Below are 124,099 nucleotides of genomic sequence, written 5' to 3'. Positions count from 1 at the left end.
ACCATTCAAGAGATACAGCAATATAATGTTGACATGAGGAAATAAAAATAGCACAGATCGTAGATTTAAAGGCACCATCAGAGATGCAGTACTACAACCATGTATGATATGGTAGAGATGTATTAATATGTTAAATTATGAGCAACACAATGTTATTTTAAAACATCATACAATGAAAATTAACATATGAAGACTTTATAATTCATATTAAAGTAAAAACAAGTGCCCAACACATTTCACAGAGAATATCAGCAGTACAAAATGTTATCAGTAAACTCTGCACTGTGACTAACTTTGTCGCTGTTTGTGTATCAGGACGACCAGATGAGCTCAGGTTATTTCTGGACTGAGACTAAAGTTTCTCACAAATAATCAACAACAGATAAAACAACAATAATAAAATGACTAAATGGTTGTAAAACCAGTAATTCCATGACTTGCCAGGACCAATATGGTGGCACGCACATGCTGACCCAAGACCAAGTTATGTACGGCTCTCCTCGCCTACAATCACTGTACTTTTCATTAGAGTTGTATAATGTGTATCACATGTATATATGTAAATGTATATTTTATTTTAAATTTCTACTTTTTAAATCTCATGTCATACTTGTGTAAAACATTGTTTTATTTAGGAGGAAAAGAAAAGGATGGTCTGAAGAAAAGATTGTTGTTGCTATGACAACAGTGCCGCAGGGCAGCATCCTGGGGCCCCAACATTTCTGTGGCTCAGAGCCTGTCATCAGGAGTTAACCATGGCTTCATACTCATCGATCCTCTGCTTGGTATTTCCTCTGCGGATCTTCCTGTACGACACAGTTTTGTATTTTGATGATTGACAGCTGCCCGTCTTCTGGTCATCGTCTTCATCAGCCTCACCGCTCATCTTTAGACACTTTTGACCTCCTTCCTCTTCATTTCCTTTGTCCCCCGTATTTTCCTTTGTTGGCTCTGACATTTGGGGTGACTTCTGGAACAGCTGATCGCTGGTGTTTATTAGCCAACCAGATGTCCTGAAGTCTGGAAACACAGTGAGGACAAAAAGTTGTCATTAGCCACGTTTACATGGACGTTTAGGAGTCCGAATGGAATCAGATTGATGGGAGATTCCAGTGGACATGTTTACATAGATAGCTGGGTAATCTAGATAAACTCAAAATGCTCTATAGAAAGATAAGTTATAGATCAGTTCTACTGTCTACTGGTCTACTTGGTTCCCTGTCTGGTGGTAGACTGGGTCCTGATGTGGTTACAGGATATATTTCGCCGCATTTTCATGCCACTAATTTAAAACCAACTATCATTCTTGCTAGCTTTCTGTTTGAATGTCTCAGGATCATGTAGTTTAGTCTGCGCTAAACTAATCTTTTAGCATCTTTCTAGTTTATATTCAGCTCCACTGTGAAAATCTTGATGAACTGAGTTGATGTGTTGTCCCTAAATACATTCACTGAAAATCAAATAGGACATGTTTGCCCCACATTAGCTTAAAGCTAATCTAGTGGTTGCAGAGAATAGCACTGATTTTTAACAATGTTTTATCCACTTTTTTACGAGGCAGTTGCAAAGTAATTTCACTCTGCAGCATCTCTGTTGTACTGTTTTTGAATGACAAAAAAGTTATCTATTTATGTAGCTTCATGCTAACATCCAGTTAGCAACCTTACACAACATTAGTAGTTGTACCTGCACAGTCTGCTGGAAATGTGGAGAAACATGGAGATGTTTTATAGGTTAAACTACTTTAAACTGGCTCAGTGATACTAGAGATACTGGTTTAGTGATACTGGTTTAGAGATGGTAGCCATACTGCTGATCAATGCGGGCATGAAAACACGTTTCTGTCCTCTTGTGACCAGTCAGTCATCTGATCCCCATCCATTCCCCCCCTTACTGTCATCCAAGGCTAAATAATGTGGTGTTTTAGGAATGTTAATGAGGTTTTAATGAATGAAGTGAGGCCTGAAACTGGTCTCTGAGGTCCAGCAGTCCTGGCTGCTCCATCACATAACATCCTCTCTGCACCGCACAATGAACTCTACATGTCCTACATCTTGATAAATATGCAGGATTCATTCCAGATGGAGACATGAACTGACCCTCAGTTAATACTCCCAGTCCTCCCAGTCCTCCCTGTCCTCCCAGTCCTCCCTGTCCTCCCTGTCCTCCCTGTCCTCCCAGTCCTCCCAGTCCTCCCTGTCCTCCCTGTCCTCCCAGTCCTCCCTGTCCTCCCTGTCCTCCCAGTCCTCCCTGTCCTCCCAGTCCTCCCAGTCCTCCCTGTCCTCCCAGTCCTCCCAGTCCTCCCTGTCCTCCCAGTCCTCCCAGTCCTCCCTGTCCTCCCTGTCCTCCCTGTCCTCCCAGTCCTCCCTGTCCTCCCTGTCCTCCCAGTCCTCCCAGTCCTCCCTGTCCTCCCTGTCCTCCCAGTCCTCCCTGTCCTCCCTGTCCTCCCAGTCCTCCCTGTCCTCCCTGTCCTCCCAGTCCTCCCTGTCCTCCCAGTCCTCCCTGTCCTCCCAGTCCTCCCAGTCCTCCCTGTCCTCCCACTCCTCCCTGTCCTCCCAGTCCTCCCACTCCTCCCTGTCCTCCCTGTCCTCCCAGTCCTCCCTGTCCTCCCGGACTCAAACCAGTTATTACAGATTACCTGTTGACAGATCAGGTATGTCTCCTGCTACTCGCCTAGATGTCCTGCACCAGGTGTGCCTGTGGTGTCTCCTCCTGGACGACCTGGACCAGGTGTGCCTGTGGTGTCTCCTCCCGGACGACCTGGACCAGGTGTGCCTGTGGTGTCTCCTCCCGGACGACCTGGACCAGGTGTGCCTGTGGTGTCTCCTCCCGGACGACCTGGACCAGGTGTGCCTGTGGTGTCTCCTCCCGGACGACCTGGACCAGGTGTGCCTGTGGTGTCTCCTCCCGGACGACCTGGACCAGGTGTGCCTGTGGTGTCTCCTCCCGGACGACCTGGACCAGGTGTGCCTGTGGTGTCTCCTCCTGGACGACCTGGACCAGGTGTGCCTGTGGTGTCTCCTCCCGGACGACCTGGACCAGGTGTGCCTGTGGTGTCTCCTCCCGGACGACCTGGACCAGGTGTGCCTGTGGTGTCTCCTCCCGGACGACCTGGACCAGGTGTGCCTGTGGTGTCTCCTCCCGGACGACCTGGACCAGGTGTGCCTGTGGTGTCTCCTCCCGGACGACCTGGACCCGGTGTGCCTGTGGTGTCTCCTCCCGGACGACCTGGACCCGGTGTGCCTGTGGTGTCTCCTCCTGGACGACCTGGACCAGGTGTGCCTGTGGTGTCTCCTCCTGGACGACCTGGACCAGGTGTGCCTGTGGTGTCTCCTCCTGGACGACCTGGACCAGGTGTGCCTGTGGTGTCTCCTCCTGGACGACCTGGACCAGGTGTGCCTGTGGTGTCTCCTCCTGGACGACCTGGACCAGGTGTGCCTGTGGTGTCTCCTCCTGGACGACCTGGACCAGGTGTGCCTGTGGTGTCTCCTCCTGGACGACCTGGACCAGGTGTGCCTGTGTTGTCTCCTCCTGGACGACCTGGACCAGGTGTGCCTGTGGTGTCTCCTCCTGGACGACCTGGACCAGGTGTGCCTGTGGTGTCTCCTCCTGGACGACCTGGACCAGGTGTGCCTGTGGTGTCTCCTCCTGGACGACCTGGACCCGGTGTGCCTGTGGTGTCTCCTCCTGGACGACCTGGACCAGGTGTGCCTGTGGTGTCTCCTCCTGGACGACCTGGACCAGGTGTGCCTGTGGTGTCTCCTCCTGGACGACCTGGACCAGGTGTGCCTGTGGTGTCTCCTCCTGGACGACCTGGACCCGGTGTGCCTGTGGTGTCTCCTCCTGGACGACCTGGACCAGGTGTGCCTGTGGTGTCTCCTCCTGGACGACCTGGACCCGGTGTGCCTGTGGTGTCTCCTCCTGGACGACCTGGACCAGGTGTGCCTGTGGTGTCTCCTCCTGGACGACCTGGACCCGGTGTGCCTGTGGTGTCTCCTCCTGGACGACCTGGACAAACAGGTTGTGGCTGAAGCTGCTTTTCTTCTGAGAAATGAACGTCTGCCTCTGTTGCCTGGTCAAAGGCGTCCTCTGTGTTTTTGTCTCTGCTCGGTGGGGCGGGACAAACGTCCTGGAGGTGGGTTTTGGCAGGGACCGGGTCTGTGTCTTCATCCGTGAGGAAGGTTTCATGGTTCAGTGGTTCAGCAGATCCAGGATCTGGTGCAGGTCTTTGTGAAACACACTGGTGGTTTTATCTTCATCTCCTGTCTCTTGTCCTTCTGCCTGAGACCTGTCCTGTCTCTTTCTTCTCTGTCTACATCTTTGTCTTTGTCCTCTTCTTTTAACCCTCCTTCTTCCTTTGTTTTCATCTTCTTCAACTTGTCTTTGTCCACCTCGTCCAGTTCTGTCCTCCAGGAAGCGTTAAAGTGGATCCAAACAGGCCAGCAGCCTAAATGAGGCGGGACATGTGACGTTCCCGTTTATGTCCAGCATGTCTGCATCTGTCCTCCAGCTGTCAGCCCTGAAGCAAACCTGACATTCAGCTCAGTGAAATCCATAACCCTTCAAACCAGAATGCAGTTCCTCATCATGTCCACTAGATGGCAGTACAGTCTGATACATCGTTGTATTTAAAGGGTTCCTATGATGGTATTTTGAGTTTTCTGAGCTTTCTACAGTGTTACAGTGTTGAATCCTCATCAGACATGTGAACGGCACTGTTTTTTATCACCTAAATACATGTTTGAGTTTGAGTTCAAACACGCTCTCAGTTCAGTTTCCATGGTGACGAAAAATGTGTCGTTTTAGAGTTTTTTCTACTTGGAAATCCTTGTCTCCTGACAGCCTACGGAGAGGGTCGGTCTGAAGTAAACAAAGCGATTTGTGGCAATAACTCGATCAATCCCAGCCCGTCTGGGCTCAGAAATAAAAATAAATTTGTCTGAAATGCACAGAATAGTTCCACTTTAACGTGACGGACAGTCCTCAGGCGTCAAACTCAAACTCCAGTTCTCGAGGGCCAGTACACTGCAGGTTTTTGTTGTCTCCATGCTCCAACACACCTGACCGAAATGAATGAACAGATTGACAAGAAGCTGCTGGATCCATTTGATTTGAATCTGGTGCAAGACAACAACAAAAACCTCCGGATTCTGGCCCTTAAGGATTCCAGGTTTAGTCCAACAGCCGGGTCCCTCCTGTGATCGGAACTGCACAAATGCTTCTATTTTTCACTATGAATTCTACTTATTAATCAGGTCAATTATTATTCAGATTATTAGTTACAATGTGGAAACCAGACACTTTTTATGAGTTTCCTGTCATGAGCAAGTTGACCTCTTCAGGTGATGGCTGGATTACATCAACGGTGTAAGCAGGTGTGTCCAGGTGAAAGCTTTTTAGGATTTATCACCTTGGTTTTAGATATTTCTCTCCGTAGACAGTCCATTTTCCCCCCGGAAGCTTTATTATATTCAACATTTCACTTGAATCTGAACAGTCTCGATTTACATGGTTTTTATTTATTTATTTATTTTTATTCGCATTAAGCTAATTTTTGCAGGGTTCCTCACTACCACCAGAGCTACCTTTCTTTTCTTACTTTCACTTTCCTCTTCCTCATCTTTTTTATGAATGTGAATCAGTTTTTGAAGAATGTGTTGAACACAGTTTGGAGATATTTTTAGATCCTTTTGCCATTTAAGCTACAATATTCATTCATTCAGTCGTTCCTTTTCTTTGTCCATTTCAGGGTCGAGGGGAAGGTGGAGCTCATCCCAGCAATCATTGGGTGAGAGGCAGGGTACACCCTGGACAGGTCGCCAGTCCATCGCTGGGCAGCAACAGTACTACACTCTACTAAAGTACCTGTGCTTCTCTAGCACTCATAACAGTGTGTACTCATTGGTACTGTTGCAGTTTGTAGCCTCTAAGGACCTGTATTTCTAAACTAAAAAAGGTTTTCCTGTATGAGCCTCTTGTATGAGATGAGGCACCACATTCCGGTTTTCCTCTCAGCTTGTTTGGTGTTTGCAGCCCGCTCCTTTAGGCAAGGCAGCTTGGGACCCAACTAGATTAGATAACCAGACCACAAGTCACCATTTATCAGAAGGTTTATTACAACAACATTATGTAAGAATACAAACTGAAGGAAAAGTTCATTCAATTTCTGTGTTTTAGGACCAATTTTACATCCAACAATTGTGCAAACAAAACCATGAAGGAGGGGAAAACCCTCCTGGACTCAATCTTCTGAGCTTTTCATGCATGTTGAGGAGTTAAAAGTGCTTATTTTCCCTTTACATGTGAATCCTACAATGTTTTAATAAACTATGACAAAAACTATTACAAATCATCTTGGATAATATGTAGAGTTTTAGCCGGGTAGGAATAGAAAGGTCTCCGTTCCATGATATATTGCGTTTTTGCCAAGTAGTAAAATAAATGTCTCCGACTGATGATAATAGGATGATAATATATTTTCGACCGGTAAGAAAAGTCTCAATTCAGTGATAATTTGTTCCATTTTATCCCGGCAGGAACAGTAACGTCTCTTTTCAATGATAATTTATCCCGGCAAGAACGGTAACGTGTCTTTTCAACGATAATTTGTCGTGTTTTATCCCGGTAGGAACGGTAACGTGTCTTTTCAACGATAATTTGTCGTGTTTTATCCCGGCAGGAACGGTAACGTGTCTTTTCAACGATAATTTGTCGTGTTTTATCCCGGCAGGAACGGTAACGTGTCTTTTCAACGATAATTTGTCGTGTTTTATCCCGGCAGGAACGGTAACGTGTCTTTTCAACGATAATTTGTCGTGTTTTATCCCGGTAGGAACGGTAACGTGTCTTTTCAACGATAATTTGTCGTGTTTTATCCCGGCAGGAACGGTAACGTGTCTTTTCAACGATAACTTGTCGTGTTTTATCCCGGTAGGAACGGTAACGTGTCTTTTCAACGATAATTTGTCGTGTTTTATCCCGGTAGGAACGGTAACGTGTCTTTTCAACGATAATTTGTCGTGTTTTATCCCGGCAGGAACGGTAACGTGTCTTTTCAACGATAATTTGTCGTGTTTTATCCCGGCAGGAACGGTAACGTCTCTTTTCAACGATAATTTGTCGTGTTTTATCCCGGTAGGAACGGTAACATGTCTTTTCAACGATAATTTGTCGTGTTTTATCCCGGCAGGAACGGTAACGTGTCTTTTCAACGATAATTTGTCGTGTTTTATCCCGGCAGGAACGGTAACGTCTCTTTTCAACGATAATTTGTCGTGTTTTATCCCGGTAGGAACGGTAACATGTCTTTTCAACGATAATTTGTCGTGTTTTATCCCGGCAGGAACGGTAACATCTCTTTTTTAACAATAATTTGTCGTGTTTTATCCCGGTAGGAACGGTAACATGTCTTTTCAACGATAATTTGTCGTGTTTTATCCCGGCAGGAACGGTAACATCTCTTTTTTAACAATAATTTGTCGTGTTTTATCCCGGTAGGAACAGAAACATCGCTGTTTGATCTAGGACTCATTTCTGCTTTGAGCCTTGGTCTCCTGCTGCGCCCTCCACGCTACAAGCACCTCGTCGTCTTCGGCCTCAGCGGCAGCTCGAGCTCTGATCCTCTGCCTGGTCTGGGCAATAAAAGCTGAAATATCGTCCTCTTCCTCATCGGCAGCCTCCTCTCTCCTGCTCCTCCTCCCTCCTGTGTCTCTGCTTTCATATCGTGAATGATGAGTGAACTTCCTCTTGGTGGAGAAGTCGCTGTAGCCCTCCGTCCCTTCCTCGCTCCCCTCATAAGCCCCGTAGGATCTTCCTGCTCGACTGTGGCACTGTGCGAACCCGTTGTTTGAGTAATCACTGTTTTCACTGGACAGATCCTCTCGTAGCCTCGACTGGTATCTGGAGGTGATGCCGTACTGTTCCTCATCATCATCGGTGTAGGAAGCTCTGCGGCTAGAGAAATCAAACTCAGAGGCTGAAGCATCAAGATCATCGTACGGGTCCTCAGAAGGGTCGGCCTCCAGAGTCGAGGATGGCTTTCTAGGAGGAGGCCTCACACTTTCCAGCCAATCATCAACACTGGTTTCCTTTTCCTTCTCCAGCGCCGGATTCAGATTCAGGCACCCCGAGAGGCCGAAGGTCCGCTTTGGTTTCTGCTTTTTCTTTGTCTCTTCAAGAAACTCCTCCTCTTTCTTCTTCCTCTCCTCTTCCTCATCTTCATCCTCCTTCGGTTTCTTTTTCTTGTAAAGGGTACTGCGCTTGTTGTCCTCTAGGATCTTCTTCTTCTCGTAAGTTGCCATCTTGTCCCGCATGTCAGACTTGATCTCCTTGTCGATGGCGTCAAGTTTGTCCAAATTCACCTGGTCCTGGAAAAGGCTGAACAGAGGGACGCTGGTGGTGGTAATCTTGTTTTTCTTTGAGCCCAGAGTGAAACTGGAGCCCAGGGCCGATCCTCGCCCACTCAGTCCTGAGATGTTGCTAGACCCACTGCCTGAGAAGACAGACGCTGCCCGGCCACGACCCTTGGACAGATTGCTGCTGTAGGACGCCCCACTGAGTAAGGAGGCCTTGTCATCGTCCACGCCGCGGCCTGACAGCATGCTCGGAGCACCGCTGAAACTAAACTCAGAGCCAGCATGCGATGGAGGAGGTAGGCTCAGCTCGCTCTGCTTCTGTTTGATTGTCTCAGAGACCACGTTGGCGATCCAGTTCTGGATACTGGCCAGATTGACCATCGGTTCGCCTCCAGGTCCCGGAACAGGCTGAACTGGGAGGATGGGAGGAACCGGATTCAGTGGGGCTGCCGACTGTGTGGATCTGGAGCTACGAGCTTGTGACACTGAGGATATTACAGAAGATCTTCCACTGATGGTGGACATGCCGTCATCATTGGCAACGCTTGGCTGGCCTGTGACGCCGGCTCCGGCCCAGAAGGCGGACAGAGGTATAGTAGCCCCGCTGACGCTGCTTTCCGTCTCCCAGCCACACATGGACTGACTCTCCTCCAAAGTTTTCTTTGACCTCTCGAGAATCTCCTCCCGTCTCTGCCTCCTCTTGATGGTAGCGGAGTCTTCACCCCGGCTCAGCTCCAGAATCTCATCCGTGTTCTCCTCACCGAGACGTTTCTGCTGCCGGAGCTTCCACGCCTGGTACGCTGTCAGGTTGACGTCTTGGAAGGACGTCTTGGCTTCCCCCTCACCGTCGCCTTTCTCTCCGTCGCCGACAGAGCTTTTCTCTCCATCCTCCCGATCCTTCTTATTCCAACCAAACTGGATCCTCTTGACGCGCCAGCGCTCCAGAGGCGTCATCTTCTCCTTATTCTTCTGACAGAAATTGTACATGGAGCTGGTGTCAGAGAGGATGCTGTTGACTTCATCATTGATCTTCTTACTTCCGTCCTCTTCGGTAGCGGTGCTCTCGCTTCCTTCGTCATCCTCTTTCTTGTGGTAGCGAGCGGCAGCTTGTTCCTCGATCTCTTTCAGGCGCTGCTTCCAAAGATCTGAATAGCTGGTGCAGCTGGAGGTAGACATGGCGTCGGAGGGAGGACGCCGGCCACGACGCTTTATTCGCTCTTTCACAGCTTGTATGTCCTCGCTGGTGACGCTTTGCACGTCTGCGTCTTCGATCTCTTTTGTCTTCCTTGGACGCCTCACCGTCAGAGACTCCTCGTCCTCCTCGCCCTTAAGTTGCTCCTCCCACCACTCGTCACTCTGGTACTTTTCATTCCTGCGCTGCCATTCGCGGATCATACTATCGAGACCGTCGTCATCCTCTCCATCTTCTTCGCCATTCTGCTCGGGGAGAACCAGTTCGTCTTTATCGCCCGCTGGAGCCTGGCTACCGGGCCCATTCTGGACTCTGATTGGCTCGTTTCTGAGTGCGGCAGCTGCAGAGGAGGCAATGCTGCTCATCACACTCCCTCCGTCCTCCTCCTCCTCCATCATGATGGAGTGAGCTTTCACCTCCAACATGCTCTGCTCTTCCTCTTTATCAGTATCGTCATCATCGTCGTCTTCACCGAAGATGTGAGCGCGGGCGCGAGCGTCAATCACAGAGCACTGGCTGAGAGTTTCATCGTCATCGTCGCGCTCTTCCATCAGGTTCTCGTTGAGCTCGCGTAGCTGCTTGAGGAAGCCTTCGTTGGGGTTGATGGGGCGTTTTTTCCTGATGGAAGTGAGGGCCTCCATGATGCTCATGTTCTGGAAGATCATCAGGTAGGACGCCACCAGAACAGCCGAGCGACTGATGCCCATCATGGAGACAACAAGAACCTTCCCTGAAAGCAAAAGAAACGGTAACTAGCAGCTGATCACAGCTGGGTTTTTCAGCACGGTGACAAACTTGTGTACGAGCAGAAGGAAGAGAAGAAGCATTAAAACCTCAGAGCCTGCAGCTACTGCATGAGACATTCAGTGTTTGCTGTCCTACGCTGTGACTATCATCCTCTTCCAGGAAAACACATGCACTCTGAAAACATTCCTAGAAAAACGGCATTTGGAATATCAGAGATCGGCTGTTTGGGATGTTTAAATGCATAACTGATGGATGCTACAGGGAGACCTGCTGACTACACTGTGGTTTAATTCACTGTGATGTAACAAGTATGTCGTGTGTTTGTCCCTCCTTAGTGACTCATCCCACATCAAGAAGACAGAAAAACTTGCTTGATTGTTCTTTACATGAGCTAAAGCAGAGGATGGACAGAGCCAACCAGGGCTCACCTTTGTGGGTGAGCAGAGCCTCATCCAAGTATTCAGCAGTAGGTCGGAAGTGCAGGGAGATATCAGCATCTGGAAAGTCGTCCACCTCGATGCCCATGTACTGGATGTTCATGCCGGCGTAGAAGGACTCGTTGGTGTAGACTCCCGTACCGTGAGCGGTGTTCAGGATGTGTGTGATGCCCATTCTCTTCAGACGGGCCTTGTTGACTGCAACAGACCTGAAAGTGAAGACACCAAACCAGTCTTACACAGGAGAGAAGTTTTAATCTTGTTTCCAGTTTGGTGGCAAACCTCTTCTTGACTTGAGCCTCCTGTACAGGCGGCATGAGGACATCTGTGCAGTTCAGAAGGTGTTTAAACACAAAGCAAGCAGCAATCCTAACATGTACCACAACGCCAGGGAGCACTCTGGCCTTCCCCAGGGCTCCCTATCAGGCCCCCCGTTGTTCCGCTTGTGGTGGTCTCCAAGGCTCCATTTGGGGCCACTATTGTTCAGCTATCCATCCATCCAGCCATCCATCCATCCATCCATCCATCCATCTTCTGCCTCTTATCCGGGGTCGGGTCGCGGGAGGCAGCAGCCTAAGCAGGGAAGCCCAGACTTCCCTCTCCCCAGCCACATTTGCCAACTCTGCGGGGGGGATCCCGAGGCGTTCCCAGGCCAGCCGAGAGATGTAATCCCTCCAGCGTGTCCTGGGTCTTCCCCGGGGTCTCCTCCCAGAGGGACGTGCCTGGAACACCTCACCAGGGAGGCGTCCAGGAGGCATCCTGACCAGATGCCCGAGCCACCTCAACTGGTTCCTCTCCATGCGGAGGAGCAGCGGCTCTACTCTGATCTCCTCCAGGATGACCGAGCTCCTCACCCTATCTCTAAGGGAGAGCCCGGCCACCCTGCGGAGGAAACCCATTTCAGCCGCCTGTATACGAGATCTCCTTCTTTCGGTCACGACCCACAGCTCATGACCATAGGTGAGGGTAGGAATGTAAATTCTGTCCATGTAAGTTTTAAACAGAATCAGCGATAAAGGGCAGCATGATCTCCAAACTGGCCCTTCAGGGTCCTGCAGGTTCTGCACGTGTCCCTGCATCAACACAACAGACTTGTGCAGAACTTGACAACAAGCTGTGGAGATCTGTTGCAGCAGGGAAACATCCAGTACCTGCAGGACACCGGCCCTCACGGAGCGGATCTGATGCACATGCTCCCCTCAGCTTGGACAGAACAAACCACATCATGATGCTGACAACACTCAACTCCACGTCACCGTCTCTCCAGGAGCTTCTGGTCCCAGACAGAGCTGCAGGTACTGGCGTCAAACCAGTACCTGGATGTTCCAGGAGATAAAAACTCAGATGATTTTATTTGGAATGCTTGTAGAAGTTAGAGTCTGTTTCTTTACCAACCACTGATTATTATTAAATCAGTTGAATCATAGCTTACACGATGCTCTGACGTCTAAATAACGTGGAAAAAGATCAGATATCTTCTCGGTAACTGTGGACAACTTACTTTTCCTTTCAGATAAAATAAACCAGCCTGACTGTACGCAGACCTAATTCCTGTGTGTGTGTTCTATGTCTGCTTCTGTTGGTCATACACAGCACACTGCCTTGTCTTTGTCTGAAACGTAAAACACTTGTCTGCCGTCGCATACGGCTTTATCAGCTCCTGAAGCAGCCGTACTTCTCTAGCTGAGGAGCTGTTAGTGTTGGATGTCATGGCTGCTAAATCACTGCAAGTCAAGTAAAACCGTTCTGCAGGATCTGAAGTCCTGATCTGAGCAAATCGGAGCTCAGTGCTCACAGAAGGAAGATGATGCATGAACACATCCCAGTTATCAGACCCTTTCCTCACATGTTTAGTGTTCAGTGTCTGCTTCCCAAATGTTGTCATCCTTCTGGAGAGTCTGGAAAGCTTTAAAATAAATGGAGGATCTGAGACCTTTCTGATTTACGGGGACATCTCAGCAGTGGCGGCTGGTGATGGAAAGTTTTGGGGACTTATTTATCTTAGTTTTGTTTTTGTATGAAGCTGGGGTCAAACATCAACGTCACCGATTGGTCGGCTCCAATCTCCTCTTTTCTTCAAGACATCGTTGTTTTAAAGGCTTTTCTTTTAAAGAAATGACTAAATTTTCTTTTATTTTCTCCCAAGTTGCCATCTTCTGTACGGGTTTGTCCACTGGCATCGATCTGTTCCTCTTCCTCTGCTCTGCGACGTTACATTTGGACATCAGGGGTGTGATTTAGGATGACAGCTGTAATATCAGCATGACTGGACAATAGCGAAGCTAAGTTAATGCTGATTGGCCAGAGAGCTGCGTCCCTGGGAGGACAGATTACATACCACACCCAACATTTCTCAAATTATATGTCAGCAATTAGAATTTCATAAGAATTTTGCACCATCTAAATAATTTATGTGTATTGGTGGAAGTAGATGCGTCCTGGAGGAACAAGTCGCCGCTGCATCTAAAACTGAATCGATTTGACCGTCAAGAGGATTACTGAGGAAAATTTATTTAACAAAACAAGGAAATAGTGAAGTAAATGTGATTTTGATATTTAGTACAGAAGTAAAACTGCCAAAGATATTGTTCATATTAAGATCTCTTAACCTTTCCAAGTGCATTGCGTCTAAATTTATGATTGAATTTAGAGTTTAACAGCGTGACTAAGTGTGTTTACATGAATGCTAGCAGCCTGTTGATGAATATGATTCATGTTTACGTTGCATGTGGACGCTGTTTATTATTTCTGGCTGGAAATAAGCTGCCAACAGAAAACTGATTTATCAAAAGCTGCATTTTCATGATAGTTTTTTGCTAAATAAAAGCAGTATTTGAAAAAGTACTTTTGGCTGAACAGTGTTTAGTACATAAACGTCAGTGGACGAGGCTTACTTTGCCAGATTTTCCCCGGTTTTTCAAAACTTTTCTCCCTCATTTCTCTTCATAAGAACTCTGCATGTCGCTGTTGTTTGCTGGGAAGGACGGAGGCTGCAGTTTTCTCTAATTATTTATAAAAAGATTTCCGTCTCCTGCTTTATCCGTACACACACACCATCTTTATGTCAGGGATCTGGGGTTTGTCAGGTTCCACTAGGGGGTGCCGCTGGATCTCCTCTTGGAGAATTGTGCTGTCCTGCCCATATCAGGCTCTGGCTGCCAGTCCTTCATCGCCTGAGCGATGGGTCCTGCAGTAAACCCAAGCCCTCCGGTGGTTTCTTCTAGATAACCTTCAGATCCTCTGTGCATATTTTCAGATTCTGTTTTTCTGGGAGCTTCCCTTCTGAATTCTCTGCTCTCCACGTGTTTGTCCAGTGGTCGTCGTCTCCATAAGTCATCTCCACCGTATCATCCACCTGGAGAACCAATGACACTGTCCGCCCTCCAACGGAACCATCACTGGTCCAAACCATCTATTCCTCCTGACATCACCCAGATCCTCTTCATCTACCAACAAGTAGGAATTTCAGCACTTTTATTTCTCCTCCATCATACCTCCCATCATATTTCTGTCGTTACAGTGAATCTGTGGTTACAAGCCTCTGGATTTCCTGGACACCCCTCATTCCCCAATAAAACCTTTTCTAGCCTTCCAGGATTTGCTTCTATTGCATGTGGGTCAAACACCCCAACATCTTGACATTTTACTTAAAATGAGCTGGTCACATGACCCCCTACGTCACATCTAGGGATGTGGAAATGAAAAAGTGTTTCCGTCACACTTTTGCAATATACTTTAACAGATGTTAATGTTCCCATTTTAGTCGCAACATCTAGGTTTGGTGTGGTTGTGTGACGGAAACACAGCTAGGGGTCTTTCTCTGCTGGATCAGCAGGACCAGAGTCATCCGGAAGGTTCATATTCCAGCAGACCTCCTCCCATATCTGACATGACGGTGCTGTTTATGGCAGGAGTCCTTATTTCACTACAACACCTGTCCATCGGCTGTCCAGGATTTCACACCAGTCTCCACGTTTCCACTGTCTGTGGAAACAAGCGTCTGGAAAGGTGAAGCATTGCTAAATGTGGCGACAAAGTGGCTGCATTGGAGGGTCTGTGTCCGGTTCGTTCTGGATTCTCCCTCCGAAGCAGCAGAAATGCTGAACAACAAATATCAGAGCTTAATGTGGAAAATGAACAACTATCAGGTTTTTAAAACTCATTTACGTATCAAATTGTCTGTTCTGTCCAGTCCTACGTATCTTCCATACAGAAGCTGTTGGCACCAACAGCTTGAGTTATTTCCTCATTCCTGCAGGTGCTCCTGACAGTTGCCTGCTTTGTTTTCAGCTTCTTTCTGTCTGTAGCAGCTGGTTTTCTGGTTGTTTTGTCCTCTCTGTCTCTATTTGCTCCTCCCGCCAGCTCCAGCATCCCTCATCAGAATAATGACCATTGTGTCGTAGAATGGCTTTAGGTGTTCACTCACTTCTCCGCTATGAAGACGTTGGGCCACACCTCATCCACAGGGTTAACCGGTGCCTCCAGGCGGTCCTGCACCATGGCCCTCTGGATGTCCAGCACACAGGGGGTGTTGTAGGGGCTGCGGTCGTCGATCATGTCCCGCACGCGGTTGTAGAGGTCCTCCACCATCAGCTGCTCTGCAGTTTCCAGCATGGACTCCGGGACCGACTCGGTGCGAACGCCACGAGGTGGAAGCTCTGAGGAGGAGGAACGCAGGATGTAACAGTCATGTGATGAGAACAACGGTTCTATGATAGACTAACCAGAATCAGGCGGTACATTGCTGCTCAGTAACAATCTGATCACTTTTCTGTCACACGGAGCCACATCTGGAAGGAGAAGCTCGTCCAGGTTATCACGGACCGGCTCCTACGCTCAGGTCACGGGGTCAAAGTGTGGAGACGACGTGACGTCTGCTACGCTGCAACGATAGGCCAACACCTGCAGGGGGAGGCCGTAGCATGGTGCGGGACGGAAGAACCAGGCTGGGTGGTGAGATGGACGGGGTCTTCACAGCCTGGGACTGAAGCTGGGACAGACTGGTTCCACTGGAGCAGGTTCATCAGAGACCACGTCCATAGTCCAGCTCCAGAGACCGGCGTCCATAGTCCACCTCCAGAGACCGGCGTCCATAGTCCAGCTCCAGAGACCGGCGTTCATAGTCCACCTCCAGAGACCGGCGTTCATAGTCTAGCTCCAGAGACCGGCGTCCATAGTCCACCTCCAGAGACCGGCGTTCATAGTCTAGCTCCAGAGACCGGCGTCCATAGTCCAGCTCCAGAGACCGGCGTTCATAGTCCAGCTCCAGAGACCGGCGTCCATAGTCCACCTCCAGAGACCGGCGTCCATAGTCCAGCTCCAGAGACCGGCGTCCATAGTCCAGCTCCAGAGACCGGCGTTCATAGTCTAGCTCCAGAGACCGGCGTCCATAGTCCAGCTCCAGAGACCGGCGTTCATAGTCTAGCTCCAGAGACCGGCATCCATAGTCCAGCTCCAGAGACCGGCGTTCATAGTCCAGCTCCAGAGACCGGCGTCCATAGTCCAGCTCCAGAGACCGGCGTCCATAGTCCAGCTCCAGAGACCGGCGTCCATAGTCCAGCTCCAGAGACCGGCGTCCATAGTCCAGCTCCAGAGACCGGCGTCCATAGTCCAGCTCCAGAGACCGGCGTCCATAGTCCAGCTCCAGAGACCGCGTCCATAGTCCAGCTCCAGAGACCGGCGTCCATAGTCCAGCTCCAGAGACCGGCGTCCATAGTCCACCTCCAGAGACCGGCGTCCATAGTCCACCTCCAGAGACCGGCGTTCATAGTCCACCTCCAGAGACCGGCGTCCATAGTCCACCTCCAGAGACCGGCGTTCATAGTCCACCTCCAGAGACCGGCGTCCATAGTCCACCTCCAGAGACCGGCGTCCATAGTCCAGCTCCAGAGACCGGCGTTCATAGTCCAGCTCCAGAGACCGGCGTCCATAGTCCACCTCCAGAGACCGGCGTTCATAGTCCAGCTCCAGAGACCGGCGTCCATAGTCCAGCTCCAGAGACCGGCGTCCATAGTCCAGCTCCAGAGACCGGCGTCCATAGTCCAGCTCCAGAGACCGGCGTTCATAGTCCAGCTCCAGAGACCGGCGTCCATAGTCCAGCTCCAGAGACCGGCGTCCATAGTCCAGCTCCAGAGACCGGCGTCCATAGTCCAGCTCCAGAGACCGGCGTTCATAGTCCACCTCCAGAGACCGGCGTTCATAGTCCAGCTCCAGAGACCGGCGTCCATAGTCCAGCTCCAGAGACCGGCGTCCATAGTCCAGCTCCAGAGACCGCGTCCATAGTCCAGCTCCAGAGACCGGCGTCCATAGTCCAGCTCCAGAGACCGCGTCCATAGTCCAGCTCCAGAGACCGGCGTCCATAGTCCAGCTCCAGAGACCGGCGTCCATAGTCCAGCTCCAGAGACCGGCGTCCATAGTCCAGCTCCAGAGACCGCGTCCATAGTCCAGCTCCAGAGACCGGCGTCCATAGTCCAGCTCCAGAGACCGGCGTCCATAGTCCACCTCCAGAGACCGGCGTCCATAGTCCACCTCCAGAGACCGCGTCCATAGTCCAGCTCCAGAGACCGGCGTCCATAGTCCAGCTCCAGAGACCGGCGTCCATAGTCCAGCTCCAGAGACCGGCGTCCATAGTCCAGCTCCAGAGACCGGCGTCCATAGTCCACCTCCAGAGACCGCGTCCATAGTCCAGCTCCAGAGACCGGCGTCCATAGTCCAGCTCCAGAGACCGGCGTCCATAGTCCACCTCCAGAGACCGGCGTCCATAGTCCAGCTCCAGAGACCGGCGTCCATAGTCCAGCTCCAGAGACCGCGTCCATAGTCCAGCTCCAGAGACCGGCGTCCATAGTCCAGCTCCAGAGACCGGCGTCCATAGTCCACCTCCAGAGACCGGCGTCCATAGTCCACCTCCAGAGACCGGCGTCCATAGTCCACCTCCAGAGACTGCCGTTCCTGCTTCTTCCACATCTTGTGAGGCTTCTGGACTGTATGAAGCGGTTTAATAAACTGCACCTTCAGAAGATCTGGACAGTTCTCTCAGTCCAGACAGAAAACTGAGTCTGTTTATATTTTCACACTGTTTTTCTTCCAGCTGTGGCTCCATGCAACGAGGAAATCCCAAGTTCTGTCCGACCAGACTTGTGTTTTAAGGGTCCACACAGTTTAGATGACTAAAGGTTAACTAAGAGGGAAACTACCAAATGAGCAACACAAGCGGTGCAGAAACTGCTGGAAAACAACCAGAATAGAGACGAACATCCGCCATGACCGGATAAACCGACGCGCTGCTGAGACCATGGCTTAATCGATCAAGCCATTGGTTCTGTGAAGCCGTCAACAGCTCAGCCACTGTATGAAAGCTGCTCTCAGATAAAATGTCAGCGTTTTGTTCTGCGTCGTGTGTTCAGACTCAGGCCAACATGAATAATGAAGAGTTTGCCTTGTGATGAGGATAACGCTCCCCAGTAAGACTGCTAGAAGACACGCTGCTCAACAAAGCTTTCCCGCTACATTCCCAGTTTCCACTGGGGATAAACCACTCTGACTGTCATCCTGAAGGCCACACATGCTGTTGTTCCTGAACGCCACCAGGCCTCCCAGCTTTGAATAAATCATCTTGTTCCTGCACAAAGCTGCGGCGACAGCTGCCTTCGCCGCTGACTGTCAGACTCCTGCAGATGAAACATGTATCGTCCATTAAGCTGCTGCAGACAGGAGTCGCTCTGAGATGTGTCAAAGAAGCTAATTTCCTCAATCATCGTCCTCCGGCGAGAGGAGGGCCGGTAGCGAGCTGCAGGGAGGAAGCGTGGACCGCCTGCCGTCCAACCGCATTACGCCAAATTAAACCTCGTTATGCAGAGAAATGCCTCTGGTTCTTCTTAAGGTTGGATCGTTGAGTCTGATCCCGACTCCGGCTGAAGTCCTGGTGTGGTTCTGAAAGTTCAGGAGGGCAGGAACAAGAACCCGAGGCCAGGATGGAGTTCAAACCCAGGACCTGCACGCTGTCCGTCCAAAAAAACGCAGATAACACCTGAATTCACACCTCCATGAGCTGGTTCTGGAAAACATAGTCCCCCTTCTGGAACCGGGCTGTCCTCGTCATCAGGTCCCTCGTCTGGATGCGGGCCGTCCTCATCATCAGGTCCCCCTTCTGGAACCGGGTCGTCCTCGTCTTCAGGTCCACCTTCTGGAACCGGGCCGTCCTCATAGGGTCCAGCTTCTGGAACCGGGTCGTCCTCATAGGGTCCAGCTTCTGGAACCGGGTCGTCCTCATAGGGTCCAGCTTCTGGAACCGGGTCGTCCTCATAGGGTCCCCCTTCTGGAACCGGGTCGTCCTCGTCTTCAGGTCCCCCTTCTGGAACCGGGCCGTCCTCATAGGGTCCCCCTTCTGGAACCGGGTCGTCCTCGTCTTCAGGTCCAGCTTCTGGAACCGGGCCGTCCTCATAGGGTTCACCTTCTGGAACTGGGTCGTCCTCGTCTTCAGGTCCCCCTTCTGAACTGGGTCAGAACCCCTTTGTAACTCAGTGTGACAACATGAACGTAGCTCCAGGAAACAGTCCTGACAGACTGGAATCACCACACAGATGCAGCAGATCCATCATGAGGTTCAGGATAATCCACCACGTCACAGAGTTCACATCGCCTCCAGCTGCATTACAAGTACTTCACTGTCTCCACAGGCACATGGCCTAGATACCAGGTCAAGATGGCGGCTCGCCCAGATGGCGGCGCGTGCCAGACACTGCAGCTCAGAGCTCCCTGACAGCCTGTGTCTCAACGGCCACGACTGGTTAGTTAACCATTCATAACGATGTCAGGGTGGAGAGGGTGTCCACTGTTAAATTTCTGGGGGTGAATGACTTATTCTGGACGACGTAATCCTGTCGGACAGACCTGTTCCAGACTACTTATCGCTGTCGGACAGACTTGTTCCGGACCACGTATCGCTGTTGGACAGACTTGTTCCGGACCACGTATCGCCGTCGGACAGACTTGTTCCGGACTACGTATTCATGTCGGACGGACTTGTTCCGGAATACGTGATCCTGTTGGACAGACTTGTTCCGGAATACGTGATCCTGTTGGACAGACTTGTTCCAGAATACGTGATCCTGTTGGACAGACTTGTTCCGGAATACGTGATCCTGTTGGACAGACTTGTTCCGGACTACGTGTTCCTGTCGGACGGAGCTGTTCCGGACTGCGTGTTCCCGTCGGACGAACCTGTTCCGGACTACGTGTTCCCGTCGGACGGAGCTGTTCCGGACTACGTGTTCCCGTCGGACGGACCTGTTCCGGACTACGTGTTCCCGTCGGACGGACCTGTTCCAGACTACTTATCGCTGTCGGACAGACTTGTTCCGGACCACGTATCGCTGTCGGACAGACTTGTTCCGGACCACGTATCGCCGTCGGACAGACTTGTTCCGGACTACGTGTTCCCGTCGGACGGACCTGTTCCGGACTACATGTTCCCGTCGGACGGACTTGTTCCGGAATACGTGATCCTGTTGGACAGACTTGTTCCGGACCACGTAATCCTGTCGGACAGACTTGTTCCGGACCACGTATCGCCGTCGGACAGACTTGTTCCGGACCACGTATCGCCGTCGGACAGCCTGGTTCCGGACCACGTATCGCCGTCGGACAGACTTGTTCCGGACCACGTATCGCCGTCGGACAGACTTGTTCCGGACCGCGTAATCCTGTCGGACAGACTTGTTCCGGACTACGTATTCCTGTCAGACGGACTTGTTCCGGAATACGTGATCCTGTAAGACGGACTTGTTCCGGACGACGTATTCCTGTCAGACGGACTTGTTCCGGAATACGTGATCCTGTTGGACAGACTTGTTCCGGAATACGTGATCCTGTTGGACAGACTTGTACCGGACCGCGTAATCCTGTCGGACAGACTTGTTCCGGACTACGTATTCCTGTCGGACAGACTTGTTCCGGACCACGTAATCCTGTCGGACGGACTTGTTCCGGACTACGTATTCCTGTCGGACAGACTTGTTCTGGACCACGTAATCCTGTCGGACGGACCTGTTCCGGACCACGTAATCCTGTCGGACAGACTTGTTCCGGACTACGTAATCCTGTCGGACAGACCTGTTCCGGACTACGTGTTCCTGTCGGACGGACCTGTTCCGGACCATGTGTTCCCGTCGGACGGAGCTGTTCCGGACTACGTGTTCCTGTCGGACGGACCTGTTCCGGACCATGTGTTCCCGTCGGACGGACCTGTTCCGGACTACGTGTTCCTGTTGGACGGAGCTGTTCCGGACTACGTGTTCCCGTCGGACGAACCTGTTCCGGACTATGTGTTCCCGTCGGACGGACCTGTTCCGGACTACGTGTTCCCGTCGGACGGACCTGTTCCGGACTACGTGTTCCTGTCGGACGGACTTGTTCCGGACTACGTGTTCCCGTCGGACGGAGCTGTTCCGGACTACGTGTTCCCGTCGGACGAACCTGTTCCGGACTACGTGTTCCCATCGGACGGACCTGTTCCGGACTACGTGTTCCCGTCGGACGGACCTGTTCCGGACTACGTGTTCCCGTCGGACGGACCTGTTCCGGACTACGTGTTCCCGTCGGACGGACCTGTTCCGGACTACGTGTTCCCGTCGGACGGACCTGTTCCGGACTACGTGTTCCCGTCGGACGGACCTGTTCCGGACTACGTGTTCCTGTCGGACGGACTTGTTCCGGACTACGTGTTCCCGTTGGACGGAGCTGTTCCGGACTACGTGTTCCCGTCGGACGGACCTGTTCCGGACTACGTGTTCCCATCGGACGGACCTGTTCCGGACTACGTGTTCCTGTCGGACGGACTTGTTCCGGACTACGTGTTCCCGTCGGACGGACTTGTTCCGGAATAAGTGATCCTGTTGGACAGACTTGTTCCGGACCACGTATCGCTGTCGGACAGACTTGTTCCGGACCACGTATCGCCGTCGGACAGACTTGTTCCGGACCACGTAATCCTGTCGGACAGACTTGTTCCGGACTACGTATTCCTGTCAGACGGACTTGTTCCGGAATACGTGATCCTGTTGGACAGACTTGTTCCGGAATACGTGATCCTGTTGGACAGACTTGTTCCGGAATACGTGATCCTGTTGGACAGACTTGTACCGGACCGCGTAATCCTGTCGGACAGACTTGTTCCGGACTATGTATTCCTGTCGGACAGACTTGTTCCGGACCACGTAATCCTGTCGGACAGACTTGTTCCGGACTACGTATTCCTGTCGGACAGACTTGTTCCGGACTACGTAATCCTGTCGGACGGAGCTGTTCCGGACTATGTGTTCCTGTCAGACGGACCTGTTCCGGACCACGTGTTCCCGTCGGACGGACCTGTTCCGGACTACGTGTTCCTGTTGGACGGAGCTGTTCCGGACTACGTGTTCCCGTCAGACGGACCTGTTCCGGACTACGTGTTCCTGTCGGACGGACTTGTTCCGGACTACGTGTTCCTGTCGGACGGACTTGTTCCGGACTACGTGTTCCCGTTGGACGGAGCTGTTCCGGACTACGTGTTCCTGTCGGACGGACTTGTTCCGGACTATGTGTTCCCGTCGGACGGACCTGTTCCGGACTACGTGTTCCCGTCGGACGGAGCTGTTCCGGACTACGTGTTCCTGTCGGACGGACTTGTTCCGGACTACGTGTTCCCGTCGGACGAACCTGTTCCGGACTAGGTGTTCCCATCGGACGGACCTGTTCCGGACTACGTGTTCCCGTCGGACGGACCTGTTCCGGACTACGTGTTCCCGTCGGACGGACTTGTTCCGGAATAAGTGATCCTGTTGGACAGACTTGTTCCGGACCACGTAATCCTGTCGGACAGACTTGTTCCGGACCACGTATCGCTGTCGGACAGACTTGTTCCGGACCACGTATCGCCGTCGGACAGACTTGTTCCGGACCACGTAATCCTGTCGGACAGACTTGTTCCGGACTACGTATTCCTGTCAGACGGACTTGTTCCGGAATACGTGATCCTGTTGGACAGACTTGTTCCGGAATACGTGATCCTGTTGGACAGACTTGCTCCGGACCACGTAATCCTGTAGGACAGACTTGTACCGGACCGCGTAATCCTGTCGGACGGACCTGTTCCGGACTACGTGTTCCTGTCGGACGGAGCTGTTCCGGACTTCGTGTTCCCGTCGGACGAACCTGTTCCGGACCACGTGTTCCCGTCGGACGGACCTGTTCCGGACTACGTGTTCCCGTCGGAAAGAGCTATTCCGGACTCTGTGTTCCCATCGGACGGAGCTGTTCCGGACTACGTATTGTCGTCGGACGGACCTGTTCCGGACTACGTGTTCCTGTCGGACGGACCTGTTCCGGACTACATGTTCCCGTCGGACGGACTTGTTCCGGAATACGTGATCCTGTTGGACAGACTTGTTCCGGACCACGTAATCCTGTCGGACAGACTTGTTCCGGACCACGTATCGCCGTCGGACAGACTTGTTCCGGACCACGTATCGCCGTCGGACAGCCTGGTTCCGGACCACGTATCGCCGTCGGACAGACTTGTTCCGGACCACGTATCGCCGTCGGACAGACTTGTTCCGGACCGCGTAATCCTGTCGGACAGACTTGTTCCGGACTACGTATTCCTGTCAGACGGACTTGTTCCGGAATACGTGATCCTGTAAGACGGACTTGTTCCGGACGACGTATTCCTGTCAGACGGACTTGTTCCGGAATACGTGATCCTGTTGGACAGACTTGTTCCGGAATACGTGATCCTGTTGGACAGACTTGTACCGGACCGCGTAATCCTGTCGGACAGACTTGTTCCGGACTACGTATTCCTGTCGGACAGACTTGTTCCGGACCACGTAATCCTGTCGGACGGACTTGTTCCGGACTACGTATTCCTGTCGGACAGACTTGTTCTGGACCACGTAATCCTGTCGGACGGACCTGTTCCGGACCACGTAATCCTGTCGGACAGACTTGTTCCGGACTACGTAATCCTGTCGGACAGACCTGTTCCGGACTACGTGTTCCTGTCGGACGGACCTTTTCCGGACCATGTGTTCCCGTCGGACGGAGCTGTTCCGGACTACGTGTTCCTGTCGGACGGACCTGTTCCGGACCATGTGTTCCCGTCGGACGGACCTGTTCCGGACTACGTGTTCCTGTTGGACGGAGCTGTTCCGGACTACGTGTTCCCGTCGGACGAACCTGTTCCGGACTATGTGTTCCCGTCGGACGGACCTGTTCCGGACTACGTGTTCCCGTCGGACGGACCTGTTCCGGACTACGTGTTCCTGTCGGACGGACTTGTTCCGGACTACGTGTTCCCGTCGGACGGAGCTGTTCCGGACTACGTGTTCCCGTCGGACGAACCTGTTCCGGACTACGTGTTCCCATCGGACGGACCTGTTCCGGACTACGTGTTCCCGTCGGACGGACCTGTTCCGGACTACGTGTTCCCGTCGGACGGACCTGTTCCGGACTACGTGTTCCCGTCGGACGGACCTGTTCCGGACTACGTGTTCCCGTCGGACGGACCTGTTCCGGACTACGTGTTCCCGTCGGACGGACCTGTTCCGGACTACGTGTTCCTGTCGGACGGACTTGTTCCGGACTACGTGTTCCCGTTGGACGGAGCTGTTCCGGACTACGTGTTCCCGTCGGACGGACCTGTTCCGGACTACGTGTTCCCATCGGACGGACCTGTTCCGGACTACGTGTTCCTGTCGGACGGACTTGTTCCGGACTACGTGTTCCCGTCGGACGGACTTGTTCCGGAATAAGTGATCCTGTTGGACAGACTTGTTCCGGACCACGTATCGCTGTCGGACAGACTTGTTCCGGACCACGTATCGCCGTCGGACAGACTTGTTCCGGACCACGTAATCCTGTCGGACAGACTTGTTCCGGACTACGTATTCCTGTCAGACGGACTTGTTCCGGAATACGTGATCCTGTTGGACAGACTTGTTCCGGAATACGTGATCCTGTTGGACAGACTTGTTCCGGAATACGTGATCCTGTTGGACAGACTTGTACCGGACCGCGTAATCCTGTCGGACAGACTTGTTCCGGACTATGTATTCCTGTCGGACAGACTTGTTCCGGACCACGTAATCCTGTCGGACAGACTTGTTCCGGACTACGTATTCCTGTCGGACAGACTTGTTCCGGACTACGTAATCCTGTCGGACGGAGCTGTTCCGGACTATGTGTTCCTGTCAGACGGACCTGTTCCGGACCACGTGTTCCCGTCGGACGGACCTGTTCCGGACTACGTGTTCCTGTTGGACGGAGCTGTTCCGGACTACGTGTTCCCGTCAGACGGACCTGTTCCGGACTACGTGTTCCTGTCGGACGGACTTGTTCCGGACTACGTGTTCCTGTCGGACGGACTTGTTCCGGACTACGTGTTCCCGTTGGACGGAGCTGTTCCGGACTACGTGTTCCTGTCGGACGGACTTGTTCCGGACTATGTGTTCCCGTCGGACGGACCTGTTCCGGACTACGTGTTCCCGTCGGACGGAGCTGTTCCGGACTACGTGTTCCTGTCGGACGGACTTGTTCCGGACTACGTGTTCCCGTCGGACGAACCTGTTCCGGACTAGGTGTTCCCATCGGACGGACCTGTTCCGGACTACGTGTTCCCGTCGGACGGACCTGTTCCGGACTACGTGTTCCCGTCGGACGGACTTGTTCCGGAATAAGTGATCCTGTTGGACAGACTTGTTCCGGACCACGTAATCCTGTCGGACAGACTTGTTCCGGACCACGTATCGCTGTCGGACAGACTTGTTCCGGACCACGTATCGCCGTCGGACAGACTTGTTCCGGACCACGTAATCCTGTCGGACAGACTTGTTCCGGACTACGTATTCCTGTCAGACGGACTTGTTCCGGAATACGTGATCCTGTTGGACAGACTTGTTCCGGAATACGTGATCCTGTTGGACAGACTTGCTCCGGACCACGTAATCCTGTAGGACAGACTTGTACCGGACCGCGTAATCCTGTCGGACGGACCTGTTCCGGACTACGTGTTCCTGTCGGACGGAGCTGTTCCGGACTTCGTGTTCCCGTCGGACGAACCTGTTCCGGACCACGTGTTCCCGTCGGACGGACCTGTTCCGGACTACGTGTTCCCGTCGGAAAGAGCTATTCCGGACTCTGTGTTCCCATCGGACGGAGCTGTTCCGGACTACGTATTGTCGTCGGACGGACCTGTTCCGGACTACGTGTTCCTGTCGGACGGACCTGTTCCGGACCATGTGTTCCCGTCGGACGGACCTGTTCCGGACTCTGTGTTCCCGTCGGACGGACCTGTTCCGGACTACGTGTTCCCGTCGGACGGACTTGTTCCGGACTACGTGTTCCCGTTGGACGGAGCTGTTCCGGACTACGTGTTCCCGTCGGACGGACCTGTTCCGGACTACGTGTTCCCGTCGGACAGACCTGGTCCGGACTACGTGTTCCCGTCGGAAGGACTTGTTCCGGACTACGTGTTCCCGTCGGATGGAGCTGTTCCGGACTACGTGTTCCCGTCGGACGGAGCTTTTCCGGACTACGTGTTCCCGTCAGACGGACCTGTTCCGGACTACGTGTTCCTGTCGGACGGACTTGTTCCGGACTACGTGTTCCTGTCGGACGGACTTGTTCCGGACTACGTGCTCCCGTTGGACGGAGCTGTTCCGGACTACGTGTTCCTGTCGGACGGACTTGTTCCGGACTATGTGTTCCCGTCGGACGGACCTGTTCCGGACTACGTGTTCCCGTCGGACGGAGCTGTTCCGGACTACGTGTTCCTGTCGGACGGACTTGTTCCGGACTACGTGTTCCCGTTGGACGGAGCTGTTCCGGACTATGTGTTCCCGTCGGACGGACCTGTTCCGGACTACGTGTTCCTGTTGGACGGAGCTGTTCCGGACTACGTGTTCCCGTCGGACGGACCTGTTCCGGACTACGTGTTCCTGTCGGACGGACTTGTTCCGGACTACGTGTTCCCGTTGGACGGAGCTGTTCCGGACTACGTGTTCCCGTCGGACGAACCTGTTCCGGACTAGGTGTTCCCATCGGACGGACCTGTTCCGGACTACGTGTTCCCGTCGGACGGACCTGTTCCGGACTACGTGTTCCCGTCGGACGGACTTGTTCCGGAATAAGTGATCCTGTTGGACAGACTTGTTCCGGACCACGTAATCCTGTCGGACAGACTTGTTCCGGACCACGTATTGCTGTCGGACAGACTTGTTCCGGACTACGTGTTCCCGTTGGACGGAGCTGTTCCGGACTACGTGTTCCCGTCGGACGGACCTGTTCCGGACTACGTGTTCCCGTCGGACAGACCTGGTCCAGACTACGTGTTCCCGTCGGAAGGACTTGTTCCGGACTACGTGTTCCCGTCGGATGGAGCTGTTCCGGACTACGTGTTCCCGTCGGACGGAGCTTTTCCGGACTACGTGTTCCCGTCAGACGGACCTGTTCCGGACTACGTGTTCCTGTCGGACGGACTTGTTCCGGACTACGTGTTCCTGTCGGACGGACTTGTTCCGGACTACGTGTTCCCGTTGGACGGAGCTGTTCCGGACTACGTGTTCCTGTCGGACGGACTTGTTCCGGACTATGTGTTCCCGTCGGACGGACCTGTTCCGGACTACGTGTTCCCGTCGGACGGAGCTGTTCCGGACTACGTGTTCCTGTCGGACGGACTTGTTCCGGACTACGTGTTCCCGTTGGACGGAGCTGTTCCGGACTATGTGTTCCCGTCGGACGGACCTGTTCCGGACTACGTGTTCCCGTCGGACGGACCTGGTCCGGACTACGTGTTCCCGTCGGACGGAGCTGTTCCGGACTACGTGTTCCCGTCGGATGGAGCTGTTCCGGACTACGTGTTCCCGTCGGACGGAGCTGTTCCGGACTACGTGTTCCCGTCGGACGGACCTGTTCCGGACTACGTGTTCCCGTTGGACGGAGCTGTTCCGGACTACGTGTTCCTGTCGGACGGACTTGTTCCGGACTATGTGTTCCCGTCGGACGGACCTGTTCCGGACTACGTGTTCCCGTCGGACGGAGCTGTTCCGGACTACGTGTTCCTGTCGGACGGACTTGTTCCGGACTACGTGTTCCCGTTGGACGGAGCTGTTCCGGACTATGTGTTCCCGTCGGACGGACCTGTTCCGGACTACGTGTTCCCGTCGGACGGAGCTGTTCCGGACTACGTGTTCCCGTCGGATGGAGCTGTTCCGGACTACGTGTTCCCGTCGGACGGAGCTGTTCCGGACTACGTGTTCCCGTCGGACGGACCTGTTCCGGACTACGTGTTCCCGTCGGACGGAGCTGTTCCGGACTATGTTGCTACATCTGCTCTGGATACTGCAGGAAAACAACCCGACGGTCAGAATATAAACCTTAAATCTCTTTTTTTCCACATTTCCATGCTCAGTGTGTACTTCAGCAGGTCGTCTTCCTTATGTTTACGTGACTACATGCTGCCATGTGATTGGCCTTTTTATTTGCATGGATGAAGTGGGAGTAAAAGCAGGTTTTAGCAGATCTTCCACACGTCTCCCAGCAGAGGTTCATCTCCTGCTGGTCCAGTTTTCCTTCCTGATCCATGATGTCTCTGTTTCCAGAAGATGACGTGCAGGTTTTAAAGGGGATGGAGATGCAGACTGCAACCAGTTAAACGTTCTTTCCAGGGATATCTCACCCTCGCTGATGATCTTCTTTGCCGCGATGGCCGAGGAAAGGTGGATGGGCTCCATGAAGATGCTGGCAGCATCAGATCCGGACAGCATGGAAAACCTGGAGTCTGAAGCCATGGAGAAACTGGAAGACAGAAGGAGGACGGAGAAACAGTTACCTACATTCATCAGCTCTGTGTGATCAGAGATTTCATGTGTCAGTCCATGTTGAGTTCAGTTTTCCTTTCTTTTCTGTGTGAAACTACTTATTTGTCATGTTTTAGTCACGAGAAAATCTCTACTTGGGTTGTCCTCATTAAACATACACGGACAGTGAAGAGAGACTCCTATTGGTAGATTAACACTCCCAGAACATCAACATCTGTTTGATAGTGACGTTCATCTGGCCCTGACGGAGAAGAACAGGTGAATGAACAGAAAAGATACAAGGCAGATCAGACAAACGGTGAATGAATGACACTTATGCAACGCTGTCATCTTGACCAGTCGAAGCACTTTCACACTACATGTCACAGTCACCCATAGAGCATTCTACATGTATATACTCAGTGCTTTGCTCTATAACACACTCATAGAGACATCAGGACACATCAGGGCCTTGACTGCTCTTCCTCCTGAGCTTCAGCCACACATATAGCAGGCAAGCAGCTGCTACACCTGGATAAAGAGGAAACATCCTAAAACGTGAGAAAACACAGCATGCAGTTATCAGCAGAAACAGGAACACCTGCAACACCTGATGCTAACAACATGTGTGTGTAGAGTGTGATCAGTGTTGCAGCAGGAAACTTCTAAAACCTGGAGGACAGCAGCTCAGAGGTCTAAAGACGGGGATCCCTGGTCTGCGGGGTTTTCAACTGATCTTCAATCAGCTGATCTTCCGGTAGCTGATCTTCCAGTAGCCGATCTTCCGGTAGCTGATCTTCCGGTAGCCGATCTTCCGGTAGCTGATCTTCCAGTAGCCGATCTTCCAGTAGCCGATCTTCCGGTAGCCGATCTTCCAGTAGCCGATCTTCCAGTAGCCGATCTTCCGGTAGCCGATCTTCCAGTAGCTGATCTGCCAGTAGCCGATCTTCCAGTAGCTGATCTTCCGGTAGCCGATCTTCCGGTAGCCGATCTTCCGGTAGCCGATCTTCCGGTAGCCGATCTTCCAGTAGCTGATCTTCCAGTAGCTGATCTTCTAGTAGCTGATCTTCCGGTAGCTGATCTTCCGGTAGCTGATCTTCCGGTAGCTGATCTTCCGGTAGCCGATCCTCCGGTAGCCGATCTTCTAGTAGCTGATCTTCCGGTAGCTGATCTTCCGGTAGCCGATCTTCTGGTAGCCGATCTTCCGGTAGCCGATCTTCCAGTAGCTGATCTGCCAGTAGCTGATCTTCCAGTAGCTGATCTTCCAGTAGCTGATCTTCCAGTAGCTGATCTTCCAGTAGCTGATCTTCTAGTAGCTGATCTTCCGGTAGCTGATCTTCCGGTAGCCGATCTTCCGGTAGCTGATCCTCCGGTAGCCGATCCTCCGGTAGCCGATCTTCTAGTAGCTGATCTTCTAGTAGCTGATCTTCCGGTAGCTGATCTTCCGGTAGCTGATCTTCCAGTAGCTGATCATCCAGTAGCTGATCATCCAGTAGCTGATCTGCCAGTAGCTGATCTTCCGGTAGCTGATCTTCCGGTAGCTGATCTTCCAGTAGCTGATCTTCTAGTAGCTGATCTGCCGGTAGCTGATCTGCCAGTAGCTGATCTTCCGGTAGCTGATCTTCCGGTAGCTGATCTTCCGGTAGCTGATCTTCCAGTAGCTGATCTTCCGGTAGCTGATCTGCCAGTAGCTGATCTTCCGGTAGCTGATCTGCCGGTAGCTGATCTTCCGGTAGCCGATCTTCCGGTAGCCGATCTTCCGGTAGCCGATCTTCCGGTAGCCGATCTGCCGGTAGCTGATCTTCCAGTAGCTGATCTTCCAGTAGCTGATCTGCCAGTAGCTGATCTTCCAGTAGCTGATCTTCCAGTAGCTGATCTTCCAGTAGCTGATCTTCCAGTAGCTGATCTGCCGGTAGCTGATCTTCCAGTAGCTGATCTTCCGGTAGCTGATCTTCTGGTAGCTGATCTTTCGGTAGCTGATCTTCCGGTAGCTGATCTGCCAGTAGCTGATCTGCCAGTAGCCGATCTGCCGGTAGCTGATCTTCCAGTAGCTGATCTTCCAGTAGCTGATCTGCCAGTAGCTGATCTGCCAGTAGCTGATCTTCCAGTAGCTGATCTTCCAGTAGCTGATCTTCCAGTAGCTGATCTTCCAGTAGCTGATCTTCCAGTAGCTGATCTTCCAGTAGCTGATCTTCCAGTAGCTGATCTTCCGGTAGCTGATCTTCTGGTAGCTGATCTTTCGGTAGCTGATCTTTCAGTAGCTGATCTTTCAGTAGCTGATCTTCCGGTAGCTGATCTTCCAGTAGCTGATCTTCCAGTAGAGAAGAGTAGAAAAGAGTTCATTACCCACCTTCACTATGCACACACACCCCTCACATGACATGAGGCGTGGTCCGCAGGCTGCAGGGTTTTCCTGTTTCCCATGTCGTGTTACACGTCTTACGTCAGCTGTGAACAGATGCGTGTTGGTCTAAGCTGCTTCTGCGTGATGACTTTCCAGACATGTCATGTTCTATATTAAGCTCTGTATCTTCATGTTAAACTGTGACGTCATAGCTGACAAGCACCACAGAGGTGGACTGGCGTCCCCCACCGGCCATCCAAGCACAGCTTCTTCATTTCAATCTGGAATACTAAACAGAATTTGTCTCTGAAAAGAGGAAATGAGAGAGTTTCTCATTCTGATAAAGACTGAAAGTTCAGCTGACACCTGCAGGAACATCAAGACAAGAAAACTGAAACTTTATTAAATTTACGAAATCATAACATGCCTTATGAAAAATATTCCACCCATGTCATTACACATCTGTCCTATTCCTCTCATTTATCACCAGAAAAGAGGAAATGTTTGCTCTAAATTCAAACATCTACAAACAGGATATATTTATATATATACCAGAGGTTTTCATGAAATCTGATTTCATAAAATAATGACAAGAGAAATTCGGTCTACAACCCAGTTTGAATGTCATGTTTCAGTAGGAACAGTTCTCCAGGATCCTTGAAGGATTTTTTCAGGAACAGGTCTCCAGAAGCCTTGAAGGATTTTCCAAAATTCTTCTTTGAATGAAGGTCTAGGTTCTGGGGAGGATCCATCCCTCCATCGGACCTGTTTCCACTGATCTTCAGCACTTGGGTCATGTTCCCATGGAGACCATGTCGGATGAAGCTTCAGCCAAGAGATCAGCTGAAGGTCCAGATGGGTCAGAGGTCCTGGTTCTGCTCAAAAACCTTATTTTCTGTCTGAACTTTTCTGGCTTTCAGATATAACTAAAGAAATGGGAATAAATGATGCGATTTTGTGACTAAGATCCAGTTTAAACTGGTTAAACATGTAGAAACGACTCTGGTTCGTCCTGCCAGTTTGGACCCTTATTTATCCCGAAGCGTTCAGAAGTCAAAGTGAAAAAAAACCCCAAAACAACAAAATAATATTCCACTCATATTAGCCATAACATGATGATATGAAGGCTGCACGGTGGAACAGTGGTTAGCACTGTGGCCTCTAGCAAGAAGGTCACTGGTTTGATCCTTGGCTGGGGAGGGGTTTGGTCAGTGGCCTTTCTGTGTGGAGTTTGCATGTTCTCCCCGTGCATGCGTGGGTTCTCTCTGGGTACTCCAGCTTCCTCCCACCATCCAAAGACTTGCATGTTAGGTTAATTGGTTACTCTAAAATGCCCCTAGGAGTGAGCGTGAGCGTGAGTGGTTGTGTGGCCCTGCGATGGCCTGGCGAGCTGTCCAGGGTGTACCCTGCCTGTCGCCCAAAGCCAGCTGGGATAGGCTCCAGCTTCCCCGCGACCCTGAATTGGATTAAGCGGTTCAGAAAATGAATGAATGATGATATTAGCTACACATCATTATATTAGCATTAACCAGATCATTTCAGCAGCGCAGGTAATGGGACTGGACCTACCTGGGGGAGGGGTAGCGCGGGTCATGGGACTGGACCTACCTGGGGGAGGGGTAGCGCGGGTCATGGGACTGGACCTACCTGGGGGAGGGGTAGCGCGGGTCATGGGACTGGACCTACCTGGGGGAGGGGCAGCGCGGGTCATGGGACTGGACCTACCTGGGGGAGGGGTAGTGCGGGTCATGGGACTGGACCTACCTGGGGGAGGGGTAGCGCGGGTCATGGGACTGGACCTACCTGGGGGAGGGGCAGCGCGGGTCATGGGACTGGACCTACCTGGGGGAGGGGTAGCGCGGGTCATGGGACTGGACCTACCTGGGGGAGGGGTAGCGCGGGTCATGGGACTGGACCTACCTGGGGGAGGGGCAGCGCGGGTCATGGGACTGGACCTACCTGGGGGAGGGGTAGCGCGGGTCATGGGACTGGACCTACCTGGGGGAGGGGTAGCGCGGGTCATGGGACTGGACCTACCTGGGGGAGGGGCAGCGCGGGTCATGGGACTGGACCTACCTGGGGGAGGGGTAGCGCGGGTCATGGGACTGGACCTACCTGGGGGAGGGGTAGCGCGGGTCATGGGACTGGACCTACCTGGGGGAGGGGTAGCGCGGGTCATGGGACTGGACCTACCTGGGGGAGGGGTAGCGCGGGTCATGGGACTGGACCTACCTGGGGGAGGGGTAGCGCGGGTCATGGGACTGGACCTACCTGGGGGAGGGGCAGCGCAGGTAATGGGACTGGACTCCTCTGACGTCTCTCTCCTCCTCGTCTCCATCAGGAACCTTCTGATCTCTGTGCTCCATGCTTTCATTGGCTGATGCCATGGCAACCAGGATTTCTCCTTATCTCCACTAATAGAAAGAAAAAAAGCTTAATTTTAAATATGACACAGACACGACCTCTAAACCTTGATCTTCTGCGATGAGCTCAGATGTAAAAAACATTTTAAATAAAGCAGATGTGTGTGTCATACACTCATTCAGGTGATAAGTAACATCTTTCCATGTTAGAGGCTGAAGTGCAGCTTTCTTTCCCATCATGTCTGAGTGGAATGTATGTTTTAGAACCTGTAAAAACAACAACAGTGCTTCACATCTGCAGCAGCTGTCATAAAGCGGCAGATCGAATAAAACTGATAAATAAACAACAGAAGAATTAAGATCATCACGTTTATTTAACATGCTGGAACGGATTCCAGGTGCTCTGATCACCTCCATGACCACAGGAGTATAAAATCCAGCTCCTCGGCATGCAGACGGCCTCATGTTTGGAAGAATGGGCTTTCATGAGTTCTGTGAATTCCAGCGTGGTACTGTGATAGGAAGCTACCTGGCAACGAGCCCAGTGGTGAAATTTCCTCGCTACTAAATCCTCCACAGTCAGCTGTCAGCAGTTTTATAACAAAGTTGAAGCAACTGAGAACAGCAGCAGCTCAGACACAAAGTGGTTGCCATGGAACACGATAGAGGTCAGCGGATGCTGAGGTGCGTCGTGCACAGAGGTCACCAACTTTCAACCATTTCAGACCTTCAATGCTCACGTGGTCTTCAGATCAGCTCCACAGCAGAGCCTAGACAGCTTGCTGTTGGTTTCCATGGTGACATGCTGCATGCGAGCCAATCACCACCAAGTGCAACGCAAAGCGTCGGACGCAATGGCGTGAGGCCCACCACCACTGGACTCTAGAGCCATGGAAACATGTTCTCTGTGTAACGGAATAAATAGTGTATTCCACTTGTCACGGTATTGGGCTGCATTATGCACTATGTGTGTGGTGACTTGTGGGCGTTCCTTCTTAATACTGGCGTACTTTCATCATCAACTACGCTGGATTGTTGGCAGATGGGTCAGAGGTAAGTCGGGTCTAGTTAGCGCTCTATGTGCAGGGATATTTTGCCACGGTCTAAGTCTTTTCATTTCCTTAGTGTCATGTAAACCGACTGCATGTTAACTGTGACTGAGCAGCACTCTATCCTCTGCAGAATAAATGGCCGGTGCAGGCGAAACCCGACCATTGTCTCAGCACCTTTATTAAACACAACGCAGAGTCCTGTCATCAAGAGATAGCTGAACCAGACAGCACCAGAGCTGGCATGGTTATACCTAGAGTAACAAATCACGCTTCTTCATCTGGCAATCTGACAGACAAGTCTGGGTTTGGCGGTTGCCAGGACAACGGTATGCGTTTGCATTGTGCCAAGTGTGAAGTATGATGGAGGGAGGATGATGGTGTGGGTCTTCAGGAGCTGGGCTTGGACCAGTGGAAGGAACTCTGAGAGCTTCAGCACACTAAGAGATTTTGAACAATTTCAAGTTCCTGACCTTATGGGACCAGTTTGGGGATAGTTCTTTCCTCTTCCAACATGACGGCACACCAGGACTAAAAGCAAGGTCCATGAAGACATGATGAGCCAGTTTAGTGGGACCTGACTGGCCTGCACAAGGTCCTGACCTCAACAGCACACCTTTGGGGTGAATTAGCATAGAGACTGCAAGTCTTCCTGTTCAACATCAGTATCTGACCTCACAAATATCCTTCTGGAAAAAGGTACAATGATTCCAAGAAACACACTCCTAAACCTTGAAAGAAAACTGGAAGCTGTTGTAACTTCAGAGGGTGTTTTGACCCTGGTGCAGGGTTGGTAACTGGCCTTCATTTATTTATACATTTATTTATATATTATATGATATTGTATTTCATTGGATTTTAACGGAAACTGTAAAACATGTTATTTATGTACTCTGTGTGTGCTCTTATATGTTTAACATGGTGTATGCTCCAGTGTCCTTTATTGTCCAGCAGTAAATGGGAAAGTGAGTCAGTGAGTTCTGGGAATTGAGCGTTCAGCTCCAACATAACCAGTTATTTTTCTCGTCTTTCCATTTGGTATTTTTTGTCCTGAAGGGCAGCTTTTCTTTTACGGTTTAGTTGCTCTGCTCTGTTTCCTCCACTGTCTGAGAAAGAAGCAGCTGTTAAACTTTCTACCTTCAAACCAGTTCAAGGGGCTGAATGGAGGAGAAGCTGCTGCTAGCTTCGGGGTAAATTCCCTTCACTTTACCCATCAGCAGCTAGCATCGGGGTAAACTTTCTACACTTACCCAGCAGCAGCTAGCATCGGGGTAAACTCTCTACACTTACCCAGTGGCAGCTAGCTGCAACTAGCTTCGGGGTAAATTCCCTTCACTTTACCCAGCACGAGCTAGCATCGGGGTAAACTCTCTACACTTACCCAGCAGCAGCTAACTGCAGTTAGCTTCAGGGTAAACTCCCTTCTCTTTACCCAGCAGCAGCTAGCTGGGCTAGCTTCAGGCTAAACTCCCTTCTCTTTACCCAGCAGCAGCTAGCTGGGCTAGCTTCAGGGTAAACTCCCTTCTCTTTACCCAGCAGCAGCTAGCTGGGCTAGCTTCAGGCTAAACTCCCTTCTCTTTACCCAGCAGCAGCTAGCTGCGGCTAGCTTCAGGGTAAACTCCCTTCTCTTTACCCAGCAGCAGCTAGCTGGGCTAGCTTCAGGCTAAACTCCCTTCTCTTTACCCAGCAGCAGCTAGCTGCGGCTAGCTTCAGGGTAAACTCCCTTCTCTTTAACCAGCAGCAGCTAGCTGGGCTAGCTTCAGGCTAAACTCCCTTCTCTTTACCGAGCAGCAGCTAGCTGCGGCTAGCTTCAGGGTAAACTCCCTTCTCTTTACCCAGCAGCAGCTAGCTGGGCTAGCTTCAGGCTAAACTCCCTTCTCTTTACCCAGCAGCAGCTAGCTGCGGCTAGCTTCAGGGTAAACTCCCTTCTCTTTACCCAGCAGCAGCTAGCTGGGCTAGCTTCAGGCTAAACTCCCTTCTCTTTACCCAGCAGCAGCTAGTTGCAGGGTAAACTTTCTTCTCCTCAGCCAGCAGCGGCGAAGGAGATGCATGACTCTGCTGGAACTTGAAGAGCTTTGTTGTGTTTATTGCTAAAGCTAGTACCCAAACATTCACTGCTAAACGGGAAGTTGCTTGCAGCTAACTTCCTCTTTTCCCGATGCAGCTCTCTCCTCTCTCTCTTCGCTCTAGCTCGACCATTCTGAATGGGCCACGCTGTTTTTAACAGCGCTGTAAACAACACAGTGTCTCCGCATTGACATCAGTTTCTATCAATACAATCTGGCTTGATGTTGTTGGCGACCCAGTTTTGGCCTGCTGGCCTCTAGTTTCCAACCATTAAGAATAGGATGTCTCTTAAGTTCTACACATTGAAAGGCAATACTTTTCTGTAAATCCTGAAACTTGAAGATCTGCTGAATTTAAAATTATTCACATCAAAAGTGATCAATAACCAGAGTTTTTCCTACGGAGGGAGAACCGGTCCAGTCTCAGACCAGGATCTGTGTAAACAGCAGCAGCTAAACTGTATCTGCTGTGAGACATGGAAACATGTCAAGCAATAAAAAAAAAAAATCAGTGAGGTTAATTAAAATTATTATTATGTTGTGATTTATTATAGTAGGCTTTATTATTAAAGCTGTGACAGTTGTTGACGGACCTTTTTCCAGCTTTGATTTTACCTGTTAAAAACAGGTTGTTGATGAGTTTTGGAAATCACCATTTTCAATTCACGCATAGATCAAACTGTTTCTTGTTTGTTTTAAATATCTGAAAAAGGATTTTTATTCTGAAAATCTCTGCTGCTTTGTATGAAAGGAGCTCCTATGAGCAAGGTTTGATTTGACTGGTTTGGAACTGGATTTGGGACCTTATTTATCTTCAACCAGCCCATGTTTCAGCTTATTTGCTGTAGAATTAACTGGTTTTAGACGAACAGAACGACTCTGAATGTAAGTTTTAACCTGAAAACAGTTTTCTGTCCCCGTCATCTCACAGCTGTTATCTCTCTGCTCTTCTTAATTTACATCTTATCATGATTAAAACAGGATTTCTAATTAAATGAATATCCAGGCAGCAGCAGAGTCTCCTGTTTCGTAGAACAGACATGATGCAGAAGCAGCAAACAACACGCAGCCTTTGTAATTACTGAAATAAAGCAGGTTCCAGGCGGCGGCGCGAGGCCTTCCAGCAGCTCTATTTTAAGGCCAGGCCAGCTGTCTGAGCCTGCAGGCCTGCAGACAGCTCCCAGCAGCACATCTCAGATCAGACGTGTGAAAACGTTCTGAAACACACTTAAATGTACGTCCTCTACCTGGGTGTGTGTGTTCCACACGCTTTCTGTGTGTTTCTTACCTGAGGCCGAACTGTCCTCCTCGCAAGCTGATGGTGGCTACTCTGACACTGTCCTAAACTTAGACCCTGTCCTCCCCCACCTCATGTCCTCCCCAGCCTGACACCCGACACCACAGCTGCAGATACTCCAGTATTTTTACTCGAGTACTTGACTGCAGGAGTGTGAGTGGACATCCTGGTCTTCCTGGGGTCCTCACAACGATGCAACAACAACAAAAACACACAAAGGTTAAAATGAGATTAAATGATAAAAGAGACTAAAGATAATAAGCAGAGGAGTTCAGTCGCTCTGCAAATACATCAAAAAAATCAATCAGTTTAGATGCAACTCAGAATGTCAGAAAAACCACAACAGATCCAATCAGAGCTTTATTAATTAGTGATAAATAAATCAGGTGACATGCACCAGTTTCTACAGAACACTTTTGTGTTTAAGAGATGGTGTTCCACCAGTCTGACTGACATTAAACGGGAGCATTTCCAAGCCAGAGAAGCTCCAGGATGACCGGCTCTCATCCTGATGCGTGTTTGTGAAGAAGAAGCGGCGCACCAACCTGAACGTCTGAAGGAGGTCATGTGATCACCGCTGAAGTTTAGTTTGTAAGATGCTTTACAGCAGCATCAAACTCCAGCAGGACCGAACAACAGAGCAGAGGACGGAACGTACGTCTCTTTAATACGATCAGTCTGATCAGACCAAGACGATACATCACCCAGTTTCACACCCACTAACTCGCCTGTTCTCGCTGTGTCTGTTTGCTAGCAGTAAACCTGAAGTTTATTTTCTTAACTGTTTATTGAGTTTACTTGGGTATAAGTATACCAAGTTTACTACAGAACATATACTAGTAGTGTACTAAGAAGTATACTATCTTAATATTTCTTTGGACTAAATTGTGACAGTTTTAGTTTATAAAGATATACTTGTATAGTTTGTAAGGTCAATTTAAGTTTACAGAGGTACACTTTCAAGTATAAAACAAATACACTCTGTATCCTACTTGGTAATTACTTCTAGTCCACATTTTAGTTCATGGAATTAAACTTTAAGGAAACTTTTATGAATTTAGAATTACAAAAAAATGCTATTCTACTCGTTTATTAAAAATATTTTACTGAGTATGCTTCTAAGTTTGCTTAGTATATTACTTTTAACATACTACTTTTGTACTTGTATACTTAAAGTATTTTCAAAGTAAACTCATACTTTATGTACATGAGACAGTAAAATATCGCTAAATAGAATACTAAAAACAAGGTTGATATATTTATATAAAATTTGTAAACACACCATAGATCGTTTTGACAAATTCCATGACTCAGCAAAACTGATGTTTTATGTGTTTATTAAATTAAAATTAAAATGTAATACTAAAGTATTTAATGTGTTTTGGGTGTTATGCATCTTCAGCCCCATCATACACATGGTTTCAGGTCTGTGTGTTTATCTACAGTCTGCTGACAATCATCAGGTCTATTTTTAGCCTGAGCTAACAGCTAACAGCTAACAGCTAGTATAAGTGCCAGACTGGGACTATGAAGTCAGGATTTCCAGAGTGGAGATGATGAAGCACTTCATGCTTCCAGCTTTTAGAAAGTTTTTTGCCGAGTCAGAAAGAGGCGTTGAGTCAGAATAAACTTTATTTGCTGTGATGGGAAAGTTTTCTGAGCAGAACAAGTGGAGGAAACGTAGTGGAAAAAGCCAAGTTTACAGATGTACTACAGAAATTAAACACAACCTCAGAGCTTCTTTACAACTACATCATAATAATCACCATAATTATCATTATCATCATCTAGAACATGTTCTCGTCAACCAGACATGTACCAGAACACCTTCAGGTTTATTCCACCTGACCAAACTTTCTGTGTCACTACTGTTGCATGAGTTGGCACAGTTTTGACTTCCTTTGCTTCTCTCGCATATCTGACACCAAACCCAGGAGCCTCTCTGTCTTTATTGCATCAAGTCCTTTCATGCGACAGGGACACCGCCCTGCGGCCCGGAGGACATGTAGACATCACTAAACAGGGGAGCGCAGAAACATCGCCACGAGAGAAAAGGCACAAAGAAGAGACAATGTTAAACTGCAACATTACCAAGACGAACTGATGAAACCACATTGCTGCAGGATGAGTTCCACATGTCGGAAGGGGAGGACAGCATTATGATGATAGCATTCTGTCAAGCCTTTCTGGCTTGTTCTGGTTTAGCACCTTCATCCACTCCAGTTAGTTTTCACCCAAACCAGCCTCCAGCTGCTGGTGCGGGGCCATGTTTGGCACAATCTGGCAGCCCACGCAGCCAGACCATGTATGGGTCTAGACCAGGAAGAGCCATGATAATGGTCATTGTCTGCTTGGACGTCATCCAGCACCGACGAGCTGCCAGTAGCAGAGACATGTTGTCCATCCTCCAGACATTGGGAGAAAACAGGCGGATTCAATTGGCTTCAGCTGGTTTCTACTGCTTTCTGGTGAAGTCAGTCAAGTTAAAAAATGCCTCCTTCGACCGCAGAAAGAGACGAAACTCTACCTGAGATCTCTCAATCAGCAATTCTAGAGATTTTATTTTCTAAAAAGTCTCATTGTGCAGAGCTCCAGACATCCATAGTGAAAATAGATTTAGTTGTGGTGTGATGGCCAGAAAAGTGCTTCTTTTGCTCTGCAGCCGGAGTAGTTCTGCTGCTAGAAAGGTACTAGAGAGGTGCTAGCTTCACCTTCCTGCAGCTGGAGAAGTGCTAGCTTCACCTGGAGAGGTGCTAGCTTCACCTTCCTGCAGCTAGAGAAGTGCTAGCTTCACCTGGAGAGGTGCTAGCTTCACCTTCCTGCAGCTAGAGAAGTGCTAGCTTCACCTGGAGAGGTGCTAGCTTCACCTTCCTGCAGCTAGAGAAGTGCTAGCTCTGCCTGGAGAGGTGCTAGCTTTACCTTCTTGCAGCTAGAGAAGCGCTAGCTTCACCCAAAGATGCGCTAGCTTCGTCCTACTGCCAGAGATGTGCTAGCTTCACCCAAAGATGCGCTAGCTTCGTCCTACTGCCAGAGACATGCTAGCGTCACCCTGCTGCAGTATAAAACTATAAGCAGACATATTTATATGATTAAAGAAAGCAGAAAACTCTGAGACAGCAGCTGGTAGCTTTCCTGTGGGAGACGGATGAATAAACAGAATTAGAATCTTATCATGTTGAGGATAAATACACAGATCATTAAGATCAGGCTCATTAGAAGTGGTTTGAGCCTGACCTGTGTGATGCCTGTGGTAGACCGCCACAGAGGAAACAGTAAGTTTCTTTTTCCTGAGATGAACAAACCTGAAGGAGAAAATCTGCTGGTCCTCCAGGTTTCATGGTGTTCATTACCTAGAAACCAGAAGGAGCGGATCAGAAGGTCCAGCTTTGTCTGGACAGAGCGCTTGTTTTGTCTTTTACTTTGTAAAAGGTGGAGTTCTGTTTAAAAGTGGATCTTAGGGGGGGCAGTTTCCTAAACCCAGACAGTCTGAGGTCATAAAAGAGTAAAAGAGAGAAAATAGTGGTCTAGAGACCTATGCAAATCTTTCAGTCTCGTTTGTCCAGAAGAGACAAACGGCGGGACAGCAGTGAGCTACTATAGTCTCTTTGCAGGCCGGCACTTTGCAGATGGAGGAACAGATCAGGAGTTTTGGATCAAACCAGCATTTTACAGCAGATTGGCGTGTTGCTGGGGCAACAGTCTCCATGTTTGGTTCCCATCCTGTTTGTCAGCCAGTGTTGTCAACAGAAGCAGGCAGCAGGGGAATGGCCGCTTCACTCTTGTCCAACTCGCTGCCATCTTTCAGCTCTTTCATGGTGCTCTTCCAGGCCTGGTATTCAGCCAGCTTCTTCTTCTCCTCCGATATGACGGCGGGGAATGTCGGGAACTCCTGAACATATGCTGGCGGCAGGCAAGGCACCAGGTGCACCTCTCCACTCTCGTTCATCAAGTGCACGCAGGTGTAGAAATCCTGCGGCGAGTGGCTGTTAGTGAACAGGGCCGGGTCAGGAGGTGGGACGGCGTTGGCGTGGCCGGGATGCTCCATCACACTGTAGTCCGTCCCTGGCACCACCACAATTCCCGGCCTCAGCCACGGGGGCGGTGGGTCCAGCAGTGGGACAAAGGCTTCAGGTGGCAAGCTGCAGTACGGTGGGACGCTCTGAACGTAAGATGCTGCATTCGGGGCGGAGAAGGAGTGCTGGGCTGCCACCGGCTTCAGGTCACCAGGAATTTTCAGGGCACTCCTTTCCCCGTCAGCTGGGATGTTGTCGTCAGAGCTCATCTGGTCCCAGACCTCCTCCGAGTAGCTCGGGGGTCGGTAGCTGTGGAAGTTGCTAAAGTGACGGTTGATTTCTTCCAAGTTCCCTTTCTGTGGGCAGAAGATGAGAGGAGGAAAGGTTAGAGGCAGGACACAGAAAGCGAAGCAAGGACTCACGTCATTTCAATCTTATTTATGTCAGTCTAGAGTTTCTGTAAATCACCAGATCAACTGGGTTGCCAGGTTTGATAACGGGGCCGAGTGCCAGTAGATGCAAACAAGGTCTGAGAGATGCTCTTCAAAGCTATCCAAAATTGTGTTTATCTCCAGTCGCATGGTCATGCTCATGTTCGCATGAGCGCTTTTAGTGTTCAAGTCAATGTTGCACCTCGGGCACACGGCACGTTACCTCGCATCAAAGCACGCAGCCTAACTGCAAAAGGTACGTTGAAAATGCGGGCGAACACATTGCTAGCAGGAAGTATTTCCCAGGCCTTAAAGATCTCAAGATGTTCCCATCAGACCACAACGCAGGTTAACCCGAGATTCTAAAAGTAGAGCATGGAACTATCAATTATCTCTTTGTGGAACCAGATCCCAGTCTGGCTTCAGGAAGCAGAACCAGATCCCAGTCTGGCTTCAGGAAGCAGAACCAGATCCCAGTCTGGCTTCAGGAAGCAGAACCAGATCCCAGTCTGGCTTCAGGAAAGAGAACCAGATCCCAGTCTGGCTTCAGGAAGCAGAACCAGATCCCAGTCTGGCTTCAGGACGCAGAACCAGATCCCAGTCTGGTTTCAGGAAGCAGAACCAGATCCCAGTCTGGCTTCAGGAAGCAGAACCAGATCCCTGTCTGGCTTCAGGACGCAGAACCAGATCCCAGTCTGGCTTCAGGACGCAGAACCAGATCCCAGTCTGGCTTCAGGACGCAGAAACAGATCCCAGTCTGGCTTCAGGACGCAGAACCAGATCCCAGTCTGGTTTCAGGACGCAGAACCAGATCCCAGTCTGGCTTCAGGACGCAGAACCAGATCCCAGTCTGGCTTCAGGACGCAGAACCAGATCCCAGTCTGGCTTCAGGAAAGAGAACCAGATCCCAGTCTGGTTTCAGGAAGCAGAACCAGATCCCAGTCTGGCTTCAGGAAAGAGAACCAGATCCCAGTCTGGTTTCAGGAAGCAGAACCAGATCCCAGTCTGGCTTCAGGAAGCAGAACCAGATCCTTGTCTGGTTTTAGGAAGCAGAACCAGATCCCAGTCTGGCTTCAGGAAGCAGAACCAGATCCCAGTCTGGTTTTAGGAAGCAGAACCAGATCCTTGTCTGGTTTTAGGAAGCAGAACCAGATCCCAGTCTGGCTTCAGGACGCAGAACCAGATCCCAGTCTGGTTTTAGGAAGCAGAACCAGATCCCAGTGTGGCTTCAGGAAGCAGAACCAGATCCTTGTCTGGCTTCAGGAAAGAGAACCAGATCCCAGTCTGGTTTCAGGAAGCAGAACCAGATCCCAGTCTGGCTTCAGGAAAGAGAACCAGATCCCAGTCTGGTTTCAGGAAGCAGAACCAGATCCCAGTCTGGCTTCAGGAAGCAGAACCAGATCCTTGTCTGGTTTTAGGAAGCAGAACCAGATCCCAGTCTGGCTTCAGGAAGCAGAACCAGATCCCAGTCTGGCTTCAGGAAGCAGAACCAGATCCCAGTCTGGTTTCAGGAAGCAGAACCAGATCCCAGTCTGGCTTCAGGAAGCAGAACCAGATCCTTGTCTGGTTTTAGGAAGCAGAACCAGATCCCAGTCTGGTTTCAGGAAGCAGAACCAGATCCCAGTCTGGCTTCAGGAAGCAGAACCAGATCCCAGTCTGGCTTCAGGAAGCAGAACCAGATCCCAGTCTGGTTTTAGGAAGCAGAACCAGATCCCAGTCTGGCTTCAGGAAGCAGAAACAGATCCCAGTCTGGTTTTAGGAAGCAGAACCAGATCCTTGTCTGGTTTTAGGAAGCAGAACCAGATCCCAGTCTGGCTTCAGGACGCAGAACCAGATCCCAGTCTGGTTTCAGGAAGCAGAACCAGATCCCAGTCTGGCTTCAGGAAGCAGAACCAGATCTTAGTCTAGTATTAGGAAGCAGAACCAGATCCTTGTCTGGTTTTAGGAAGCAGAACCCGATTCCAGCGTGGTTTTAGGAAGCAGAACCAGATCCCAGTCTGGCTTCAGGATGCAGAACCAGATCCCAGTCTGGTTTTAGGAAGCAGAACCAGATCTTAGTCTAGTATTAGGAAGCAGAACCAGATCATTGTCTGGTTTTAGGAAGCAGAACCAGATCTTAGTCTAGTATTAGGAAGCAGAACCAGATCATTGTCTGGTTTTAGGAAGCAGAACCAGATTCCAGTCTGGCTTCAGGATGCAGAACCAGATCCCAGTCTGGTTTTAGGAAGCAGAACCAGATCTTAGTCTAGTATTAGGAAGCAGAACCAGATCATTGTCTGGTTTTAGGAAGCAGAACCAGATCTTAGTCTAGTATTAGGAAGCAGAACCAGATCCTTGTCTGGTTTTAGGAAGCAGAACCAGATCTTAGTCTAGTATTAGGAAGCAGAACCAGATCCTTGTCTGGTTTTAGGAAGCAGAACCAGATCTTAGTCTAGTATTAGGAAGCAGAACCAGATCCTTGTCTGGTTTTAGGAAGCAGAACCAGATTCCAGTCTGGCTTCAGGATGCAGAACCAGATCCCAGTCTGGTTTTAGGAAGCAGAACCAGATCTTAGTCTAGTATTAGGAAGCAGAACCAGATCATTGTCTGGTTTTAGGAAGCAGAACCAGATCTTAGTCTAGTATTAGGAAGCAGAACCAGATCCTTGTCTGGTTTTAGGAAGCAGAACCAGATCTTAGTCTAGTATTAGGAAGCAGAACCAGATCCTTGTCTGGTTTTAGGAAGCAGAACCAGATTCCAGTCTGGCTTCAGGATGCAGAACCAGATCCCAGCCTAACTTTGGGATGCACACTTCAGATCATCTTCAAACTTTTCTTCTTGATAGTCTTGTAGTCAGGTCTGGCTTGGTGACCCTGATCCATCCTTTTAAGGTCCATATTTGCTGGATGCAGATGTCTCTTCCTCCTCCTTATGTAATTTGATCCATTTTTGAAGGAGCTTAGTCATCCATAACTCGACACAGGAAAGGTGGCAATACCACTGGAAACCACAGGGGGCGGTGTTCGGTTGTATAGAATGACACACAATCAGCCAAAGGAACAAACTAGACAAGAAGAGGAAAATGAAGAAGATGACAGATACCATCCAATAAAAAGCAGGAAGAAGAAGAAGCTGAGAACTATATAAAACATTGTTTTTCTTCTTCTTCTTCTGGTGCTTTTGGACAGCTATAAACAACTTTATAGAAGTGCATTACTACAACCAACCGATGTCAGAACTCGGCACTGCCCCCTAGTGGATGAATTAATATAACAACAGTGGCGTTGTATAAGACACATGAAACTATGAGGACGGAGACATATGACAACGTTTGTAACGGACGTCCACCTTTATGTACATAAGGAAGCAGAAACGCTGCTGCTAACTGTCCAAGTTGTTGCGGGACGTCCCATGATGCACTGGGCTCCTCTCTGCTCTCTTGACACCACAGACTGTATATAAAAGATGGGCGGAGCCTCCGTGACGTCACCCGTTGGTTTCTGAAGAGCTGAACTGAAGCTCGGTGGGCGGTTCCTACCATCACCATCTTGGCAGGGCTTTGTGGCTTCTTGTGTTGTGGTTTTTGTTTTGCTGTGACACTTCAGGGCCACGGTATAAATCAGATGATATAAACAGCTGTGACAAACTGGATGATGTAATGAACGTTAAACTGGGTTAACTGGGTTAGAACCAGACTGATGGAAGGACAGGAAGAAAACTGAGAGAAGAGGACGAGGACTGTAACAGGAAATAAAAGGAGAAAAAGTGTTCATGCGTGTTACCTTCAGGAGCAGCGGGTCGATGCCGAGGATCCGAGGCTTGGGGATGGGGGGCAGGATGTAGTCCTTTATCCTGAGGAGTAAACACACAACACAGACATATGAAGTGGCTCAGAGACAATGCTGCGCTACCTGAGAGGTGACCCTGACGCCGAGCAGCCTCACTTCAGTCTTTACTCAAGTCACACTCAATACTTGGTCTGTCATGGGACAGCTGGTCCACAGACAGGAGGAGTGTGTGGACGGCTGCATCAGACTACACTGCTGCGTGTCCTCAATGTGAGACATCATTGACCCACCCAGGATCTGAAGCTCGCTGCTTCTATCCGAGCTGACAGATGTGAACAACACACTGCAGGAGATCAGGAGGCCGTGGCTTTAACACACACACACACACACACACGCACACACACACACACGCACACGCTGAAGTAGGTTTGAGACAGAAATCCTGATGGAGCAGCACAGCCAATCACACGCTGAGCTCTTTACCATGTGACCTAACATGTGTCTCCATTTACGTTCTGTCCTGTCCTTCAGGGCAGACTTGTCCAAGAGTACGACATCATCAGAATGATCCAACGTCACATTAATCCACTTCTTATTCTAAGAAAAAAACCTCCGGTCCTCTGTCCTCTACGTCTCAGACACAAGTCAACCTCCGGTCCTCTGTCCTCTACGTCTCAGACACAAGTCAACCTCCGGTCCTCTGTCCTCTACGTCTCAGACACAAGTCAACCTCCGGTCCTCTGTCCTCTACGTCTCAGACACAAGTCAACCTCCGGTCCTCTGTCCTCTACGTCTCAGACACAAGTCAACCTCCGGTCCTCTGTCCTCTACGTCTCAGACACAAGTCAACCGCCGGTCCTCTGTCCTCTACGTCTCAGACACAAGTCAACCTCCGGTCCTCTGTCCTCTACGTCTCAGACACAAGTCAACCTCCGGTCCTCTGTCCTCTACGTCTCAGACACAAGTCAACCTCCGGTCCTCTGTCCTCTACGTCTCAGACACAAGTCAACCTCCGGTCCTCTGTCCTCTACGTCTCAGACACAAGTCAACCGCCGGTCCTCTGTCCTCTACGTCTCAGACACAAGTCAACCTCCGGTCCTCTGTCCTCTACGTCTCAGACACAAGTCAACCTCCGGTCCTCTGTCCTCTACGTCTCAGACACAAGTCAACCTCCGGTCCTCTGTCCTCTACGTCTCAGACACAAGTCAACCTCCGGTCCTCTGTCCTCTACGTCTCAGACACAAGTCAACCTCCGGTCCTCTGTCCTCTACGTCTCACACACAAGTCAACCTCCGGTCCTCTGTCCTCTACGTCTCAGACACAAGTCAACCTCCGGTCCTCTGTCCTCTACGTCTCAGACACAAGTCAACCTCCGGTCCTCTGTCCTCTACGTCTCAGACACAAGTCAACCTCCGGTCCTCTGTCCTCTACGTCTCAGACACAAGTCAACCTCCGGTCCTCTGTCCTCTACGTCTCAGACACAAGTCAACCTCCGGTCCTCTGTCCTCTACGTCTCAGACACAAGTCAACCTCCGGTCCTCTGTCCTCTACGTCTCAGACACAAGTCAACCTCCGGTCCTCTGTCCTCTACGTCTCACACACAAGTCAACCTCCGGTCCTCTGTCCTCTACGTCTCAGACACAAGTCAACCTCCGGTCCTCTGTCCTCTACGTCTCAGACACAAGTCAACCTCCGGTCCTCTGTCCTCTACGTCTCAGACACAAGTCAACCTCCGGTCCTCTGTCCTCTACGTCTCAGACACAAGTCAACCTCCGGTCCTCTGTCCTCTACGTCTCAGACACAAGTCAACCTCCGGTCCTCTGTCCTCTACGTCTCAGACACAAGTCAACCTCCGGTCCTCTGTCCTCTACGTCTCACACACAAGTCAACCTCCGGTCCTCTGTCCTCTACGTCTCACACACAAGTCAACCTCCGGTCCTCTGTCCTCTACGTCTCAGACACAAGTCAACCTCCGGTCCTCTGTCCTCTACGTCTCAGACACAAGTCAACCTCCGGTCCTCTGTCCTCTACGTCTCAGACACAAGTCAACCTCCGGTCCTCTGTCCTCTACGTCTCAGACACAAGTCAACCTCCGGTCCTCTGTCCTCTACGTCTCAGACACAAGTCAACCTCCGGTCCTCTGTCCTCTACGTCTCAGACACAAGTCAACCTCCGGTCCTCTGTCCTCTACGTCTCAGACACAAGTCAACCTCCGGTCCTCTGTCCTCTACGTCTCAGACACAAGTCAACCTCCGGTCCTCTGTCCTCTACGTCTCAGACACAAGTCAACCTCCGGTCCTCTGTCCTCTACGTCTCACACACAAGTCAACCTCCGGTCCTCTGTCCTCTACGTCTCAGACACAAGTCAACCTCCGGTCCTCTGTCCTCTACGTCTCAGACACAAGTCAACCTCCGGTCCTCTGTCCTCTACGTCTCAGACACAAGTCAACCTCCGGTCCTCTGTCCTCTACGTCTCAGACACAAGTCAACCTCCGGTCCTCTGTCCTCTACGTCTCAGACACAAGTCAACCTCCGGTCCTCTGTCCTCTACGTCTCAGACACAAGTCAACCTCCGGTCCTCTGTCCTCTACGTCTTACCTCTTGCTGTGAGGAACGACAGCGAAGATAATGACCAGCAGAGCAACGACACCAACTCCTGCCACCAGAATCAGCACGAGGACTTTACCTGGACAGGTAAGACATATCGGTTAGTTTCAAGACACCACATGTGAAACATGTGACTGTATCTGCATCGCCATGGTAACCCTACCAGTGGGCGGCTTGCTAGGGATGCTCATCAGTAGTGTGGAGCTCCACTTGCTCCACAGACCGGAGTTATGTGACCGGCAGCGGACTCTAACCACGTAGTTACCCACTCTCAGGCCCAGCAGCTCCACACGCGCTTCACGCAGAGGATGCTTCACCTGTAAACAAACAAACAAACAAACAAACAACAATGAGTTCACGCAGAGGATGCTTCACCTGTAAACAAATAAACTAATAAACAAACAATGATGAGCCACTTGCTACTCTGAGGTAAACACGTGTCCGCTGTCCAGCTGATCCAAAGTATCAGGATTACTCTGAGGATCAGCTGTTTCAGCAGCAGGACCGGGTCACCTACAGACCTGCAGCACCAGACTGGACATCTGAACTCTGAGAACAGCGTCACCGCTCTTCATCCTGACAGATCCTCTTCGTCAGCGTTCCATTAGCACCTCTCAGTGACGCTCAGGACTGCTGGATGCTGCCAGGTGTGATTCCAGGTCTGCGACACCTTTACCGGCAGCAGGCTACGTCCGAGCTAGGTCCGAGCTAGGTCCGAGCTAGGTCCGAGCTTGGTCCGAGCTTGGTCCGAGCTACGTCCGAGCTAGGTCCGAGCTACGTTCGAGCTACGTCCGAGCTTGGTCCGAGCTACGTCCGAGCTTGGTCCGAGCTAGGTCCGAGCTACGTCCGAGCTTGGTCCGAGCTACGTTCGAGCTACGTCCGAGCTTGGTCCGAGCTACGTCCGAGCTAGGTCCGAGCTACGTCCGAGCTAGGTCCGAGCTTGGTCCGAGCTACGTCCGAGCTAGGTCCGAGCTACGTTCGAGCTACGTCCGAGCTTGGTCCGAGCTACGTCCGAGCTACGTTCGAGCTACGTCCGAGCTAGGTCCGAGCTACGTTCGAGCTACGTCCGAGCTTGGTCCGAGCTACGTCCGAGCTAGGTCCGAGCTACGTTCGAGCTAGGTCCGAGCTACGTTCGAGCTTGGTCCGAGCTACGTCCGAGCTAGGTCCGAGCTACGTTCGAGCTTGGTCCGAGCTACGTCCGAGCTAGGTCTGAGCTACGTTCGAGCTACGTTCGAGCTACGTCCGAGCTACGTCCGAGCTTGGTCCGAGCTACGTCCGAGCTACGTTCGAGCTAGGTCCGATCTACGTCCGAGCTACGTCCGAGCTTGGTCCGAGCTACGTTCGAGCTACGTCCGAGCTTGGTCCGAGCTTGGTCCGAGCTACGTCCGAGCTAGGTCCGAGCTACGTTCGAGCTTGGTCCGAGCTACGTCCGAGCTAGGTCCGAGCTACGTTCGAGCTAGGTCCGAGCTACGTTTGAGCTTGGTCCGAGCTACGTCCGAGCTAGGTCTGAGCTACGTTCGAGCTACGTCCGAGCTACGTTCGAGCTTGGTCCGAGCTACGTCCGAGCTACATCCGAGCTAGGTCCGATCTACGTCCGAGCTACGTCCGAGCTACGTTCGAGCTACGTCCGAGCTTGGTCCGAGCTACGTCCGAGCTAGGTCCGAGCTACGTTCGAGCTTGGTCCGAGCTACGTCCGAGCTAGGTCCGAGCTAGGTCCGAGCTACGTTCGAGCTACGTTCGAGCTACGTTCGAGCTTGGTCCGAGCTACGTCCGAGCTAGGTCCGAGCTACGTCCGAGCTAGGTCCGAGCTACGTCCGAGCTAGGTCCGAGCTACGTCCGAGCTTGGTCCGAGCTACGTCCGAGCTAGGTCCGAGCTACTTCCGAGCTACGTCCGAGCTAGGTCCGAGCTACGTCCGAGCTACGTCCGAGCTAGGTCCGAGCTACGTCCGAGCTAGGTCCGAGCTACGTCCGAGCTTGGTCCGAGCTACGTCCGAGCTAGGTCCGAGCTACTTCCGAGCTACGTCCGAGCTAGGTCCGAGCTACGTCCGAGCTAGGTCCGAGCTAGGTCCGAGCTACGTCCGAGCTACGTCCGAGCTTGGTCCGAGCTACGTCCGAGCTACGTCCGAGCTAGGTCCGAGCTACGTCCGAGCTACGTCCGAGATATTCAGCTGGAAATTAAAGGCAGGAGTTAAAGGAGATTTGTGGGTTTTCTCTCTCAGGAAATGTAAGTTTTCATGGTGCTGAATGCTACAGCGTGGAAACTGATGATAACGTACCTTCCAGTTGTCGGGCTCATTAACGCGCCTGTACTGCAGTTCATACTCCAGCGTGATCCAGCCGTACTGCAGGTCCTCCGGTACTGGATACTCCCAGGACAGCATGGCGTTGTGTCCCATCTCGTCCCCGCCGGCGTCCTTCAGCTTGTAGGTCAGGTTAACGGGAGCTTCGGTCTCAACTGTTGGACACAGACATCATGTTGTGAAGACGGTTCTTCAGCCTGTAAAGACCTGTCCTGGCAGGAAAGCTTCACATGCATCTTCTGATCAAACATTTTCTGACCTAGAATCAATCAATCGGTCACAAGCTCACAGAAATTCCTCTGTAGCTGCAAAGCTGCTAACATGATGGAGCTTCAGAGACAGAGAATTAAATCAATGTGAGTTCAGACTGCTGGCGAGGACAACCTGGTTTACCAGCTGCGCAACGTCTTCATGCCCGTCAGGAAGGATCAGACGGTGCAACGCTGCAGAGCAAACAGGAGGCAGCAGGACTGGAAACTGGGAGACGTCCGGGTTGCTAACACGCATTTACCGGTCAACATGTCATGACTGGAGAAAGGACAGAAAAACTAGTTTCTCAGTTTTCTCTGCTTATCTGTGTGTGAGGCATGTTGTCCCTGAATGTAATGTGACATTTAAGTGTTTCTGCTCCAACATTATGAAACAGTGACCTTTAACGTGCGTGGCCAGCCTGAGCCGAAGCATCTCTGCAGGCGTGGGCTGCCACTCCTGCACCACCGTGATAACAGCAACGTCCCTGACCTCCTCCGACATCAACAAAAGATCACAGTTGCAGGATCATGGACACGCTGTGTCGCCCTCCGTCACGTGACACAGGAAGGGAACTGATTCAGTCCAGATCTGCACATTCTGGATAATAACAGACATCCAGTCCCAAATAACCAGATTAAAAGCTGGCAGAGAATAAATGCTGTTTCTACTGAGAGGAAGGGGCTTTACTGGCTCTTCAAGCCTGTCGCTGCTGAAGGAGGGACCTGGCGGGTGTGAGGATAACCAAGAGACGGAAAAAAGACCTGCTCAGAACAACCTGATTACGTCAGGAACGGATCGGAAGGACAAACTGGTTCCTGTTGTGATCAGTGATCAATCAATTCACGATTTATCAGTTCCAACATTAGGATTGAACACAATACTGCTTCATCACAGAAAAGACCTGTTCCTCATCACCTGTTCCTCATCGCCTGTTCCGTCCTCACCTGTTCCTCATCACCTGTTCCTCATCACCTGTTCCTTCCTCACCTGTTCCTTCCTCATCTGTTCCTTCCTCATCTGTTCCTCATCACCTGTTCCTTCCTCACCTGTTCCTCATCACCTGTTCCTCATCGCCTGTTCCGTCCTCACCTGTTCCTCATCACCTGTTCCTTCCTCACCTGTTCCTCATCACCTGTTCCTTCCTCACCTGTTCCTTCCTCATCTGTTCCTTCCTCATCTGTTCCTCATCACCTGTTCCTCATCGCCTGTTCCGTCCTCACCTGTTCCTCATCACCTGTTCCTCATCACCTGTTCCTTCCTCATCTGTTCCTTCCTCATCTGTTCCTCATCACCTGTTCCTCATCGCCTGTTCCGTCCTCACCTGTTCCTCATCACCTGTTCCTCATCACCTGTTCCTTCCTCATCTGTTCCGTCCTCACCTGTTCCTCATCACCTGTTCCTTCCTCACCTGTTCCTTCCTCATCTGTTCCTTCCTCATCTGTTCCTCATCACCTGTTCCTCATCGCCTGTTCCGTCCTCACCTGTTCCTCATCACCTGTTCCTTCCTCATCTGTTCCTTCCTCATCTGTTCCTCATCACCTGTTCCTTCTTCACCTGTTCCTTCTTCACCTGTTCCTTCTTCATCTGTTCCTTCCTCACCTGTTCCTTCTTCATCTGTTCCTTCCTCACCTGTTCCTTCTTCACCTGTTCTTTCTTCACCTGTTCCTCATCACCTGTTCCTTCTTCACCTGTTCCTTCTTCACCTGTTCCTCATCACCTGTTCCTTCTTCACCTGTTCCTCATCACCTGTTCCTTCTTCACCTGTTCCTCATCACCTGTTCCTTCTTCACCTGTTCCTCATCACCTGTTCCTTCTTCACCTGTTCCTCATCACCTGTTCCTTCTTCACCTGTTCCTTCCTCACCTGTTCCTTCTTCACATGTTCCTTCCTTACCTGTTCCTCATCACCTGTTCCTTCTTCACCTGTTCCTCATCACCTGTTCCTTCCTCACCTGTTCCTCATCACCTGTTCCTCATCACCTGTTCCTTCCTCACCTGTTCCTCATCACCTTTTCCTTCCTCACCTGTTCCTCATCACCTGTTCCTTTCTCACCATTTCCTCATCACCTGTTCCTTCCTCACCTGTTCCTCATCACCTGTTCCTTCCTCACCTGTTCCTCATCACCTGTTCCTTCCTCACCTGTTCCCTCTTCACCTGTTCCTCATCACCTGTTCCTTCTTCACCTTTTCCTTCTTCACCTGTTCCTTCTTCACCTGTTCCTTCCTCATCTGTTCCTCATCACCTGTTCCTTCCTCACCTGTTCCTTCCTCACCTGTTCCTTCTTCACCTGTTCCTCATCACCTGTTCCTTCTTCACCTGTTCCTCATCACCTGTTCCTTCTTCACCTGTTCCTCATCACCTGTTCCTTCTTCACCTGTTCCTCATCACCTGTTCCTTCTTCACCTGTTCCTCATCACCTGTTCCTTCTTCACCTGTTCCTTCTTCACCTGTTCCTTCCTCACCTGTTCCTTCTTCACCTGTTCCTCATCACCTGTTCCTTCCTCACCTGTTCCTCATCACCTGTTCCTTCCTCACCTGTTCCTCATCACCTGTTCCTTCCTCACCTGTTCCTTCTTCACCTGTTCCTTCTTCACCTGTTCCTCATCACCTGTTCCTTCTTCACCTGTTCCTTCTTCACCTGTTCCTCATCACCAGTACTTTCACTGAGACTTGAATCTGAACTGGTCTCATGTCTGGAGGCAGATTGAAGCTTTTTACAGGATTTATTTTCAAGTCAGGTGAGTTTGGAGACACCTGGTGTTCTGACGTCCTGCAGGTGTCTGACAGATGTCCCGCAGGTACCCAGCAGGTGTCTGCCTGGCCTGCCGGGTTAAATCCAGCAGTCCAGATCAGTGATAGTCTTACCGATCTCTGCCACGTCCAGGCAGTGCTTCTGGGAGGAGGAGTTTCTGTGTGCAGTGATGGCCATCACGTTCATACAGTATATCTTCCAGATGGACGTATGACTGCTGTCAAAGTGGCAGCTGTTGGGACCACCAGTCACATAGTCTGGACACTCGTGTTTGGGCCCATTACTGTAAACAACAAACACAACATCGATGGAAAGAACTTATTTTGACTGCACAGATGTTTAAAAACTCATTTTTCTTCATTAATCCGGATGGGTTCCCAAGACCCGAGCCCACCTCTGTAACCTGTAGTTACCCGTCAGCTGCCTCCAGAGCCCCACAGGCCAAAAAGGCCCGGTGGGACTCCTTTTTCAGCTTGACAGCATCCATCACTGCTGGTGTCCACCAGCAAGCTTTCGGATTACCACCACGACAGGCACCAAGGAGATATGGCCACAACTCCAAGGTACAGAACAGTCCATTCAGACTCAATGTGCCTCGCCTCTCACAGGACTTGGTTGAGACTCTGCTGGGGGTGGGAAGCTCCCTCTGACAGGGATCCAATACTGAACCCAAGGTAGTCTGAACTGCTGTTTGGTGCATAAGAACAAACAACATTCAGAACCAGGGCCCACCTGGAGGCGGAAGGAGGCTACCCTCTTGTCCACTGGGGTAAACCCTAACGTAAAGGCACCAAGTCGGGACACGATGAGTATTCCCACACCTGCTCAGTACTCCTCACATTGGGCAGCTCCAGAGTGGACGTGGGTCCAGCCCTTCTTGAGGATACTGGTTCCGGAGCTCAAGCTGTGCATTGAAGTGAGTCCAAATATATCTAGCTGGAACCACCCAACCTCGCGCACCAGTTCAGACTCCTTCCATGGTAGAGAGGTGAGACTCCATGTCCCTGGAACTAGTCCTGCAGCCGGGGATCAGACCGCCAGAGTCTCTGCCATCGGCTACTGCCCGTGACCCCCGCAGGAAGAGGCGCCCTGGTGACCCACATCCAGCCAAGGGAAACTTTGCTCCAATGTTTGAAATGATCATAAAGGTCTTTGATGTCACTGACCTCTTCCCAGTTAAACCAGTTAAATGTGGCCTGGTGAGACTGGGCTTTTTCACAGCCTTCCAGTTGTTTTAGATCTGGGAATAAAATGTCACCTTGACGTCGTTCTTGTTTATTGAGGTTAGACGATGGAGTTTGTGCAGATCATGTCCAACATGCTGGACCTGCTTGGACAGCTTGTCTCTGCTATGACCTGGGGTTGCAGAGATGTGGCAGCTCTTCTTCCCTGCTTTTAAACAACTGCGTCTCAGATCAGCAGTACTAGTAGAGAGGATGAAGACAGATTACTGAGGCTGAGACAAGAAATCAATGAAAAACAAAAGCTATATGACTCACAATCCTGTCATTAAAGAGGGATTGTGGCGCAGTCAGACCGTAATAAAGCATCTCTCTGCATGTCTTTATGAAGCCTCTTGTTGAGCCTGTTGGATGACATCCTGGAGGAGACTCATTCCTGGAGGCTTAAGTCCACAAGCTTCAGGTCAGGAACCACTCAGCGCTGCTGGGACATGAGGACCAGACAGACACCGCTGTGATAGATGCTTTATAAAAGGAGGATCTGAGAGAACTTATTGGCTGTATAAAGCCAGGCATCCTGTTGCACTTATTCCCAGCTGCTTGGCTCATTTCTGAAGGGATAATCCCAGATTTACATGTGTTTTCCAAACACACAGCTGTGGTCCGCTACAACAATCAATGTGGCTGTCAGGCCGATGCCATGCGGGGCCAATGGTACAATCCAATTTGTCCTGATTATCCAGAGCCTTTCAGTGGACCGGCTGCCATCTGTGTGAGGCTGCGAGCAGCAACGCCCAGGATCTCACTTATTGACATCTTAAAAGCTGGAGCGCCGCAGCAGAAATCAAAGCGCTCGCCTGACCTAGAAACCGCTGCTGCTGGTCTGAAGCAGATTCTCTGGTCCTGCAGCAGGAAAAGCTCTCGGCTGTGTCGTCATGTCCGGCTCAGACCGGCAGGGTGTGTGCTCTACTTACTCTTTAGTGTAAGTGAGGACGTAGGTGACCTCCTCCCCCATCAGGTTGTCCAGTGGATGCCACCAGCAGGTGAAGTCCTCCATGTTGGGGGAGCGGCAGTAGTAGATGTGAGGCCTCATCGTCGTGGCAACCGCCTCCTCTGCTGTAAAACATGACAACAATAACAAGTCAGCCGGATTTGATGAAAAAAAAAATCAGTAAAATAAAAAATCATTGATAAATTCATTAATACAATGATGGACTTTTAAAGTTCCAGTTTCACCAGTAAGTCTGAGTTAAGTCGTGTCCGTGTGGATCAATCTGCTCCTGGACATGAAACATACATGTGGATTAAATGTTTCCATAAAACACGCCACTAAAGGATGTGTCCAGCACACGCTGCCTGACTGTGCAACCTGATCAGACGTGATGCGAAGGTGGAGGACACGCCTGACTGCAGCAGAACACGTTGACGACGGTGGTTAACGTCAGAGTGGGCCAAGCTGCCGCTTTTCATGGATGTAAAACTAAACATGCCTTAATCAGAAACACACACATGTACAGGATTACAGATATGTTATCTAATGACTGTATTTATAACTGTTAATCTGCATTTATTAATCATCTCATTAGTCATGTATGTACACTTAATTTATTTCACTCACACACACACACACACACACACAATTAATGTAATTCCTTCCAGGTGACCAATCCTGATTTACAACTGCGTCACTACAGTAACACACAGGAACTATATAAATAATTATAAACAAATAAACAAACACACAGTAACAGCGGTAATCCCAGGACTCGTTGGTGGACACCAGCAGGGAGGGATGCCGTCAAGCTGAAGAAGGAGTCCTATCGGGCCTTCTTGGCCTGTGGGACTCTGGAGGCAGCTGATGGGTACCGACAGGCTAAGCGGCATGTGGCTTCGGCTGTTGCCGAGGCAAAAACTCGGGCATGGGAGGAGTCGGCGAGGTCATGGAAAAAGACTTCCGGACAGCTTCGAGGAGATTCTGGTCCACCATCCGGCGGCTCAGGAGGGGGAAGCAGTGCTCCATCAATACTGTGTACAGTGGAGGTGGGGAGCTGCTGACCTCAACTTGGGACGTTGTGGGTCGGTGGAGGGAATACTTCGAAGACCTCCTCAATCCTACCAACACGTCTTCCGATGAGGGAGCAGAGCTGGTGGACTCAGGGGTGGACTCTCCTATCTCTGGGGCTGAAGTCGCTGAGGTGGTCAAAAAGCTCCTTGGCGGCAAGGCCCCGGGGGTGGATGAGATCCGCCCGGAGTTCCTTAAGGCTCTGGATGCTGTGGGGCTGTCCTGGCTGACACGCCTCTGCAGCATCGCGTGGACATCGGGGGCAGTACCGCTGGACTGGCAGACTGGGCTGGTGGTCCCCCTTTTTAAGAAGGGGGACCGGAGGGTGTGTTCCAATTACAGGGGAATCACACTCCTCAGCCTCCCATGTAAGGTCTATTCAGGGGTCCTGGAGAGGAGGGTCCGCCGGATAATCAAATCTCGGATTGAGGAGGAGCAGTGTGGTTTTCGTCCTGGTCGCGGAACAGTGGACCAGCTCTATACCCTCTCTGGGGTCCTGGAGGGGGCATGGGAGTTTGCCCAACCAGTCTACATGTGCTTTGTGGACCTGGAGAAGGCATTCGACCGTGTCCCCCGGGGGCTCCTGTGGGGGGTACTCCGGGAGTATGGGGTACCGGACCATCTTGTACGAGCTGTCCGGTCCCTGTACAACAGGTGTCAGAGCTTGGTCTGCATTGCCGGTAGTAAGTCGGATCCGTTTCCGGTGAGGGTTGGACTCCGCCAAGGCTGCCCTTTATCACCGATTCTGTTCATAACTTATATGGACAGAATTTCTAGGTGCAGCCGAGGTGTTGAGGGGATCCGGCTTGGTGGCCTCAGGATTGGGTCCCTGCTTTTTGCAGATGACGTGGTCCTGTTGGCTTCATCTGGTCGTGATCTCCAGCTCTCACTTGAGTGATTCGCGGCCGAGTGTGAAGCGGCTGGGATGAGAATCAGCACCTCCAAATCTGAGACCATGGTCCTCAGCCGGAATAGGGTGGATTGCCCTCTCCGGGTCGGGAGTCAGGTCCTGCCTCAAGTGGAGGAGTTTAAATATCTCGGGGTCTTGTTCACGAGTGAGGGAAGGATGGAGCGCGAGATCGACAGACGGATCGGTGCGGCGTCTGCAGTAATGCGGACTCTGCGCCAGTAAGCGGCAGAAGATGGATGGATGGATGTTTACAGTCTGGATGGCAACAGTATGATGAATAATAATAAAAAATGGAACAATCATAAAACAACAGAGAGATGTTTCTGGAATCAGTGGTGATCATTGTTTACAGATACAACAACAACGTTTCAGCTCATTGTATGTGAAGTGTGTTCTTATTCACATGACTAAAATTCACATGATGATGGTCCAGGTAACGTTTCTCTCTGCTGGAAGGAATATTACCTCTTTGGCCTGGACTCCGCCTCCCAACCACCTGACACACACACACACACACACACACACACACACACACACACACACACACACACACACACACAAAAACAGAACCACAGGGGGATCAATCGATTATTATCCGTCATCTCTCTTCTGCTTCAACTCAACAAAATCCATTTACTAATTTCATCACTTTCCACCTCAGAACACACATCCAACCCTTCGTGTCTGATAGCAGCACATCTTATGACTGAGTAGGAAAACTGATCGTAGATCAACAGAACTGAGCATAGATCAGATCAGCAGGAGGACTGATCATAGTTCAGATCGGAGGTCAACAGTATGGGTCCTGATCAACACGAGATCTAAATATAGATCAGCAGGACTGATCATTCTAGTTGGATTAAATCAGTTACAAAAAAACAGAGAAACATTTCTGTCTTATTGAGCTCAATTGTTTTTAATCTATAAAACCTCAAAGCCAAAGTTAATCAGTCTGCCTAAATAGTGAAGAAGAAGAGGACCCTCTGAGGTGATGTGAAACCCCTCTGGCCCAGAAGAACTGAAGGTCTGTTTTCTACTGGATCCCTCAGACACATCACATGGCTGTTCCTGTGTGTGACTGGTGGACCTCCAGGTCACCGTCCTGACCAGACATCCTCGCATCACGTAAAAGCTTCGGTGCCCTGAGACAACATCAAAGCAGTAGGAACATCATGTGATCCCGGCTGATCTCATCAGGAGGCGAGCTGTAATCCATCAGAGAATGCACGGATCCGTGGTCGGTCGGCAGTGGGAAACAAAGGCCTTATGTTGGCTGTAAGAGGCTCAGCTAACTGTGCTGCAGCGACTTCATCAGCAACAACAACCTCTCGGTATGAAAGCAGCATGCTGGGAACCAATAAATCTGCACTCAGTTATACTGGCAGCGATTCATACTGGCCACAACAAAACAAGAAGTCCAAGAAAAACAATACAGTTCATCTTTAACAGCGAGTGAAAGTGGAGGTGTGCACGGTGGAAGACGAGAGCTTCCTTCTCTTCATTTATATAAACCAGGAGGCCCGGTGCCAGGAAATACTCCACTTCATTACTGAAAATCAGCTTGTTCACATGCCACATGCATAATCCAGCCAAGTATACAGAGTTCTCTTTATTTGGGTTTCTGAGGAATTAAATATGGTGGATCAGTGGAACTGAGAGAAAACCAGTTCCAAAGAAAAAAGCAGAAATTACATAAAATGTATCATTAAACTGCAGTACCACTGATGGCCACCGGAGGAGGGCTCTGACGCACCAGCAGCTTCATGTTATTGTTTATTCCAATTGGTCAGTGGGTTTCTGACACATTCAATGACGCTCTGTTAATCTCAAAATACAAAATTTTATATAAACTGGACAGATTAAGAGATTTTACTGATTTAAAACGCTTTCCATTAGGATGGAATCACTTTACCATTTATTTCCTTTGGGATCCAGAAACACACAAACATTTCCAGTTTCCCTAAAACACTGCCTCAGCAACTCTGACTCTGGATTTGACTAATCAGACTGTATTAGGCTCTAATAGACTACTCGGATTTATTAAGCTGTATTGGACTGATCTGGCTGTAACAAGCTAATCACAATATATTGTGCCGTATTACACTAATTGGACGGTACCTGACTAATTAGGCTGCATCAGACTAATCAGGCTGTATCACAATAATCTAGCTGTGTCAGGCAAATTGGGCTGTATTGGACTATATCGGGCTATATTGGACTATATTGGACTGTATTGGACTATTTGGGCTGTATTGGACTATATCGGGCTGTATTGGACTATATCGTGCTGTATTGGACTATGTCAGGCTGTATTGGACTATATGAAATGAAATTAAATCAAATTAAACAAAATGAATGAAATGAAAAATACTTTATTAATCCCCAAAGGGAAATTTAATATTGTAGTATACAATAATAATTAATTTGAGGAGGTCTTGTTCCGGAGGCTGATGGCTGCTGGCAGGAATGATCTTCTGTATCTTTCAGTCTTGCATCAGACCTGAAGAACCCTCTCACTGAACACACTTTGTTGTTTCATCACTGTGTTGTGGAGAGGGTGTGAAGACTATATCGGGCTGTATTGGACTATATCGGGCTGTATTGGACAATATCGGGCTGTATTGGACTATATGGAGCTGTATTGGACTATATCGGGCTGTATTGGACTATATCGGGCTGTATTGGACAATATCGGGCTGTATTGGACTATATGGAGCTGTATTAGACTATATCGGGCTGTATTGGACTATATCGGGCTGTATTGGACTATATCGGGCTGTATTGGACAATATCGGGCTGTATTGGACTATATGGAGCTGTATTAGACTATATCGGGCTGTATTGGACTATATCAGGCTGTATTGGACTATATCGGGCTATATTGGACTATATCGTGCTGTATTGAATTATATCGAGCTGTATTGGACTATATCGAGCTGTATTGGACTATATCGGGCTGTATTGGACTATATCCGGCTGTATTGGACTATATCCGGCTGTATTGGACTATATCCGGCTGTATTGGACTGTATAGGGCTGTATATCATGACAGTATATGGCTAATCAAACTAATCAGTCTGTATCACCCTAATTAGACTGTATAGGGCTGAATCAGGCTACATTGGGTTGTATTGTGCTGTATTGAACTAATTGAGCTATATCACGTTATTTGGGCTTTATCTGAATAATCTTGCTGTATGGTGAAGTATTGGACTAATTAGGCTGTATCATGCTAATGGAGTGTATCAGACTAATGAGGCTGTATCATGATAATCAGACTGTATCGGACTAATCGGGCTGTATCACAATAATTGGGCTGTATCAGTTTTATTATGCTGTATTGCACAAATTGGGGTGTATTGGACTAATCGGGCTATATCGTGCTAATTGGACTGTATCTGGATAATTGTGTTGTTTTGTATTGTTATAATTGGGCTGTATTGGGTTGTTTCAGACTAATTGGGCTGCATCATGCTGTATTGGACCAATGAAGCTGTATCGCATTATTTGGGCTGTTTCTGAATAATCTGGCTGCATGGTGTGTATTGGACAAATTGGGCTCCATTGTGCTAATTGGGGTGCATCAGACTAATGAGGCACTATTGTGGTAATAGGGTTGTAGGACTAATTGTATTGTATCGTGATAATTGGGCTGCATCAGACTAATCAGGCAGTATCGGGCTATTGGTCTGTATTGCGATAATTGGTCTGCATCGTGATAATTGGGTTGTATCAGACTGTATTGGACTGATCACGTTGTGTTGGTTGGTTTTAGTATTAAATAGCAATCATAAGGACTCATTTTATTATTTTGCTCTAAAATAAAACATGGCTTGTTTATTCATCTGTTTACTACTGTTTCATTGTTTTTTGTTTTATTTCAGTCTTTTCCCCAAAGTTTTTCGGCTTTTCTATGTAATTGTAAATGAATGTAGTTTTTCGGGGGCGGAACAGAGATTTTTGCAAAAACCATATCAGGGACATCGGGTGTGTTCTGAGCACTGGACGTTGTGATGCAGAGATGAGAAGAAACTAGCACACATGATCCTCATCATCATCATCATTTGCCCACCTCCTGCTGCTAACTTCAGTCTCCAGCAGCAGCTGCAGGACGAGACACGTGGACATGAAATAAAGCAAATATTAGCCCAGCTCACGGTCTGCAGCTTTCAGACTTTCTAACCTTTCAGCTGCAGGCAGATGTGATGAAGCGTTCATCATGAGACAGAAATCAGAAATCAGACAGAAACACACAGACGGATGTGGATAAAATGGATCTTCTCCAGTTGAATCGAACCCTGACATTACATTGATTAGGCAGTTAAAGTGAGCTGAAGGTGACTAGCTCTGTTAGCATTAATTAGCTGTATGTGGAGATCCTCTGAGAGGCTCCCGGGGTTTTTAAGATTCCCCTCTGTCTTTAGGTCCCTGCAAATTAAAACCTAACAAGCTGATTAACTGAAGTTTTGAGTGTCGCCTGCACAGTTTTTTTCTGGTCGAACACAGCAGCATAACTTCTGATGAAACGCAGCAGAATCTGTTCGCTAAATGTTTTCTTGTAACAATAAATCTGTTTCTTCTCCTTTAAATGAGCCACATTTGGAAGGAAAACAGCAGTTTTAAGGGCTGCAACCCAAATCACGGACTTAATAAAAATATTTGTTTGTGAATATCAACGAGGAAATATCTCGTTGGATTTACTGGAATGATTTAGCTCATTTTCTAACTCTGATCATGAATAAATCAAGAAGAAAAAAAACAGAATTTTAGATTTGATTTTGCAGACTGAAATATCAGAAATGGAAACCGAAGCGTGAGGAGGTAAATCTGTTCCACCAGCAGCACGAAGCGCGGCTACCTGGCAGACCATAGGTGGCGCTATCGCCCACAATGCATCTCATAAAACTTCATAAAACACAGAAGCAGAATAAAAAGGCTAAAACTGGATAGATCTATGAGTTAAAGATGTAATGTGAAGGAAAAATGTAGTTTTAGGGGTGAAAGAGGTGATTTAACCCGGCTGTGGTGACGTGACCACATCTCAAATCATCTCAGAAACATGGCAGCGAAGGACTGCGAGGTCTAAAGCAGGAGACTGTCTCATCATCATCATCGTTTCACCCGGGAACACGGACGTTCCTGGTAAAAATCAATGTAATGAAGAAAATCACCAAACCTTCGTGTTCTTGGGTGAACATGACAGATCTCACAATTTCAACAAGTTTTATTCTGATTTAACACATTTTACCTAAATGCAACTATAAATGTGTGGTTTTGGGACAATGATCTCACTTTTAGTGGAACAAAAAATGTCACATTTTAACATTCAAGGCATTTATTTCTTTTAAAACATGCCAGAAGCATGTCATCACACACATCTGCGCTGGCTGGACTAGTGTGGTATCGGTTGTGGTATCAGTACACTTTTATTAATATCAAGTTCACACGCTTGGTATTGTGTGTGTTTAGAGCTCGTCTGTGCAGCTCTGAGCTGCTCCGGGGAGGACGGACGCTCAGAAAATCATGTGATGCTCAGAAATAAAGCAGCTGTTGTGAGACGGGGAGTCTTCTGAGATCAATTCTCGTCATCTTTAATATGTTTTTGAAGTTCTGGTTTGCAGTTTCAGTGTGTGTATGAAGAGGTCAGAGCGGTGGTGGAGGACGGACTTCCTGTCTGCAGTTCTGAGGATCCGTTAACTCACCGTCGACGTGTCCGGCTTTCTGAGGGACTTCCTGGGTGACGACGCCGCTGCCGCCAACCAGAGGAAGCAGACAGAGCAGCGGCCACAGCATTCTGCCGACGTCCGCCAACCTGTCCACAAACAAACACAAACAAACATGAGCTGGGAAAGCCTCCTCGTCTCTGCAGAGACCAACTCAGTGTGGGAAAGTCTACTTTCAGACTGATAACGTCCCAGAATAGGCGCCCAGAGACACAGCACATTAAGATTTTAAAGGGCAGCTGTGTGAACGCCCTGCAGCTGTCCCAGCATCACCTCCTCCAGTCGTCATACACATCACAAGGGACGGACCCTCATTCTCCCACCCAAATCAGCCGTGAACCACACTGCTGCATCAACAGAATCCCCTGGAGAACAGAAGCCTTCCTAAAACGTACAAAAACAACAGAACAAATTGGCTCCTCCCCAACACGAAGGAGTCAAACTGAAGGAAAACTAAATATTTTTTATTGATTTGTGGCCAGAAGAGTTATTTCAATGTTCAGTCTAGATTCTGAAATGTGAGAAAAAGTTTGCTTCTCCTGGGAGGGAGTTATGCAAGAGGAGGCGGTCCGGGCAGGAAAAGCAGCAACGGGGCAAAGATCCAGAGCCGATAGCAGCAACGGGCCAAAGATCCAGAGCCGATAGCAGGAACGGACCAAAGATCCAGAGCCGATAGCAGGAACGGGCCAAAAATCCAGAGCCGATAGCAGGAACGGGCCAAAGATCCAGAGCCGATAGCAGCAACGGGCCAAAGATCCAGAGCCGATAGCAGGAACGGGCCAAAAATCCAGAGCCGATAGCAGGAACGGGCCAAAGATCCAGAGCCGATAGCAGCAACGGGCCAAAGATCCAGAGCCGATAGCAGCAACGGGCCAAAGATCCAGAGCCGATAGCAGCAACGGGCCAAAGATCCAGAGCCGATAGCAGCAACGGGCCAAAGATCCAGAGCCGATAGCAGGAACGGGCCAAAAATCCAGAGCCGATAGCAGCAACGGGCCAAAGATCCAGAGCCGATAGCAGCAACGGGCCAAATATCCAGAGCCGATAGCAGCAACGGGCCAAATATCCAGAGCCGATAGCAGCAACGGGCCAAAGATCCAGAGCCGATAGCAGGAACGGGCCAAATATCCAGAGCCGATAGCAGGAACGGGCCAAATATCCAGAGCCGATAGCAGCAACGGGCCAAATATCCAGAGCCGATAGCAGCAACGGGCCAAAGATCCAGAGCCGATAGCAGGAACGGGCCAAAGATCCAGAGCCGATAGCAGCAACGGGCCAAATATCCAGAGCCGATAGCAGGAACGGGCCAAAGATCCAGAGCCGATATCCGGAACAGGCCAAAGATCCAGAGCTGATAGCAGCAACGGGCCAAAGATCCAGTGCCGATAGCCGGAACGGGCCAAAGATCCAGAGCCGATAGCCGGAACAGGCCAAAGATCCAGAGCCGATAGCAGCAACGGGCCAAACATCCAGAGCAGGATACAGCTGCAAGCTCGTGTCTCCAAGCGGGCACCGCAAGCTGCAGGAGGGCGCAGGCCTCTCCAGCTATGGCCTTTACAGACAAGGTCAAGGTGGGCTTCCAACCTCCAACACCTGGAGCAGAGATGGGGGCTAATTACATCACATTCACACTCAGACTCGGGATAGAAGACAACAAGCAAAGGCTGCAGGATGTCATCCAACATTAAGGCTAAACTGCTAGCATCGGGGGGTAGTAACAGACCTCAGACAACCACGGAGACCAGTTTCGCCAGTTATCAGTCCTGTTTACTGCCTCATCTACTGACTGCAGAGCTCTTCCTCCTGGTTTTTCACCAGGAGCTGACCCGGGAACTATACGTTTCACATTTCCATCTGTTAGCTCGGCTGGAAATAACTTCATAACCACAGTGTTTTTCCTGGACGTTCCAGGGTTTTAAAAACATTGCTGCTTTATCAACTTAGCGCTTTGCTCTGTGACCTGAATGTCCACTAATCCACCAGGCACCGAACAAATGGCAGCGTTTACACTTGCACACTTTTAAAATCAGAGCTAAGAAATACAGTGTTAAGACAAAGGTTGATGTTGCCAAAGCAGAAAAAAATAACCGTTTCTGCAGAGTTTCTGGGTCCAGTGAGATGAATGTGATCAGATATTAGATCTACTGGAAACTTATGCTTTTAATCTGCTTAGTCCACTGAAGCGCTCTGTCACACACTACTGAGCACATGCAGCTTGGCGAAGGTCCCATTAAAACACACTGCTGGAGGATAATGTCTGTGGATTTATTGGCATGTTATAGCTGCTTTTAATGGCGAGATGGAGATGACAGGGACTGACCTCTCGTATGGCATGCTGGGATTCAGATCCAACAACAGCCTCTGAAACACTGATGCCTCACCGAGAACAGCAGCAAACAATCTTGAAGTTAAATCTTCTAAGAACCATATTAAATACACTAAGCAGACAAAGTAAACCCTGTTTCCATTCAAAGCTTTTTCATTTCATTACATAAGAGAAAAACCATCAGGCTGAAACCAGGTCTGAAAACCCAAATGAACACTTCTCCATGATGCAGCAGCTTCTGTAATGGAAGATGTTAAGATAGTAAGGCTTAGTAGGGCTGGGTAGGGCTCCGTAGCGTTCAGAAGGGCTTAGTCGGGCTAACTACGAATCAGTGGTGCTCCGTAGCGTTTAATGGGGCTGGGTAGGGCTAACTACGAATCGGTGGTGCTCCGTAGCGTTCAGAAGGGCTTGGTCGGGCTAACTACGAATCAGTGGTGCTCCGTAGCGTTTAATGGGGCTGGGTAGGGCTAACTACGAATCCGTGGTGCTCCGTAGCGTTTCATAGGGCTGGGTAGGGCTAACTACGAATCGGTGGTGCTCCGTAGCGTTCAGAAGGGCTTGGTCGGGCTAACTACGAATCAGTGGTGCTCCGTAGCGTTTAATGGGGCTGGGTAGGGCTAACTACAAATCCGTGGTGCTCCGTAGCGTTTCATAGGGCTGGGTAGGGCTAACTACGAATCGGTGGTGCTCCGTAGCGTTCAGAAGGGCTGGGTAGGGCTAACTACGAATCAGTGGTGCTCCGTAGTGTTTAATGGGGCTGGGTAGGGCTAACTACGAATCCGTGGTGCTCTGTCGCGTTCAGAAGGGCTTGGTCGGGCTAACTACGAATCGGTGGTGCTCCGTAGCGTTTCATAGGGCTGGGTAGGGCTAACTACGAATCAGTGGTGCTCCGTAGCGTTTAATGGGGCTGGGTAGGGCTAACTACGAATCGCTGGTGCTCCGTAGCGTTTAATGGGGCTGCTAATTTACTCTAAATTAATCAAACCATGTTTCTGCTACAACCTCATGAAAATACAGCACAACTAAACTAATTATAAAAATAGATTGGCGGAGCCTCGGTGACGTCACCCGTAGGTTTCTGAAGAGCTGAATTGAAGTTCGGTGGGCGGTTCCTACCATCACCATCTTGGCAGGGTCATGCGTTTCGTCTCGCCCAGAAAATACAAATATGGGCAAAGAGGTGGAGCTGAGAGCGGGGCTGTGAGCGTCATGGTGGATGATTGACATTGAGCGAACTCAAAGCTTTCTGTAGCTAAGAGCTAACCGAGCTAACCAGCTAACGGAGGTAAGCGGGCTAAAGCTAAGTCACGTTGTTAACCGGCTAAAAACCGCGGTTGTTCTACGTTCTTCTAACTTGAAGCAGGAGATCGGGTACCTGTCAATCAAAGAGACACGCCCCTAAATATGCAGAATTTCAAGATTAAATTACTTTTAAATGGGCGAGTTATAAAAAAAAAATTCACTTTCTGTCTTTTTGATTTAACTTGCTAGTTTCTAGTCCTCCTGATTGTCAATGGTTTTGTTCTCCACAGGGACCATGAATCTAGAGTTGGCCTGTGTGGGTGTATATATTTATGTGTGTGGGTGGGTATGTGTGTGTACATATGTATGTATGTATGTATATGTATGTATGTATGTGTATGGATATGTATATATATATACACATATATATATATATATATATATATATATATATATATATATATATATATATATATATATATATATATATATATATATATATATATATATATATATATATATATATATATATATATATGTGTGTGTGTGTGTGTGTGTGTGTGTGTGTGTATATGTATGTATGTATGTGTGTGTGTATGTATATAATAATGTATGTGCGAGTGTATATACATGTATATGTAGGTGGGTATGTATGTGCATATACGTGTATGCGTTGATCTCTTTCTTTTGTTTTTTATGTTCTCTTTTCTGTTCTCTTTCTGCCCCTTTCCTGTCCTTTCCGGTCAGGTCCAGCAGCATAACATCTAAAATAGAAGCTATTATCCAAAGCAAATAGAAAAATAAAATAAGAATCAAGAAAAAAAAAAAAAAAAAAGAAAAAAATGCACTCCCCCCACAGTTGTCATGAAGTTAAACCTGACCTATTAAACCTAAAATGGATTTTTGAACCAGGCTGTAAACATGTTTAGTTCTGCTGTAAAGATGTTTATTCCTGCTGTGAAGTTGGTCTTTTTAACATGGGAGTCTATAGGGATTTGCTCTGTTTTGGAGCCCGTAGTGGATGAAGGGGGAACTGCAGGTTTTAGCACCTCCGCATCAGCTTCACTTGTAACCACCAGAGGTTGCCACTTAGTTGGAGTGTATTGTTTTAGCATTAGCTGCTAACACGAGAGCCTGTGACTTTAGCATTAGCTGCTCATGTTGGAGCTCATGCTCTTAGCATTAGTTGCTAATATGACAGCTCACGGTCTTAGCATTACCTGCTAATATGAGAGCTCACGGTCTTAGCATTAGTTGCTAATATGACAGCTCACGGTCTTAGCATTACCTGCTAATATGAGAGCTCACGGTCTTAGCATTAGTTGCTAATATGAGAGCTCACGGTCTTAGCATTACTTGCTAATATGAGAGCTCACGGTCTTAGCATTAGTTGCTAATATGAGAACTCACGGTCTTAGCATTAGTTGCTAATATGAGAACTCACGGTCTTAGCATTAGTTGCTAATATGAGAGCTCACGGTCTTAGCATTAGTTGTTAATATGAGAGCTCACGGTCTTAGCATTAGTTGCTTATGTGTGAGTCTATGGACTTAGCATTAGCTGCGAATATAAGAGCCTGTGACTTTAGCATTAGCTGCTCATGTTGGAGCACATAGTTTTAGCGTTAGTTGCTCATGTGAGCGGTATTAAGCCGCTAAATAGTTTACAGCTCCGCAGACACTGTTAAAGAGGTTGTTTGTTTACATATCTGAAATCAAACTGGTCTGGATTCAACAGGTGCAGTCATGGAAGAACCTGCTGGAGAGAAGACTATAAAAACTCCCACCTGTGATTATCTGAAGCAGGTTTCAATCCTCTAAATACTCATTTGTCCTTCTCACAGCTGTAGGCTGGACACATCTCTACCCAGCAGGGATGGTTGATGTCCAGTCGGTCAGCTGTTCAGGATCGGTTCTACACCAGCTAGAAGATATCAGAGTAGAATCTGTTGTGCAGCTGAACCAAGCCCACTTTGTTGGGTTCAGTAGAAAATCATTTATTTTTTATGTCTCGTGGAGGACTGGCATGACCCAGGAGTCCAGATGCAGGAGCTGGGCTTCATACTCAGCTCCAATAGCAAAGGCGGTCCAGGGTCAAAGAGGGAAGGCTTTGTGATATCTGAAGAATCATCAGGACCTGCTTATACAGCTACAGGAGCCTTTAACTAGCCTTTAACCCTTCCAGGAACCTTTTAAGAAGCTCAGGATCTTTTCGTCGGAAGGTGTGAAGTAATTTCCTCTCTGAGCTGTAGATACTCTAATGAGAAGGTGTGAAAATGGTCTATCCTCTTAGCGTAGCTCTGAAGCATCTTTTATAAAAGAAGGGAGACACTGCAATCCCCCATGCCTAGTGGCTGCAGCGTCCAAAGCGCTGCTGGGTGTTGTTGGGCCAGGTGGACCAGATTCGTGTTAAATATGACCTCAGAAACAGGAGCAGAAGGGGCATTAGAGCAAAAAGACCCTGTTTACCTTTCGCTAATATGGATAATGGATGTTTAACTTCCGTCAGTCAGGTGAGTTTACAGCAAAGACATCACGTGAAGTTCAAACTGAAAAGCACGCGTGGTGATATCTGCTTAAGGAGAGGAAACCTCTTACAGGTTCGTTACCATGACAACACCTGTGGATGAATGTGAACACAGCTCTAAAGAAGCCAACAAAGGCTGACCAGAGTCGGTGCTCATCTTGATAATCCTGGTGGGGAGGACAAGGTCCATCTGCTGGGAGGTGGGGAGTTTAGCCTCCATCTGCCAGGAGGTTAGATCACCTCCTTCTGCCAGGAGGTTAGATCACCTCCTTCTGCCAGACGACAGGTTAGATCACCTCCTTCTGACAGACGACAGGTTAGATCACCTCCTTCTGCCAAGAGGTTAGATCACCTCCTTCTGCCAGACGACAGGTTAGATCACCTCCTTCTGACAGACGACAGGTTAGATCACCTCCTTCTGCCAAGAGGTTAGATCACCTCCTTCTGCCAGACGACAGGTTAGATCACCTCCTTCTGACAGACGACAGGTTAGATCACCTCCTTCTGCCAAGAGGTTAGATCACCTCCTTCTGCCAGACGACAGGTTAGATCACCTCCTTCTGAAAGACGACAGGTTAGATCACCTCCTTCTGACAGACGACAGGTTAGATCACCTCCTTCTGCCAAGAGGTTAGATCACCTCCTTCTGCCAGACGACAGGTTAGATCACCTCCTTCTGCCAGACGACAGGTTAGATCACCTCCTTCTGACAGACGACAGGTTAGATCACCTCCTTCTGACAGACGACAGGTTAGATCACCTCCTTCTGCCAAGAGGTTAGATCACCTCCTTCTGCCAGACGACAGGTTAGATCACCTCCTTCTGCCAGACGACAGGTTAGATCACCTCCTTCTGACAGACGACAGGTTAGATCACCTCCTTCTGCCAGACGACAGGTTAGATCACCTCCTTCTGACAGACGACAGGTTAGATCACCTCCTTCTGACAGACGACAGGTTAGATCACCTCCTTCTGCCAGACGACAGGTTAGATCACCTCCTTCTGACAGACGACAGGTTAGATCACCTCCTTCTGACAGACGACAGGTTAGATCACCTCCTTCTGACAGACGACAGGTTAGATCACCTCCTTCTGCCAGACGACAGGTTAGATCACCTCCTTCTGCCAGACGACAGGTTAGATCACCTCCTTCTGCCAGACGACAGGTTAGATCACCTCCTTCTGACAGACGACAGGTTAGATCACCTCCTTCTGACAGACGACAGGTTAGATCACCTCCTTCTGACAGACGACAGGTTAGATCACCTCCTTCTGCCAAGAGGTTAGATCACCTCCTTCTGCCAGACGACAGGTTAGATCACCTCCTTCTGACAGACGACAGGTTAGATCACCTCCTTCTGACAGACGACAGGTTAGATCACCTCCTTCTGCCAAGAGGTTAGATCACCTCCTTCTGACAGACGACAGGTTAGATCACCTCCTTCTGACAGACGACAGGTTAGATCACCTCCTTCTGCCAAGAGGTTAGATCACCTCCTTCTGCCAGACGACAGGTTAGATCACCTCCTTCTGCCAGACGACAGGTTAGATCACCTCCTTCTGCCAGACGACAGGTTAGATCACCTCCTTCTGACAGACGACAGGTTAGATCACCTCCTTCTGACAGACGACAGGTTAGATCACCTCCTTCTGACAGACGACAGGTTAGATCACCTCCTTCTGCCAGACGACAGGTTAGATCACCTCCTTCTGACAGACGACAGGTTAGATCACCTCCTTCTGCCAGACGACAGGTTAGATCACCTCCTTCTGCCATGAGATTAGATCACCTCCTTCTGACAGACGACAGGTTAGATCACCTCCTTCTGACAGACGACAGGTTAGATCACCTCCTTCTGACAGACGACAGGTTAGATCACCTCCTTCTGCCAAGAGGTTAGATCACCTCCTTCTGACAGACGACAGGTTAGATCACCTCCTTCTGCCAGACGACAGGTTAGATCACCTCCTTCTGACAGACGACAGGTTAGATCACCTCCTTCTGACAGACGACAGGTTAGATCACCTCCTTCTGACAGACGACAGGTTAGATCACCTCCTTCTGCCAGACGACAGGTTAGATCACCTCCTTCTGACAGACGACAGGTTAGATCACCTCCTTCTGCCAAGAGGTTAGATCACCTCCTTCTGCCAGACGACAGGTTAGATCACCTCCTTCTGACAGACGACAGGTTAGATCACCTCCTTCTGCCAAGAGGTTAGATCACCTCCTTCTGCCAGACGACAGGTTAGATCACCTCCTTCTGCCAGACGACAGGTTAGATCACCTCCTTCTGACAGACGACAGGTTAGATCACCTCCTTCTGACAGACGACAAGTTAGATCACCTCCTTCTGACAGACGACAGGTTAGATCACCTCCTTCTGACAGACGACAGGTTAGATCACCTCCTTCTGACAGACGACAGGTTAGATCACCTCCTTCTGACAGACGACAGGTTAGATCACCTCCTTCTGACAGACAACAGGTTAGATCACCTCCTTCTGATAGACGACAGGTTAGATCACCTCCTTCTGACAGACGACAGGTTAGATCACCTCCTTCTGACAGACGACAGGTTAGATCACCTCCTTCTGACAGACGACAGGTTAGATCACCTCCTTCTGATAGACGACAGGTTAGATCACCTCCTTCTGCCAAGAGGTTAGATCACCTCCTTCTGACAGACGACAGGTTAGATCACCTCCTTCTGCCAGACAACAGGTTAGATCACCTCCTTCTGACAGACGACAGGTTAGATCACCTCCTTCTGATAGACGACAGGTTAGATCACCTCCTTCTGATAGACGACAGGTTAGATCACCTCCTTCTGCCAGACGACAGGTTAGATCACCTCCTTCTGATAGACGACAGGCTAGATCACCTCCTTCTGACAGACGACAGGTTAGATCACCTCCTTCTGACAGATGACAGGTTAGATCACCTCCTTCTGACAGACGACAGGTTAGATCACCTCCTTCTGACAGACGACAGGTTAGATCACCTCCTTCTGACAGATGACAGGTTAGATCACCTCCTTCTGATAGAAGACAGGTTAGATCACCTCCTTCTGATAGACGACAGGTTAGATCACCTCCTTCTGATAGACGACAGGTTAGATCACCTCCTTCTGACAGACGACAGGTTAGATCACCTCCTTCTGACAGACGACAGGTTAGATCACCTCCTTCTGCCAAGAGGTTAGATCACCTCCTTCTGCCAGACGACAGGTTAGATCACCTCCTTCTGATAGACGACAGGTTAGATCACCTCCTTCTGACAGACGACAGGTTAGATCACCTCCTTCTGCCAGACGACAGGTTAGATCACCTCCTTCTGACAGACGACAGGTTAGATCACCTCCTTCTGCCAGACGACAGGTTAGATCACCTCCTTCTGCCAGACGACAGGTTAGATCACCTCCTTCTGCCAGACGACAGGTTAGATCACCTCCTTCTGACAGACGACAGGTTAGATCACCTCCTTCTGCCAAGAGGTTAGATCACCTCCTTCTGACAGACGACAGGTTAGATCACCTCCTTCTGACAGACGACAGGTTAGATCACCTCCTTCTGACAGACGACAGGTTAGATCACCTCCTTCTGACAGACGACAGGTTAGATCACCTCCTTCTGACAGACGACAGGTTAGATCACCTCCTTCTGACAGACGACAGGTTAGATCACCTCCTTCTGCCAAGAGGTTAGATCACCTCCTTCTGCCAGACGACAGGTTAGATCACCTCCTTCTGCCAAGAGGTTAGATCACCTCCTTCTGCCAGACGACAGGTTAGATCACCTCCTTCTGACAGACGACAGGTTAGATCACCTCCTTCTGATAGACGACAGGTTAGATCACCTCCTTCTGATAGACGACAGGTTAGATCACCTCCTTCTGCCAAGAGGTTAGATCACCTCCTTCTGCCAAGAGGTTAGATCACCTCCTTCTGACAGACGACAGGTTAGATCACCTCCTTCTGCCAGACGACAGGTTAGATCACCTCCTTCTGACAGACGACAGGTTAGATCACCTCCTTCTGATAGACGACAGGTTAGATCACCTCCTTCTGCCAAGAGGTTAGATCACCTCCTTCTGCCAAGAGGTTAGATCACCTCCTTCTGCCAGACGACAGGTTAGATCACCTCCTTCTGACAGACGACAGGTTAGATCACCTCCTTCTGCCAGACGACAGGTTAGATCACCTCCTTCTGATAGACGACAGGTTAGATCACCTCCTTCTGCCAAGAGGTTAGATCACCTCCTTCTGACAGACGACAGGTTAGATCACCTCCTTCTGCCAGACGACAGGTTAGATCACCTCCTTCTGATAGACGACAGGTTAGATCACCTCCTTCTGCCAAGAGGTTAGATCACCTTCTTCTGCCAAGAGGTTAGATCACCTCCTTCTGCCAAGAGGTTAGATCACCTCCTTCTGATAGACGACAGGTTAGATCACCTCCTTCTGACAGACGACAGGTTAGATCACCTCCTTCTGACAGACGACAGGTTAGATCACCTCCTTCTGATAGACGACAGGTTAGATCACCTCCTTCTGCCAAGAGGTTAGATCACCTTCTTCTGACAGACGACAGGTTAAATCACCTCCTTCTGATAGACGACAGGTTAGATCACCTCCTTCTGACAGACGACAGGTTAGATCACCTCCTTCTGACAGATATCTAAGCTCCACCAGCCAGTCTAGTCCAGTTGGTTTGTGGTCCAGTGGTTTCTGGTCCAGTGGTTTCTGGTCCAGTTGGTTTCTGGTCCAGTTGGTTTCTGGTCCAGTTGGTTTCTGGTCCAGTGGTTTCTGGTCCAGTTGGTTTCTAGTGCAGTGGTTTCTGGTCCAGTTGGTTTCTAGTGCAGTGGTTTCTGGTCCAGTTGGTTTCTGGTCCAGTTGGTTTCTGGTCCAGTTGTTTTCTGGTCCAGTTGTTTTCTGGTCCAGTGTTTTCTGGTCCAGTTGATTTCTGGTCCAGTTGGTTTCTGGTCCAGTTGTTTTCTGGTCCAGTGTTTTCTGGTCCAGTTGATTTCTGGTCCAGTTGGTTTCTGGTGCAGTGGTTTGTGGTCCAGTTGGTTTCTGGTCCAGTGGTTTCTGGTCCAGTTGGTTTCTAGTGCAGTGGTTTCTGGTCCAGTTGGTTCCTGGTCCAGTGGTTTCTGGTCCAGTGGTTTCTGGTCCAGTGGTTTTCTGGTCCAGTGGTTTCTGGTCCAGTTGGTTTCTGGTCCAGTGTTTTCTGGTCCAGTGTTTTCTGGTCCAGTTGGTTTCTAGTGCAGTGGTTTCTGGTCCAGTTGGTTCCTGGTCCAGTGGTTTCTGGTCCAGTTGGTTTCTGGTCCAGTTGGTTTCTGGTCCAGTTGGTTTCTGGTCCAGTGGTTTCTGGTCCAGTTGGTTTCTAGTGCAGTGGTTTCTGGTCCAGTTGGTTTCTGGTCCAGTTGGTTTCTGGTCCAGTTGGTTTCTGGTCCAGTGGTTTCTGGTCCAGTTGGTTTCTAGTGCAGTGGTTTCTGGTCCAGTGGTTTCTGGTCCAGTGGTTTCTGGTCCAGTGGTTTCTGGTCCAGTGGTTTTCTGGTCCAGTGGTTTCTGGTCCAGTTGGTTTCTGGTCCAGTGTTTTCTGGTCCAGTGTTTTCTGGTCCAGTTGGTTTCTGGTCCAGTTGGTTTCTGGTGCAGTGGTTTGTGGTCTAGTGGTTCCTGGTCCAGTTGTTTCTGGTCCAGTTGGTTTCTGGTCCAGTTGGTTTCTGGTGCAGTGGTGCTGGTCCAGTTGGTTCCTGGTCCAGTGGTTTCCGGTCCAGTGGTTTCTGGTCTAGTGATTTACGGTCCAGTGATTTATGGTCCAGTTGGTTCCTGGTCCGTTGGTTTCTGGTCCAGTTGGTTTCTGGTCCAGTTGGTTTCTGGTGCAGTGGTTTCTGGTCTAGTGGTTTCTGGTCCAGTGGTTTCTGGTCCAGTTGGTTTCTGGTCCAGTTGGTTTCTGGTCCAGTTGGTTTCTGGTCCAGTTGGTTTCTGGTCCAGTGGTTTCTGGTCCAGTGGTTTCTGGTCCAGTGGGTACTCGTCCAGTTTGTTTCTGGTCCAGTTGGTTTCTGGTCCAGTGGTTTCTGGTCCAGTTGGTTTCTGGTCCAGTGGTTTCTGGTCCAGTTGGTTTCTGGTCCAGTGGTTTCTGGTCCAGTGGTTTCTGGTCCAGTGGTTTCTGGTCCAGTTGGTTTCTGGTCCAGTTGGTTTCTGGTCCAGTTGGTTTCTGGTCCAGTGGTTTCTGGTCCAGTGGTTTCTGGTCCAGTTGATTTCTGGTCCAGTTGGTTTCTGGTCCAGTGGTTTCTGGTCCAGTGGTTTCTGGTCCAGTTGGTTTCTGGTCCAGTTGGTTTCTGGTCCAGTGGTTTCTGGTCCAGTGGTTTCTGGTCCAGTTGGTTTCTGGTCCAGTGGTTTCTGGTCCAGTGGTTTCTGGTCCAGTGGCTTCTGGTCCGGCTGGTCATGGAGAGGAGGATGAAGGAGTCATGAGACGGCCACAACAGCTCCATACACAGCGGTTAGGACGACAATGGGAGAACATAATCCCATTGTTGATCTCAGAGGAGAGAGGATTAACCGCGAGGTATTATCTGGTCGGTCCAGCTTGCCCTGACCCACCGCGGGGTCTGACGTGACCCTACATCCTTCCTTCTGCAGACACCGGCCAACAACCTGACCAGGTCGGGACCTTCTGCTTCAGCTCTCTAATCCCTGACAGACTGCAGCCCTCCTTCTGTCACCTGAACACTGCTGAGAAAGGCCGTGTCTTTGTTTCACTTGCTCTGCTGATGTGCATTTTACATCCCAGGCTCCATGTTTTCCATTCAATTTACGTTCCATAAAAGCTGCTGCAGCAAAACATCGATCAGACTCTGATGCCGACAAGAAGAAACTAATGTTGGTCCAACTAGAAACAAACTGAAAGGAGAGTCTCAACGACATCTCCACCTCCGGGACCATCTGGAATATTCTATCATATTTTCCAAAAACAAATAAGACAACAATCCTAAGCAGTTTGGACGCTGTGTAAAATACATGAAAACAGATTATGATGATGTTAAATCAGATCAGGAATATTTATCTCCTCTAAAGACCACGTGATTCAGCAGCCGGTGAAGCCATGCAGTTGTGATGGATGCACTATGTGGTTTAACATCACGCAGAAAGAGTCGTTGTCTGGATGGGATGTTGCTCCACAACCTCCATGTACAGCAGAAGTCCTGGTTCTCCGTGTCTCTACCTGCTTTTCTATCACGCCACTAAACATGGAGATAAAGAACGCTAACGAAGCGTTTACAGTCTGAAAACCTTTCAGATGTTTCCATGTAGAAGTAGATCACAAAACTGTCATGTGGGAGGTCGTCCAGTTCATTTCAGGTAAAGATGTGGCAGTAAGTATGGACAGAGGAGGCAGAAATGTGTGTTTTTATACAAAACAGACATTTTGAGACACACTTCCCACAATGAAACGCAGCTTCTGCACCCTGACAGTCCTTGTTCTTCCTCGCGCTTCTCATTAAGCCACGAGTCATGTGGCCCAGCTTGGTGCTCACAATGTGTCTCTTTCAAGATTATTTTGGTCATTCTGTTTTTTTCTGGTCATGTTTATGTCTTTTCTGTCTTAAAATAAAGAACATCGATGTTGCATAAAGTCATTTCATGAAGACTCTTCCTGAAAGAGCTGCGTGATCGGTCCGTCACATGGCTGAATAATAGGGGCGTTCTCTTTATGAATGAAGGCGCTTCCTTTGGTCTTCTTCACCTTTCCTCGGGGTGATTACCAACTTCCTGTTACACTAAGATGATACAGCAGCCTGAGGCAGTGAAAGCCCCCAACAAGCCTCACACATGTGACTCTGAATGTCCACACAAGTCTATTTCTGTCACACTGTATGATCCGCGCGGACCTGGGGGCCGACATAAAGTCAGGAATGTCCACTGTTGTTCATTCATGCTGCAGGAAAACAAAAAGGCCTTTTGATGCAGCTGCTTTGTGATCAGAAATACCCGCGGTTCAATGTAAAAGAAGTGGTTTTACACAGTTTAATGTGCCATTAGAGCTAATTATCACATGTAAAAACGCCACTGCTTCGCAGCAGATAACACTTATGATGCCTAATTGACAGGAATTGTTTTTATCTTCAGCTTTATCGCCTTTAAACACACGGTGCACGTGGTGAAGCGTGATGGCTTGGACAGATACGGGGGTGTGCTGCACGCTCAGGCTGCTTTATACAACCTTTCATGACGAACGCCAAAGTTCTACAGCTACGATATGATGCAACGCTGTATCATGGAGTTGTATGAACTGTTAGCTGTACGAGAGGCCGGATGGAGGTCCCTGAAGAGGTCGGGACGACATGTTGACACTAGATCCTGTAAACTAAAGGCTCTTTTTAAAGCTTTATTAGTAGCTTGTCACAAAGACACAGCACCAGTTCCCAGTTCTGGACTTTCATCTGCCAACCAGCAAAGATCAGGTGGGACTTCAGCAGGAACAGGGTCTGCTAGCCGTTAGCATGCCTCAGCATGGAGACAGCATGGAGATTGGACACGTGGAGCCAGCATGGAGACTGGACACGTGGAACCAGCATGGAGACTGGACACGTGGAACCAGCATGGAGACTGGACACGTGGAACCAGCATGGAGACTGGACACGTGGAACCAGCATGGAGACTGGACACGTGGAGCCAGCATGGAGACTGGACACGTGGAACCAGCATGGAGACTGGACACGTGGAACCAGCATGGAGATTGGACACGTGGAGCCAGCATGGAGACTGGAAACGTGGAACCAGCATGGAGACTGGACACGTGGAACCAGCATGGAGACTGGACACGTGGAACCAGCATGGAGACTGGACACGTGGAACCAGCATGGAGACTGGACACGTGGAGCCAGCATGGAGACTGGACACGTGGAGCCAGCATGGAGACTGGACACGTGGAGCCAGCATGGAGACTGGACACGTGGAGCCAGCATGGAGACTGGACACGTGGAACCAGCATGGAGACTGGACATGTGGAGCCAGCATGGAGACTGGACACGTGGAGCCAGCATGGAGACTGGACACGTGGAGCCAGCATGGAGACTGGACACGTGGAGCCAGCATGGAGACTGGACACGTGGAGCCAGCATGGAGACTGGACACGTGGAACCAGCATGGAGACTGGACACGTGGAACCAGCATGGAGACTGGACACGTGGAACCAGCATGGAGACTGGACACGTGGAGCCAGCATGGAGACTGGACACGTGGAACCAGCATGGAGACTGGACATGTGGAGCCAGCATGGAGACTGGACACGTGGAACCAGCATGGAGACTGGACACGTGGAGCCAGCATGGAGACTGGACACGTGGAACCAGCATGGAGACTGGACACGTGGAACCAGCATGGAGATTGGACACGTGGAGCCAGCATGGAGACTGGACACGTGGAGCCAGCATGGAGACTGGACACGTGGAGCCAGCATGGAGACTGGACACGTGGAACCAGCATGGAGACTGGACACGTGGAGCCAGCATGGAGACTGGACACGTGGAGCCAGCATGGAGACTGGACACGTGGAACCAGCATGGAGACTGGACACGTGGAACCAGCATGGAGACTGGACACGTGGAGCCAGCATGGAGACTGGACACGTGGAGCCAGCATGGAGACTGGACACGTGGAACCAGCATGGAGACTGGACACGTGGAACCAGCATGGAGACTGGACACGTGGAACCAGCATGGAGACTGGACACGTGGAACCAGCATGGAGACTGGACACGTGGAGCCAGCATGGAGACTGGACACGTGGAGCCAGCATGGAGACTGGACACGTGGAGCCAGCATGGAGACTGGACACGTGGAGCCAGCATGGAGACTGGACACGTGGAGCCAGCATGGAGACTGGACACGTGGAACCAGCATGGAGACTGGACACGTGGAACCAGCATGGAGACTGGACACGTGGAACCAGCATGGAGACTGGACACGTGGAGCCAGCATGGAGACTGGACACGTGGAACCAGCATGGAGACTGGACACGTGGAACCAGCATGGAGACTGGACACGTGGAACCAGCATGGAGACTGGACACGTGGAACCAGCATGGAGACTGGACACGTGGAGCCAGCATGGAGACTGGACACGTGGAGCCAGCATGGAGACTGGACACGTGGAGCCAGCATGGAGACTGGACACGTGGAGCCAGCATGGAGACTGGACACGTGGAACCAGCATGGAGACTGGACACGTGGAACCAGCATGGAGACTGGACACGTGGAACCAGCATGGAGACTGGACACGTGGAGCCAGCATGGAGACTGGACACGTGGAGCCAGCATGGAGACTGGACACGTGGAGCCAGCATGGAGACTGGACACGTGGAGCCAGCATGGAGACTGGACACGTGGAGCCAGCATGGAGACTGGACACGTGGAACCAGCATGGAGACTGGACACGTGGAACCAGCATGGAGACTGGACACGTGGAACCAGCATGGAGACTGGACACGTGGAGCCAGCATGGAGACTGGACACGTGGAACCAGCATGGAGACTGGACATGTGGAGCCAGCATGGAGACTGGACACGTGGAGCCAGCATGGAGATTGGACATGTGGAGCCAGCATGGAGACCTGACAAGAAGTCACGATGATGCAGGGTCTGTTGGGCGTTCAGCCTGCGATATCATCACAACGACTGCGTTCAACTGGCTTCGCATCCAAACTTTCCTCCGCTACAACACGTGCGGCGGGTGAGAAGCCCCGAGGAGACCTGCTCCTGTTAAATAAAACTGAACTGAATCAAGTGGTGAGTAAGTGAAGCCGCTGAGGGGAAGATAGTTATTGCTGTCCAGGGTCAGCAGTGGGGACAGCGCGGTCACGATGTTTAAAGAAAAACTCTGAGGCCAATGGCCTCAAAACACCTAATCAGATCATCTCTGCCTGACCAGGCTGTGTGCGTCCGATTAACGACCCCTTAGAGGCAAGAATTTTGATTCCATTAACAACCATGTGCCCGTGGTGATGAGTTATGAATTTATAACGTGTAGTGAGGATCCGTGTGCTCCGACGGCCGACACCGACGTCAGAAACTCTGCCGTCCTAAAACCGATGCCAAACACCAGTTATAAGTCCTGCAGATTGTCCCGGTAGCTGTAGGGACACCCGCTGTCCGTCTTCAGCTCTGATCGTCTCGTCTCGAGGTGAGCGGCTCATTCCATCAGAGAAGCTCCACAGGAGCGTTTGGCCTGTTACCGTGGCAACCCGCTCCTGTTCCCATCCACAGCACCATACAGAGCGTCCCTCTTCCTCAAACCTTTCTCTCATCTATTGATCAGCCTCTTCACACGAGCATGAATGCACATTTTCCTGACGCACAACCGAGCGCCGCGTGTTGAGAAGCTTCTGCTGGCAGCAAAGGGTTAAACTTTTCTTTTCCTCGCAAAGCAGCAGCAAGAATGAAGCTTCAGGGTCAACAGCAGAAACTGAATCCACACAAAGACGCATTCATGGCTTTCATTTCTTTCTTCGGCCACTGCAGCCTGGCAGTGAACGTCCCTGCTGACACGTTGGCTGGCTGCAGTGGGACAGTAGATGCAAACAGGTGATCAGCGGATCCTGCAAATCCTGCCGTCCAGCACAGACCGCAGCAGCGACGTACACGAACAGCAGCTCCGAGCACAGCTCTGACTCAGACCTGCAAAGTAGCTTCACTTGTTTGCAGGAAAATCTTTCGAGTGGTGAAATCCTGAACGGCAGGAAGGTCCCCCGAGGTGCAGCTGCTAAAAGCTGAAGGAGGCGCGAGGACGTGGATACCCAGCAGAGGGCTGCTGCTCTCAGGCTCGCAGAGAGGAACAGGAAGCATCACCGTTAAAACCAGTATAAACCTGGGAGGGTTTGCTGGTTGGAAAGAACTAAACGGGTTTCATGATCTTCTCCGACCAGCGTCATCGTGCTTAGAAACCAGAACCGACTGAACTCGTACGGTTTCTGGAGCGGTCCTGAGGAACCGCAGCGGTAACCAGCAGAACCGTGTTACCGTGCTGGTCACCGTTAGCATGAGCTAACTTGGAATTTGGAATGTTGCTATGGTAATATGAGAAACCCACGTAGATTCCGAAGTGAAAGCGACGTAAATTACCATGTGGAATTTCTGGTGCGAAGCCCCTGAAAGACTTCGTTTGCAACCATATAATGACATGAAGCAGCGGTTTTCTTTCATCTGCCAGATGTAACCTCAGTGGAACCACATCTGGTGGTTTTCTGGTTCTGACTTAGTAACATGTCCTCTACATCAAATGTAAACGGTCAAAACGGACAGATATCATCACCACAGAGACCGTTTGAGAGACGGTGCTGTGTGAATCATCTGCGTCTACCGCCTAACGGTGTGCTTTATCAGACGGGTCTTCCTGCAGACCCCCGGGTCTGGAAAAGGCGGATCTAGAACGTGGTACTGGAGATGTAGAACATTATGTAGAGCAACAAATGAACATCTGAAGTTTACCCAGGTGAAGCTCTGTTGACACTGAACATTTTGACAATATTGAGCAGGACATGGGGGGGGGGGGGGATCAGTCCCAACCCCCCCACATGCCGCCTGTCTGCCTCCGACCTTGCTCCTGGCTGCGAGTACTACGCAACAACACGCTGCTTTGACAAATAGAAGGAGCGTTGCTGCTGGCTCGCAGAAGTGCCGTGAATTTATTATTTTTGTCGCTTTTAGTCTGAAAACCACAAAAGGAGAAAGTGCTCAGCCGGTCCAGAAGCGGGAAGCTGTGCCCATCTCACTAACCGGTTAATTTATTCTAAACTAAATGTTTCTGTCCCTGGAAGCTAGTCTGCAAACTGATGATTAATATTCACTTTGAGAGAGCAGACATCCAGAAAGCAATTTACAATATGAGATAAGGTTTTTTCAAAGAGCCGAACTGCAGCTTCGCCACGGTGGGGTCCCTGCAGGCAAGCAACTGACCTTTACTAACAATGTTTCTAACTTACTCCCAACACACAAACAGTAAAAGAGGCTTTTAATCTAAATGCAACGCATTAAAACCCAACTTTACCGAGCTGTGAGTCGCTCATATTTAATTAGTTTAGAGACCGCTTATGTCAGAACAATAAGTTGGCAGGTACATCATCATCGTCGTCACCATCGTCATGGTGACAAGTCTGCAAAACTTCACATCTTGTCTGACAAACAAATCCTGAAACCTTCGTTCTACAGAAAAGAGGACACGTGTCCCACTTCCTCCTTGTTTTTACTGAAGGTGTCACAGCTGTAGACGTGGTCTCTGCATTCAGAGAAGCAACAGGTTGGACTGAAGACGGCTGGAGAGCAGCTCGGCTGTTCATTCTCCACCACACACTGGCTGCTTGTCACAGAATACAGAGAGAGAGCCATTCTTTCCGAGACTAAAGTCAGGGCCAGGTCTTACTAAGTCAGAACCAGGTCTTACTAAGTCAGGACCAGGTCTTACTAAGTCAGAACCAGGTCTTACTAAGTCAGGACCAGGTCTTACTAAGTCAGAACCAGGTCTTACTAAGTCCGGTCCAGGAGTTAATAAGTCCGGTCCAGGTGTTACTAAGTCCGGTCCAGGTGTTACTAAGTCCGGTCCAGGTGTTAATAAGTCCGGTCCAGGAGTTAATAAGTCCAGTCCAGGTGTTAATAAGTCCGGTCCAGGTGTTAATAAGTCCGGTCCAGGTGTTAATAAGTCCGGTCCAGGTGTTAATAAGTCCGGTCCAGGTGTTAATAAGTCCGGTCCAGGAGTTAATAAGTCCGGTCCAGGTGTTAATAAGTCCGGTCCAGGTGTTAATAAGTCCGGTCCAGGAGTTAATAAGTCCGGTCCAGGTGTTACTAAGTCCGGTCCAGGTGTTAATAAGTCCGGTTCAGGAGTTAATAAGTCCGGTCCAGGTGTTAATAAGTCCGGTCCAGGAGTTAATAAGTCCGGTCCAGGTGTTAATAAGTCCAGTCCAGGAGTTAATAAGTCCGGTCCAGGAGTTAATAAGTCCAGTCCAGGTGTTACTAAGTCCGGTCCAGGAGTTAATAAGTCCGGTCCAGGTGTTACTAAGTCCGGTCCAGGAGTTAATAAGTCCGGTCCAGGTGTTACTAAGTCCGGTCCAGGAGTTAATAAGTCCGGTCCAGGAGTTAATAAGTCCGGTCCAGGTGTTACTAAGTCCGGTCCAGGAGTTAATAAGTCCGGTCCAGGTGTTACTAAGTCCGGTCCAGGAGTTAATAAGTCCGGTCCAGGAGTTAATAAGTCCGGTCCAGGTGTTACTAAGTCCGGTCCAGGAGTTAAAAAGTCCGGTCCATGCATTACCAGTAAAAGCTGAATAAATGTCTAGATCTGCACTGTTTACTGTTTATCTGGAATAAAATGTAGTTTTATGGGGACCTGAAAACAAACCTGGACCGAGGTCATCTGATCTTTGTGAGTTTATAAAAACAAGACCCCTTCTTCTGTACTCCTCTCCTCCTTCCCCTCCTCCCGTCTGTCCCTTTTCTTCCTCCCCTTCATCCCTCCTCCTCCGTCTGCAGGTTTGTGATTAACGACATGCTAACGGTTGGCTGCTGTAATGTGTCCGAGCCTCCAGCCGACGGGAGTGTGTGCTGGACAACGTGAGCTTTATGTAAGAGGTCAAATGTCGATCTGGAAGTTTCATGTTTCACAAAGTTTAATGGTTCACTTCTCCACTTCCGCCAGCTTCAACATGCCAACAGGTGACAGCTGGAAATGGCTGATGCAGCAGCTCCGAAGGGGTTTGATGGGGTCCACCATGGAGACGTTTCTCCTGGGACTGAAGCTAAACAGAAAAGCCGAACAGGAGAAAGTTTTCAGCCTGTCAACATGTTAACTGCTGTGTGTGCTTCCTGCAGCTACAGCAACCAGTGATTTTTCCCATTTCCACGCGGCAGTGAATGCCACACGACATCTCAGAGCTGCACTGTGTGGCCGCGACATCAACCGTCCAGCAGCGATAAGTCTTATCTGGAGGATGTTCGGCGCTCTGTGGATCTGAACATCCACCCAGTACAACGCCTGGGGCACACAGGAAATGCAGATGTGAGCAGACAGGGGCATTCGATCTACTGGGAGTCACATGTTAGGACTGGCGTAAACACTCCACATTATATAATCCTTCATGAACATGCTCTGTTACTAATTTATGGACAGCTACTCAGCAATCATATCCAAGACATAATTAGCAGGGCAGGGGTTCATCTTTAGCCAGATTAGATAGGAGTGTGAAGCCGCCATCATGTCTTCTCAGTCTCCTTCTCCTCCACTCCTGTGCAGGAACCAGAGGAGACATCAACAAATCTTGGTTTCTGAGGATGTGGAGCTCAGTGCAGCTGTTCTGTAAGCAGACCTTACACTCTCCTCTGAAAGACCATCGCTGCAGCCACAGTAGCTGCTAAGGTCCTTCGTCTGTCTGAGCAGGATGTTAAACCGATTCCTGGTTGGGCCAAACCTGCTGGGACAGCCAGTCCTGGAGTAGTGGCAGCAATGTGAACCACCTCCGAGCAGTTTGGAGATGACCTTATAACTCATACGGTTGGTCGTTGGTTTTCCAGTCTCCCAGTTTATCTCGCTCTGATCAGAAATGCAGGATTTCCTGTAAACGCGTTGGCAGCATGTTACTGTCTGGATTTACTGCCTCTGATGAAACATCCTGCTGCAAGTCTTACAGCCTCAGTCCCAACAACGCTGTGTGTAACGCTGTGTGTAACACTGTGTATAACGCCGTGTGTAACGCCGTGTGTAACGCTGTGTGTAACGCCGTGTGTGTAACGCCGTGTGTGTAACGCCGTGTGTAACGCCGTGTGTAACGCCGTATGTAACGCCGTGTGTAACGCTGTGTAACACTGTGTGTAACGCCGTATGTAACGCCATGTGTGTAACGCCGTGTGTAACGCCGTGTGTAACGCCGTGTGTAATGCCGTATGTAACGCCGTGTGTGTAACGCCATGTGTAACGCCATGTGTAATGCCGTGTGTAATGCCGTGTGTGTAACACCGTGTGTAACGCCGTGTGTAATGCCGTATGTAACGCCGTGTGTAACGCCATGTGTAACGCCATGTGTAACGCCGTATGTAACGCCGTGTGTGTAACGCCGTGTGTAACGCCGTGTGTAATGCCGTATGTAACGCCGTGTGTGTAACGCCATGTGTAACGCCATGTGTAACGCCGTGTGTAACGCCATGTGTGTAACGCCGTGTGTGTAACGCCGTAGGTAACGCCGTGTGTGTAACGCCGTGTGTGTAACGCCGTGTGTAACGCCATGTGTAACGCCGTGTGTAACGCCGTGTGTAACGCCGTGTGTGTAACGCCATGTGTAACGCCGTGTGTAACGCCGTGTGTAACGCCGTGTGTGTAACGCCGTGTGTGTAACACTGTGTGTAACGCTGTGTGTAACGCCGTGTGTGTAACGCCGTGTGTGTAACGCCGTGTGTGTAACGCCGTGTGTAACGCCGTGTGTGTAACGCCGTGTGTAATGCCATGTAACGCCGTGTGTAACGCCATGTGTGTAACGCCATGTGTGTAACGCCGTGTGTGTAACGCCGTGTGTGTAACGCCGTGTGTGTAACGCCGTGTGTAATGCCGTGTGTGTAACACCATGTGTAACGCTGTGTGTAACGCCGTGTGTGTAACGCCGTGTGTAATGCCATGTAACGCCGTGTGTAACGCCATGTGTGTAACGCCGTGTGTGTAACGCCGTGTGTAACGCCGATGTGTAACGCCGTGTGTGTAACGCCGTGTGTGTAACGCCGTGTGTGTAACGCCGTGTGTGTAACACCATGTGTAACGCTGTGTGTAACGCCGTGTGTGTAACGCCGTGTGTAACGCCGTGTGTAACGCCGTGTGTGTAACGCCGTGTGTGTAACGCCGTGTGTAATGCCGTGTGTGTAACACCATGTGTAACGCTGTGTGTAACGCCGTGTGTGTAACGCCGTGTGTAATGCCATGTAACGCCGTGTGTGTAACGCCGTGTGTGTAACACCATGTGTAACGCTGTGTGTAACGCCGTGTGTGTAACGCCGTGTGTAATGCCATGTAACGCCGTGTGTAACGCCATGTGTGTAACGCCGTGTGTGTAACGCCGTGTGTAACGCCGTGTGTGTAACGCCGTGTGTGTAACGCCGTGTGTGTAACGCCGTGTGTGTAACGCGCCGTGTGTAACGCCGTGTGTAACGCCGTGTGTGTAACGCCGTGTGTGTAACGCCGTGTGTAATGCCGTGTGTGTAACACCATGTGTAACGCTGTGTGTAACGCCGTGTGTGTAACGCCGTGTGTAATGCCATGTAACGCCGTGTGTGTAACGCCGTGTGTGTAACACCATGTGTAACGCTGTGTGTAACGCCGTGTGTGTAACGCCGTGTGTAACGCCGTGTGTAATGCCGTGTGTGTAACACCATGTGTAACGCTGTGTGTAACGCCGTGTGTGTAACGCTGTGTGTAACACTGTGTGTGACCCTGAGTCGGTCATGTGACTGACCCTTTCCCAGTTAAACCGGTAATGTGACTGACCTGTTCCCAGTTAAACTGGTCATATTGCTAACCCGTTCCCAGTTAAACCAGTAAAAGCTGCTCCATGTTGACGTTTCTCTGCTGGAAGATGATATGGTTCAGATCTGTTCTGGACTGGGGGGGTTTGGGTCCTTCCCAGTATGGAGGCTCCACAGAGGTATAAAACCCCACAAGGGGAACGAAGAACGTCTTTTCCCAGTAACTGCTCCCTCTCTGGCATGGAAGGGCGGTTCTGCTGATCCAGATGTGTCTCTACATCCAGATGTGTCTCTACATCCAGATGTGTCTCTACATCCAGATGTCTCTACATCCAGATGTCTCTACATCCAGATGTGTCTCTACATCCAGATGTGTCTCTACATCCAGATATCTCTACATCCAGATGTGTCTCTACATCCAGATGTGTCTCTACATCCAGATGTCTCTACATCCAGATGTCTCTACATCCAGATGTGTCTCTACATCCAGATGTGTCTCTACATCCAGATATCTCTACATCCAGATGTGTCTCTACATCCAGATGTGTCTCTACATCCAGATGTGTCTCTACATCCAGATGTCTCTACATCCAGATGTGTCTCTACATCCAGATGTCTCTACATCCAGATGTGTCTCTACATCCAGATGTCTCTACATCCAGATGTGTCTCTACATCCAGATGTGTCTCTACATCCAGATGTCTCTGCATCCAGATGTGTCTCTACATCCAGATGTGTCTCTACATCCAGATGTCTCTACATCCAGATGTGTCTCTACATCCAGATGTGTCTCTGGATCCAGATGTGTCTACATCTGGACCGGCTCATACACAAGTGGAACAAACGGACTGCAGCAGAAGTTTGTGTGGAAGAGAAGAAGAAGTTCTCTGGACATTTTTTCCGCCTCACTGAGTCCTTAATGGAATTATGTTTGCTGTGGAGACGCAACGTTTCCCTGTGGAGGCTGAAGCAGCGAGGCTGAAGCAGCGAGGCTGAAGCAGCGAGCCTGCAGCGCTCTCCAAGCTGCTCACTTAATGACCACATGATGCTAAAGGTCATGTGACACCATGAGGCCAGTGGAACTACACATGTCTGCTTTAACGGCTTTCCCATCCAGCACTGCTGCAGGAACTCCTGTCTCCCAGTGCAGACTGGAAACCAGTAGCGTTCTGCTCCGTTTCAGGGTCAGACGGCAGCGTCTGGTCCAGCTTCATCCCACCAGGCCCAGCCCGCCGACCGGGACCAGGCCCAGCCCGCCGACCGGGACCAGGCCCAGCCCGCCGACCGGAACCAGGCCCAGCCCGCCGACCGGGACCAGGCCCAGCCCGCCGACCGGGACCAGGCCCAGCCCGCCGACCGGGACCAGGCTCAGCCCGCCGACCGGAACCAGGCTCAGCCCGCCGACCGGAACCAGGCCCAGCCCGCCGACCGGAACCAGGCTCAGCCCGCCGACCGGAACCAGGCCCAGCCCGCCGACCGGTACCAGGCCCAGCCCGCCGACCGGTACCAGGCTCAGCCCGCCGACCGGAACCAGGCTCAGCCCGCCGACCGGTACCAGGCCCAGCCCGCCGACCGGTACCAGGCCCAGCCCGCCGACCGGAACCAGGCTCAGCCCGCCGACCGGTACCAGGCCCAGCCCGCCGACCGGAACCAGGTCCAGCCCGCCGACCGGAACCAGGCCCAGCCCGCCGACCGGAACCAGGCTCAGCCCGCCGACCGGGACCAGGCTCAGCCCGCCGACCGGAACCAGGCTCAGCCCGCCGACCGGGACCAGGCTCAGCCCGCCGACCGGAACCAGGCTCAGCCCGCCGACCGGGACCAGGCTCAGCCCGCCGACCGGAACCAGGCCCAGCCCGCCAACCGGAACCAGGCTCTCCACCAGAGCTTCCACACCTCTCTGTCAGAGCTTCCACACCTCTCTGCAAGAGCGTCCACACCTCTCTGTCGGAGCGTCCACACCTCTCTGTCGGAGCGTCCACACCTCTCTGTCAGAGCGTCCACACCTCTCTGTCGGAGCGTCCACACCTCTCTGTCGGAGCGTCCACACCTCTCTGTCGGAGCGTCCACACCTCTCTGTCAGAGCGTCCACACCTCTCTGCAAGAGCGTCCACACCTCTCTGCAAGAGCGTCCACACCTCTCTGTCGGAGCGTCCACACCTCTCTGCAAGAGCGTCCACACCTCTCTGTCAGAGCGTCCACACCTCTCTGCAAGAGCGTCCACACCTCTCTGTCGGAGCGTCCACACCTCTCTGTCAGAGCGTCCACACCTCTCTGTCAGAGCGTCCACACCTCTCTGTCGGAGCGTCCACACCTCTCTGTCAGAGCTTCCACACCTCTCTGTCGGAGCGTCCACACCTCTCTGTCGGAGCTTCCACACCTCTCTGTCAGAGCGTCCACACCTCTCTGTCGGAGCGTCCACACCTCTCTGTCGGAGCGTCCACACCTCTCTGTCGGAGCGTCCACACCTCTCTGTCGGAGCGTCCACACCTCTCTGCCGGAGCGTCCACACCTCTCTGCCGGAGCGTCCACACCTCTCTGTCGGAGCGTCCACACCTCTCTGTCGGAGCGTCCACACCTCTCTGTCGGAGCGTCCACACCTCTCTGCCGGAGCGTCCACACCTCTCTGCCGGAGCGTCCACACCTCTCTGCCGGAGCGTCCACACCTCTCTGTCAGAGCGTCCACACCTCTCTGTCGGAGCGTCCACACCTCTCTGTCGGAGCTTCCACACCTCTCTGTCGGAGCGTCCACACCTCTCTGTCGGAGCGTCCACACCTCTCTGTCAGAGCGTCCACACCTCTCTGTCAGAGCGTCCACACCTCTCTGTCAGAGCGTCCACACCTCTCTGTCGGAGCGTCCACACCTCTCTGTCAGAGCGTCCACACCTCTCTGTCAGAGCGTCCACACCTCTCTGTCAGAGCGTCCACACCTCTCTGTCAGAGCGTCCACACCTCTCTGCAAGAGCGTCCACACCTCTCTGTCGGAGCGTCCACACCTCTCTGTCGGAGCTTCCACACCTCTCTGTCAGAGCGTCCACACCTCTCTGTCGGAGCGTCCACACCTCTCTGTCGGAGCGTCCACACCTCTCTGTCGGAGCGTCCACACCTCTCTGCCGGAGCGTCCACACCTCTCTGTCGGAGCGTCCACACCTCTCTGTCAGAGCGTCCACACCTCTCTGCCGGAGTGTCCACACCTCTCTGTCGGAGCGTCCACACCTCTCTGTCGGAGTGTCCACACCTCTCTGTCGGAGCTTCCACACCTCTCTGTCGGAGCGTCCACACCTCTCTGTCAGAGCGTCCACACCTCTCTGTCAGAGCGTCCACACCTCTCTGTCGGAGCGTCCACACCTCTCTGTCAGAGCGTCCACACCTCTCTGTCGGAGTGTCCACACCTCTCTGTCAGAGCGTCCACACCTCTCTGCAAGAGCGTCCACACCTCTCTGTCGGAGCGTCCACACCTCTCTGTCAGAGCGTCCACACCTCTCTGTCGGAGCGTCCACACCTCTCTGTCAGAGCGTCCACACCTCTCTGTCAGAGCGTCCACACCTCTCTGTCAGAGCTTCCACACCTCTCTGTCGGAGCGTCCACACCTCTCTGTCAGAGCGTCCACACCTCTCTGTCAGAGCGTCCACACCTCTCTGTCGGAGCGTCCACACCTCTCTGTCAGAGCGTCCACACCTCTCTGTCGGAGTGTCCACACCTCTCTGTCGGAGCTTCCACACCTCTCTGTCGGAGCGTCCACACCTCTCTGTCAGAGCGTCCACACCTCTCTGTCAGAGCGTCCACACCTCTCTGTCGGAGCGTCCACACCTCTCTGTCAGAGCGTCCACACCTCTCTGTCGGAGTGTCCACACCTCTCTGTCAGAGCGTCCACACCTCTCTGCAAGAGCGTCCACACCTCTCTGTCGGAGCGTCCACACCTCTCTGTCAGAGCGTCCACACCTCTCTGTCAGAGCGTCCACACCTCTCTGTCAGAGCTTCCACACCTCTCTGTCAGAGCGTCCACACCTCTCTGTCGGAGCGTCCACACCTCTCTGTCGGAGCTTCCACACCTCTCTGCCGGAGCGTCCACACCTCTCTGTCGGAGCGTCCACACCTCTCTGTCAGAGCGTCCACACCTCTCTGCAAGAGCGTCCACACCTCTCTGCAAGAGCGTCCACACCTCTCTGTCGGAGCGTCCACACCTCTCTGCAAGAGCGTCCACACCTCTCTGCAAGAGCGTCCACACCTCTCTGTCAGAGCGTCCACACCTCTCTGTCAGAGCGTCCACACCTCTCTGCAAGAGCGTCCACACCTCTCTGCAAGAGCGTCCACACCTCTCTGTCAGAGCTTCCACACCTCTCTGTCAGAGCTTCCACACCTCTCTGCCGGAGCGTCCACACCTCTCTGTCGGAGCGTCCACACCTCTCTGTCAGAGCGTCCACACCTCTCTGCAAGAGCGTCCACACCTCTCTGCAAGAGCGTCCACACCTCTCTGTCGGAGCGTCCACACCTCTCTGCAAGAGCGTCCACACCTCTCTGCAAGAGCGTCCACACCTCTCTGTCAGAGCGTCCACACCTCTCTGTCAGAGCGTCCACACCTCTCTGCAAGAGCGTCCACACCTCTCTGCAAGAGCGTCCACACCTCTCTGCAAGAGCGTCCACACCTCTCTGTCGGAGCGTCCACACCTCTCTGTCGGAGCGTCCACACCTCTCTGTCGGAGTGTCCACACCTCTCTGTCGGAGCGTCCACACCTCTCTGTCGGAGCGTCCACACCTCTCTGTCGGAGCGTCCACACCTCTCTGTCGGAGCGTCCACACCTCTCTGTCGGAGCGTCCACACCTCTCTGTCGGAGCGTCCACACCTCTCTGTCGGAGCGTCCACACCTCTCTGCAAGAGCGTCCACAACTCTCTACAAGAGCGTCCACACCTCTCTGCAAGAGCGTCCACAACTCTCTACAAGAGCGTCCACACCTCTCTGCCGGAGCGTCCACACCTCTCTGCAAGAGCGTCCACACCTCTGAATGCTGATGAAGGTTTCCACAACGTCCACAGCCAGAGCAGAAACATGTTTATCTGTGTTTAAAGGAGTGGCCGGACACACGCGTCCCGCCATCTTCTTATCTGCTGCAACACATGTCCAACAGACACGGAGACGAGCCTTACGAAGCATCCTGAGAGCAGACAGACAAACTGCAACAACCCTCAGAGGTTCAGAACATCTGAGGACCTCCAGCTTCTGGAGCAGAGCCTCTTCTCAGCTCCTGAAGATTTCCATATCAGGAAAAGCCTCTACTGACTCCCAGGTGATGGTGAGCCAGCCGAGCTGCAGGAAGGTGACCTGCAGCAGCAGCATGAGGAGAACAGAAAGCTGTTTCTTCCTCTGAGGAGCTTTTTAATCATGGCATGGTTTTTATTCAGCTTCAGGAAGCTGATCTGAAGCATCGGAGTCAGGAAGAACCCCTTAAGCTGCAGAAACCTTTAGCAGGAATTTCAGCTCAGAGTTCCCCTGCAGCCTCCTGGGAGCCTGAACACGCTGTAATCTGATTAAACACACCAAACAGCCATTTAACGGACATGATGCTCCGACTTTACCCGCTCCAGTCCCGCCAGGTCAGCAGTCTGAACGCAAAGCCGCAAACAACTCCAGGTGGAAACTTTCAGGCGCACCTGAGCAGCAGGTCAGAGAGCAGGACCGCTTACCTCCAGCTGCTGCCAAGAGATCCTCTTCCTCCTGTCCTTTTCCTCCTCTTCCTCCTCTTCCTCCTGTCCTTTTCCTCCTCTTCCTCCTCCTTCCTCCTGTCCTTTTCCTCCTCTTCCTCCTGTCCTCCTTCACGCGCAGCGCCTTTCCTCAAACATAAACCCGCACCAGGAGCTGCAGGTCCGGGATCGGCAGGTCCGGGATCGGCAGGTCCGGGATCGGCAGGTCCGGGATCGGTCCGCGAGGTCCGGGTTGTCAGACAGCTTCTGCTGCGGTGCTGCCTGCGCGCGGAGAGCCTTCAGCGCCGTCAGCTGATCGCTTCAGTCCGCCCCCCTCCTCCTCCCTCCCTCCCCCCTCCATATATAAGGAGCTTTCCCTCCACCTGATCTCACGTCATCCGCCAAACACCAGCTGGAGCTCGCGCCCTCCACCCGCCTCCTCCTGCAGGACCAGAACCCAAACTAGACCAAACTGGACCGTGTTTATCAGAACCAGCAGGTCCAGAACAATAAACAGACTGAACATTTCTGCACTGAAAGGTACAAATAATCACTTTACAGACAATTCTTCTCGGTAAATGAAGTGATGTTAACCATCCATCCTGTCATTAAAAGGCTGTTTCTGATGACTTTACTAAAACATCTGTTCTGTTTCCATCCTGTCAGGATGAAGCATTTCTGTCTGCTCACTGTGGTCCACACCAAGCAGCAACCTCTGAGGTCCTGCTCTACTTTTAGAAAAGGTACATTTACTTTGATTAATTCCTTTTAAAAAATGTGGGAAAAACCTGCGTGAGCATCTGGACCAACTAGTTTGGTTTAAAGTGTTGTTACAACACTGTCTCATTGGTGTTACATCTATATCTACATCTATGTACATCTAGATAAAGGCAATGGTTCCACCATCATCACCATAAAGTCACCACATGGCATCACGCCGCCTATACAACCTGACGCCGCCATCTTGGATTGGTGTCCCAATGCATTTTGTAAGGTGTAGGTCCAACCACAACAATAACTTCACCAGTTTTTACCAGATTTTTCTCAGTTTGATTTGTTACGAAGGGCAGAGATATTGTTATGATATTGTTAAGTCACTGTAAGACATTAAAAACTGCAAGCTAAAATATTTCTATAATGCTATCAAATAAAGGTAACTGCAATATAACTAAATGTATAAATTAATTTGATACCAATATGTTTGATTGTTTATTGATCCATTTGGATTCATCTATTTTTTTCTGGTCAAATAAATTATTATTCAACTTTGTGAAATGTAATTCCACACAATCTGCTTTCAATATTTCACCGGTTATTACAACCATATGCTGAACAAAATACAGGAATAGTTGCTGCTTTCTCTTGACTATGGTTGATTCTTTCTTTTATTTACATTTATTAATTTATCAGTATAGAGATACAGTTGTACAAAGTCTGGAAATAAAGTATTGTATCAAAACTGTGCAATGCAGAAGTTAACAGACAAACAGAACAAGCCGGTTATAACATGCCACCATTTTTACTACGGTGTCTCTGAATGGACAGACAAGCTGTGAACCTGCAGCGACCACAAACTGTGTTTACCTTTACCACTAGACGGCAGTAACTGTAACACACTGGACCTTTAACCTTGGCCGACAGGCAACAGCGCTGGTTGAAAACACTTTAACTTTTAAAGGAGATTATTTTCTGCCACAGTTGTTGCTGTCCTCACTATTACAAAAATCTCTGTTTAAGTCACATTCTTCTCTCTTTTTTTATTTCATGTAACAGCTATAATATAGTAAAATTATCAATTCTTTGATCTTTAGAGCTTAATTTTCTAAATAAATGATCAAATAAATATATTTTTAACTGTTTATCATTGTTAACACTGTTAATGAAATTAAAAAGCTTAATTTTACTATTTGTGTACTTTCTTGTAAAGAATTACACCGACAGCCTCAATGATGCCAGAATGAGATGAAAAAATGTCCACAATGACATGCAAGGTTTAATATTCATAGAGTTCCAGATAAAAATCAGCAGCATGCCGTTAACGTAACAATAATGATGTTAATCACAATCAGTATGTTAGCTGTGAATTGCTAAATTTGATTCATAGAGAAAGGCAACTGCTGTCTGCCTTCCTGTTAATGGAGCAACTCTGAGTAGAGCAGTCAGAAGTAGGTAAAAGACTATCAAACACAGATACAGTGGCTGGATAAAACAGAGAAAAGAAAAACCTCTCAAATATCAATACAAGACTTTTATGTTCTCATGAGGTCTTTTTTCAGACGTGTCCATGTAGACATACATAACAAAAGTGTAATGGAAACTTTTTTCAGTGATGTGTGAATGCAGGGTTGAGATGTCACATGAACAGTTCATTTCAGGTAAAGATGGTGGAACATTGTGTATGAACGGAGGTAGAGACAGAAATTGTTTTACAGATAATTATAGAGAATTTCCATCATTTCCATCCCTGATAGCAAAAAATAACCAACAACAAAATGCCTACCTGGTTAACTGGTTAACTGGCTACATGGCTAACTGGTTCCCTGGCTAACTGCCTACCTTGATAACTGGCTAACTGCCTAACTAGCTACCTGACCCTGGCTAACTGCTTACCTAGTTAACTTGCTAATTAACTACATGCCCCTGGCTAACTGCTTACCTGTCCACTTGGCTAACCGCCTACCTGGTTAACTGGCTAACTGCCCTACCCGGCTAACTGGCTAACTAGCTAACTGACCCTGGCTAACTGCTTACTTGTCTACTTGACTAACTGCCTACCTGGTTAACTAGGTAACTGCTTACTTGTCTGCTTAGCTAACTGCCCTACCCGGTAACTGGCTAACTAGCTACCTGACCCTGGCTAACTGCTTACTTGTCTACTTGGCTAACTGCCTTCCTGGCTATCTGACTACCTTTCTTTCTTCCTATCTGGCTAACTGACAATCTGGCTAACTGGATACCTGCATCAACTAGTTCTGATAAAATATTTTACAGATTTAAGAGAATTACAGCTTATGTACAACACACAATTAAATTGTACTTTGTTGAAATTTTAGCAATATTGCTTAAATTTAGTAAAAAGACTGCTGGAAACTCATCCAGTGACAAACAAATATGAGAAGTGTGACAGCTTAACAGCTGGAAAACAAGCTTAGTGAGTGAAGATGAGAAAAATCTGATTAAATCTGGTTGATGTAAGAAATGAAATGTTTTCATGTTGCTCTCTTTCTATGTGGCCTTGTTTTCTGTTGCTTTCTGCATTTTCTCTTCATCTCTGGCAGATGGACTCCAGCAGGGCTGAAACATACCTGGCAGAAGACTGAAATGAGGTTTAAAAATATGATCCAGACAGGTTGGAATTATCAGTCGGGAGGTTTGTATGGAAGATGAATACTAACATCTCTGCCATCACAACTCTGGCAGTAAAAACATTACTTTACATGTCTTCAAACATGTTTCTGCACATTTTCACATTTTTCTCTGAATTCTGACGTCAGCCAATAGGAAAACGGCAAAATCCTGAAAAACAGGTTGAGGTACCACTATCACCACTCAAATGAAGGAGAAAAAGCTCAACCTCAAAGCTCTGCATGTCCTGTAATCTGAGGGGTTGCCTGGAGGAAGCTCCTCTGACACAGCATTAAGTTATATCCTAGTAAACATACATGAGAGCTGTTTCAAAGATGACTGAAGTCTGTGGTGAACATGTAAAGCAGAGTGGGCCAGATCCTGAAATGCAATAAATTCCGCAGCGATGTCTTTTAAAAACAGGGCTTTTTTCTAAATACCTCAGACAGCTAGCCACAGACCACTTCCAGTTTACTGAAGACCCCATTTTGTTTGCAAAATTAAACATGTCAGCCAAAACCAAAACAAGAGATAAAAATCTTATATTGTTGTCATGATACGAACAGTCTTTCAGTGATTGTACTGTTTAAGTCTGTTATACAGCAACATGACAAATCCAAAACACTGTTATATAAACTCTTTTTAGGAAACAGAGTGATGGAAAATACTGTTTGAGAACATGGTTATTCCAAACTCAACATATTCTTCCTGATTACAGCCTCTCCTAATAGAGATTCCTGACAATCATTTACACCTTAATGTCGACCAGTTGACCAAGGAAAGAACAAGGTCATGTCCAATCAATTTAATTCAACTAGAAAGTTCAAATAAAGATGATGGAGTTATTGTGTCTAAACCTGCCAGTAAGCAGCTTAAACTGGATTTATACTGATGTAGCCTCTGCATATGGTTGGATCAGCATCTACATTGTGTAAAAACCAACTTCTGCGGACGGACCAGCATCTACGTACTATCAAAACAACATCTGCATACGGTAAGACCAGAATCTGCTTAAGGTAGGACCAGCATCTGCGTACGGTAGAACCAGCCTCTATGTATTGTAGAACCAAGCAGCAACCTCCGGTGGTTAAAGGTGAAGTCGATGTGGAAGTGCATAAAACTGCAGTTCCCCCTTCATCCACTAGGGGCTGCAAAACAGAGCAAATCCCCATAGACTCCCATGTTAAAAAGACCAACTTCACAGCAGGAATAAACGTGTTTACAGCAGAAATAAACACGTTTACAGCAGAAATAAACATGTTTACAGCAGATATAAACATGTTTACAGCAGGAATAAACATGTTTACAGCAGGAATAAACATGTTTACAGCAGATATAAACATGTTTACAGCCTGGTTCATTTATCCATTTTAGGTTTAATAGGTCAGGTTTACCTTCATGACAACTGTGGGGGTAGTGAATTTTTTTCTGGCTCGCCCGTTTGAAAGTAATTTAATCTCAAAGTTCGGCATATTTAGGGGCGTGTCCTTTTGATTGACAGGTACCTGATCTCCTGCTTCAAGTCAGAAGAACGTAGAACAACCGTGGTTTTTAACAACGTGACTTAGCTTTAGCCCGCTTACCTCCGTTAGCTGGTTAGCTCCTGTTATCTCCAGGTTCGCTCTTAGCTACAGAAAGCTTTGAGTTCGCTCGATGTCAGTCATCCACCATGACGCTCACAGCCCCCCTCTCAGCACCACCTCTTTGCCCATATTTGTATTTTCCAGGTGAGACGACACGCATGCCCCTGCCAAGATGGTGATGGTAGGAACCACCCACCGAGCGTTTCCTACGTCCACAGTAGCGCCCACATACGCTACGACCAGCATCTACGTACGTCAGAACCATCTACGTACGGTACGACCACCATCTGCATACGCTACGACCAGCGTCTACGTACGTCAGAACCATCTACGTACGGTACGACCACCATCTGCATACGCTACGACCAGCGTCTACGTACGTCAGAACCATCTACGTACGGTACGACCACCATCTGCATACGCTACGACCAGCGTCTACGTACGTCAGAACCATCTACGTACGGTACGACCACCATCTGCATACGCTACGACCAGCGTCTACGTACGTCAGAACCATCTACGTACGGTACGACCACCATCTGCATACGCTACGACCAGCGTCTACGTACGTCAGAACCATCTACGTACGGTACGACCACCATCTGCATACGCTACGACCAGCGTCTACGTACGTCAGAACCATCTACGTACGGTACGACCACCATCTGCATACGCTACGACCAGCGTCTACGTACGTCAGAACCATCTACGTACGGTACGACCACCATCTGCATACGCTACGACCAGCGTCTACGTACGTTAGAACCATCTACGTACGGTACGACCACCATCTGCATACGCTACGACCAGCGTCTACGTACGTTAGAACCATCTACGTACGGTACGACCACCATCTGCATACTCTACGACCAGCGTCTACGTACGTTAGAACCATCTACGTACGGTACGACCGCCATCTGCATACGCTACGACCAGCGTCTACGTACGTTAGAACCATCTACGTACGGTACGACCTCCATCTGCAAGTTAATCAGCTTGTTGCGTTGATTAACCTGCTGTCTGAAATCGGCCGCAGATGATGGTAGCATCGCAATAAGAATGTATTTTAGCCCCAGCCCCAGTCTCTGTAAATGGCTGTAGAAACGCCTCGACTGCCATGATTCTGTGTCGAGGGAAGACTTGTAGGTTGATCTTAGGCAAAAGGCATCTTTATTTAACAAGAGTTCTTTAATGAAGGCAAATTCCGAACAAAGAAGTCTTCAGAAAGACAAAGGAACAGTTCAGACAGCAGGACTCAACAACAAGAGATCATAGTTAGCTTTAGGTCCAACAGACCAGTAACTCGCCCTGGGTTGTTATCAGATGGAAAAATGAAGCTTTAAGCTGGAGAGATGGATGAGGTGATGAGCAGAAGCTGTGGATGGAGAGGGAGAACTGGACGAGTGAGGCACCACTGATGCAAAAAACCACAGGAAGCAACTAGAAAAGTACTCCGCCAAGGGGCCGCCGTTCTCCCCATATGGTTCAAACGGTGATCCGGATCACCACCAAAGTTAAATCAGTTCTTCCTTTTCACAATTCTAAAAACTCCTGAAAATTTCATTAAATCTGTCCATAAATTTCTGAGTTATCTTGAACACAAACAAACAGATAACTACTGGTAAAAACATCACCTCCTTGGCAGAGGTGATGAGTGACCGCATGGTGGCGCTGTTCTGTAACCTCTGTATGCGGAATTACAAGGTAGCAGATCATCTGTCTGATTAGAGGACTTGTTGTGTTGCTTGTGGAAAAGTCAGACAGAAGGTGGAACGTAGTGATGTAACTTTATGTAAAGATCGGCCTCAGGGGCCTGCCATAAAACCATTACAAGGTCTCCCAGTGCAGCACTGGGCACGTTACTGGATTCATTTCAGTTACCAGTTACGTCTCGCAAAAAGTAACAATTTCATAAGAGTATTTAGTTACTTACAGTAGTTATTCCCAAAGCAACAGATGTTTTCATCAGGCTGAAGTTACTGAGTGACACTGAAACATCCTCTCACTGATCTGTCTCCATGTCACACAGCAGCTGATCGATCAAACTGATCAGCGGATAAAACAGACATAGGAGTTTCCTTCCACTGATCTGGAGAGTGGAACAGAAAGGTTTTGGCAGAGTAAAACCTGCAGAGAACTATTTAATGCTGACAAAAACCAAGCAAAAGCAGTGAAGCTGCAGCAGCAGGACATCGGATCCTGCTCTGGCTTGTACTTTCAGCCTCAGAGGAAATACTCCAGATATCACCTTCCTTCCACATGCACGTGCTGCTGCACACCTTAAGGCAGCGTGCACGTGCAGCTTCACACCTGACAGCAGGGTGCACGTGTCTGACACGTCTGCCTTTCCCAGATGTTTCTGTTCAGAAGCCCCTTACAGCTGTTTGGGTTTCAGGAAACGTTTACTCCTGCAGGTCCAGTATGATGCGAAATCCAGCATGGATCCATCAATACGTCCACATCATCACACAACCACACACACATCCCCCCATTTTATTATGGGACATCCCCCAGTGCATTATGGGACATCCCCCCATTTTATTATGGGACATCCCCCAGTGCATTATGGGACATCCCCCCATTTTATTATGGGACATCCCCCAGTGCATTATGGGACATCCCCCAGAGCATTATGGGACAACCCCAAGTGCATTATTGGACATCCCCCAGTGCATTATGGTACATCCCCCAGAGCATTATGGGACAACCCCAAGTGCATTATTGGACATCCCCCAGTGCATTATGGGACATCCCCCAGAGCATTATGGGACAACCCCAAGTGCATTGTTGGACATCCCCCAGTGCATTATGGGACATCCCCCAGTGCATTATGGGACATCCCCCAGTTTATTATGGGACATCCCCCAGTGCATTATGGGACATCCCCCAGTGCATTATGGGACATCCCCAGTGCATTATGGGACATCCCCCAGTTTATTATGGGACATCCCCCAGTGCATTATGGGACATCCCCCAGTGCATTATGGGACATCCCCCAGTGTATTATAGGACATCCCCCAATGCATCATGGGACATCCCCAATGCTTTATAGGACATCCCCACTGCATTGTGGGACATCACACAGTGCATTATGGGAAATCCCCCAGTGCATTATGGGACATCCCCCAGTTTATTATGGGACATCCCCCAATACATTATGGGAAATCCCCCAGTGCATTATGGGAAATCCCCCAGTGCATTATGGGACATCCCCAATCCATTATGGGACATCCCCCGGTTTATCATAGGACATCCCCCAGTAAATTATGGGACATCCCCCCGTTTATTATGGGACATCCCCCAGTGCATTATGGGACATCCCCCAGAGCATTATGGGACAACCCCAAGTGCATTATTGGACATCCCCCAGTGCATTATGGGACATCCCCCAGAGCATTATGGGACAACCCCAAGTGCATTATTGGACATCCCCCAGTGCATTATGGGACATCCCCCAGTTTATTATGGGACATCCCCCAGTGCATTATGGGACATCCCCCAGTGCATTATGGGACATCCCCAGTGCATTATGGGACATCCCCCAGTGCATTATGGGACATCCCCCAGTGCATTATGGGACATCCCCCAGTGTATTATAGGACATCCCCCAATGCATCATGGGACATCCCCAATGCTTTATAGGACATCCCCACTGCATTGTGGGACATCACACAGTGCATTATGGGACATCCCCCAGTTTATTATGGGACATCCCCCAATACATTATGGGAAATCCCCCAGTGAATTATGGGAAATCCCCCAGTGCATTATGGGACATCCCCCAGTGCATTATGGGACATCCCCAATCCATTATGGGACATCCCCCGGTTTATCATGGGACATCCCCCCGTTTATTATGGGACATCCCCCAGTGCATTATGGGACATCCCCCAGTTTATTATGGGACATCCCCCAGTGCATTATGGAACATCCCCCAGTGTATTATAGGACATCCCCCAATGCATCATGGGACATCCCCAATGCATTATGGGACATCCTCCAGTTTACTATGGGACATCCCCCTGTTTATTATGGGACATCCCCCAGTGCATTATGGGACATCCCCCAGTTTATTATGGGACATCCCCCAGTGCATTATGGGACATCCCCCAGTTTATTATGGGACATCCCCCAGTTTATTATGGGACATCCCCCAGTGCATTATGGGACATCCCCCAGTGTATTATAGGACATCCCCCAATGCATCATGGGACATCCCCAATGCATTATGGGACATCCTCCAGTTTACTATGGGACATCCCCCAGTTTATTATGGGACATCCCCCAGTGCATTATGGGACATCCCCCAGTTTATTATTGGACATCCCCCAGTGCATTATTGGACATCCCCCAGTGTATTATGGGACATCCCCCAGTTTATTATGGAACATCCCCCTGTTTATTATGTGACATCCCCCAGTGCATTATGGGACATCCCCCAGTGTATTATGGGACATCCCCCAGTTTATTATGGGACATCCCCCAGTGCATTACGGGACATCCCCCAGTGCATTATGGGACATCCCCAGTGCATTATGGGACATCCCCCAGTTTATTATGGGACATCCCCCATTTTATTATGGGACATCCCCCAGTGCATTATGGGACATCCCCCAGTGCATTATGGGACATCCCCAGTGCATTATGGGACATCCCCCAGTACATTATCGGACATCCCCCAGTTTATTATGGGACATCCCCAGTGCATTATGGGACATCACCCAGTGTATTATGGGACATCCCCCAGTGTATTATGGGACATCCCCCAGTGTATTATGGGACATCCCCCAGTGCATTATGGGACATCCCCCAATGCATTATGGGACATCCCCACTGCATTGTGGGACATCCCCCAGTGCATTATGGGACATCCCCCAGTTTATTATTGGACATCCCCCAGTGTATTATGGGGCATCCCCCAGTTTATTATTGGACATCCCCCACTTTATTATGGGACATCCCCCAGTGTATTATTGGACATCCCCCAGTGCATTATTGGACATCCTCCAGTTTATTATGGGACATCCCCCAGTTTATTATTAGACATCCCCCAGTGTATTATGGGACATCCCCCAGTGTATTATGGGGCATCCCCCAGTTTATTATTGGACATCCCCCACTTTATTATGGGACATCCCCCAGTGTATTATTGGACATCCCCCAGTGCATTATTGGACATCCTCCAGTTTATTATGGGACATCCCCCAGTTTATTATTAGACATCCCCCAGTGTATTATGGGACATCCCCCAGTTTATTATGGGACATCCCCCAGTGCATTATAGGACATCCCCCAGTGTATTATTGGACATCCCCCAGTGCATTATGGGACATCCCCCAGTGTATTATGGGACATCCCCCAGTGCATTTTGGGACATCACCCACTTTATTATGGGACATCCGCCAGTTTATTATTGGACATCCTCCAGTATATTATGGGACATCCCCCAGTTTATTATTGGACATCCCCCAGTTTATTATGGGACATCCCCCAGTGTATTATTGGACATCCCCCAGTGTATTATGGGACATCCCCCACTTTATTATGGGACATCCCCCAGTGTATTATTGGACATCCCCCTGTGCATTATTGGACATCCCCCAGTTTATTATTAGACATCCCCTAGTTTATTATTGGACATCCCCAGTGTATTATGGGACATCCCCCAGTGCATTATGGGACACCCCGCAGTGTATTATGGGACATCCCCCAGTTTATTATTAGACATCCCCTAGTTTATTATTGGACATCCCCCACTTTATTATGGGACATCCCCCAGTGTATTATTGGACATCCCCCAGTGCATTATTGGACATCCCCCAGTTTATTATTAGACATCCCCTAGTTTATTATGGGACATCCCCCAGTGCATTATGGGACATCCCCCAGTGTATTATGGGACATCCCCCAGTGCATTATGGGACATCCCCCAGTGTATTATGGGACATCCCCCAGTGCATTTTGGGACATCACCCACTTTATTATGGGACATCCGCCAGTTTATTATTGGACATCCTCCAGTATATTATGGGACATCCCCCAGTTTATTATTGGACATCCCCCAGTTTATTATGGGACATCCCCCAGTGTATTATTGGACATCCCCCAGTGTATTATGGGACATCCCCCACTTTATTATGGGACATCCCCCAGTGTATTATTGGACATGCCCCAGTGCATTATTGGACATCCCCCAGTTTATTATTAGACATCCCCTAGTTTATTATTGGACATCCCCCACTTTATTATGGGACATCCCCCAGTGTATTATTGGACATCCCCCAGTGCATTATTGGACATCCTCCAGTTTATTATGGGACATCCCCCAGTTTATTATTAGACATCCCCCAGTGTATTATGGGACATCCCCCAGTTTATTATGGGACATCCCCCAGTGCATTATAGGACATCCCCCAGTGTATTATTGGACATCCCCCAGTGCAATATGGGACATCCCCCAGTGTATTATGGGACATCCCCCATTGCATTTTGGGACATCACCCACTTTATTATGGGACATCCGCCAGTTTATTATTGGACATCCTCCAGTATATTATGGGACATCCCCCAGTTTATTATGGGACATCCCCCAGTTTATTATGGGACATCCCCCAGTGTATTATTGGACATCCCCCAGTGTATTATGGGACATCCCCCACTTTATTATGGGACATCCCCCAGTGTATTATTGGACATCCCCCTGTGCATTATTGGACATCCCCCAGTTTATTATTAGACATCCCCTAGTTTATTATTGGACATCCCCAGTGTATTATGGGACATCCCCCAGTGCATTATGGGACACCCCCCAGTGTATTATGGGACATCCCCCAGTTTATTATTAGACATCCCCTAGTTTATTATTGGACATCCCCCACTTTATTATGGGACATCCCCCAGTGTATTATTGGACATCCCCCAGTGCATTATTGGACATCCCCCAGTTTATTATTAGACATCCCCTAGTTTATTATGGGACATCCCCCAGTGCATTATGGGACATCCCCCAGTGTATTATGGGACATCCCCCAGTGCATTATGGGACATCACCCAGTGTATTATGGGACATCCCCCAGTGCATTATGGGACATCCCCCAGTGTATTATGGGACATCCCCCAGTGTATTATGGGACATCCCCCAGTGCATTATGGGACATCCCCCAATGCATTATGGGACATCCCCACTGCATTGTGGGACATCACCCAGTGTATTATGGGACATCCCCCAGTGCATTATGGGACATCCCCCAGTGCATTATGGGACATCCCCAATGCATTATGGGACATCCCCCAGTTTATTATGGAACATCCCCCTGTTTATTATGGGACATCCCCCAGTGCATTATGGGACATCCCCAATGCATTATGGGACATCCCCCGGTTTATCATGGGAAATCCCCCAGTTTATTATAGGACATACCCCAATGCATCATGGGACATCCCTAATGCATAATGGGACATCCTCCAGTTTACTATGGGACATCCCCCAGTATATTATGGGACATCCCCCAGTGCATTATGGGACATCCCCCAGTTTATTATTGGACATCCCCCAGTGCATTATGGGACATCCCCCAATGCATTATGGGACATCCCCACTGCATTGTGGGACATCCCCCAGTGCATTATGGGACATCCCCAATGCATTATGGGACATCCCCCAGTGCATTATGGGACATCCCCCAGTTTATTATTAGACATCCCCCAGTGTATTATGGGACATCCCCCAGTTTATTATGGGACATCCCCCAGTGCATTATAGGACATCCCCCAGTGTATTATTGGACATCCCCCAGTGCATTATGGGACATCCCCCAGTGTATTATGGGACATCCCCCAGTGCATTTTGGGACATCACCCACTTTATTATGGGACATCCGCCAGTTTATTATTGGACATCCTCCAGTATATTATGGGACATCCCCCAGTTTATTATTGGACATCCCCCAGTTTATTATGGGACATCCCCCAGTGTATTATTGGACATCCCCCAGTGTATTATGGGACATCCCCCACTTTATTATGGGACATCCCCCAGTGTATTATTGGACATCCCCCTGTGCATTATTGGACATCCCCCAGTTTATTATTAGACATCCCCTAGTTTATTATTGGACATCCCCAGTGTATTATGGGACATCCCCCAGTGCATTATGGGACACCCCGCAATGTATTATGGGACATCCCCCAGTTTATTATTAGACATCCCCTAGTTTATTATTGGACATCCCCCACTTTATTATGGGACATCCCCCAGTGTATTATTGGACATCCCCCAGTGCATTATTGGACATCCCCCAGTTTATTATTGGACATCCCCTAGTTTATTATGGGACATCCCCCAGTGCATTATGGGACATCCCCCAGTGTATTATGGGACATCCCCCAGTGCATTATGGGACATCCCCCAGTGTATTATGGGACATCCCCCAGTGCATTTTGGGACATCACCCACTTTATTATGGGACATCCGCCAGTTTATTATTGGACATCCTCCAGTATATTATGGGACATCCCCCAGTTTATTATTGGACATCCCCCAGTTTATTATGGGACATCCCCCAGTGTATTATTGGACATCCCCCACTGTATTATGGGACATCCCCCACTTTATTATGGGACATCCCCCAGTGTATTATTGGACATCCCCCAGTGCATTATTGGACATCCCCCAGTTTATTATTAGACATCCCCTAGTTTATTATTGGACATCCCCCACTTTATTATGGGACATCCCCCAGTGTATTATTGGACATCCCCCAGTGCATTATTGGACATCCTCCACTTTATTATGGGACATCCCCCAGTTTATTATTAGACATCCCCCAGTGTATTATGGGACATCCCCCAGTTTATTATGGGACATCCCCCAGTGCATTATAGGACATCCCCCAGTGTATTATTGGACATCCCCCAGTGCATTATGGGACATCCCCCAGTGTATTATGGGACATCCCCCAGTGCATTTTGGGACATCACCCACTTTATTATGGGACATCCGCCAGTTTATTATTGGACATCCTCCAGTATATTATGGGACATCCCCCAGTTTATTATTGGACATCCCCCAGTTTATTATGGGACATCCCCCAGTGTATTATTGGACATCCCCCAGTGTATTATGGGACATCCCCCACTTTATTATGGGACATCCCCCAGTGTATTATTGGACATCCCCCTGTGCATTATTGGACATCCCCCAGTTTATTATTAGACATCCCCTAGTTTATTATTGGACATCCCCAGTGTATTATGGGACATCCCCCAGTGCATTATGGGACACCCCGCAATGTATTATGGGACATCCCCCAGTTTATTATTAGACATCCCCTAGTTTATTATTGGACATCCCCCACTTTATTATGGGACATCCCCCAGTGTATTATTGGACATCCCCCAGTGCATTATTGGACATCCCCCAGTTTATTATTAGACATCCCCTAGTTTATTATGGGACATCCCCCAGTGCATTATGGGACATCCCCCAGTGCATTATGGGACATCCCCCAGTGCATTATGGGACATCCCCCAGTGCATTATGGGACATCCCCCAGTGCATTATGGGACATCCCCCAATGCATTATGGGACATCCCCCAGTGCATTATGGGACATCCCCAGTGCATTATGGGACATCCCCCAGTGCATTATGGGACATCCCCCAGTGCATTATGGGACATCCCCCAATACATTATGGGAAATCCCCCAGTGAATTATGGGAAATCCCCCAGTGCATTATGGGACATCCCCCAGTGCATTATGGGACATCCCCAATCCATTATGGGACATCCCCCGGTTTATCATGGGACATCCCCCAGTAAATTATGGGACATCCCCCCAGTTTATTATGGAACATCCCCCAGTGTATTATAGGACATCCCCCAATGCATCATGGGACATCCCCAATGCATTATGGGACATCCTCCAGTTTACTATGGGACATCCCCCTGTTTATTATGGGACATCCCCCAGTGCATTATGGGACATCCCCCAGTTTATTATGGGACATCCCCCAGTGCATTATGGGACATCCCCCAGTTTATTATGGGACATCCCCCAGTTTATTATGGGACATCCCCCAGTGCATTATGGGACATCCCCCAGTGTATTATAGGACATCCCCCAACGCATCATGGGACATCCCCAATGCATTATGGGACATCCTCCAGTTTACTATGGGACATCCCCCAGTTTATTATGGTACATCCCCCAGTGCATTATGGGACATCCCCCAGTTTATTATTGGACATCCCCCAGTGCATTATTGGACATCCCCCAGTGTATTATGGGACATCCCCCAGTTTATTATGGAACATCCCCCTGTTTATTATGTGACATCCCCCAGTGCATTATGGGACATCCCCCAGTGTATTATGGGACATCCCCCAGTTTATTATGGGACATCCCCCAGTGCATTACGGGACATCCCCCAGTGCATTATGGGACATCCCCAGTGCATTATGGGACATCCCCCAGTTTATTATGGGACATCCCCCATTTTATTATGGGACATCCCCCAGTGCATTATGGGACATCCCCCAGTGCATTATGGGACATCCCCAGTGCATTATGGGACATCCCCCAGTACATTATCGGACATCCCCCAGTTTATTATGGGACATCCCCAGTGCATTATGGGACATCACCCAGTGTATTATGGGACATCCCCCAGTGCATTATGGGACATCCCCCAGTGTATTATGGGACATCCCCCAGTGTATTATGGGACATCCCCCAGTGCATTATGGGACATCCCCCAATGCATTATGGGACATCCCCACTGCATTGTGGGACATCACCCAGTGTATAATGGGACATCCCCCAGTGCATTATGGGACATCCCCCAATGCATTATGGGACATCCCCACTGCATTGTGGGACATCCCCCAGTGCATTATGGGACATCCCCAATGCATTATGGGACATCCCCCAGTGCATTATGGGACATCCCCCAGTTTATTATTAGACATCCCCCAGTGTATTATGGGACATCCCCCAGTTTATTATGGGACATCCCCCAGTGCATTATAGGACATCCCCCAGTGTATTATTGGACATCCCCCAGTGCATTATGGGACATCCCCCAGTGTATTATGGGACATCCCCCAGTGCATTTTGGGACATCACCCACTTTATTATGGGACATCCGCCAGTTTATTATTGGACATCCTCCAGTATATTATGGGACATCCCCCAGTGTATTATTGGACATCCCCCAGTTTATTATGGGACATCCCCCAGTGTATTATTGGACATCCCCCAGTGTATTATGGGACATCCCCCACTTTATTATGGGACATCCCCCAGTGTATTATTGGACATCCCCCTGTGCATTATTGGACATCCCCCAGTTTATTATTAGACATCCCCTAGTTTATTATTGGACATCCCCAGTGTATTATGGGACATCCCCCAGTGCATTATGGGACACCCCGCAATGTATTATGGGACATCCCCCAGTTTATTATTAGAGATCCCCTAGTTTATTATTGGACATCCCCCACTTTATTATGGGACATCCCCCAGTGTATTATTGGACATCCCCCAGTGCATTATTGGACATCCCCCAGTTTATTATTGGACATCCCCTAGTTTATTATGGGACATCCCCCAGTGCATTATGGGACATCCCCCAGTGTATTATGGGACATCCCCCAGTGCATTATGGGACATCCCCCAGTGTATTATGGGACATCCCCCAGTGCATTTTGGGACATCACCCACTTTATTATGGGACATCCGCCAGTTTATTATTGGACATCCTCCAGTATATTATGGGACATCCCCCAGTTTATTATTGGACATCCCCCAGTTTATTATGGGACATCCCCCAGTGTATTATTGGACATCCCCCACTGTATTATGGGACATCCCCCACTTTATTATGGGACATCCCCCAGTGTATTATTGGACATCCCCCAGTGCATTATTGGACATCCCCCAGTTTATTATTAGACATCCCCTAGTTTATTATTGGACATCCCCCACTTTATTATGGGACATCCCCCAGTGTATTATTGGACATCCCCCAGTGCATTATTGGACATCCTCCACTTTATTATGGGACATCCCCCAGTTTATTATTAGACATCCCCCAGTGTATTATGGGACATCCCCCAGTTTATTATGGGACATCCCCCAGTGCATTATAGGACATCCCCCAGTGTATTATTGGACATCCCCCAGTGCATTATGGGACATCCCCCAGTGTATTATGGGACATCCCCCAGTGCATTTTGGGACATCACCCACTTTATTATGGGACATCCGCCAGTTTATTATTGGACATCCTCCAGTATATTATGGGACATCCCCCAGTTTATTATTGGACATCCCCCAGTTTATTATGGGACATCCCCCAGTGTATTATTGGACATCCCCCAGTGTATTATGGGACATCCCCCACTTTATTATGGGACATCCCCCAGTGTATTATTGGACATCCCCCTGTGCATTATTGGACATCCCCCAGTTTATTATTAGACATCCCCTAGTTTATTATTGGACATCCCCAGTGTATTATGGGACATCCCCCAGTGCATTATGGGACACCCCGCAATGTATTATGGGACATCCCCCAGTTTATTATTAGACATCCCCTAGTTTATTATTGGACATCCCCCACTTTATTATGGGACATCCCCCAGTGTATTATTGGACATCCCCCAGTGCATTATTGGACATCCCCCAGTTTATTATTAGACATCCCCTAGTTTATTATGGGACATCCCCCAGTGCATTATGGGACATCCCCCAGTGTATTATGGGACATCCCCCAGTGCATTATGGGACATCCCCCAGTGTATTATGGGACATCCCCCAGTGCATTTTGGGACATCCCCCACTTTATTATGGGACATCCGCCAGTTTATTATTGGACATCCTCCAGTATATTATGGGACATCCCCCAGTTTATTATTGGACATCCCCCAGTTTATTATGGGACATCCCCCAGTGTATTATTGGACATCCCCCAGTGTATTATGGGACATCCCCCACTTTATTATGGGACATCCCCCAGTGTATTATTGGACATCCCCCAGTGCATTATTGGACATCCCCCAGTTTATTATTAGACATCCCCTAGTTTATTATTGGACATCCCCCACTTTATTATGGGACATCCCCCAGTGTATTATTGGACATCCCCCAGTGCATTATTGGACATCCTCCAGTTTATTATGGGACATCCCCCAGTTTATTATTAGACATCCCCCAGTGTATTATGGGACATCCCCCAGTTTATTATGGGACATCCCCCAGTGCATTATAGGACATCCCCCAGTGTATTATTGGACATCCCCCAGTGCATTATGGGACATCCCCCAGTGTATTATGGGACATCCCCCAGTGCATTTTGGGACATCACCCACTTTATTATGGGACATCCGCCAGTTTATTATTGGACATCCTCCAGTATATTATGGGACATCCCCCAGTTTATTATTGGACATCCCCCAGTTTATTATGGGACATCCCCCAGTGTATTATTGGACATCCCCCAGTGTATTATGGGACATCCCCCACTTTATTATGGGACATCCCCCAGTGTATTATTGGACATCCCCCTGTGCATTATTGGACATCCCCCAGTTTATTATTAGACATCCCCTAGTTTATTATTGGACATCCCCAGTGTATTATGGGACATCCCCCAGTGCATTATGGGACACCCCCCAGTGTATTATGGGACATCCCCCAGTTTATTATTAGACATCCCCTAGTTTATTATTGGACATCCCCCACTTTATTATGGGACATCCCCCAGTGTATTATTGGACATCCCCCAGTGCATTATTGGACATCCCCCAGTTTATTATTAGACATCCCCTAGTTTATTATGGGACATCCCCCAGTGCATTATGGGACATCCCCCAGTGTATTATGGGACATCCCCCAGTGCATTATGGGACATCCCCCAGTGTATTATAGGACATCCCCCAATGCATCATGGGACATCCCCAATGCTTTATAGGACATCCCCACTGCATTGTGGGACATCACACAGTGCATTATGGGAAATCCCCCAGTGCATTATGGGACATCCCCCAGTTTATTATGGGACATCCCCCAATACATTATGGGAAATCCCCCAGTGCATTATGGGAAATCCCCCAGTGCATTATGGGACATCCCCAATCCATTATGGGACATCCCCCGGTTTATCATAGGACATCCCCCAGTAAATTATGGGACATCCCCCCGTTATTATGGGACATCCCCCAGTGCATTATGGGACATCCCCCAGAGCATTATGGGACAACCCCAAGTGCATTATTGGACATCCCCCAGTGCATTATTGGACATCCCCCAGTGCATTATGGGACATCCCCCAGTGCATTATGGGACATCCCCCAGTGCATTATGGGACATCCCCCAGTGCATTATGGGACATCCCCCAATGCATTATGGGACATCCCCCAGTGCATTATGGGACATCCCCAGTGCATTATGGGACATCCCCCAGTGCATTATGGGACATCCCCCAGTGCATTATGGGACATCCCCCAATACATTATGGGAAATCCCCCAGTGAATTATGGGAAATCCCCCAGTGCATTATGGGACATCCCCCAGTGCATTATGGGACATCCCCAATCCATTATGGGACATCCCCCGGTTTATCATGGGACATCCCCCAGTAAATTATGGGACATCCCCCCAGTTTATTATGGAACATCCCCCAGTGCATTATGGGACATCCCCCAATGCATTATGGGACATCCCCCAGTGCATTATGGGACATCCCCCAGTGCATTATGGGACATCCCCCAGTGTATTATGGGACATCCCCCAGTGCATTTTGGGACATCCCCCACTTTATTATGGGACATCCGCCAGTTTATTATTGGACATCCTCCAGTATATTATGGGACATCCCCCAGTTTATTATTGGACATCCCCCAGTTTATTATGGGACATCCCCCAGTGTATTATTGGACATCCCCCAGTGTATTATGGGACATCCCCCACTTTATTATGGGACATCCCCCAGTGTATTATTGGACATCCCCCAGTGCATTATTGGACATCCCCCAGTTTATTATTAGACATCCCCTAGTTTATTATTGGACATCCCCCACTTTATTATGGGACATTCCCCAGTGTATTATTGGACATCCCCCAGTGCATTATTGGACATCCTCCAGTTTATTATGGGACATCCCCCAGTTTATTATTAGACATCCCCCAGTGTATTATGGGACATCCCCCAGTTTATTATGGGACATCCCCCAGTGCATTATAGGACATCCCCCAGTGTATTATTGGACATCCCCCAGTGCATTATGGGACATCCCCCAGTGTATTATGGGACATCCCCCAGTGCATTTTGGGACATCACCCACTTTATTATGGGACATCCGCCAGTTTATTATTGGACATCCTCCAGTATATTATGGGACATCCCCCAGTTTATTATTGGACATCCCCCAGTTTATTATGGGACATCCCCCAGTGTATTATTGGACATCCCCCAGTGTATTATGGGACATCCCCCACTTTATTATGGGACATCCCCCAGTGTATTATTGGACATCCCCCTGTGCATTATTGGACATCCCCCAGTTTATTATTAGACATCCCCTAGTTTATTATTGGACATCCCCAGTGTATTATGGGACATCCCCCAGTGCATTATGGGACACCCCCCAGTGTATTATGGGACATCCCCCAGTTTATTATTAGACATCCCCTAGTTTATTATTGGACATCCCCCACTTTATTATGGGACATCCCCCAGTGTATTATTGGACATCCCCCAGTGCATTATTGGACATCCCCCAGTTTATTATTAGACATCCCCTAGTTTATTATGGGACATCCCCCAGTGCATTATGGGACATCCCCCAGTGTATTATGGGACATCCCCCAGTGCATTATGGGACATCCCCCAGTGTATTATAGGACATCCCCCAATGCATCATGGGACATCCCCAATGCTTTATAGGACATCCCCACTGCATTGTGGGACATCACACAGTGCATTATGGGAAATCCCCCAGTGCATTATGGGACATCCCCCAGTTTATTATGGGACATCCCCCAATACATTATGGGAAATCCCCCAGTGCATTATGGGAAATCCCCCAGTGCATTATGGGACATCCCCAATCCATTATGGGACATCCCCCGGTTTATCATAGGACATCCCCCAGTAAATTATGGGACATCCCCCCGTTATTATGGGACATCCCCCAGTGCATTATGGGACATCCCCCAGAGCATTATGGGACAACCCCAAGTGCATTATTGGACATCCCCCAGTGCATTATTGGACATCCCCCAGTGCATTATGGGACATCCCCCAGTGCATTATGGGACATCCCCCAGTGCATTATGGGACATCCCCCAGTGCATTATGGGACATCCCCCAATGCATTATGGGACATCCCCCAGTGCATTATGGGACATCCCCAGTGCATTATGGGACATCCCCCAGTGCATTATGGGACATCCCCCAGTGCATTATGGGACATCCCCCAATACATTATGGGAAATCCCCCAGTGAATTATGGGAAATCCCCCAGTGCATTATGGGACATCCCCCAGTGCATTATGGGACATCCCCAATCCATTATGGGACATCCCCCGGTTTATCATGGGACATCCCCCAGTAAATTATGGGACATCCCCCCAGTTTATTATGGAACATCCCCCAGTGTATTATAGGACATCCCCCAATGCATCATGGGACATCCCCAATGCATTATGGGACATCCTCCAGTTTACTATGGGACATCCCCCTGTTTATTATGGGACATCCCCCAGTGCATTATGGGACATCCCCCAGTTTATTATGGGACATCCCCCAGTGCATTATGGGACATCCCCCAGTTTATTATGGGACATCCCCCAGTTTATTATGGGACATCCCCCAGTGCATTATGGGACATCCCCCAGTGTATTATAGGACATCCCCCAATGCATCATGGGACATCCCCAATGCATTATGGGACATCCTCCAGTTTACTATGGGACATCCCCCAGTTTATTATGGTACATCCCCCAGTGCATTATGGGACATCCCCCAGTTTATTATTGGACATCCCCCAGTGCATTATTGGACATCCCCCAGTGTATTATGGGACATCCCCCAGTTTATTATGGAACATCCCCCTGTTTATTATGTGACATCCCCCAGTGCATTATGGGACATCCCCCAGTGTATTATGGGACATCCCCCAGTTTATTATGGGACATCCCCCAGTGCATTACGGGACATCCCCCAGTGCATTATGGGACATCCCCAGTGCATTATGGGACATCCCCCAGTTTATTATGGGACATCCCCCATTTTATTATGGGACATCCCCCAGTGCATTATGGGACATCCCCCAGTGCATTATGGGACATCCCCAGTGCATTATGGGACATCCCCCAGTACATTATCGGACATCCCCCAGTTTATTATGGGACATCCCCAGTGCATTATGGGACATCACCCAGTGTATTATGGGACATCCCCCAGTGCATTATGGGACATCCCCCAGTGTATTATGGGACATCCCCCAGTGTATTATGGGACATCCCCCAGTGCATTATGGGACATCCCCCAATGCATTATGGGACATCCCCACTGCATTGTGGGACATCACCCAGTGTATAATGGGACATCCCCCAGTGCATTATGGGACATCCCCCAATGCATTATGGGACATCCCCACTGCATTGTGGGACATCCCCCAGTGCATTATGGGACATCCCCAATGCATTATGGGACATCCCCCAGTGCATTATGGGACATCCCCCAGTGCATTATGGGACATCCCCAGTGCATTATGGGACATCCCCCAGTACATTATCGGACATCCCCCAGTTTATTATGGGACATCCCCAGTGCATTATGGGACATCACCCAGTGTATTATGGGACATCCCCCAGTGCATTATGGGACATCCCCCAGTGTATTATGGGACATCCCCCAGTGTATTATGGGACATCCCCCAGTGCATTATGGGACATCCCCCAATGCATTATGGGACATCCCCACTGCATTGTGGGACATCACCCAGTGTATTATGAGACATCCCCCAGTGCATTATGGGACATCCCCCAGTGCATTATGGGACATCCCCAATGCATTATGGGACATCCCCCAGTTTATTATGGAACATCCCCCTGTTTATTATGGGACATCCCCCAGTGCATTATGGGACATCCCCAATGCATTATGGGACATCCCCCGGTTTATCATGGGAAATCCCCCAGTTTATTATAGGACATACCCCAATGCATCATGGGACATCCCTAATGCATAATGGGACATCCTCCAGTTTACTATGGGACATCCCCCAGTATATTATGGGACATCCCCCAGTGCATTATGGGACATCCCCCAGTTTATTATTGGACATCCCCCAGTCTATTATGGGGCATCCCCCAGTTTATTATTGGACATCCCCCACTTTATTATGGGACATCCCCCAGTGTATTATTGGACATCCCCCAGTGCATTATTGGACATCCTCCAGTTTATTATGGGACATCCCCCAGTTTATTATTAGACATCCCCCAGTGTATTATGGGACATCCCCCAGTTTATTATGGGACATCCCCCAGTGCATTATAGGACATCCCCCAGTGTATTATTGGACATCCCCCAGTGCATTATGGGACATCCCCCAGTGTATTATGGGACATCCCCCAGTGCATTTTGGGACATCACCCACTTTATTATGGGACATCCGCCAGTTTATTATTGGACATCCTCCAGTATATTATGGGACATCCCCCAGTTTATTATTGGACATCCCCCAGTTTATTATGGGACATCCCCCAGTGTATTATTGGACATCCCCCAGTGTATTATGGGACATCCCCCACTTTATTATGGGACATCCCCCAGTGTATTATTGGACATCCCCCTGTGCATTATTGGACATCCCCCAGTTTATTATTAGACATCCCCTAGTTTATTATTGGACATCCCCCAGTGTATTATAGGACATCCCCCAATGCATCATGGGACATCCCCAATGCTTTATAGGACATCCCCACTGCATTGTGGGACATCACACAGTGCATTATGGGACATCCCCCAATTTATTATGGGACATCCCCCAATACATTATGGGAAATCCCCCAGTGAATTATGGGAAATCCCCCAGTGCATTATGGGACATCCCCCAGTGCATTATGGGACATCCCCAATCCATTATGGGACATCCCCTGGTTTATCATGGGACATCCCCCAGTAAATTATGGGACATCCCCCCGTTTATTATGGGACATCCCCCAGTGCATTATGGGACATCCCCCAGTTTATTATGGGACATCCCCCAGTGCATTATGGAACATCCCCCAGTGTATTATAGGACATCCCCCAATGCATCATGGGACATCCCCAATGCATTATGGGACATCCTCCAGTTTACTATGGGACATCCCCCTGTTTATTATGGGACATCCCCCAGTGCATTATGGGACATCCCCCAGTTTATTATGGGACATCCCCCAGTGCATTATGGGACATCCCCCAGTTTATTATGGGACATCCCCCAGTTTATTATGGGACATCCCCCAGTGCATTATGGGACATCCCCCAGTGTATTATAGGACATCCCCCAATGCATCATGGGACATCCCCAATGCATTATGGGACATCCTCCAGTTTACTATGGGACATCCCCCAGTTTATTATGGGACATCCCCCAGTGCTTTATGGGACATCCCCCAGTTTATTATTGGACATCCCCCAGTGCATTATTGGACATCCCCCAGTGTATTATGGGACATCCCCCAGTTTATTATGGAACATCCCCCTGTTTATTATGTGACATCCCCCAGTGCATTATGGGACACCCCCCTGTGTATTATGGGACATCCCCCAGTTTATTATGGGACATCCCCCAGTGCATTACGGGACATCCCCCAGTGCATTATGGGACAACCCCAGTGCATTATGGGACATCCCCCAGTTTATTATGGGACATCCCCCATTTTATTATGGGACATCCCCCAGTGCATTATGGGACATCCCCCAGTGCATTATGGGACATCCCCAGTGCATTATGGGACATCCCCCAGTACATTATCGGACATCCCCCAGTTTATTATGGGACATCCCCAGTGCATTATGGGACATCACCCAGTGTATTATGGGACATCCCCCAGTGCATTATGGGACATCCCCCAGTGTATTATGGGACATCCCCCAGTGTATTATGGGACATCCCCCAGTGCATTATGGGACATCCCCCAATGCATTATGGGACATCCCCACTGCATTGTGGGACATCACCCAGTGTATAATGGGACATCCCCCAGTGCATTATGGGACATCCCCCAATGCATTATGGGACATCCCCACTGCATTGTGGGACATCCCCCAGTGCATTATGGGACATCCCCAATGCATTATGGGACATCCCCCAGTGCATTATGGGACATCCCCCAGTGCATTATGGGACATCCCCAGTGCATTATGGGACATCCCCCAGTACATTATCGGACATCCCCCAGTTTATTATGGGACATCCCCAGTGCATTATGGGACATCACCCAGTGTTTTATGGGACATCCCCCAGTGCATTATGGGACATCCCCCAGTGTATTATGGGACATCCCCCAGTGTATTATGGGACATCCCCCAGTGCATTATGGGACATCCCCCAATGCATTATGGGACATCCCCACTGCATTGTGGGACATCACCCAGTGTATTATGGGACATCCCCCAGTGCATTATGGGACATCCCCCAGTGCATTATGGGACATCCCCAATGCATTATGGGACATCCCCCAGTTTATTATGGAACATCCCCCTGTTTATTATGGGACATCCCCCAGTATATTATGGGACATCCCCCAGTGCATTATGGGACATCCCCCAGTTTATTATTGGACATCCCCCAGTGTATTATGGGGCATCCCCCAGTTTATTATTGGACATCCCCCACTTTATTATGGGACATCCCCCAGTGTATTATTGGACATCCCCCAGTGCATTATTGGACATCCTCCAGTTTATTATGGGACATCCCCCAGTTTATTATTAGACATCCCCCAGTGTATTATGGGACATCCCCCAGTTTATTATGGGACATCCCCCAGTGCATTATAGGACATCCCCCAGTGTATTATTGGACATCCCCCAGTGCATTATGGGACATCCCCCAGTGTATTATGGGACATCCCCCAGTGCATTTTGGGACATCACCCACTTTATTATGGGACATCCGCCAGTTTATTATTGGACATCCTCCAGTATATTATGGGACATCCCCCAGTTTATTATTGGACATCCCCCAGTTTATTATGGGACATCCCCCAGTGTATTATTGGACATCCCCCAGTGTATTATGGGACATCCCCCACTTTATTATGGGACATCCCCCAGTGTATTATTGGACATCCCCCTGTGCATTATTGGACATCCCCCAGTTTATTATTAGACATCCCCTAGTTTATTATTGGACATCCCCAGTGTATTATGGGACATCCCCCAGTGCATTATGGGACACCCCGCAGTGTATTATGGGACATCCCCCAGTTTATTATTAGACATCCCCTAGTTTATTATTGGACATCCCCCACTTTATTATGGGACATCCCCCAGTGTATTATTGGACATCCCCCAGTGCATTATTGGACATCCCCCAGTTTATTATTAGACATCCCCTAGTTTATTATGGGACATCCCCCAGTGCATTATGGGACATCCCCCAGTGTATTATGGGACATCCCCCAGTGCATTATGGGACATCCCCCAGTGCATTATGGGACATCCCCCAGTGTATTATGGGACATCCCCCAGTGCATTTTGGGACATCACCCACTTTATTATGGGACATCCGCCAGTTTATTATTGGACATCCTCCAGTATATTATGGGACATCCCCCAGTTTATTATTGGACATCCCCCAGTTTATTATGGGACATCCCCCAGTGTATTATTGGACATCCCCCAGTGTATTATGGGACATCCCCCACTTTATTATGGGACATCACCCAGTGTATTATGGGACATCCCCCAGTGCATTATGGGACATCCCCCAGTGTATTATGGGACATCCCCCAGTGTATTATGGGACATCCCCCAGTGCATTATGGGACATCCCCCAATGCATTATGGGACATCCCCACTGCATTGTGGGACATCACCCAGTGTATAATGGGACATCCCCCAGTGCATTATGGGACATCCCCCAATGCATTATGGGACATCCCCACTGCATTGTGGGACATCCCCCAGTGCATTATGGGACATCCCCAATGCATTATGGGACATCCCCCAGTGCATTATGGGACATCCCCCAGTGCATTATGGGACATCCCCAGTGCATTATGGGACATCCCCCAGTACATTATCGGACATCCCCCAGTTTATTATGGGACATCCCCAGTGCATTATGGGACATCACCCAGTGTATTATGGGACATCCCCCAGTGCATTATGGGACATCCCCCAGTGTATTATGGGACATCCCCCAGTGTATTATGGGACATCCCCCAGTGCATTATGGGACATCCCCCAATGCATTATGGGACATCCCCACTGCATTGTGGGACATCACCCAGTGTATTATGAGACATCCCCCAGTGCATTATGGGACATCCCCCAGTGCATTATGGGACATCCCCAATGCATTATGGGACATCCCCCAGTTTATTATGGAACATCCCCCTGTTTATTATGGGACATCCCCCAGTGCATTATGGGACATCCCCAATGCATTATGGGACATCCCCCGGTTTATCATGGGAAATCCCCCAGTTTATTATAGGACATACCCCAATGCATCATGGGACATCCCTAATGCATAATGGGACATCCTCCAGTTTACTATGGGACATCCCCCAGTATATTATGGGACATCCCCCAGTGCATTATGGGACATCCCCCAGTTTATTATTGGACATCCCCCAGTCTATTATGGGGCATCCCCCAGTTTATTATTGGACATCCCCCACTTTATTATGGGACATCCCCCAGTGTATTATTGGACATCCCCCAGTGCATTATTGGACATCCTCCAGTTTATTATGGGACATCCCCCAGTTTATTATTAGACATCCCCCAGTGTATTATGGGACATCCCCCAGTTTATTATGGGACATCCCCCAGTGCATTATAGGACATCCCCCAGTGTATTATTGGACATCCCCCAGTGCATTATGGGACATCCCCCAGTGTATTATGGGACATCCCCCAGTGCATTTTGGGACATCACCCACTTTATTATGGGACATCCGCCAGTTTATTATTGGACATCCTCCAGTATATTATGGGACATCCCCCAGTTTATTATTGGACATCCCCCAGTTTATTATGGGACATCCCCCAGTGTATTATTGGACATCCCCCAGTGTATTATGGGACATCCCCCACTTTATTATGGGACATCCCCCAGTGTATTATTGGACATCCCCCTGTGCATTATTGGACATCCCCCAGTTTATTATTAGACATCCCCTAGTTTATTATTGGACATCCCCCAGTGTATTATAGGACATCCCCCAATGCATCATGGGACATCCCCAATGCTTTATAGGACATCCCCACTGCATTGTGGGACATCACACAGTGCATTATGGGACATCCCCCAATTTATTATGGGACATCCCCCAATACATTATGGGAAATCCCCCAGTGAATTATGGGAAATCCCCCAGTGCATTATGGGACATCCCCCAGTGCATTATGGGACATCCCCAATCCATTATGGGACATCCCCTGGTTTATCATGGGACATCCCCCAGTAAATTATGGGACATCCCCCCGTTTATTATGGGACATCCCCCAGTGCATTATGGGACATCCCCCAGTTTATTATGGGACATCCCCCAGTTTATTATGGGACATCCCCCAGTGCATTATGGAACATCCCCCAGTGTATTATAGGACATCCCCCAATGCATCATGGGACATCCCCAATGCATTATGGGACATCCTCCAGTTTACTATGGGACATCCCCCTGTTTATTATGGGACATCCCCCAGTGCATTATGGGACATCCCCCAGTTTATTATGGGACATCCCCCAGTGCATTATGGGACATCCCCCAGTTTATTATGGGACATCCCCCAGTTTATTATGGGACATCCCCCAGTGCATTATTGGACATCCCCCAGTGTATTATAGGACATCCCCCAATGCATCATGGGACATCCCCAATGCATTATGGGACATCCTCCAGTTTACTATGGGACATCCCCCAGTTTATTATGGGACATCCCCCAGTGCTTTATGGGACATCCCCCAGTTTATTATTGGACATCCCCCAGTGCATTATTGGACATCCCCCAGTGTATTATGGGACATCCCCCAGTTTATTATGGAACATCCCCCTGTTTATTATGTGACATCCCCCAGTGCATTATGGGACACCCCCCTGTGTATTATGGGACATCCCCCAGTTTATTATGGGACATCCCCCAGTGCATTACGGGACATCCCCCAGTGCATTATGGGACAACCCCAGTGCATTATGGGACATCCCCCAGTTTATTATGGGACATCCCCCATTTTATTATGGGACATCCCCCAGTGCATTATGGGACATCCCCCAGTGCATTATGGGACATCCCCAGTGCATTATGGGACATCCCCCAGTACATTATCGGACATCCCCCAGTTTATTATGGGACATCCCCAGTGCATTATGGGACATCACCCAGTGTATTATGGGACATCCCCCAGTGCATTATGGGACATCCCCCAGTGTATTATGGGACATCCCCCAGTGTATTATGGGACATCCCCCAGTGCATTATGGGACATCCCCCAATGCATTATGGGACATCCCCACTGCATTGTGGGACATCACCCAGTGTATAATGGGACATCCCCCAGTGCATTATGGGACATCCCCCAATGCATTATGTGACATCCCCACTGCATTGTGGGACATCCCCCAGTGCATTATGGGACATCCCCAATGCATTATGGGACATCCCCCAGTGCATTATGGGACATCCCCCAGTGCATTATGGGACATCCCCAGTGCATTATGGGACATCCCCCAGTACATTATCGGACATCCCCCAGTTTATTATGGGACATCCCCAGTGCATTATGGGACATCACCCAGTGTTTTATGGGACATCCCCCAGTGCATTATGGGACATCCCCCAGTGTATTATGGGACATCCCCCAGTGTATTATGGGACATCCCCCAGTGCATTATGGGACATCCCCCAATGCATTATGGGACATCCCCACTGCATTGTGGGACATCACCCAGTGTATTATGGGACATCCCCCAGTGCATTATGGGACATCCCCCAGTGCATTATGGGACATCCCCAATGCATTATGGGACATCCCCCAGTTTATTATGGAACATCCCCCTGTTTATTATGGGACATCCCCCAGTATATTATGGGACATCCCCCAGTGCATTATGGGACATCCCCCAGTTTATTATTGGACATCCCCCAGTGTATTATGGGGCATCCCCCAGTTTATTATTGGACATCCCCCACTTTATTATGGGACATCCCCCAGTGTATTATTGGACATCCCCCAGTGCATTATTGGACATCCTCCAGTTTATTATGGGACATCCCCCAGTTTATTATTAGACATCCCCCAGTGTATTATGGGACATCCCCCAGTTTATTATGGGACATCCCCCAGTGCATTATAGGACATCCCCCAGTGTATTATTGGACATCCCCCAGTGCATTATGGGACATCCCCCAGTGTATTATGGGACATCCCCCAGTGCATTTTGGGACATCACCCACTTTATTATGGGACATCCGCCAGTTTATTATTGGACATCCTCCAGTATATTATGGGACATCCCCCAGTTTATTATTGGACATCCCCCAGTTTATTATGGGACATCCCCCAGTGTATTATTGGACATCCCCCAGTGTATTATGGGACATCCCCCACTTTATTATGGGACATCCCCCAGTGTATTATTGGACATCCCCCTGTGCATTATTGGACATCCCCCAGTTTATTATTAGACATCCCCTAGTTTATTATTGGACATCCCCAGTGTATTATGGGACATCCCCCAGTGCATTATGGGACACCCCGCAGTGTATTATGGGACATCCCCCAGTTTATTATTAGACATCCCCTAGTTTATTATTGGACATCCCCCACTTTATTATGGGACATCCCCCAGTGTATTATTGGACATCCCCCAGTGCATTATTGGACATCCCCCAGTTTATTATTAGACATCCCCTAGTTTATTATGGGACATCCCCCAGTGCATTATGGGACATCCCCCAGTGTATTATGGGACATCCCCCAGTGCATTATGGGACATC

The 124,099-nt window shown here is 49.6% G+C and overlaps 2 protein-coding genes across 2 annotated transcripts; both read right to left on the bottom strand.

Moving 5' to 3' along the window:
* Window positions 1–6,092: 6,092 nt before the first annotated feature.
* On the bottom strand, window positions 6,093–37,753 carry dusp27 (dual specificity phosphatase 27). The gene is made up of 6 exons (XM_079264018.1): window positions 37,672–37,753; window positions 33,177–33,319; window positions 28,441–28,559; window positions 15,157–15,388; window positions 10,722–10,939; window positions 6,093–10,276 (listed from the first exon to the last, which is right to left on the bottom strand). The coding sequence occupies exons 2-6, from the start codon at window positions 33,290–33,292 to the stop codon at window positions 7,521–7,523; spliced, it is 3,441 nt and encodes a 1,146-aa protein (XP_079120144.1). The 5' UTR covers window positions 33,293–33,319; window positions 37,672–37,753; the 3' UTR covers window positions 6,093–7,520.
* Window positions 37,754–39,326: 1,573 nt separating this feature from the next.
* crfa4 (cytokine receptor family, class I receptor 4) lies at window positions 39,327–93,162 on the bottom strand. Its single transcript, XM_079263670.1, has 9 exons — window positions 92,941–93,162; window positions 63,658–63,767; window positions 55,958–56,099; window positions 53,916–54,085; window positions 50,775–50,953; window positions 48,662–48,815; window positions 48,490–48,577; window positions 45,886–45,955; window positions 39,327–42,049 (listed from the first exon to the last, which is right to left on the bottom strand). The coding sequence occupies exons 2-9, from the start codon at window positions 63,746–63,748 to the stop codon at window positions 41,408–41,410; spliced, it is 1,536 nt and encodes a 511-aa protein (XP_079119796.1). The 5' UTR covers window positions 63,749–63,767; window positions 92,941–93,162; the 3' UTR covers window positions 39,327–41,407.
* Window positions 93,163–124,099: the final 30,937 nt, after the last annotated feature.

This window comes from Telmatherina bonti, assembly GCF_933228915.1.
Source record: "Telmatherina bonti genome assembly, chromosome: 24".
Classification (NCBI taxonomy): Eukaryota; Metazoa; Chordata; class Actinopteri; order Atheriniformes; family Telmatherinidae; genus Telmatherina; species Telmatherina bonti.
Note: the sequence above shows the minus strand (reverse complement) of the source record. Positions and strands in the feature narration are given on the sequence as shown.

Coding starts and splice junctions, on each gene's coding strand:
- dusp27 (XM_079264018.1), bottom strand. CDS start 33,292: ATGGCATCAGCCAATGAAAGCATGGAGCACAGAGATCAGAAGGTTCCT. Junction 28,560..33,176: donor CTGCGCTGCCCCTCCCCCAG/GTAGGTCCAGTC, acceptor TCTGTCTTCCAG/TTTCTCCATGGCTTCAGACT. Junction 10,277..10,721: donor GGCTCTGCTCACCCACAAAG/GTGAGCCCTGGT, acceptor TTTTGCTTTCAG/GGAAGGTTCTTGTTGTCTCC.
- crfa4 (XM_079263670.1), bottom strand. CDS start 63,748: ATGCTGTGGCCGCTGCTCTGTCTGCTTCCTCTGGTTGGCGGCAGCGGC. Junction 50,954..53,915: donor CCTGGACGTGGCAGAGATCG/GTAAGACTATCA, acceptor TGTGTCCAACAG/TTGAGACCGAAGCTCCCGTT. Junction 45,956..48,489: donor GTCGTTCCTCACAGCAAGAG/GTAAGACGTAGA, acceptor TTTACTCCTCAG/GATAAAGGACTACATCCTGC.